Source organism: Haemaphysalis longicornis, unplaced genomic scaffold (genome assembly GCF_048455015.1).
Source record: "Haemaphysalis longicornis isolate Haplotype H1 unplaced genomic scaffold, Haemaphysalis longicornis Haplotype H1 scaffold_12, whole genome shotgun sequence".
NCBI classification, from domain to species: domain Eukaryota; kingdom Metazoa; phylum Arthropoda; class Arachnida; order Ixodida; family Ixodidae; genus Haemaphysalis; species Haemaphysalis longicornis.
In genome coordinates this window covers 3446237-3575736 of record NW_027526225.1, presented here as the reverse complement: position 1 = coordinate 3575736, position 129500 = coordinate 3446237, and the positions used below count along the sequence as shown (strand labels likewise).

Genomic DNA, 129500 nt, shown 5'->3' with positions numbered 1-129500 from the left:
CTTTGCGGCATACATCAGACCAGTGTAGGCGCACTGTACCCTAGAGACCACTGATTTGATTCGACATGAAGGGATAGAATAGGACTTGTTCGATATGCACGGTGGCCAAGCGAAACCCCAAATCGTATACTGGGTCCAACATTTGGAGAGCTGTTTTGGTTTCAGACTAGTATAAAATGCTGGCGTAGTCTATTCTTGACCTAACAACACTATGAAGAAGGGCCAGCAGATATTTTGTATCCGTTCCCCAGGACTGATGAGATAGTACCTTTAAAATGTTCATTGTTTTCAGGCGTTTTACTTTTAGTAATTTAATATGTGGTTCGAATGTGAGCTCGTGGTCAAGCAAAATACCTAGAAACCTGTGTTCCTTTCTCACTGGTATTGGCCGACCTTTACCGTGATACAAGGAAGAGTTTGAACACCGCGTATCCTAGAGAAGACAACAACAACACTTATCAGCGTTAAACTGAAACCCATTTTTTTCAGCCCATGTAACCAGCCTGTTGGCACTTAATTGGATTTCACGTACACATGTCGATAGATTACAGGATTTAAAGCTGACTTGGATATCGTCAATGTAGGCAGAGTATGAAACAGTTTGAGGGAGCAGAGTTTTAAGAGAACTCATGTTAACAATGGACAGTGCACAGCTCAGCACTCCTCTATGGGGTACGCCATTTTCTTGAACAAATGTTCTAGACAGGGCAGTCCCCACACGGGCACGAAATGTGCAATCAGACAAATAATCTTTAATAACATTGAGTATATTGAAGTTGAAGTTTATTTTTTTTTTTCTTTCCGCATACAGGGCGAAATGACGGAAAGACCGGGGGAAAAGCAAAAGGCTAGAAGCCTGACAGAGGCTTTTCCCCCGATGGCAGTTTTGCACAGCTATGCATTTACACAAGTACATGTTAGGAAAAGTTACACAGCACACATCTTTGATGTACCCCGAAACACTATTTCAGAATTGCACACATGAACAATAAGAACGCAGTCTCTAAAAAACGTACAACTCGTAATAAATCAAAACATGCGATGTTAGCATGTTACATAAAGGCAGCAAAAGACACAGAAAAAAGATACAAGATACAAAGTTTGCCCGAAAGTGAAGCAGCTGGAAACAAAAAAACAAGTTCGAGAATGCTGTTTACATACGCAATCTGAAACATTACAACAATTCTATGTCATTTTTTATAAGTAGTATATTTCTTCTTTGATCTTATATTACTAAGGTCGATTAGGTGGCCAACTTTATTTAGAAGGGTAGGAACTTGGTAGTTTACGTGTTGCTTGCCATAGTTAGTTCTAGTGAGTGGTCTCTTTAATTGCGGTTCACGGAAAGTATAATGCGGAGTTAGGGCGCTAGTGTCGCTAACGTGTAATTTGCTGCAGCTGATGTAATGTATTACCTTGACATAGTAAACTTGGGTTGCTCGCAATATATCATGTTTTTTAAACAGTGGGCTGGTATGGAGAAGTCGAGGTGGGCCTGTATATCGTTCGAATAGCCTTAAAATCTTTTTCTGAAGTATAGTTTGTTTGTTGTATTTTCTACAGGTCGTGGTGCCCCATACTAGCGTGCAGTAAGTTAACTTAGAATAGAACAATGTGTAATACAGAACTTTCTTTAACCATAGTGGAATAAGTCGTGACAATTTGTATAAGCAACCAATCGATTTGCTAAGTTGCACAGCTAGTTTATCGACATGAGTGTTCCAACTCAAGTTTTCCTGGAACCACACGCCTAAGAATTTTTCCGTTTTTACACGCTCAAGCTTATCTCCACGAAAAACAATATCAATGTTTTTATCCAATGGTTTGTTAATAGGTGCAAAGATTATGTATTTGGTTTTTTTAGCGTTCAGCTGTAACTTATTTATGTGAAGCCATAGAGATAATTGTTTTAGATAAGCATTCACTATCTTTTGGAGTTGGATAAGCGAAGATGCTGTAAAAAATATATTGGTGTCATCGGAATACATGATCAATTTGGGGGAGTCAGGAATATGGCACAGATCATTTATGTATATGATGAACAGCAATGGCCCAAGTATGGATCCCTGGGGTACACCATTTTTTATGCCTAAAATTGATGACGACGCTTGGTTCACTTTCACAAATTGGTTGCGGTTAGCTAAGTAGCTTGCAATTAATTTTAGCACAACGCCTCGAACACCGTATTTTTGTAACTTAGTCAAGAGAACATCGTGGCATACAGAATCAAATGCTTTGCGTAGGTCAACGAATAGTCCTAGAGTGTACAGTATATTCTCAAAATTAAGTATAATGTCATGTTTGATACTTAGAAGCGCTTGTTCTGTTGATTTGCCTCTCTGAAAACCATACTGCATATTGCTAATAGACCCTATGCGAAATTGCCTGGTGATGTAGCAACACTGATGTAAACGAGACCGTCGGCCATATTGGTACGGGCGCCGATCGGGAAGTCTCGTATTGTTTACTGTGGAAGAGTAGGTGACGGTAACGCGGTATGGCTCGAACTGGACGGTGTTTTCCGGCTCTCAACCGCGGATTGTGGACGAAGGACTTGCCTGCGCTGCCGACTGTGTCTGAAGACTGATACCACTCGGGGTGCCGCGCCAAAGACCCATCCGAGCGGCAGCGGAGCAGGGCATGCCGCCTAGCCACCGAGGCGCATTGCTCGCCTTCATCGGTGCGGACAAACACGTGCGACTCACAGTAAGTAAATCCTTTGTTTTTACTTGACGCGAGTTGACCGGTATGAGCATTTGTAGAGCACTTTGTTCATCGTTGCTTACCACGCAAATGCGTAGCGGCGACCCTGTTGCAGTAACCCTGAAAGAGGAGAGCAACAATCGCCAGACTGTACCGCTAGTGGGTGCATTAGGTATTTTCAAATGCTGTACATGGAATTTACGGGATGATTTTTGGCGAAGATGTTTACGGAAAGGTTGCGGCCGTTTTCCGTGACGGTCGGCCGCCCGCGCGTTTGCCGCAAAGCAATCGTGCTTTGCGGCGAAGTCAAGTACAAAAGCGCACATACGCCTTGAATTTTCTTTTTTTGTGTGTGTTCATTATTTATTGCGCATGTTCTGCGCAAAAATCTGTTTGTGTGTCTTTCTTCTCCTTTTTTGGCGGTGGGGTTGTTGTGTTTGTTTCTAAAGCGCATGTTTTTGGTGTGCACGAATAGATAATACAGTAAAACCTCGTTAGCTCGAACTCACTGGACTAGAAGGTTTTTTTTAATTCGATGGGTCATCGGTATAGCCCGAATGTTTACCTGTTTGTCTCGAAAGATACTGGAAGTGAGTTCCATATAATCATATTATTGCTTGATTAAGTTATGACGAACACGATTATGCGGGTACTGGTATCATTACCGACGCTGAGGTTTTTAAATGTTGAACTTCCTTCTCTTGAAAAATGCATTAACAAAGCATGCAGAGATACTTGCACGCTCGAACTTGACAAACAATTTTGCAATCATTGCTGTTTGAGGTGTAGATTATCGCTCTTGCAACCGTGTTAAGCAAGACACAAAATCTGGTCATTTTGAGTCTGTTCCTTGCGGCCACTTCTTTCTGCTCTGTCCCTTTACCATAAACTGTAGCGGACTAGTCCTGTTCTTCCCTGAGTGTTATTTACTGATACTCTCTCTGTCCTTGCAGGTTGGGTCTCATCCATGTGCTCAGCAGCTGCTTTCGCTCCCAGAAGAAAAGTGGCCGGCCCTATGTTGTGTGCCTCACCTTTGAGACGGACAGTGGGGCGATTGGGGAGGCATCGTGCGAGTGCCCGGCGGGTTGCAGTGGAGCATGGAGTCACATCCTGGCTGCTGTGCACCTACTCGCCCTCTTGCAAGCCGAAGGTTTTAAGAGGCGCCACCGGAGCTTGCGTGCACTGAGCTGCCACAACAGTGGGGACGTCCGAGACAGCAGGTCATCAAGCCAGCGAGTGTCCAAAACATTGACTGGAGAAGCCCGCGATAAAATGGCCCCTCCCTTCCCTTGCCAATGCGTCTGTTCGATGCACGTCGAGTACAGGAGCAATTCGAGCAGCAACAAAGTGCCGTGCAGGCGCTTGGGAGAAAACTTGGTAGCCTTGGGAATGAGTTTTTTGCCCCAGTTGTGCTGGCCTCGCGCTCCTCCCCCCTCCCAGTGACAGAAACAAGGACTGGCATGGCACCTGAAGGGTCACCTATGAGCTACCAGCAAGCATTCATGCCACATTTCGCCGTGGTCATCTCACAAGCACGCAGAGGCTGGGCAACGTCGTGTTTACTAGACCGCGATATGCAGGGGTGCGCGAATGCTTCTTTTTGTTCCATTTATATCCACAGTTATATCCACAAAAACGCAAAAGCACTCAAGCTGATGCGCGGCGGCCTGATGCAACTGTGGCCGTTTTCTTTTTTCTTTTTGAATAAAACTTTAAAATTGTCTCAGCTACCTACATCAATGACCACTATCATTACGTCGGAGGCATGCATGCAGCATGTGACAAACTAGAGGAGTGGGTGTGTATTTTAGTCGCAAAATATTCGACAGTAAATACATCGTTGCTGGAATGACAATGGGCACCAAGTTAACTTGAAGTAACAACAAACCTTTCAGCCCGGCAAATCGGGAACCAAGTGCAAAAGCTCGAATTTTCCACCTTTAGATCATCATAAAACAGTGTTCACCACTTCTGCAACGACACGCGGCTAAATGCAACGTAAAGAAACCAACAATACACTCCCATACCGTGCGCGCCCGCCACAGAGGAAATTTTCAACCGCGCCGTGACGGCGTAGTGCGGCAAGAAAAGTTTGTTTACAGCCCTACGTAAGATAAAAGCTCGTGTAGGGGCTAAGCGGTACCATTTAACAATGAAATGAAGCGGGCGCAGAGCCACAGGGACGAGTAAAGAAACAGCCTAATTTTGGCAACGTGTGGTACTGTTCTCCCGGTCGAGCGCCGCTGTCAGTCGCGTGAATAAGCGGCGCACGCTCAGGCTCCATTTAGAATACAAAGGCTGGACAACAGAACTCCAACACAGCTGTATTTTTCATACGGACAGCGACTACTGAACCCCGAGCTTAGCGAACCAACGACAAATATTCGCTCCAAGCGCACCACGCCCAGCGTGTCACAAAGGTTGCTCGCGCCGGCACAGTTCGCGTCACAAAGTTCGTTCAAAAGCGTGGAACTTCACGTACCTTTTCTCCATTTGAACCGGTATTTCCGCATTGCGTGCTCTGCGGCACGAAGCAATGCTCCGGCATTGTAGTCCATCACCAAGAGCGGTCAATGCCCGCCTTCTATGTTTTGCTAATTGGTTTCGGTTTCAAACGACCGTACCAAAATGGCGGACCTAGTTACCGGAATCGACGTGAGATGGCGGGGCGCATTTTGCATAAACATGAGGGCGCATTACCTCATGTTTATTAAAAAATTCTCTAATCTGTTTTTTATGGCACCCTCAAATACTTTCGACAAGACAGGTAGGACAGAAATCGGTCGATAGTATGACAATTCCTTTACGTTGCCGCCTTTATGTACAGGAGATATTCTGGCTATTTTAAGACGGTCGGGGAAAATTCCAGTTTCAAAAGTTGTATTTATGATGGCGGTTAAAACTGGAGATATGATGTCGGACACATATTTAATTGGAATTGCTTTTATCTCGTCGATACCAGCGGCAACATTATTCCTAATGTTGTTGATGCTTGTTTCAATTTCGGACGGTGTGACAGGTGTTAGGGCTACTGAATTCATAAGTGCAAACTCGGTCAAGCAGAGTGTTTGTACATCGACATCAACAAGAGGAGTTTCATCGTAATTAGCACTATTTACAAAATATGTGTTCATTGCTGAAGCAGCACTGTCACCGGTCAACGCTCCAGTGGGCGTTTCTATATTAAGTGTAGGGCTACTATGCTTTTTTGAAGTCAGATTTTTTATCTCATTTCACACTTTTTTAGGGTCACCACTAATTTTGGAGAATAAGTTTTCGTAATATCTGATTTTCTCTTTTTTATCTCAGCGTTTAACTGATTCCGAAATTTTTATAAGAGTTGAACTTATTTCTATCGCCGGTTTTTACGAAAGAATGATGCATTTTATTCTTCCTTTTAATTTTTTTCAACAAATCTGCGCTAATCCAGGGCTTTCGTGTTTTACTAAGGCCTGCTTTACCTCGCTTGAGAGGAAATGCTAAGTCATAACATGTAAAAAGCTTTTCATAGAACTTGTTGTACGCAGTGTTTGGGTCTTTTTCAATGAGTATGCCCCTCCAATCTGTATTGCATACAAGTAAGCGAAAGCGGTTCAAACTGTGTTCATCAATCCTACGCGTCAGCTCATGCTGTTTATTTTCTCTTTTTCGTGATACCGGCAAGAAGCAAAAAATAGGCAAGTGATCACTTATGTCAAGTGATAAGAGACCTGCAGCGATATCAGGTGGATGCACATTTGAAATGCACAAGTCCAATAGCGTTGCGGTTTTCCCAGTGAGTCGTGTTGCCTTAGTAATAAGGCTTGTGCAAGCGAAGGAATTAATAAGTTCTTTAAGCTGTAGGGATGGAGCATCATCTACCAGCATATTTATGTTTAAATCACCCATGATTACAAAGGACCTGCGGTTGCTGCAAAGGTGGCAAAATAGGTCTTCTAGAAATTAAAAAAAAATGAAGTTTGTTCCCAGCGGGTGGGCGATAAATAACAACAACGGTACAAATACCCATATTCACAGTTAAGCATTCGATGTCAGGGTTGATAAAAAAAAAATTCTGCTACTACTTCATGAGGTATTGTTTGCTGAACATAAATAACAACGCCCCCACCCCTGCCATGTGTACGCGTCAGCCCGTTATATACATAATTGGGAAAATTTGGGGCTTTTTTATCACCCACCCATGTCTCCGTAAAAAGCAAGACATCAAAAGTGTAGGAAATGGATTGGAATAGACTACACAATTCATCTTGTTTGTTCCTGAGGCTCCGAGCGTTTAAATGGAACACAGAAAACTGCTTAGGACGATCCTTAAACAAATTATTTAGAGCACATACATCATGATATTCACTTGCTTCAGAAACTTGCATTTGTGACTGAACACTGTAATCGCCACGTCATGTCAACGTACACCTTTTACTCCGGCAGTGAGGTCATCTTGTCCAGGTCTGCCATGCTAGCAATACGCAAGGCGGGAGCCTGTTAGTCTCTCCGCACGTACACCTTCCCTCCAGCGGTCCACGCAAATTTCCAATTCACCTGTTTTTTCTTCTGAACCGCAGCACCAAGAAGCTGTTTGCTCTGTCTCGTTAAGTGCTCGTTAACGTAGACAGGGAAAGATGACTCGAAACCAAGGTCCGTGGCAGTCATTCTCAGCTTTCTAGCCTTTGCGAGTACATCTATTGCCACTAAGGCGAAGCGACTGCAAGTCCAATAGAATACCATATCGCCACGTCCTATCGTAGGCTTTCTTCATGTCAAAGAACACAGAGAAGCAGTGCTGTTTATGGACAAAAGCTTCTTTAACATGATTCAAACGCAACCAGATTATCTGTAGTTGTTCTACCAGATCTAAACCATGCTTGATTTTTGTCTAGAACACCGTGTAACTCCAGAAAGTAAAAAAGTCTCCGGTTTATCATTTTTTCAAAGAGCTTACATAAAGAGCTGGTCAGGGCAATAGGCCTGTAACTAGCAGCAAAACAGGGTTTTTTCCCTTCTTTTATAAGAGGTACAACGATTGCCTCTGTCCATGGTCTTGGAAAGCGACCTTTCTGCCATATTTTGTTACAGAGAGAGTATTGTGTAAAGTGTGTCATTGTGTAAGTGCCTGATTATCTCATAGCTAATTCTGTCGGCTCCAGGTGCTGACTTAACACATGTGGACAGTGCAGTAATAAGTTCAGGCATCGTAAATTGGGCATTGTATCCCTCATTTGAGAATTTGTTCACACAAAGGGGCTGGCGCTCAGCTGCTCTCTTATGGTGTAAAAATGTTTGTGTGTAATGGGTGGGACTGAATACGTGTTCGAAATGTTTTCCGAGAGGGGCTGCTTGGTCTTTTATATTGCTACCCACACTACTTACAAGGGGAGTAGGGTTGGTCTTGCAGTTTTTTAGTTTCTTTATTCTAGTCCATACTTTACGAGAGTCTGTGTAAGAGTTGATAGACGATATAAACCTTGTCCAACTTTCGTTTTTTGCTAAGCGCCGTGTCCGCTTTCCTTTGGCTTTTGCCCGTTTAAACTTGAACAGGTTGTCTACGTAGGATAGCAGTGTAAGAGTGCCCATGCTTTATTCTGTTCGGAACGTGCATGCTTGCACTCCTTTCACCATGGTCTAGGTTTGAGGGGGGGGGGGGTTTAGGAGTGGTCTCTGGAATGCTTTTTTGAGAACAGTCAAGAAAATGGGCCGTAATAAGTGAGCTGGCTACTTCAACATCTAAATGATTTATTAGCGAAGGGGTTAGTCTGGAAAGTTCTTTGAATGTTTTCCAGTGAGCTGCATGTTGTTTAAAAGTTTGAAGTGACTCAGTGTCTTGGGAGTTATTGCTTATAGCTAGTAGCCTCATGGGGAAATGGTCGCTGCCATAGGGGTTGTTAATTACTTTCCACTCACAGGTGGGCAGTAAAATTGCGGAGCCATTTGCCAGATCTATTGCAGAATGTGTGTTGTGAGCCGTGTTGTAATATGTTGGATGTTTCTTATTAAAGATGCAACTTCCGGATGATGTGATGAACTTTTCGATAAGCCGCCCTCTTGCGTCAGCTCGTGCAGATCCCCAGATAGGGTTTTGGGCATTAAAATCCCCAATTAATAGGTAGGGTTCAGATAGCTCATTGATAAAGTCTTCGAATTCGACGCTGGATAGGCGATGGTCCGGTGGAATATAAAGAGAACACACGGATATTAGTCTACCAAAATTATGGCTCTAACGGCGACTGCTTCAAGTGAGGTTTGTAGCTGCAGGTGTTGGAAAGCAACGGAGTTTTGTTTTTTGTACTATAATTGCCCCCCCACCAGACGGCTGGTGGTAGTTCAGTCTGTCTTTACGGAATATAGTGTATTGTGTTAAAAATTTTGTCTGTGATTGGCGTAGATTTCTTGGAGGCACAGTATTTTTGGTTTGTGATTTGACAGTATATCATATATATCGTCAAGGTTGTTTACCAGCCCCCTACAATTCCAGTGGATAATACTTTCATTAGCCATAAATACTAAAAGAAGAGAAATACAGACCATGAGATGTTCTTTTTTTATTAAAAAAAGTCATTAGAGAGGGAGATGTGTTTCTGGGGCCTTTTGAATAGTTTACCTAGGTCGTCGAGTTTGTTCCCGGTGTAGTGACCTTGGGCGACTTCGATATGTTTGATTTACCGCGACCAGCGGAACTGCGGCGCAGGTGTATTTGGACAGACATCCACGGCCTGAAGAAGAAGTGTCAGTGGCGACGCTGTGCTAGAGCCCGCAGCCACAGCACTGGACATTGCTGCAGCAGCAGTGACCACAGGAGCAGCATTCTGGTTTTTTGCAGATGCCCGGGATGGAGCCAGATCATCACTCATCTGGACTAAGCTCGTGCTGGAGGCCTTCGGCGCAGCACTGGAGCTCGTGCTGGAGGCCTTAGGCGCAGCACTGGAGCTCGCGCTGGGGGCCTTAGGCACATCACTGGAAGAGGGTGTAGCAGCAGAAGCCACGGGAGCAACTTTCTGCTGCTGAGCGGGGGGCTGTGGGGGGACCAGGTTGCACTGGGTGCCCGCATCCACCAGACGACGCTCCACCCCCCGGCGAGCAACGTCTGCGCAACTTCTGCTTGAAAGCAGGGTATGCTCCAGGCGTGCTTGTGCAAAGGTTAGGTTTTCGGCGACTTTGAGTTGTATTATTTCTTTTTCCTTTTTGAATGCGGGACATGCACGTGAGTACGCAGCGTGTGGTTCACCACAGTTTGGACATTTCACTTGTTCTTTTTTGCAGTCATCACTGGTGTGGTCAGCACTTGCGCAGTGTGCACAGGTGGGTCGGCCACGACAAGACTGAGTTCCGTGGTCATACTTGTGGAATGTGAAACACCTTCGAGGACTAGGTATGTAAGGGCGTACTGGACAGGATATGAAGGCAGCATGGACGGATTGAGGAAGCGTTGGACGGTTGAAGGTCAGAACAACATGCTTAGTTCGACTTTCTTCACCTGCGCGACGCATTAAGATCCGCGGCACAGCCGTGACGCCCCGGTCCCTCAGTCCTTCAAGCAAATCCTCATCTGTGTCGTGAAACTGTTCCCTCTCAGAGATCAGGCCTGGCATTGTATTTAGGCTCCGATGTGGTGACCGTTACTTTGAGTTCAGCCAGGGTGTTGTTTTAGTAGGTTCTGACTTTGGTTCTTTCGTCGCACTTCTACCAGCGGATCACCAGAAGCTAGTTTCTTTGCTTGGTGATCCCCGCAAACAACGCTTTCAAGGCACTTTGCAATGAGCAAGACAGATTTTTTAGCAAGTGGTGCATTTCGTCTTCGGAGTGGATAACAAGGTATTTTGTGAAAGTTTCACCTTGGGAGACTGGTTTCAGTTGTGTTACCTCGGTGTGGCCCCTTTTAGAAGGCCGATCAGTTTTTTTGGGGGATAGAAAAAGCCATATGAGCATGGAATCAATTCGACGGCAGAGCCGGTCGCCCACCACCAAGCCCAAGAAGGGAACGTGACGTTGAAGTACACGCTAACTGTTACCCTGCCACTATAACCCTATACGTGGTACCAAGGTTGATATTCTTGCACAGGGTTAACCCTTGCCGCCAGGAAAACTGTAGAGATCAGGAAGGAAGGAGATGACAAGACAGGGGTAGGAGCGGAGATAGGAAAGTGAAAGTGGAAAGGAAGAGAGGAAAAGGCGACTGACTGATTCCCCCCGGGTGGGTCAGACCGAGGGTACCGTCTGCGAGAAGCGGGGGCCGAAGTGGCGTGTTGCCGCTGCTGGGGGGCCGCAAAGGTCCAAAACAACCCCAACTTTGGCTCAGCCACCAGGTTCCCCTTTTCCCCGGACATGGCAAAGCCACGCACAGCCGGGACGTGGGTGGGCCCAACACACATGTGCTCGGGTCCGTGGTGTTGCAAGACACCAAGTGTCTACGGCAGTAGGTACCCCAGCGGAGCTCGGGGCCGTGGTGGCGCTAGTCACCAAAACACCTTGAGTATATAAGGTGCCCCCTGCGGGGAACTTGTGCTTCCCTAATAACTCAAACAATACAGAGGCGGCGAAGCAGAAGTTAACAAGTGACGTGCGCAGGCGAGTGTCGGTGAATCGAATGCGGCAACGTCTGCTGCACAAGAGAGGTCTTTCTGCTCTTTGCACCTTGCTTCCGCAAAAACCATAAAGCCATGCCTACATTGCGGTCAGAAAATAGTGACGTTATAGGCTGTATTTACCAGTTTTCCGCTACAAAGCCCCGAATCATTCACATTATTGAAACATTGACTAGAAAATTTTGGCTGCATTACTAAACACTGCTTGTATCAAAAAGGCGCAGTAAATTTTCTGTTTGGTACACACAGCTGTAGCAATGTGGTAAATGTCGTCGCAGGTACGCAGTAGGCAATGCCTTAGGCCGGTATACTCACGTATGGTCCAACGTACATGTGAGCACGTACTCATTAGCACGAGAGTACTTAGCACGCACACGTACTCGTGGCGTTTTAAAGGTGATATGAAGAAAACCTAGCCTTTAGCAGAATCCTTCAATGCTTTACTGGTCACGAAACTGTTCCGTAACTCAATGGGAGAGCTTCATATGCTGCGTTTGGCCGCCGCGCGGTGGCGCCACCCTCTCACTGAGGTCACTCCTCGGGCGGCGTTGCGCTGGCTCGAACGGCGGAGCCGCGGCGAGTAGTGTTTGTTTTTGTGCGGGAAAAAAATATGTAACGTGCATCTCGCGCTCTTGTGATGCGACGTAAGTAGTGCAACGACGATGCCTAACATGTGTTGCATCCCGGGATGTCGTTCCTTGTACAACGATACCACAGAAAATGTTTCCTTGTTCTGTTGACCGAGCGACAGGGAGCTGCGAGAGGAATGGAGGCGCGCCATTCCAAGGCAAGAAGCAGGAGATTTCAGTTTAGATTATAAGTGTGTGACAGTGTGTGGAAATGCACTATGTGTGATAATGGAAAAAGCAATGTACCCTTTTGAGAGCATCGTGAACCTAGAATTGTACAAGGCTAACTTAAAGCCGGATTTTTGTCGCATCAGTCAGGTTGTAGCGGTGCTTTATTACCGGTTTGCAAACTTGTATTACCTTGCGCTCAGGCTCGCGTGTAATAAAGCTTTGGGATGTCCTTGTGCTTTTACGTTTCATATTTTCCCGGAATATCCCTTAGTGTTCGTCTTGTTTGTTTTGTAACCGCGCGTGGCCGATTCCAGTTTCTTATCTGGCGTTCAACCGGAGCGCCCGTTTGCTCTTTTTGTCGTACGTCCCGTTGTTTGATATGAAAAGGGTGCCACCAGAGTCCTTCAATGCTTCTCTGGTCATGAAACTCCCGTCCAAGTTTCGTACGAGGACAAAGGCTACCGCGAGTGGCGCCACCGCAGATCGGAGGGCCTCGGGAGGCCGCCGCTGCTCTGTAGCCAGACCGGCAGGCAGGAACGCAGTAGCAGCATGCCCGTTCGCACCAAATTTTTTCGCCACTCACAAAATGATAAGTCCATTTGAGCGGCCCACGACACCTAAAGCGAAATCGCACTGCTGATAAGTCGGCGAGCGTTTGTTTTATCTTGCTCCGTGGTCCGTTCCCTGCCAAACGCGCTGTGACCCTCTGACCACGCCGCGGCTGCCCTCCGATCAACGCCAGCGCCGCGGCGCGGCAGCGTACGAAGCTCTCCCATAGCGTGACGGCGAAGTGTCATGACCAGAAAGGCACTGAAGGACTCTGGTGCCACCTTGTCGCCAACTTGATTTTTTGTTTCTTCGACAATGTTCTCGATTCCATTTCCATGGATTTGAAATTAATAACATTCCGAGAGTAACGCGTGCACAGCAAACGCCGCGCAACTCTCTTTATCGACGTTCATCTGTGCACGTCACACTGCGAACTGCTTCTTCGACGTTGGTGTTTCATTCTATCTAGTCTTCTGTAGAACAGGAACTCGCTAGCTCGCTGCGTTCAGAAAAGCTTTGCGTCGTTCTTGGCTACGTGGCAATATTGTTTCCTCCGTGTGCTGCACATCGCAGCGCGAAAAAAATGAATTTTTTCACGCTGGACCACGCTCTTTTGCCTCCCTTCGTAACATTGAATTTTTGTTGCCTGTGATAAAATCAGTTTTATTGTTCTTTTTTCGCTTCCTGTTTTTGCAAGGATTGCAAAGCGTGGAAGCGGAAAGACACATGGTGCAACATATATCTCTTCGTGTTTTGATCCTTCGCGTTTCTGCAGCGTTTTTAGATGTTCTCAAGTATGTACCCACTCATCGAAACGACAATACTATTGGAGTATCTCTTTTAGCGTTCTGTGCATTCCAGAGCAATCAACGGATTCATTAAGCGTAGTCTCAACGACGCGTACTTGGTTTCTTTCAGTTTTTTTTATTGTATTATCGATAAGCCCGCCGCAGTCCGTGACTACGCAGCTACCGTATGTGTGGTATTTACAACATTTGCTTTAGGAAAAGAAGAAAAAGAGATTAAAAAATCCGAAAACACGACGGCGCAGCGCTTGTGCCAGAGCACGCAGAAGCCGTTGCCGTTCGCGGCCGAAGTCTACGGTAATATACTACGAAAAATAAAACCCATTGAAGGCACGTGATGACTGGACTATTCATCGCTATCTACTACGAAAAAAAAACACACTTAATCAGCGCGCAGACACCAAAAGCAGCGAGCGTTTGCACGCCAAGAACAGACCAATACGCCGCGAACACGGCGGCTGGATGCCCTTCGTGCGGCGCTGGCGCCTGTATTGGCGCTCGCGGTCCCTATATGAAACGAGCGCCGAAGTTTCGTGACCAGTAAAGCGTTGAAGGACTCTGCCTTTAGTAACTCACTAAGCTCTATTGCAGCCACGAAAGACGTTTTTTAACAGAAAACGAAAACGCAAAAATAATGAAATACCATTTAATTTGGAGCTGGAATGATGTATTATTGGCAGGAGTAACGTATTATTGGCCTGAACCAAGTGGGGATATTACCTGCACGTTGTTATTCAATTGATGGAACCAAGAACAAAGGGGGGCACTAAAATCGGCCTGTTTTTATGCCAGATTATCTGACGTTATCAAGGAATCACCGGCTGGGTAGTCGCCCCTGCATAATCTGTTTATATCTTGAACATTTATTTTAGGTTTGCCATAAAATGTTATTACTGTAATCGGCAAAACGCACTCTTTGCAATAAACCTAATTTTTCTTCATTACCCTTTAATTTAAACTGCACTGACCCTGAGTAGTGCTTGGTGTCGGGCTAGTTAGTGTAACACCTTTTGAAAGGGTTTGTAACAAATACGCGCACTGAGAACTGATTTTACTCTGAACGATGAACTACAAAACGAATGACGCTACAAATTCCGAACAGTGGGAGAAGCCAATCCCGAGGGTTCAATGTGAAGGTATCGAATGCATTGCCGGTTCACGTGCCGCAGTAAGATTGCTCAAAAATTTAAAAAAGAATGCTGAAAAGTAGGTCTTTTTTACAGACAAGCTCCCGATGTCCAACTGACGGCATATGTCACGTCGAAAATGTACAGCGGGAAAGCTAACTTTTCCTGACAATGTTGACAGTCGCGGCAGAGGTGAAAAAAACACTTCCCGTGGTCGTGATTGAACCTGGGTCCCTGGCGTTATGAAGCTGACGACTATCCGATAGCGCCATTCCGACATACTCGAAACAGCTTGGTTTTAGAGAGGGCTGCATGGACATGCAAAAGGACAAAAATAAATAATGCACCTCTCCGTCTAAGGATGAGAGCGGTTGAACGCAAAGCTTTCGTCTTTTTTGGGGGCTTTCGGGTATTATACAAACAAAGCTACCCCGTGGATGGCATCGCGTAGGCTCTCTGCTGGAATCCACATGTTGTCGACGTAGTTCACGTTGGCCATGCCAACAAAGTTGCGATCGTATTGTTAGTACGTATTTCGAGGGCCTTCTCAATGGTTCTGTCTTCGGTCACGAATTCGGCGACGGTTTGGGGCGGATTACAGGCAAGAATAGGAAGGATTCCTCCACATCGCGCATTAAGGGTAACTTCTTTTCTTCCGTCATTTCGGATCCGCGGAGCGAAATATATCCTTCATCCACAAAAAGACGGCTCGTTCATGTCCAGTCTGTAAGGGAGCATTCATGGCTCTCGAACCGCGTTCGGGCTGTTTCTTCTCAATAAAAAAGACATGCCGGAAAGTTTATTCATCATCCCACCTGTTGAAGATCGGGACGCCCTCATCAGTTTCTCCAACCAGTCCTCAGGGTCGTCTTCGCGGGATCCGCGGAACGATCGTGGCTCCCGGGGCTGCTGCAGGATTATGCAAGTCGCTTGTTGCACCATGTCGGTTGCAGTTGTCTTTCTCTTGTTCGTTCTGGTATGAGACCAAACTCGGCCGGTAAACCTTCCAGTCGGCGGCTGGCTCGGCTTGGGCTGGCGTGTCGGCTTCCAGAAAGTGACGGGAGCATAAAAAAGCTCACCCCGCACCCTTACCAGATGTTGCCTCGATGGAAAAACAAGTTTAGTGGAGGAGGCGGTGAAGCAGCAGTCAACGAAGTGATGAGCGCAGGCGAGTGTCGGTGAATCGAATGCCGCAAAGTTTGCTCCTCGGGCATTCATCTTATCTCGTCATCTTTTCCTTCGTGACAATATAGCTCCACAAGAGAGGTCTCTCTTCTCTTTGCGCCTTGCTTCCGCAAAAAGCCATACCTACATTGCGGTCAGATAACAGTGACGTTACAGGCTGTATGTGCCAGTTTTCCACTACAAACCACTGAACCAATCACATTATTGCAAAGGTGACTTGAACGATTTGGCTGCATTACTAAACACTGCTGGTACCAATAGGGGCAGTAATGGGGTAAATGTGGTCGCAGGCGCGCAATACGCAATACCTTAGGCCTGTATACTCACGTATGGTTCCACATGCAGGTGAGCACGTACTGATTAGCACGTGAGTACTTAGCACAGCACACGTATCCGGGGAACTCTTAAGGGGCTATGAAGACAAACTACACTTTACTAACTCACTCAGCTCTATCGCAGCCACGAAACACCTTGCGTCGTTGGAGGGTTTTCATTTTTCCGCCATCGTCCAGCTTTACCCCCAGAACCTCCAGACGTTGCTGGTTTTAGTTTCCCCTAATTGGGCTGGGGACCTCCCACGCGTCGATCACTGCTAAGCCAACTCTAGCTTCCCCGGTAATTGACAAGTCCTACTTGTTTTCAGTGAAGTTACAAGAAAGATAGTAAACAATGGGGTGTGTGATTTTACAATACAATTTAATTTGGAGCTGCAATGATGTATGATGAGCAGGAGTGATGTACAACGGGCCAGAACCAAGAACAGTTGTGAGGCTATTAACTGCAGGTTGTTATTCGTGCAGTCGTTTATGCCAGATTATCTGATGTCATAAAGGAATCATCACTTGGGGAGTTGCCCCAGCTTCATCTGTTTAGATCTCGATTATTTAATGTTTGCCAAATTTTTCTTCCTGGCCCTTTTAATTTAAACTGCACTGACCCTGAAAAATGCCTGTTTTCGGGCTAATTAGTGTAACATCTTTTGAAAGGGTTTGTAACAGTGGGAGAAGCCAATCACGAGGGTTCAATGTGAAGGCATCGAATGCATTGCCGATTCACGTGCCGCAGTAAGATTGATCAAAAATTTAAAAAAAGGCTGAAAAGTAGGTCTTTTGTAAAGCCAAGCTCTCGATGTCCAACTGACGGCATATGTCACGTCGAAAATGCACAGCAGGAAAGCTAACTTTTCCTGACAATGTTGATAGTCGCGGCAGAGGTGAAAAAAACGCTTCCGGTGGTCGTGATTGAGCCTGGGTGCCTGGCGTTATGAAGCCGACGTCTATCCGATAGCGCCATTCCAACATACTCGAAACAGCTTGGTTTTCGAGAGGGTTGCATGGACATGAAAATAAATAATGCACCTCTCCGTCTAGGGATGAGAGCGGTTGAACGCAAAGCTTTCGTCGTGCGAAATCAATTGCGAAGTGTCAAAGTCAAAGCCGCTGCGATCAAAATTGCACACTTTGTGCGAATCAAAGTAGAAGTTCAACGAGGCGAAGTTTAAACTCAGACGACAGCTAAGGAAACATCTCAAGAAGGCTTCGCAGTCAAACATCGCCATCGCTGGATGGAGAGGTGCATGATTTTTCACTCCATCTTAGTAAAGAGTACTCAGCGCAATCCTTACGAAAGATACGCTGACCCAACAAGGCATCCGGAATCCACGACGTCCCGCGTTTTCAATGTTGGGGTGCAAAGCAGCTTCGCAGTAAAAGAAACACCATTGAAGTGCAGAGATTTTATTGCAAGTAGCGCGCTGGGCGTCTCAGACATTGAGAGGGTGGGGCTTCTCCGCGGTCCTCTTCAGCTGCTTTAGAGGCATTGGGCACTTCAGACCTCCTTTGACCATTGGGCGCAAGGCGTGGCATCCAAAGCGGTCCGCGAAAAGGGGGTGGCTCATAGCAAACGGTATGTTCACCCTGTGCGAGACAAGAGTAAATATATGGCTTTATTGAAAAGGTGACCCTAGGTCCTCCTGGTAGGGCATTGAGTCAGTGGAAAAAACTTTACCACCCCGTCCTAACGAAAGTTGATTGAATCGCGGAAGCTTCATGGCATAAAAACTACGTCAAAAGTGCGCCGAACCATTCGCTAAATGTGCGTCCTATCAATCGCCCCACCTTCCAAAGACCCGAATCGCCACCGAAGAACGATTTTTCGCGCACTCGGTAAATGCATATACGAGCTAACTAAGTATACCGATAGTGTGTGGTTCATGAGGTAAAGGTATACTATTGTGCTCCTTCACAATCGAAGTGTGCATTGCCTGATCTAGAGCCGTTCATTTTTCGAGATTTTCGAGTAACAGTTTTCACAGATTGCAAGCCGTGTTTTCGTACGCGCATCTGTCCAGAGATTTTATCACAGCTTTTCGGCCGACCGACCGCTCAACGGGAAAATGCTTGTTTTTTGACTAGACGTCAATGCCCCCACAAAGAGCTTTCGCTATAAAAAAGAAACAAAATTAGGTTAATAACGCCCGAATTGCTGTAGAACGCTAATGTCAGTTTCAGCTCTGCTCTTAGATCTGTGTCCGGACACACGCAGTCGGAGCACACATTACGTTTCCTAGAACAGTCTACTCACACAATTAAGGGTGGAAGGGTGCGATTTGAACAGGTTGTTGTGGCCTTGCCCTAAGATGGCGTTGCAAGTTAATGTAGTAGGGCACCACGTCCGTTTTCAGAAGCTGGAGCACCTCCACATAAGGTGAGAAATTTAGAATGCTGTCCGTGTCACAAAACAGACAATACTGGCCAAGTGACGTTACGATTGATGTCTGGGGTGTAGGCTGCGTCCACGTTGGCTTTGCGTAATTTAAACAGATATTGACAGTTCACGTATGAGGTATACAAGCCATCGCATAAAAAGCCTCTAGCTGCTGGACCGCGGAGAGTCTACTGCTGCGAAAGCAGGCACACTGTATCCATCACGAAGAGGCAACCACCGGGAGGCGAGGGTCGGTTCCCGTCTGGGTACAAGCCCGACATTTCCTGTGCGCACACAGCGCCCTCTACGGCTTCTCTCGGAACGCTCCTCCTGTCTTTTTATGCATCTACTCGGAGAGCACCACCGCCCTGCCTCGGTAGCGTAGGGATAGGATTGTGGGTTTTTAAACGAATGCCCCCGTGATTCAAAGCTCCAATAGAGTCACTTTCTTTTTACCAAGCCCCGTGATTTTTTCATTGATAAATGCTCTTCTTAGATGAAATCGAAGGCGGAGGAACTGTGGGATGAGAATAAAATGCAACTAAATAAGGGAAAACTCCAAAAATGGCGTCTCAGGCTTCACAAAACCTGACGTCAGGTTGTCTCCGAAGCTTTTCTTGCTCTAGGCCGTGGAGAATTTCATTCGTTTCACTGGGCGCGTACACCAAGGCAGACGGGGGGGGGAATTAATATCATGTCGCGTGCAGGAGAAACGAATACTGATAAGCCACAACTAGCTTTACGGGCCTTGCTAAGTCCATCTCGTTTTCAGTAAAGATTCCAGAGAGATAGTAAAAAACGGGGTGTGTAATTTTACAGAAATGAACTTGTATGGAGTGATGAGCCAAGCGTGTTCCATTCCCTTCACAGACCTACTTCGGTTTCCCTTGCAAGTCTACAGGCCTTTTTTTCAAAAGGGCGGACGCAGCCCAAATGAGCTTTTCTACGCAAATGTGGGGGAAGTGTTATTAGTAGTGCCAACGTGAATCACGCTTAGCTTTCACTGTGAAGCTTCTAAACCTGCTCACAAATATATTAATGTGTGTCTAACATATGCCTATGACGTACACTTTGCCTTACTGGACAAACAAGGAACTTGACTGAATGGAGGGAACGAAACGCCGGACGGACACTGTGGTGCACAAGTAACCCAGAGGGGTAAAGATTTGTAATAGCGCTTTGTTGAATTAGTTCAGGCACAACTATAGGGCAAGGGTTATATCGGGAGCGATCACGGGGGGGGGAGCATGGCTCATAAATTGGAGGTAGAGGGCTTCCCCTATCATAGTATTTTAAGAGCCAACGCCCCTCTGCGGATGGGTGACCAGCGAAGCTCTAGAGAGTACACGTCGCACACATAGTTAAGGATGTACACCTAATTATTTTTGTCAATATTTCGTAAACATTTGCTATGAGTGACGCTTGGCAAGTTGGTTCATGCCTAGCAAAGACGGGTACAGCGTGAAACGGGCGATGCACAATGACGGAGCAGAAGGCAGTGCTTGTGGTTGTCCTTTCTCTTCGTCTTGTGCATCATCCGTTTCGCGCTGTTCTCTTTTTTGTTGCTAAGAGTACTGACTCAGTGAATGCTCAGTAAAACTTGAAACAGTGCTCGCTTAATAAAACTTGGAATAGGTTGACTTCTGTCTCTACGGACAACACGGGGCTGTTCGTTTTCCTCTCGTACATAAGAAGCCCATGTCTTGTTAGCCCAGGGGAATTCTGTGACGTTTACAATTTCACTGTGAACGAACTACAACTAAATTAATCAATACACAACCATACCGTTGCCGTATCGGCCAGTTGTCATTCTTCTTCGCGAAATGTTTGATAAAAAAAGAATTAGAGATGCTTTCTGCTGAGCATTCACCAGAAAACTTCACCGTCCCATCTTCGTTGGCCTTTAGGATAGAGAAATTCCACGAAACCTCAGCCATAAACAGCTCGACCTAAAAGTAGAAAACTTGAAACGTACTTGTCGGCTGCGGAGGCTCCACTGCGCGCCTGGGTATACGCGTCTGTCTTGTTGCTGGGGAAGTACTCGCACCGTGCCTGCGAAGAGAACGCGAAGACATCGCCGCGTCTTTCAAGGGACCATGAAGAGAAAATACCACTTCGCTTCGTTCGTGTAACCTTTCATATTTCACTCACCTCTATCCTAGCCATAGACCATCCCCCTCCCACAACGAAAAAGAGCAATTGAGCTCTCAAATTTCGCGCTACAGGCATGTTGAAGAAGGGAGGAGGAAGAGGCAATACGCCTATGGCGTAGCAACACTACAAAGAAACGCCCTACTCCTTTCTTTGATTGCTACTGGGCGCGTGCACTTTACCTATCTTTACTTCTATACCATCGCACCCTGAGGCTCTCGATGATCCCGGAAGGGTACAACTTTTCAACAGGACGCGTCAGAAACTGCCAATTTGAGATTCGGGCCTTGCAGGCTCGAGCTATGCCGTCACGACCGGGATGCGTTTCCGCTATAATTACTGTCGTCCAAATTCTATGTGGACCTTTTTCTTCAATGAGCACGGCAACACCAACTTTAATAGCCGTCTTTGAGTGGACAAGAAGGAGCATATACAGTTGAACAGTAGTTCTCTGTCCATCGTGACCAGAAAGCGTTCAGCAGTTGTTGATACCATTTTGTCGCAATTACTACAGGTTTTCGCTCTGGTAGTTGTTCACCTACAGTTATTATGGTGGCAATGTCTATCGGTGATAAATCAAGCAGGTGTGATGACTTTCGGCTCGTTGATAGAGTATTCCACAAAAGTGAGGAGACGAGAGTAATGACGGCTTTAAACTCGCACATTACTGTGCCCAGCTGCTCTACTGTCACGGATGCCCTGCCCAACGTGGATTGTGCGGCTACTTTTACAGAACCGACACGACTTTCCCAAAATCCATCACCCGACCAAGGTGCAGCTTCCACGATAAACTTCTACGCGGTACCACGTTCGGCAGCTAGGTTGCGCATTTTGGGAGAAGAGCAGAGGCCAATTGGGAACGTAGCTTTTGGCTGATATCGGAATAAACTACGCTAGGCCCACCTCTTCGAGCTATAAACCTCTGGAAAGCACGCATAAATGACTGTGGTCATACTTGAAACTATTTCGAAGTCTGTAATCTTCAGGACAGTACATATAATAAGGATGACAAACTTCTCGATTTTCTCCTCTAACCGGTAAGGACCCAGCAAAGTCAACTCCGATTATAACAATTAGATTGGACTTCCGAAGATTAGCTGCTAGAACAAGTGCCATTGGAGCTGAGGCACACTTTTCCTGGTATTTTGTACATGTGCTGAATGAATACAGGACTCTTGACTCCCTGGAGAGACTTTGGAATCCAAAATCTTTTCCGTAATTCTACTAATACGTCTCTAACTCTGCTGTGTAGTAGCCTTTGGTGATAAGAGTCGATCAGTAGCTCTGTGAAGTGACATCTTGACATTAAATTAATAATAGTGTTCTTTGTGTCTTCACATAGGAGAAGTTTGAGGATCTACTTCGAGCTCGCAGCAGTCCGTTGTCATCTATAAACGGCCGAAGCAACGGTATGTCAGATTTTCGGATCTCGCCGTAATTTAATATCCTTCATCCCTTGGTAGTGTATCGGTTGTTGTGCTTTTAAATATTGTTCCATCGTCCTTATTTCGACTGTAGAAAGTGGTCCTGTAGGGCGCTAGAAACTTCTTGCACAAAATCTTCTGGTCAATGCAACCACTCTGAGAAGCTTATGCAGACTCTGAACATCTCGATAGGTAAAACGTGTGCATGTTCATTTTTGTTGCTACCTGTCAGCTCCACATGTGTTGTCTCCGCTGACGAATTGTGGCTTGAAACTTGAATGTCATCTGGCCAATCCCTGCGGGCAGCTTAAGCAAGGTTGGCCCTTCTCACCAAAGTGAGCTGCTAGTCAATTGGCCCGGTGGACTACCTCGAGTTAGTGCACCCGCAGGGTTAGCAGATCCTGGGAAATGACGACACGGAGTTGGATGGGACGTTTCTTGTATTTCAGCCACTCTGTTCGGGACGAACGATTCCCATTTTTTTTTCTGCCTCGGATCCATACCAATGCAACCGGGGAGGCCGTCGAAACCATGATGACTGTTGTTCGGTCAAACACTTTTTCAGGTAGGCACCCCTTTGTGCGGCAGTGAGGTCTCCCACGAGTTCCACTACAGGTAAGGAGAGTTTTTTCATAGTTGCCAGTCACGTTTTCGCGAATAAGAACGACGTTTTTATTCCTCTTGCACTGTTTACGAAACGGCGGTGAGCTCCCGCCCCATATGCTTGCTGACTTGCGTCACAAAATTTGCGAACTTCCCAACATTTTGGCTGGTTTGTGCCTCTGAAAGTTTGACTTTTGTATCTTGAAGCTTTGGAAGACACCACAATCATTTCATTCAGACTTGAGATACCCAGAAGAGGCATGTACCAATCAATTTTCTGAACCCAAAGCTAAGAAAGAATATGTTGTCTCTGACAACAAATGGACAAAGAAATGCGAGGGGGTCAAAAATACAAGCTTTTGCTTGGAGTACGGTCGTCTTTGTCGCCGGTGTCTTCCTTGATACAACAAGCGCATATTTCATGATAAGATGAAGTGCGTCCTCTTTTCCTCAAGCGATGCCAAAAACGATCCTGTTTTCAGGCGGCAATACTGGCTTTCTGTTCTTAACTTCCGCTTGGTGTTTCGGTGTCGTCAAAATGCTCTTGAAGGGAAGTGGAATTCGTCGACCCCTTTTTCAGCGCTTCGCCCACATTTAGCAGGATGCGATTGACTTGCTCTTAGATGCGTAGAGCACCGTCTTCTGAATTTCTACCGGCAAGAAAGTCGCCCACGTAAAATGATGTCTTCAAGAAGTTTAACCACCTCCTGGTCGTGTTCTGCAGCCTCACTTAGGTGAAAGGAGAAATAGGCTTGATATAGCTCCGAAAAGGACACGTTTCACGCGCCACTCTTGTAAATGATAGGACGGGGTTCAAATTAGTAGGTTTTGAGTAGCAGAAGAACCGGAAGGCGCCATGGTCTTTCTCAAGGATGCCGATTTGGAGGAATGCCTTCTGTAGGTCAGCACTGAGTCCAATTCGGTACGTCCCGAACTTCAGTAGAAGGTGTAGTATGTCAGGGTTCAAGTTGACTCCCTTGTGTAAGCAGTCTTTTAATGAGAGGAAACGCGGAGCTGACGACGATGCATCGAATACAACTCGTAGTTTTGTAGTCGTGCGATCTTCATTGAGCACTTCTGTGTGGGGCATACAGTAAGTATGCTTTCCCTCTTTTGGTGTAAACTGCGTCTCGGCAACAATCTCTGCGTGACCTTCAACGAGATACTGCCGTATGGCTTTGTCATACCTTTCGAGAAGGTCTTTTTTCTTAAGCATCTTCTGCGCCAAAGAAGATAATCGCCTCATGGCCACACAACGGTTGTTTCCGAGAGATTTCTTCTCAATACACCTCCACGGAAGAGCCACTACATAACATCCATCAATGTTACTAATGGTTGATTCGAATTTCTCTAACTCTGGGTTTTTATCTCACTGTTGTCCTCTTTACTTATTCCCATGGTCTCCAACTCCCAAAACTGCCGGGCAATGTCATCTTGGCAGCAATCTTGCTCCGGCCAGATGGCGTGCCTGTGCAATACATACCATGCAGTTGGACGGCGCCGCTTGATTTGCAATGTCTGTAGCACCTTTAAACCTTTAAAATTGTGTTCAGGGCCACTAGCTTCGAATTACTGTGGCGCGTAACTTCCGCTCTCAAAAGTGCCCACATTTGATCTGCTGCAATGAGAAGTCCAATACTATCCTCGCCAGTTCTTCAACTAAATTTCTCTGAATCACCTATGTTTTTTTCCGACATATTTATTTATTTATTTATTTACTTATTTATTTATTTATTTATTTATTTATTTTTAATACTCTTAGACCTTGCAGGATGTTACAGGGGTGGGAGGAAAAAAATTACGCCCACCTCCCCTCGCGGGAACCCTGCTGTGATGCGACGCTGAAGGGGGTTCCATTGGAGTCGCATCAAGCAATCGTCGGGTACGGCAAGAGAGCAAGCGCAAACGCAAACGCGGACGACCGCCGACTGAGAGACCGACCAGAGCGCGGCACTCCGCGTATATGCGCAGCGCACCCGAGGAAGAGGAGATTGCGGGAGAGAGAGTACTGCACATGCACACAGCGCCCAGCGCCGCGCGCAGTGCCGCCCACCGGCGGAGTGAGAGTGCGCTGCGCCACGCGCCCGCAGATGTTGAGAGAGAGTGTTAGCTATCGGAGAGAGCAGAGGGGTTAGCGGAGGAGAGACGCAGCTGTGCGGACACGGACGCCGACGCACGCAGGACAGGGCCGCCGGCAAGAGATGCTCCTCTCAGCGTCGCATCTAATAATTTGTAACAAATATCTAACGCCAGTTCCGCAATAGACGAACAGCACATTCAGAAAACACATGACAGCTTACCCCCAAAGGTTTCAGTCGTGTTTGTGTCGATAAATACAACTGCATCAAGGTTGTTCCACTCGACTATATTTTATACAAGAAAAATTTCAAGAGATCAACACGTGACACATACGATATCACTGCAAGAGAGGGACCTGTTCGTGGCGACACTCGCCCTGGCGGCTGAAAGTATAGTATGGAATTCAAGTTGAATTTCTTATTCAGTTGATAGAAGAATTTCAGCCTAACTATTTTTCTGCGCATTGCGATTTCCGGCAAACCGCGGCCCGAGATAATAACGCAGATAAAGGCTGCGTTCTCCGGTAAGCATGGAAAACAAACCGTGCGGCTAGTCTTTAAATCCGCTTCAACTTAGTTTCCAAACCTTCTGGTGCGGATCCCAAACTGTACTGGCGTAGGCCAGTGCGGGCTGTGTAATTGATTGGTACGCCATGATCCTGACCTCCAGTGTAGCATCTTGTAACTTTCTCTTTGACAGACCGAATTTGCGCTGAGCACATACGCAGATGTTATCAATGTGATCGTTCCATTTCGAATTGTTCGTTATTGTGGCCCCAAGATACTTATGCTTACTGGCATGCTGATGTGGAATGTTCTTTATTAAGTATGTAAAAGGCAGTGGTGTTTTCTTGTTAGATACAGTCATGTAAGCCAATTTATTAAAATAATTTTCATGTTTTATGTAATACACCAGACGTAAAATGTTTTGAAGGCTTCCGTTTAAGAGCACTTGATCTTGCACATTCATAACTCGAAAGAAAATGAGGTTATCGGACGGAAATAGATGTTAAGTGTTCGAATCAATGTCATTTGCAATCTCATTTACATATAAAAGAAACAAAATCGGTCCGAAAACCGACCATTGCGGCACACCCGACAATACCAGGAAAAAAGATCGTACGGGAGCTATTTGGACATATTTTCTGTGTGTAAGGTAGGTATGAATCCATTATACAGTATGCATGTTAACTCCAAGTTTATATAACTTCTCAATAGGCTTGGTGTGACACACCCGAACAAAAGCCTTTGAAAAATCAATTGCTATAACATCAATTTGCTCTATGTTTATTGCGATGCCGAATGCATGGGTCACTTCAAAAATCTGTGTTACTGTAGACAAGCGTCGGCGAAAACCATGGTGCTTTACGTAGAAGAAGTTATTTTCAATGTATTCAACTATATTTTCAAAAAATGTGTTCAAACAATTTTCAAGCAGTGCATGTAATGGGTATTGATCTATAGTTATCCGGCAATATCTTTTTTCCCACTTTGAAAATAGGTACAGCGCGTGCAAGGAGCCAGTCTTCCGGTACACATTCGCTACGTAATAAAACCGCAAAAATTCGAGACAAGAAATGTGATATTCATTCAGAATACAGCTTCAAAAATTGATTGGGTATTTAAACGGGAACACAAGATTTTTCGGTACCAATTTTATCAACAACGCTACAATGCCATTTCGGGAAAAATCAACATCATTCGTATCTCCACAAAGCTTGAAAGCATCAGTCGTATATGGGGTGTCTGTTAAAAGCCTGAGCGATCAAGGCTGGCCTACTACAGACGTTTCCGCTTATCTTGATATTATTGTTGCGCTTAGAGTCCGATAAGTTCGTCCAGAATTTTCGAGGTGACTTTAAGTAATCCACCAGTGTAGTTCAAAGTAAGGCCGCCTTTGCACTTTTTCTTTTTAACTTGTGTTCTTAGGGTAGCTATTTGTGCACTTCGCCTTGGCGTTCATTTACATGCGCAATTCAATCGCTGCTTCAAAAGAATAATATCGCTAGTTACCCATGGGCTACGTTTTCCTACGCGTTTAATCTTCTAGACACGTATTTTTGTAAACAAACGTGAACTGACACCAGCCAAGTATGATTGGCATATTTCGGATATTTCAACAACGTCCAGAGCGCATTTTGAATATCAAACTGACATTTTAGTTTTATTGGGGTGACAATATTGGCGAGTGCTTGGCAACGTGTTGCTGGTGAGACTAACTCCCCCTACAACTGGTGAGACTAACTGGTGAGACTAACTCCCCCTACAACTAACTCCCCCTACAACGTGTTGCTGGTGAGACTAACTCCCCCTACAACGAGAAGATTCAGTTTTTGGGAGATGTCCCCGCGTAAAAAAACTCCTGACTGCCACCGTCGATGACCGCGCACAGGAAACATCGTCACTCCTGGGAGACCGCCCACGAACGAAAGCTCACCAGCAGTATGGTCTTTCTATGCTCGACGTTTGTGCCCGAGTTCGCAGCCGCGTAGTACGCTTTACCCGAGTCAGGCTTTTTCGGTTAACACGCGGTTGTCGACTGCAATCACAGTGATGAAGCATGCCTCCGTCGACATTTGGAGCAAGAAATCCGTCTTTGGCAGTTCTTTGGGCGGTGTCACTTGGCCCGCAATCTGAAGCAGCAGGCCTCTCTTGTAAAACTCTCCATTTTCTCACTGTCCAGCATCTTTCATCCACACTGATAAAATTCATGAGTGGCACTTCTGAAAAAACAGCAGTACGTCGCTGTTGTATGAGGGTTTTCAAAATTTTGAAATACCGCCACATTTGTAGGATGTGGTCGGGGAAATACACGCTCATTTTGTTCCATGGTCGTGTCACATCTCTTTTACATCAATCATCGTCTGGCATTTTTTCTATTCTCTATTTCCATAGAATAAAAGATATCAGGTCTTGTAGCCTTTTGTCAGCTGCCGACGCGTATTCGTGTTGTGTTGTCTCGGAAGGCGACTCAGTGGGCACTCGACGACAACGCTACTCGATCACGTTCTCTGGTGGAAAGCTCCGGAGTAAACATTCGTAAGCATCGATGTGTAGGATGTATTAGGCACCTTCAAGGCTTTTATTCCACGGACATGGCTTTGCAGGATGCCTAAAGTGTCCGCAGTTCGGACGCCAGAAGACGACATGATAACTGGCAGCGATCGCAGGCGATAAAGATGTTCTTGCTCGATACGGAAAGGGTCGCCAAACCTTGAGCAGAGCTTGTCTTGGACATCTTGGTAGCATGCTTCTGTCGTCTGAACATCACAAATGGCTGACGCAGCCTCTCCCAATAAATAGTAATGGAACTTGTCTGTTCTTGATGATGTAGGATTTTTGTCGATGGTCGTTCCCAAAAAGGAAGCCATTTACTTGTTTCTTCTGAAAAGGGCGTAATTTCAAGCTTCGGCAATCGTGGTCCAGCTAACCGAATGGAAGAATGAATGTTATCTCCACAGGCTGAATATTCTGAGGCACCGCTTTGCGTAGGCGGAGCTGAACGCAGGTTCTTGAGTCTCCCTCATGGTCCTTAAACTCGATACCGCGCCGAAGGCTTCGTCTTTGCATTGCACGGTAGTCTGAGGCTGAGCCTCGATTATGTCTACGGGAATCACATGGTCAAGCCAGGCATTAATGGCTCGCAGTTCATTGTCTCTCGCAGTAAAACGTTTTTGGGCAAGTTCTGAAGGCTCAGCAAGTCGGGAATGGACCATTGCAGCGCTCCCTTCACTTTGCCGACCAGTTTCGTTTACTGAGCCTGCCGGGTGATTCGTTCGGGCTTCAATCATCTATGTTGATTCGCTAATCTCCCGGACAAGCTCGGACAACATGGGGCAACGGGTTTTCGGCACAAAAATGTGTTGAAGAAGGGACCAGGAAGAGCCAAGACACCCACGGCGTAGCAAAACTGGGACGAATCGTCCTTCTTCCTCCTATATTTGCGTGCTACTGCCCCAAGCGCACTTCATCTACCTCTACTTTTACGACAACACTGACGTAATGAGGGCCCGGGTGACGTAAGATTGGCCGCGGCATACCAGTGTGTTAACTGCTGGTTACAATAAAGTGACATGATCGCAAACATTCCATCTCCCAGTCGTGTTTCTTGATGGTGGGTTAGGACGGCGGGCTTCGAACGCACAAAGGAAATTCTGTGAAGTCACATAAAAATCTCTTGAAAGTGCTTCACCAGCCACCACTGCTTCATCCCCTTCTTTTATCTCCGTTATTTGTCGCATGTCTTTCATAAAGGTGGTATCGTAATCAGGACAAAGCGTTCATTCAAACGAACAAAACTCGAATTTTGTCATCGCGGCTCCTTTAGCAGGTCGTGCTCGGTCCCCCGGTTCTGCCAAAATTCTTGGAAAGAAATGATGATAGGGTGTTTGTTGCCCCGCCGCACGGCTTGGAGAGAAAGGATGATAGGGTGTTTGTTGCCCCGCCGCACGGCATACCGGAAGGTTCTCAGAAATGCCCGAAGCAGAACAGGCGTTGAGAGGAGTCCTTATCGGAAACTATCTGCAAGCCTCAGGCCAAAAGAAAAGGTAGAGAAGGGGTGGAATAACTTGATCCAGGAAAAAAGTAAAACAGGGAGGAAAACCACACAAACACACACACAAAAGAAAAAGCAATAACCACACAACTGAAACGGCACGTGTCGTCAACAGCAACGTACGGGGCACAAGACAAAGCGGATAAAAAAAGACAGGAAAAAATAAAAATAAAATGGAATTCCACAGGAAAGGTTGGAGGGATGCGGGTGCGTACTAAACTGGAAGCTAAGGAATGAAAAAAAGGAAATAGGTGGCCACATAAGGAGCAGAGGGAGGGGTTACAGTCTGTGGATACATACGTCTTTGGATACATACATACATACATGCATATTTACATACATACATACATACATACATACATACATACATACATACATACATGGCCGGGCAAACCGGATGCAGAAAAACGAGACGTTCAATATGCAACGACAATAACGCGCGTGACTCCACACATCACACTGCTCCTCATTGCATTAGTGTAAAATGTCCTGGACGCAAGCACAATACACAGCTAGCTGCCATTCACTTTCTAATTGATGTCCGTTCCCGGTTGTAGCTGTATTCAGTAGGGTTCGGTAGTCGATGACCACTTGAGAGGCTTCCAGGACACGCTGTCAGAGACCAGGGTGCGTAGCCCCGGGTGCCGCGGGGACCTTGTTTCGGGTGCGCAGCCCGAGCGTTCAAGCCAGGTAGCCCCGCTGGTGGTCGTCTCTGGAGCCGCCAAGGGTGTGCTGTTGCGCTCAGAATCGTTGTGGCGCTCAGGAAGCCGGCTGGGCGCCTTTCCAGGTTCGGGGCCTAGAGCCTCCGTGCAGGCGTCGCCATTCCTCACTCTCCACGCTCCACGCGCCTCCCTTCTTCCCCTTCTTCCAGTCCCCTCCTTGAGGGGGTTTCCCATCACATTCTCCATGTCTCCTTTTTTCCTCCTCTTCGTCTACTAGTCTTCTTCAGGAAGTTAGTCTCTTGGGGGGATTGCTCATGACACATACATACATACATACATACATGCGTATATACTTACATACATACATACATACATACATACATACATACATACATACATACATACATACATACATACATACATACATACATACATACATACATACATAACTACATACCTACATATATATATCCATGCATACATACACATACAAACAGGCCGGACATACCTGTGCTGCTTGAATGAAAAAAATCTGTCCCTGGGTTATGAAGGGAACGAGAGGGATCCGGTACTGCTTGCTCTGATCAAACGAACGATGAATCAATTCTCTGTACATCTGAAACAATAGAAAGATAAGCGAGGACGTCAGAGCAGGAGGCGGAAAAATGCGTCCGCACACTCCATACAAACGGTTTCCAGCGAAACTGTAGCGCGCGGCCGTCCTTTCTCACCGTAAGTTGCGTTTTTGTGGCATTTTGTGTGGTTCGCGCTCCTCCCCGGGGCTTCACAAATCGTACACTGCCTGCTCCTCATTTGTGCGAATGACGCTCGGCCTACGCTTTTCGAATGAACGCGCAGCTGGTGTTTGCCATTGCCTCGTTGACGCTGCCCCGCCCGCCCTGCCGTTCGCCCCTGCCCGCCATTGTCGCTTGCTGTCTGCTTCACGCAGTAGCTCTGTGCGCGCGCGCTCTGCTGCAAAAGGGACAAGCCCAGCCACACTCTCCCCCCTCACTTGCAGCTTCTGGTTTTTTCACGCATGCGTGTCGGGTTCCGCCGGAGGAATTCATGCGAATAAACTCGACCGCCGGATTTTCCTTTCACTTAGCCGCATAAAGGCTCGGTCTAAAACCGGATCGCCTGTCTGTCAAGACTTCCGCGCACGTTACAGATTCGTAAGTGGTATAAGTTATTCCGTAATTTCCCACTACGACGCGTGTGATAGCCCAGGTCATGTAGCTTCGGGGTGTAAAGTTCCGCAAACTTGAAATTTGCTCGAGATCAGATGTCTGAGCTAGGCCTCCCGATTGGACACAGGTACCGCATTTGTGGCAAAGCGTGGGTGCGAGACAGCGCAGTTTGTAGTTGCGGCCGCTGCTTTCACTGAAGGCGGCACAGTATGACGCTAGGATGCGTCACCAAAGAGTGGTGAGCAATTGCCTCTAGACCGGCTGTCACTCCTGTCCTAAATCAAATGTGTGTCGGGGAAACGTCTACATCGTGGGCGGCGTTGACCGTGACAGTAAATTCCTTACCGCCACCTTGAGGTATCAAGTGAAATCCCGGGTGGCATGCGGCCCTGTATGCCACACAGTAGGCCACTTCTACTCATATGCCCCATTAAACTCGGAGTGTGAAATTCATAAACATCCCACCTTAAGAGACCCAGCAACGCTTTTCTCAACTTTTTCTCGAAATCCTAAATGCTTGCAGAGCATAGTACAAAAGCACTGAGGAGTTAGATTAGGGGGTCCCAATGTACCTAGGCCAAATCAACTAACTAATAACTGTCTCAAAAGGTTTCTCTCTCTTTTCCGGTCTTGGCATTCTTGTACCGCTGGAATTACGTCATTACTGCTCTGTGTAGCCGCTATTAGCCGGCTTTCCTTCAGTTCCGGTAATGAACGCATCCGATAGTCACTTTAAAACGAAAGCCACAAAAGAAAACCATATACGGAAGGAATATCGGCTGCGACGAGCGAATAACGCACTGCCGCTATCTTATAGCCTTGGCAGTCCTTCCAGACGCCAAGTGAAGAGCGAAAGTGCTTATCAAGAGCGGTTTGCGCCTGGGTCTCCTCAGCTTCATCCGGACGTATTTCCACTGCGCTAACCCGGCACTCAGCTGCACCTCAGCTATGGAGAGCTCCACTCCTAAAGGGGAGCAATACCGTGTGAAGCGGAGCCAGCCCGCCCGTCGAAGAACTTCGCTGCGATCCGTAAAGTTTTTGATCTAGTTGTTTACACTAGGCAACTAATGATTGCGGTTTAAGAGCGAATAAGATGACGCCAGCGCATCCGTAGGCATTCAGTGGCCACACGAAAGCCGCTCTACATCAAGCTGCTCGGGGAATTTTGTTTTAACATTGCAGCAGTGTTATGGTCCAGAGTGGAAGTACATTGATGCGGGACTATTCTGCCAACCTATTTGAAGTAAAGATAAAATTGAAGGTGGGAAGGAAGGAACGAAGGAAGGAAAAAATAAAGGAAGGTAACGCAGCTGTACGCAACCTCAAGAAGATTACGAAGGTTTAATTCCACGAGCAGCCGACTGGATTCTCCGCTGCCTGAACGACCCCATTTGTCCTAGACTCTTGGTAAGAGCGCTTCTTTCATTTTTTCGAAGGGATAATCAACCGACGTCACCTTGGAGGGCGCACGATATGCTGTGTCTTTCCTTCCGAGCAAGTGTCGCCAGTATTACGGCCAACGCTAGGATTCCTCGTTCCGCGCAAGTGTTACTGCGATTACGGCGAACGCTGCAGTTTTTGGCCAATCTCCCTAAGTGGGTATGCTTGGCATGACATACGTGCGGCGGGGACGCTGGGCATCCGCCGCGAGGCACACACGCACGAGGGGTCGCCATTTTTGTTTTAAGTGCGAATGCACTTCTTAAGCGAGCCTGAATCGTCCGCCGCCGTCGTCCGCATAGCAACAGCTGCGGGTGCGCGCGCTCCTCGTCTTCCTCCTCGTCTCCCCTAGCAACGGGGGGAGATGGGCGCCCGCTACTCTCCTCCACCTCTCTCCGCTCAGTGACTGCGGGTGTTGGGCGCCTCCTCTCCACTTCGGGCGGGAGAGCACTTCGGGCGGGAGAGCGGGCGCTCCGCATTCCGACGCGTTAGGGCGCTCGTGTAGCCCTCGCCGTAACAGCGGGCGCTACTCTCCTCCTCCTCTCTCCGCTCAGTGACTGTGGGTGTTGGGCGCCTCCTCTCCACTTCGGGCGGGAGAGCACTTCGGGCGGGAGAGCGGGCGCTCCGCATTCCGACGCGTGAGGGCGCTCGTGTAGCCCTCGCCGTAACGGCGGGCGCTACTCTCCTCCACCTCTCTCCGCTCAGTGACTGCGGGTGTTGGGCGCCTCCTCTCCACTTCGGGCGGGAGAGCACTTCGGGCGGGAGAGCGGGCGCTCCGCATTCCGACGCGTGAGGGCGCTCGTGTAGCCCTCGCCGTAACGGCGGGCGCTACTCTCCTCCTCCTCTCTCCGCTCAGTGACTGCGGGTGTTGGGCGCCTCCTCTCCACTCCAAGATCACGATATCTACCGTAATCGCGCAAGAACCATAAAAGGAACCATGGTAGGGTTAACACTTGAGTATAACAAATCAGCACCCTTTCCAGAAAACTCGGGTTGGAAACTCATAGCTCAAATTGGACTTGGGCTCTACATACTATATGGAGAGCTGACAACCGGTCGAGCATCACAGTAACGGAAGGGCTGCCGAAATATGGGACTGCAAGTGGATGAAAACCATCAACTGCATGGAGAGATAAACTCAAAGTTCGCAGGCAGAGGCTCCACGCATTCTGAAACTCTATGGCTAGACGTGGGCATCGCAAGCCGAAAACTGCTGGAGAAACATTGGAGAGTGAGCCCTTGGTTTTTCGGTGGATACAAGTAGGCTGTAGACTGCGACGACGATGATTAATGATGGCCGTAATTATACTCTAAGTGCTCTTATTATGGTATAATTTTATTGCCCTCAATGTGTATGCAATGTGGAGCATAAGATTAGGACATACATAGCCATTTTTTTGAATAAACAAAACCTAAGAAACAAGAAAAAAATTAAAATATCTTCGTATTTTCTAAGGTTACGATGTTATCGCACGCAAATCAACTGGCGTACCTCCAACATGTGCTCTTCAACATGATACCAGCTACTTATGGGCACCGGCGCGCGAGTTTGGGGGAGGAATTCGGCCAGTGTGCGCCACACTGTCCCATGTTTCATTATATAGGGCATCACCCCGCACTTCTACGTCGTATCTTTCCAACCACAGCGATCTGTTTCGATTGGTTCACATCAAGCGGATTTGCGCACACAGGCAGACGGGCTGAGTTGGTTAGCAGCTGATCCTACTTTTATCCGTGTTGAATTGCGACTGATTTGAAACTGCTTTTTGCAGCGAAGTTGTTTAGCAAACCGTAAATTTTCGTGGCCGCACTTAAAAATGCCAATGCTGAGCCCTCTCACGGAAGCACGGGCCTCGCGGTGAGTGCCTGGCAGTTAGAAAACCAAGAAAATGCCGAGCGCTCGTGTGTGCGTGCCTCGCGATGACCGCCCTGCGTCCCCGGGTTACGTTTGTAACGCCAAGCGTACCACGTAGGTAGATTGCCAAAGGTTGTGGTGAGCGTCCAGCGAAACAAAAAAAAATTCCCTCGCACTTCCCCGAGGGGGAGAGTGTGTAAGTGCGAATGCACGGTTGTTGATTGCGCGATTACGGTAGATATCGTGATCTTGGAGTGGAGAGGCGTCGTCAGCGGCATCATAATCATCCGCGGTACCACGCACCAAATTAGAGATGGAACGCAACTCCGCGCCTGGGCGGTCGCCGCTCTTTGGCGCTCCCACTTCTGGCCAAGCTTAGGCAACCTTAAATGTAGGAGCCACATCTGCTCCACCGAGATGACATCTCCTTCCTATAAGCTGTTCCAAGCTTCCTTAAGACACTTATTATTGGTACGCAGAAGGCACCTAACAAGCTGGTTTTAAAGAGAACGATCGACCTTCCTATAGCCATTTTAACGTTGATTCGGTGCCGAAGAATGCTTCAGTTGTGAAGAAATGGCAAATCAAACGCTGATAAAACGTAACCAAAACAACGACTGCAGCCGCTGTTTTGTCACAATAACCCGGAAGAAAGCGAGGCAAAGATGTATAGCTCTATAGAACCAACCGCCTACAACAGTGCAACCGCGTACCAAGCGGTTTCGTAAGTTTCGGCCAAATCAGTCGTGCTTTCCCGAACTTCCCTTGTTCTTCGCAGCTCCGTACAACTAGGCAAAATGTTTCTTCATGAGATCCGTGAGGAATATTGAACGATCCTTTTTAGAATGCGCGAATGTTGGCCCCGAATTAAACGGTCGTGCGTACCTTGCACTATTCCTCGAAAGCGATAACATCACGCCAGGTATGGACAAATAGCGCCATCCAATGGCAGCCAGGAAAGACGGTGCGCACGCCAGACGTTTTGAGCACTTTCGGTGCATGTTGCGCGGTATACCCGGGGGCAGCGGCACCTGTCTTCACGTTTTCGCTATTTTCTATCTAATTTTAAACAAACCTACGACTAATAGTGGTATATGTGTGTTGTCGGTGACCTAATCTATCGACGTAGAGCAACGTGTATTTTGACTTCAGCAGGCTTATACATATACGTGTTTCGGCAGCATAAATTGGGATGCGTTGGTCCGTGTCAAACCAGAAAAAGGCGAAAAACACGCTCCTGGGAAATTTTTGACTTTTCGGGTTTGTCCCATAAACATGGATTTTTAGAGTCCGGGGTGGCAAAAGAACGATGGGCGAAGACTTCCTTATGCACGATTCTGCCACGAACGTGTCTTGTTTGTTTCCTTACCAGCACCCAGCAGGCCCTGCTATCTTATCCTCTTCAACGAAAGTGCGCATTTGCTCTTTCTGTCGTATGCCGGGCTGGGAAATCTTGCCTAGAGAGGAGGTTTCACCCCGTTGTCACAAGCCTAGCCTATTTTTCTGTATTGATAACAATCGCGGTAAATTTCGCAGCATTGTTGTTGTGGTTTGGGGTAAAGGAAAAGGAAAGCAAGTGCACTGGGGAAATTTTTGAGCCTGACAAGAAGCTCACCTGCATACAGCCCAGTGCGGGGGGAGGGAAGCATTATTTGTCGACGCTCGAATGTGCGTTCTATTTTGTTGAATTGTGTTTCTTTGTGTTTCCTTGTTCGTGGCGGGGTACGACTTCCCTCGTGATTTCGATTGGAGAATGACGAGAGCTACATAACGCCGCGTATTAAATTTAGGACAAAATTTCCGACGATGCTCCTCAGCGTCGTGGGAAAGAGTGGGCCGAGGTCTTGCTGCAAACGCCCACGTAGTACCATAATGAACGTGTCGCGTTTATGGAACACATGAAATGGCTCTTCCGGCGACCTGACCGTGGAATGACCGAAGATAAGAAGTAAAGCTTTGTAATCCGTGGCGTGAATCAAGAACGTTGTGATGCGAAGCTCTCAGTCGGAGGGAACGACGACGATCACGTCGCGGACACATGCCCGTGAAGGGATTGTCCTCGTCTCGGCAGGGTAAAAAAGAAGAAGTGGTAAGCCACACGAGCCGATGACGGTGAACGCGAGTGGCCTTTGAGAGCCGGCCACAACGGACGGGTGACGAGGCCAGACTGGAACGAGGGAAGGAGGACCATTGCAGTGGAGGAGTTCCGAGAAGACGGTTCGAGGAGAGCGGTGTCCAGGAGCCTATCAAGAGCTCATCGGGTTTCGGTGAGCCAAACCCAGAGGGATCTACCTAACGCCAAGGCCTCGCCTGACCAGCAGCCTATCCCCCACTGTCCTGGCCCGTGGCAGGCACATGCGCTGCGTCGTGCCCCGGTTCCGAACGACCACGGGTTGAAGATCATCGTCTACCGGCGGCTACCGGGTGCCGACTGCCCCTGGCCTTCCGTGACGTGGCGCCTGGTGGTTACCAGGTTCCGCGCACGACCGTTCCTGCAAGTACCGTTCCTGGAAGAGCTGCGACGGAGCAGCATCCTCAACGGCCCAGCACGCGAGACTTCCCGACGCGGCCCTCAGCGTAACGCAACGCGACATCCCGACGCCCCGAGCACTACGCCATGTCACGGTGAACTTTTTAAATGCAGAGCATTTCAGTAACTCACTTTGTCAGCCGCTTTGACGTCCGTAGTCCGCACCGCACCCCTCCCTACTATATAAAAAAATACTATCCGGCGCCCGGTTTCGATCCCTCGACCCTGCGGGCGGAACGCAATGTACATGGAGCTCTACCCACTGCGCCACAAAGTCGACACAGATTGGGACGCTATGAACGCGCCTTATATCGTTGACTCATTCAAATTACTGCTGACGAGCGCTCTCTCGTCAGCAGTTGCCACAAGTGCAACATTAACGTAACGCAAACTACTTAACGTCGTGCGCACCCGGAAATGTTCTGCATTTGATCGTGCCCCTCGCGAGGGGGATGTTTCACTGCGTCTTCTCTCGGTCGCGGGACCCGTGGCGCCATCTGGCGGAGGTGCGGCACAACTCGTAGCACTTTCTTTGAAAAAGCGCCTCGAAAGCGCGGCAAATATGAAATAGGGATGACGCGCTTTCGAGGCAATCCGCCGATGCGGCTGCTTTGTGCACAGACTCCGCGGCGAGCGTCCCGGGATTTTTTTTATGAACTTTAGAATACATGTTTAATGAGCTTCTAGAATAATTTTAATGAACTCTTAGAATACATGTTTCATTCGTAACCTCTCAAAGTCCCTCGTCTAATTAACTGGTGACTGTGGCTAGCCACAGTCGCCAGCGAACACACCCTACTCAATAACACTGTTTAGAGTGACATGGTTGGTGGCGTCAAGCATCAAACGCAGTCTTCAATTACGGCCGTCGCACTGTGGGCGACAGATCATTCCAAAATCATACCAATAACGGCAGGAATGCCAGCCGTGCGCCCAAATAGCCCGAATCACGCTGTGTCGCTTGTTGCCATTGCTTGTGCACCCCCGCTGTCCTCGTGGAAAGAAGCGTAGAACATGCCCCTTCTGTTAGACAACCAGACTATAGTAAAATCTAGAAAAACAACAGCATCGCGCACTTGTTCGCGATAATGCCAGCGCGGAAATAAGGCGTAACTGCGTACACTACTCATCTCTCGTTCTCGGCAGATGGCAACCATTCCATCACAAAACGATGGGGCCTTGAACTGGTGTTGGCTGCAGGGAAATTTCGAGCGTACTTATACCGCCGCCGTTCTACCGTTGAAACTGACGACCATGCGCTGTGCTGGCAGGGGGGGGGGTCATTAAATACCCCTCCGAACGTTACAGACGCGGGGCTCTACGGATGCAAGACGACAATGTGCACAACGACAGTGACTGTCTCGTTACTCTGTCGGTACTTCTTTCTTCGCTGACATGGGTGTCGATGGCTATTTGCTGGCAGTTTCGGATTTCCTCTATATAGGCGTACAGCAACGCCACTATTCTTCGTTGCATGGAATCATCGATCGCCTTGAATGCCCCCGCTCCTGACCCTTTTCTAGGTGCCCTCATCGTCCGCGAGAGAGCTCGCTACCAGTGCAACTGCCATTTGAGTGGTGTCACATTCCTCTAGGTGTAAATAAATTCTCCGTGACGCTGCTTTGACTGGTCACTAGGTTGCTACACTAAAACACTAAAAGCCACACGGAGCGCCTTTGTCCAGGTGTGCGTTCTAGAAATCTCCCAATCATTACGTCGGTGATTGCGAGGTCTCCCAACCGTGGGAAGAATATCTACGCTCCCCGAAAGCTACCATCAGCCCCTGGGTGTCTTTTCTAACCCCTTTTGCGTCGACATGAACCTGCTCCGCCCGCTCCCTGTAGACCTTTCTTACAAAAAGTGGATGAAAGTTGCTACCGTCTACAGGGCCGGTAGCGGATGTATCGCGTATGGCATCACGCCTGCCCGTCAAGAAGCTGCGCCATGAATGTTGCCGACTTCGGAAGCGTCATCGTTCAACACGCTCTTCCGTGGAAACTTCTGGAACTGTGACTCTTCGTTTGTATGTACACTATTTGATGGCATACTTTTCCCTCACTCCACCTGTCCCGGTCTGAACAGTGTATAACCTAAAGACTAAAAGCCAGGAAAAAGCCTTAGCAAAACAATCACTAACATGCTGGACATGCATGCCTTCTCTGGCTACGGAGAATAGGTCGCCTGCTTAAGTAAATTTGCTTACAATTGTTTCCTTTAAAATGCAGTAGCTATTTGTCGTTTTATGTGTGATGTAACCCTCCTTTTTTGGAATCTACGACCTGATACAGTTGCCTTGGCGACAGCTCACGCCCAAGGAGCAAGAGCTCTTGGGCTACCCACTGCACCTATTCACGCCGCCAAGCCGCGCAGGTATTTCCGCAAAGTTGATGCCCGGGTCGCCTGATTTTACAAGACAGTGAGACACGTGACATGTCCAGCATGGAGTTTCTCCCGGGGATTAAATTACGCTACTTCCGGATAAACAGAAAAAGTGCAGTAACTTGGTAGCCTCTTCGGTGCTTCCACAGACAAAGAGGACCATTTAGGACTGAAGTGCCCCCTTAAAATGTGTCTCAACCGTGCAAAGAGGTAATATATAGCTGAAATGACTGCATGTAAAAGCGCTATTTCATACTTCATTTCATCTATTTTTGAAGGACTAGATTATTGTCCACGTGACGCACCAGAAGATTTCTGTAGACACCTCCCGCCTGCACAGACACGTTCAAAATACGATTCGTTGATGCCTTCCAGTATTCCATCATCTAATGCAAGTACATTTGTCGTTATAAGGTGCTACCTAACAAACAGAAGCTGCCGCATGTTTATAGCAGAGAAAAAAAGCCCCAGCGGTTGTCAGCACGATCGTTCAAACTTGATTGGCAAATCGGTGACAGGAGAACCTGTGACAACATTAAGTTGTAGAGAATAACTTTACCAAGTAGGCATAGTGCACTGCCACTGAATCGATGTAGATCTGGGTAGCACCGGCCTTGTTCTTGCTTGACTGGAAGAAAAAAAGCACTCATTAAATTTATGCTACGAGATCACCCACAAAGCGTGAGAAAACATCGGAACTACGCGTTTTCCTGCGCGCCTCATAACATCCGGAATCCGTTCATTTTGTGATCGAGCACATGCACATCCTATAAAGCATTTTCGTTTCTCGGTCTTACAACTGGTCATTTAATATGAATTTGTGGTGAGGGTAATGTACCTCGCAGGTTCTTTTCAGGTGTTCTGTGGCGACTGGGACCTGCCACATTTCCAATAATTAGACGAGGATGCTTGACAGCGGAACAAACCTATATTCTTAAGGAAACCCGTACACATAACAATAGACACGATTACACCAGAAAGTAAATCACCCCTCAAAATAAATCACACATACCTAACCCTACGGCATACCAAACCCCAGAAAAGCACCAAAAGAAGTCCCCCCCAAAAGGTTCAGGGTGATGAGAAGTTGTACGTAGGGCGTCGTTGGTGCCGGTGACAATGCGAGGGGTGGCGTTGCTGCGCTCTTATAACGGCGTAGCACTTTCCGGGATATCGACGAGGAACGTGCACCGTTGTCCTCGTTGACAACGGTCTCCTTGGACCGTGCACTGACAGTCGCCGACGGGCAGCCGACGTCCAAGGGCAGAGCACGCCTCCGCAATTCAAGAGTCGCGCCTGGGCTCCAGGATGCCTAGGGGCCAGGCAGACCCCTCCCTAGCTCGGGTCCCGAACATCCGACGTGCTTCGAGTCTTCAAATTGGACGTAGCACTCCACCAACCTGCTCCATCAACTCCTCCCGGAGTTCTCCTCTGTTGTTACCCCTAGATCTTCGGTTCTGGCCGCCTCTTATTGGTCCACATCAACCCCTGGTGTGGCTTGCCACTTCTGTCTTCTCGGCGCAACCACACTCAGGGCAATCCCCGCTCGCCGCAGGGGTGCCAGGAGCACCCTCTGAGTACGTTCTCGCCACGGCGTCGTCTTCGTCATCGTCAACACGAGCGTCACACCTCATGATGTTGACGGAGCTGTTTCTCGTTTATGGTGTATGCCGAGAACAAACAAGCAATGTGTTGGGACATGAGAGGGGAGTAGGAGTGTATGCCCATATGTCTTCGTGAGGAGGGCATCAAGGATTCGGGTTGTGCACGTGTAAGGTTAAAGAAGTGTAGGTGTTACAAAACACGTTTGAGTTGAACGCTGTCGACAAGTCGGAGGCGGTGCTGTTCCACGATTCCGGGCTGTTTGTCAGCGATCCATGAAATGATCGACGCGCGTGGTGTAGGTAACACATTTGTTTACGGGTTGGAGAATGGGTGAGGGGGATCTGTGTGTACGAGGGTGAGGTCTAACACTAAGTTTAGTGGGTGTAGTATTGGGTCAGAGTATACAACAATACAATCCGAACACTTCTATACCCTTATTGTCTACAAAGGTGTAGTACAGGTATAACAAGGGTGTTTGGAGGTCATTACACCTTTTAATAGGTTACAACACATTGTGTAGCTTTTCACCCTTTTTGTGTGGCAAAAAGTGTGTTGCCGGTGACTGACTACAACACCTTGAGTGTTCTGTAGTGTGTTGCAAGGGTGTGAAAGAGGTATGTTATTTGATTACTGCGACTTTTGGTAATGCGTATACCCAGTTTGAAACACTCCGACATTACCGATTGTGGAAGATGTTGAAGTCCAACACCGTAGCTTCTTTTGAAGCAGTGAGGTCCCCTCCTTATTTAGATAATATTATTGCTATGACATTACCAATTCTTCCGCAATATTTTTACAACGTATCAATCAGGGGTAGTCTGAAAATGTTATTCTTGTTAGTACTGGGGGAAATTAGGAATTGTGTTGTTATTCAAGCTGACTGACAGCACTACTTTTGCGTATTTTATATATGGTTTGCAGTACGAATCAGTTTTCTAATAAAGGTATAGAAAAATATAACCGTGAAAGCGCATACTGAAATTTTTTCCTATTCTAATCGTCTCCAAAAGCCAAAAAAAGTGCTGCAATGCCGTTACACCTTTCTTGTTTTTGTCCTAACACAGGTGTGATTAGGGTGACGATGGACGGACGTTTTGAGGTTTTGTGTTCAAACACCCTTTCTTCGTTTTCGATGTAATTATGCCAACTAGACACGCAAACTTTGTCACTTGATGAAAGAATTAAAATGACTATTCAGTTGCCAGAAAACAGCGGAGCTGGGTTACTGCATACCTTCTGGTTTTGCTACGTTATTGCTAGGTTTGCCAAGTTTCATTAGGTTTTGCGAGCTTCTTGCTTTCGTGAGCTAAGAGTTGAGTGGTGAGGCCAAGTATAGCTGGATTCTACAAGGCAGTTCCAGTGTGTCGCAGACACTGACAGCGGATCTCATGGGGCAATTGGTCGACCCCGAGCTTGGATGTTCCTCCAGCTTTGCGCCACTCGTGTAAGCTACGCAATTTTTTCTGCGTTTTAGTAGCCCAAATAGAATACCTCCTTTAAACAGGTATTGTAAGGGGTGAGCACACGCATATACCATTTGTGCTCACAATTGAGCAGCAGAAAAGCCGACTTTCCTGTTGTAATACCCCACCTGAGATAATGCGCCCTCTACAGGCGGTGCAGTTTTTTTGGCATTTTTTGCTAACGCCTCCGGCCCAAATTCAAGCGTAAACACCTAACACAATTACATGTCTTATTGAAAATATTGACTGCAGCAGTTTCCCCAATCCCCCTTACAATAAAAAGACGTTGAATATGCGCATGAAGAGTTGTATGTGCTCAATTTAGAAGTCATAGTTGCAAAACTACTGTTAAAATATTGGATTTCTGTGACACGTCAACCGACCCTTTCAGATAACTTTGCTGGCTATTAAAGCAAGAGCAGATGTACTGGTAAGGATATACTCGCTCTCCCCGTACATGCCATAGTTTTCTTCTGAATTCATTCGTTGTCAAATTTTGACTGGTGCGTGCTAATGTGTCTGTAGTTCTGTGCGCTCAGCCTATCCATAGTGCCACGTGTACCTGCTTGGCCAAGACTCTTATTTTACAGTGTTAAGCAGACTTACACGCTTACTTTACGGTGTTGACAAGCGGCCTTTTCACCCTTACACCCTTTTCTAGTCAAAAAACCTTTTAAAATTTTTTGCCATGGGAAAATATTTTTAAACCGTTTTGGACCAAAAACAGTTAAAAAAAGTTTTTTTTTTCTGTACCGCCCGCTCATCCTCCCGGATCACGGTTTTCCTTTTCGCTCTACAATTGTTGGCCTCTTCCTGCCACTTAGCCCAGTTCCTCACCTCCCGTGACGACTCAACAGCAACCACCATCCCTCTGAGCGGGCTCTACGGCAAAGTGGTAGCTCGGCGGAGGCTTCCACTCATAGGTGGGCGTACTGTCGAACTTCGCCGAATGCAAGGCCTCCGTTCTCATGGAAAGTGCGTGTGATTGTCGCTGTCCACACTTACTTTTGACCGTATCTTAAATAAATACGTTTTGGAGTCACTTCCACTCGTTCTCCAAACAGGCTCAGTCAGCGAGCAGGCGTCCCTCGAAATACCACTTGACACCACGGTCACCCCTTTTCCGAGCCTCGGAAGGCTCTGAAGCGGGTAGACAGACGAGGACGACGCCAGAGGAGGCGGGCGGACATGTGATGTTGCAGAACGTCACTGGATGTCGCAGCTCGGCACCGCACCCTAAGGAACCCCAATTCACGAGCGTCGGCCGTACAGGTTGGAGGCACGTAACGTTGACACTCCATTTCACATCACTGGCTCGTTGCTGCAGCCAGTTACTGTAGCAAGACCAAGCTATAATGTTCGGCGCCACGCGGTTTGCTCGCGAGGTTTGAATTCTCGGATTTACTTTTGTGTTGCCTAGTCTTGTGGCAAACAAAAACTGCGCGGAGCACTTTGACCAAATAGCGGCATACACAGGACCGTTCTAAGGGTGTCTGCACCCTGTCTGACGGTGCAAGCAAATGAGGCACCCTACGGCGACCTACAGTTCCTCAGTATAGCCGCAGAGTTCCCCTATATACCTTTGTGTAGGAGCAGTATAGGGGAACTGTAAGCCGACCTAATATGGAGCATCACAGGAAGAGGAAGCTACCATTTTTGTACCTGTGTGTTCACCACGTTTTTTCCAGTCCACGGACGTGGAAGTAATTGATTATTATGCGGCACGTTCCTTCGTCTGAGCACCTCCAGCTGCGCTGGTGAGCCTGCACGTTTTTCCCAAAGCACAGTGTTTGATTGAAGGGGCCTAGTTAGCCAGTTACGCTTAGTGTGGGTTGCAAGCAATCGTGTATATCCCACAGGGAAACCTGAATTGAAGCGCCTAATGCGATCTCCTGTCAGTGACCTAATGAAAGATCAACCACCCGTCTACCTCCACCCAACATCTCGTGGATCAATTGAAGACTGTTTTGACGGTCCGGGCAGAGAAGTGATGAAGATACCTCCCTCCTCGGCGACAAAGGGAAGCAGCTCCTACATTTCTCAGTGATGACAGCAACAAATTATTGTACCCAGTGCGAGAAAGGATTATGGACATCATCTTTGACTTGCAGACAATATTCATGTCCCTCGCACGCAGTGTTCCAGCGCCGAAGGTACGATCGACAAGCTATGAGCGCAGTTAGCCGAGTACCGCCGTGAAGACATCGCTACAAATAATCTACCTTCTCTGCCCCGGTAGTCCTTTGTGGATGATCTGCGTAACCCCAGAGACTCTCCGTGCAGTGTACTCGTCCCCGATCCATCACTCTTTCCTCCCTTGCAGCCTGTGCAGCACCACCCAGATAAAGTTGGGTTCTTTGCAACTGACCCAAAGCACGTTTTGTACATAAGGCTTCTTATTCCATCTGTTCATCCAGGCCCCGAAACTATTACTCTGCTCAAATCAGCTTTAGGGAAGGATCCTCCCGGAATCGGTGTGAAACGAGTTGAACTCATTTCAACCGTACCGGGCTGACGGCAGTTTCTGCGGACCGAGCGTTGATAGACGATATCTAAAAAGCGCTCGCAGGAAACACTCAGCTCAGAACAGCCATCAAAGTCATCCGTCGCCCACGCCGTTTGCTGCAGTTTAAAGTCAGGGGTGTAGATACCAGCATCACTCCTTGTATATTGCGCACGAACATCAATGCTCGCAATGGGTTGAATATCCCCGAAGAAGAGTTTAAACAGAGGACTTTCTTAAAATGCCGTACTGGTAATAACGTCAATATTGTACAGGTTTCGCCGTCTACCACATCCCCAAAACAAAAGGTCGCTTATTGATCGGCTAGACATCCTGTCCTATAAAAGAATTTCTATGTGGCAGCCTGCAGTAGCTGTTGCACACACAGCCACGTCAATTTACGATGGACCTCTGTCTGCTGCTTGTACTGCGCGGGTAATCACCTCACAGAAGACTGCACCCTTACCGACAAAGAGACCTTGTGTGTCGCGCGGTAGGGCGACCTCCCGAGTACACCTTCAACGCACAGGGCTGTTTTGCAGTAAAAAGGTGAGTCGCTCGCATGTGCCAAAAACTACGACACCCCTCCGACATCAACCTCGCCCTCGTCCCTATCAGCCTCGCACAACAGCTCCAGCCGACCGCTAAATTCAACATGCATTCTTTACACTTTCTTCAAACAAATCTAGACCATACTCGCGCGGCAACTCCACATCTTGTTGATTTCGTCGAAGCAGATCACATTGATATGGCTTTTCTTTGTGTCCCATACGCTCGCGGATCAACTGTGCTTGGAGAGCCACCCAATTGGCTTCGTTTTCTGCACCTAGACACTCCACGACGCATAATCCTCATACCCCTGCGTAAATTCGATGTCTTTCCCCACACTGTGTCTCCTTATGTTGTAGCTCTGCGGCTTCAAAATCAGAAGTCCAGCATGCTTCTCATCGCTACTTATGCTGCGCCATCAGTGCCGATGGATTTTATTTTGTATCGAATTGATGACGTCCTCTAAGGACACTGTACCACAAATATGCAATTTGCACGGGATTTCAACACCCAGACTCCCATTAGTGAAGGCGATGTTTTGAACTCTCGCGGCGTCCAGCTCGCACTCTTCCTTCATGCGACGCGACTCAAGATTCCGAGTAGGCAATTTGAAAAGTAGCTACTGTTCGACCTTACCCTTGTTTCCTGTCCCATTTGCGAAGGTGATTGTGGAAACGTTATCAGATCACAGGTACGTAGTATAATATGGCCTGCAACGGTTTCCATTTCCCATGAAAAGCCAGCTATCCAAAGCATCATTACAATATGTGATTGAGCAATTGGCAGCAGATGATTGGTTTCTCAAAATTTCAACGCACACGATGTCTCTACAAAGTGCGTGGTGGGGAGATGCTCTGGTGAGGGAAATATCGGCGCGCGAGTATTGCGGAGGTTGTAGTAACGTCACCAGGATCGTATTGTCACGAAATCAAACACGACGCAGTTGTATTAAAGGAAAACAAGTTTATTGGAGCGAACTTGTACTTCCCTAACAACTCAAAGAATACACAGGCGGCGAAGCAGCAGTCAGCAAAGTGACGTGCGCAAGCGAGCATCGGGGAGTCGAATGCCGCATTGTCTGATCTCCGGGAATTTATCTTTGGGCGAGTGTTTCTCGAACCGTCGATTTACATCCAGAACATTGTAGATCAAAAACTATTATTTCAAGCTAGTGACGTTGGGGTGAAACAGTTTCTTTATCTGAATGAGATAGCCCGTGTGGCATAAAAACAAAGAATAGAACACGCCCTTTGCTTGGGACACAGATAACTGAGCCGGGCGCGGCCGGGCAGTAAAAACAAACCGTAAATAAACAAACCCAATCAGGGTTAGCGGCATTACCCCCACCACTAATAGTGCATCGACCCGATGCTAAAATAAACCGACAGTCCGAACAGACCGCAAAAGCAAAACAAAAAAATGGCCGCGTATCTGCTCCTTTCGTTGCAAATGCCGTCAAAAGACGATAGTCTTTATCGGCTTTTGCGAAGTAAATGCCTCCCTTCGCTTTCCCGCTCACCGCTCATGTTGTTCCCCTTGCGTCGCGCTCCTCCCAAGGCAAAGATGCCGAAGGTTTGCTTAAATCATTTGAAATTTCCCGCGTTCCACTGCTCCAAACCGGGTGTCTCGATGCGAACGCTGCCGTACGGCGAAGATGCGCGTTAATCGAAGCGCCCTACTTCAACGTTTATAGAACCGCATTTCCCGACTCCACGTGCGTTGCAAGCAGAACGTCGAACCTATCTAGTGGAACCTTGCGTAACTGTTGCCGGTTGATTTCTTAAAATGGCGCCAGAAGCTATAGTGGCGCGGGTGACAGCAGGCGACGGCGGAGTGAATTCTTTTTCTGCAGTTGATGAAGTATTTATTTAGCAAAACCAAGCATGTTTGATTTTTTTATAAAGGAACACTGCAAATATCACTTCTGTATTGATTTGTTGTCTCATATTTGCGCGATGTCTTGTTCTTCTTCAACAATGTTGATAAGTACGAACATTACACCGGACATAGACGGGTAGATGTAGCTGTGACTATATAAGACTATTGCGCAGGCATTGTTTTGCTTTGGCCGGGTGGCTGAATCGAGTCACAGACAGACAGACGGACAGACAGACAGTCAGACATACAGACATACAGACAGACCAAAATTTCTGAGTTTAAGTAGCCCAAGAAAGACTATCGTCTATAAAAAGTCCGTCATCTTAAGCAGTAACGTTAGAGGCGAACCACGTGGACAAGTTCCGGTCGAGTGTGTCGTCGTGATGTGTGGGAATCACAATCGGGGATCACTTCATAGGTAAGTTGGTCAACACGTTGTAGAATCTAGTGGGGTCCAAAATACCGCCGCAGAAGCTGCTCACTGAGTCCGCGTCGTCGGATGGCAGCCCAAACCCACACACGATCCCCATGGGCGGTACTCAGCGTCTCGGCGTCGGAGGTAGCAGCGTCCGGCATCCATCAGCTGCAGGTCTGTTGTACGGCCTTGGTCGAGCTGGCGGGCTTCCTCCGCACGCTGAAGATATCCTTGGACGTCGGCATTGAGATCGTCGTCTGCTATGTGCGGAAGCATGGCGTCAGCACGGTAGTCGGCCGTCTTCCGTAGACAAGCTCGAACAGCACGAACGGTGTCATCTGCGTAGTTTCCTGGATAGCAGTGTTGTACGCAACGTTACATACGGAAGAACTTCGTCCCAAGTCGTATGTTCAACGTCGACGTATATAGACAGCATATCCGCGATCGCCTTGTTCAGACGTTCCGTCAGTCCATTTGTTTGGGGGTTGTACCCCATCGTTCTTGGGTGATCTGTGTTGCAGTAGCATAAGATTTCTTGCATTATATCCGCAGTAAAGGCCATTCCGTGGACCGTGATTAGGACTTCGCAGTAAAACTTGGTTTAAAAAGAACTTCGCGACTTCTTGCGCAGTCCCCATGGGAAGAGCGGCAGTCTCTGCGGAGCGCGTCATGCAGTCGGTCGCTACAACAATCCACTTGTTGTCGGATCGCGAAGTAGGGAACGGCCCCAGAAGGTCCATTCCAATCTGCTGGAAGGGCCTCGATGGGACGGCGATCGGCTGCAGAACTCGGGCGGTTCTCGTCAGCGGCATTTTTCGTCACCGGAAGTCACGGCAGCTCCAGACGTAGTGGGTGACATCGGATGTAAGGCGGGGCCTGTAGTACTTCGCCTTGATTTTTTTCAATTTCGCGAGCCGTGCATAGATGTCCTGAAGACGGGTCGCCATGGCATGCTTCCGAAATTTCGTCACGAAGATCTTCCGGGATGACAAGAAGATAATTCGTTCTCCTTCCGGGCCTGAAATTCTACACGAGGACAGAGTGGTTCAGCCTGAATGCTAGTAAGTTGCGTTTGAAGGCCCTGGGGACGGCGACGCTACATCCTTGAGGTAGTCGATCTTGACGCGTACGTCGGGGTCGGCACGCTACTGGTCGCCTAAGTCACTCTGCATCAAGACTCCGAAGAACGCGCTGTCTTCATCGGAGTCTTGTGGTGGTGGGTCGACGGGGGCGTGGGACAGGCAGTCAGTGTCGGAGTGTTTCCTTTCGGATTTATAGACGACTGCAACGTCGAACTTCTGCGACCGCAAGCTCACACGCGCAAGACGGCCAGAGGGGTCCTTCAAATTGGCGCGCCAAAACAGCGCGTGGTGGTATGTCACAACCTTGAATGGTCTTCCATACACATATATGGCCTAAATTTTGAAATCGCCCATATAATAGCCAGGCTCTCTATCTCAGAGGTCGAGTAGTTTTTCTCCGCCTTTGACAGACGACGGCTAGAATAGGCGGTTACCTTTTCGCAACCGCTTTGCTTTTCGACGAGGATGGCACCCAAGCCTATATTACTGGCGTCCATGTGCATTTACGTTTCGGCGTTTTCGTCGAAATGAGTGAGCATGGGCGTTGTTTGCAGGTGTTTTTGCAGCTCGCAGAATGCTTTTACTTTGTCGTTTTCCCAGCTGAAAGTGGTGCTATCTTTCGTCAAGCGGCTTAGTGGCTCTGCAATGCCTGCGAAATTTTTGACGAAGCGCCGGTAGTATGCGCATAGTCCGAGAATCTTCGCCGCCCTTCTTGTCTTTCGGCCTTGGGAAGTTCGCAACGGTGGAAGTTTTTGCCGGGTGAGGTAGGACTCCTGCGGCGTTTACAACATGGTCCAAGGAGTTCCTTGTATGCGAAACGGCACTTTTCAGGCTTCAGCATTAACCCCACGTACGGATGGCCTCGAGTACCGACTCCAACCTTGCAAAGTGTTCGTAGAAAGTCTCGGCGAATACCACAACGTCGTGGAGGTATACGAGGCAGGTGTGCCACTTCAGGCCAGCTAGCATAGTGTCTATGATTCTTTGAGACATTGCTGGTTCCATGAACAGCACAAAAGGCATCACCTTGAACTCGTATAGGCCGTCCGGGGTTATAAATTCAGTCTTGTCTCGGTGTCGTTCGTCCACTTCAATTTGCCAGTAGCCGGTTTTCAGATCCATCGATGAGAAGTACTTCACGTGGCAGAGGTGGTCGAGGGCGTCGTCGGTTCGTGGCAGCGGGTACACGTCCTTTTTGGTGATTTTGTCCCGTCGCCGGTAGTGTACGCAGAACCTGACGGTGCCGTGTTTTTTCTTCACGAGTACGACCGGCGCAACCAAGGGACTTTTTGATGGCTGTATAATGTCGTCGCCGAACATGTCGTCGACTCGAGTCCGGATGGCTTCCCGCTCGTGTGAAGAGACGCGGTACGGTGATTGTGGGGTAGGTCGGACTCCATCTTCGGTTATTTTTCGTGTCTTCGCTAGAGCTGCCTCACGTAGTTTTGAGTTTGATAAAAAACACTCCCTGTAGCGAAGCAGAAAAGCCAATAATTTGTTCCGTTCTTCTTGCGGTAACGCCGGAATCACATCGAAGGTATTTGGAAGCTTGAAGGTATCTTCAAGTGCATGTTCAAAGTCGGCAGCCGCGATTACGTCACTTGCTTCTTGCGATCACGAGGAACGCAACTGCAGCGCCTTTGTTTAAATGCTGGTACTCCTCCGTGAAATTAGTGACTATAACGTGGGATTGGCGTTGCTTAAAGCGCCAAATGCCTCGTGGGACAGACACCGCGGTGAAGAAGCAACGTTTTGTCACTCTACGACAGCGTCGACGTCAGAAGCATTTTCACAGTAAACGCTGATCTTCAAGCTTGCGCTGGATTGCAGGGTGATATGGTCGCCGGCGATCCTTACAGTAACAGGGTTTTCGGGTTTCGGTTTCGGTGTCATGCAATGATCGAAGGAAAATGTTATAGACTTAGCCTGCAGATCTATTATTGCACCATTTTCCATCAAAAAACTTCATTCCGAGGATTACGCCACGGGAGCAGTTAGGCAAAATGGCGAACGCCGCGGGGAACGTTGTGCCGTCTATAGTGACGCGCGATGTGCACGCTCCACTTGGCATCACGAGGTGTCCTCCTGCTGTCCGTATGTGCGGACCGTCCCATTTGGTCATCACTTTCTTCATCTTTGTCGGCGCCCGCGTCTATAGGCCCCGAGGACATACCGTAGCGCCACCTACGAGTGACGTCACTTGAAGGACGCCGGGTTATGCTGTCGTCTGCTGGAACACATTTCCTGTGCTTATGTGACCGCACGTTTTTTGTTGTGGCCATTGTGTGCCCCCTCTTCGCGTTTTTCATGCAAATACAGAAGAAAGTGTTCTATAGACCAAACAATCCGGGCACGCAATCAGCGGCTCGCTTGTTCCCGACGGCACCACTGCGGCTGGGTAGTTGCTACCATCGCCACCGACAACTCGTACGGAGCCAGATATTACGCCAAGCTGGTGCCGATAAAAGTACGCTGTTAATTCATTATGAAATACTTGCGACGTGACATGTACGCGACTGTGTGTGCAAGAAAATAGACCTTGCAACAGCGAAAGAAACGTGACGCTCAGTTGTGATCTCACCACGCGCACTGCACGCAATGCCTGTCAAATGAATGACAACGTGAGACCGGTGAGCGGATTGCTTCGCCGCACAGGCTTATAAGTGCTGGTACGATCTGCACTTTGGCTTAAGGAGTGCCTATTTCCCCTCCAATGCTTTTTTTTATATTTATGCTCCGATTTCATAAAGGATCATTAGTACTCCTTACTTGTACTGCTGATATATTTACTTTTCGCGACAATTTGTCCGCAATGTATGAACAGTATGAACGCGAGTTTTTGACGCCTTCGAGTGGGTTCGGACGTGGCTATGTTTATTTTCAATTAAGGCCTCTGCAACACGGTCTTTTGTCTGTTTACAATAAGCCTGGGCCTTTCTCTAGCATCAAGTTCGAGAACTCACAATTTCTCATAGAAGGCGCGGTTGCGTACGACGCAAAACACGTCGTGGGGTAATGGGGAGTTTAAGAATAGGGGATCCAAGCGATGGAGGCCCCCAAGAAGTTTGGGGACCCCAAAGCAACATGCTTGCGTGCGGCGAGTTTTAGAAGAGGGTCTTCTCCAACAGCTAGCTCGCCGCCGGTTTCGGATGCGCGGAGTCCGATGTTGGGAACTTTAGGCCTAGCGTCGCGGCAGATAAACGCCGCTACCGTTACAGTCGCGAATAACAGTCCCTAACACAACTATTCACCGCACTATCATCCCCGTTATCGTATGTGGAAGTTTGTATCCGTGTTTACGATTATTTAGGCGATCGATGCTCAAGATACCTGCCACGGCCTCGACCGATTTTCGCGCGCAGGTATCGCCACCCTTCGGCCGCTTGCCGCACCGTGCGCGAACGGGCCGGCGGCGCGGGGCCCGACATCCGCAGCCGGGCGGCGTAGATCGCAGTAGATATTTGAGCATCGCCTTGAAAATCACAGCTGATGACACTACGTAGCGCAATTTTCACCGCACTAACATCCACTTTCGCGCATGTGGAACTTATTTTCCGCGATCAGTGTAATTTTAAAAAACGGCAACAAGGCGTTGCTGTCGCGACCAACGTCGGTACGAGGAGCCGGCGGGCAGGCACGGCGGACGTGTGTGCGGAGCGTTTCTGCGAGCAGTAAACGCTTCATGATTTCCTGCCTCAATTATTTCTTGACAACGGCAACCGAAATTTAAAAATTTAGCTCGGTGATCGTCGTAGCCGAGCTAAATCTTGATCGGGGAGACGAGCCGCAGCTTGCGCTTACACCGGGTTCGGTCGCGCACGTCCGCATACACCATGCCCCACGCTCAAGTCGTTTGCAGGAAGCCTGCCACAGTTATAAAGTTCCGGTGAGGTCAAACTACGCTTTACGCACTGATAATTAACTTCAAAGGCTGAAAATTAGCACGAAAATGCACGTAGAAAGCGCGTCCCAAACGAAATTTCGCGCGCTGCAAGCCAACTACGCAGCAAGGTATGAATGGGGATCCTACAAGTGACGTCAAAACGATCGCAGCGCTGGCCTCTCCAGTGGTGGCCCTCGCGGCCAATAAGGGCGGCTACATCAAAGACGTCGATGTACAGCTGAAAAGTTGCGCGTTCGTGCTCACATACACTGCACACATCACTGACGTAGACGTCCGGGCACACGTGGCGTGCGAGTGCTGGCGTGATTACCGATAGTGTCTGTAACTGGCGTAACAGCACTGCCTGCGAACGCGTGCGTCTCGGGTGGGGCGGTGGCGCGGTGCGGCGGCCGAGCCGGTACCACTCCAGCACCTCCCCGTACACGAGGAGGGGCTCCGGGTCCCACCCGTCGTCGTCGTCGTCGTCTTCTCGGTGGTCTTTCGCCGCGGAACTCGGAGGAGGAGGGGGGGCCCCGCCGGCAGCTCCTGTAGAAGCAGCCGACCTCTATTGCCGGTTGCCGGACACCATCGTCAGTGCCGCGAACTCACTGGACCTGACATCACAAACCTTCGCCGTCCAGCAGCTCGAGGCTGCTCTCGCCAGGCAGAGGCGGAGAGAGGCGCCGACGGGGGGGGAAAGGGACGAGTACCTTTCGCGCGCCGCTCTAGCCGACGCCGGCGGGGCCTAGTCCCGAGGGCGACGTAAACGCGTCGGGGGGAGGGAGCGGCTCTGCGTAGCCCGGACCTCCGCTCTGCTGGCATTGAATAAAGTCTTTCTCTCTCTCTACAGCTGAACATCGAATGCCACCTTTGTCGAGTTATGGGTGAGTCGTGACGTCGTAGCTCGTCTTGTGCGTGTTGAAGGTCGGACCCTATGTGTCATCTTCTTCGTTATATTCTCATCGGCAGGTTCGGTCATGTCCGGTACGCATCGCGCCATATGGTTGTTGTGTTCGGGAGTCACATCCGGGTTTGATCGGGTCGTGGGCATGAGGGCATGTTGTGAATTACCGTCGTCCGCGAGTCGCTGCGTCGTTGGAGGGTTTCCATTTTTCCGCGGTCGTCCAACTTCACCTCCAGAAGTTGCTTCTTTTAGTTTCCCCCTTGTGGGCTGGTGGACCTTCCACGTGAGAAGTCAGCAGTGTTACGGTGGTTCCGCGACTGGTACGGGTATTGCGATGGGGAATGGTTGAAGCGTACTGGTCCTCTGTTGGTGTTGGACAGGTATTCTTCGATCTCCGATGGGCGCTGGCCGGGTCGGTGGTGGGGTGCGTGGACGGAGAACCTTTGGTAACCGAGCCTCTTGTAAGGACCGCAACGGTAGATGTGGTCGGGCTCCCCGCAGAGGTAGCACAGCGGTCGATTACCGGGCGCTCACCACAGGTCGGTCTTCCTCCGCGTCTGGTATTGGTCTGCAGGGGGTCAGGCGGTCGACAGTCGACGGCGGTAAGGCGGGGCTTGTTGACGACGGCCTGGAGCAGGGTGGGGTTGGCGAAGAGCTGCGGAGTACGTCATGGCTTGTGGCTAGCGGGGTGCTTCGGATGGCGTAGAAGTCTCCAGTGCCCCTGATGACGTCAGTCAGGGAAGCCACTTGAGGTTGTGGCGTCGGTGGAAAAAGCTTCCGAAGCTCCTCCCTTACCACTGTTCATATGGTCTCCCACAATGCATCGGAGCTTACAGTTGTGGCACCGATGGTCTACGAGAACAGTGCATTGACAGGGCGGTCGTACTGCCTCATTGGGATTGCTAACGTCTACCCCATCGCGGCAACTTCAGACGCGAATTCGGTCACCGTTTTGGGGGGTTGCAGACAAGGCAAGCGATTTTTTTCATCATTTCCGGGGCCGCACGGTGAAATAGTCGCTTCATTTCTTCAACGAAGATTACGACTCCTTCAGTGGGGTGTTGCGTTTCACTTTCAAGCAAAAGTGCAGCTCGGTCTTTTTCACCACGGTTGTGAAGGTCTTAAGGAACTCGCTTTTGAATTGAGTCCAGTCAGTCAGGGAGATTTCATGGTTCTCGAATTAAGTTCGAGCTGCATCTTATAAGTAAAAAAAGACATGCCGGAACGTTTCTTCGTCGTCCGTGGAAGTTGTGGACGCCCTCCAGCTTCTCCAACCATTCTTCGGGGTCTTCAGTGGGGCTCCCGGAACTATGGCCGTTCCCTGGGCCGCTGTAGCACGATTGGCGGCGTTGCTTCTCGCACCATGATGTTGGTTGCAGCGATCGTTCTCATAGGTCCTTTGAGCAGAAAAGCGACCTCGGCAGTAAACCTTGCAGTCGGCGGTTGGGAGCATAAAGGGTGCGTACCCCGCACCTCCACTAGATGTCACGAAGCCAAAAACGACGCACTTGTCTTCAAGAAAAACAAGTTTATTGGAGCGAACTTGTGCTCCCCTAACAACTCAAGGAATACATAGGCGTCGAAGCAGCAGTCAATAAAAGTGACGTGTGCAAGCGACCGTCGGGGAGTGGAATGCCGCGTCGTCTGCTCCGCGGGAATTTATCTTTTGGCTGGAGTGTTTCTCGAACCGTCGATTTAAATCGAGAACATTTTAGACCAAAGAATATTACTCTAAGCTAGTGACGTTAGGGTAAACAGTCTTTTTATCTGAATGAGATAGCCCGTGTGGCATAAAAATATAGAATGGAACACGCCCTTCGCTTGGGACATAGATAACTGAGCCGGGTGTGGCAGGGCAGTAAAAACAAACCATAAACAAAGCCATTCATGGTTTGCGGCAGTATTGCTTATTACAGGAGTCCCGCCGCCTACAGAGACCACATCAAATCGCCAAGGACAAGACCCAAAGGCAGCCATGCGGAAATTTGTCCTGCAAGAAGTTTTTCGGGCAGCCATTCAAAGCGTTGTATCGGAAGAACCGAGTACGTTCGCTTTTATCCTCTTTGCACTAACGGGAGGATACGTCTACAACAAACACATCAGTCGGATCGTCTCCTCCTGAAAACCCACTTTCCTTATGATTGCCATGAAGACGACACTCTCGCCAACAAAGCAATGAGGGCCGTCATTGCACAACTAGATACTGCACGGAAGGCCAAAACGACAACTTTACTCTTCGTGAGTTGCGATTGGGCGCCAGAAAATTTTGAGTTGTGCTCCGGGACGTGATTGCATCACCACTCCCATGGTTCCTCTCCACGTTCCCAACGTATCCTTCCTAGTTCACGTGTTTAACTCTTGCCTTCTTCTTGGCCATTTTCCTCCTCACTGGAAGCAAGCTTACATTGCACTTTTTTGAAACCTGGACATCCGCTGACGGAGCCTCCTTCATACAGAACAATATGCATTACGGCGATGATTGGCAAGCCTATTTATTAGCATTTTTTTGTTTGTGTACTGTTTTTGTTTCGCACATTATCCATTTGCACTATTACGGCAATTGAATGTCTTATCTTCGCCAATTAACCATGAGTAGGCCGATACATGAGAACAGTTTTTATGGCTGTGGCATTTTGTAAAAATTGATTGCGGAGTAATAGAAGCCAACTACGAGATCTGAAATTCGTGGTGAAAGTACAGAGGGATCCATGTGACATACCTCTGATATGAAGAGTCCCTGTACAATGCCATCTCCATTCAACACTCATGGTTAAGCCCACTTATCAGACGCAATAAATTGACAGACGCCATTTTTGTGTGGCACCGCGTGTCTCCAGATTGCAGCTTTGCGACTCGCTCAGCTGTCGTCTGCTACAATTTGCTCGAGAGGGGAAAGACTGCCTGTGCAAGAAAACATTGCCGCACGTTTTGATGCTTTATTGCGTTAAAAGCGTATTTTCAGTAATTCAGTTAATCTTCCAGCTTCTGACACCTCTGAAATAATTCAGGCTGCTTTCCGCACAAGTTTGCAACACATGAGGACCGCGAGAAAAAAAATACTTAATAGCACAGGTCCGAAGACGGTGTGTAACTCGTCCTTTCTAACTTATTTGTGAGCACCAGTGCTCAGTGCTCATATCACAGAGTAGTTTCTACGATTTATTTCGTTGTTGCCATGTATCACAGAACACTTTTTCGGTGTCCAGTGCTTAAATTTTCCTGCACCACCGCAAACGTCTTATTAGGAGGTGTGGGGATGTTTGGGACGCTCAGAAAGTTTGAGGAGATATTTTCCTCAGGCTGTACGGCATACATTCCTTTCTTCCCACATTGGCTTTCCTCATGGCTGCGTATAAGAAAATGCATTTCCGCAGCCTACGTTGTTTATTCTCACGCAAGCACAATGGGAAGGTTTGTGCGACGCCATGGCGAAACAGCGCTGATAATGTTGCCCAGATATTCGATGGAGGATTTGGCGCCCGAGTTTCTACGGTAACCATCGTCACCATAACGAACCGACTTAACTCGAACAGTTATGGCATGATTACGGTGTTAAAGACGCGATATACTCGCCAACGAATGCAATAAATAGAATACGTGCTGGTTTCCAGTATAACAAGAATCGAAACCGACAAGTGTGTAAAGGGAGCTTTTTATTGTTTTCCGACCCTTTGAGCCGTAAAGAACATACCCTGGCCTCCTCAGGATGACGTTCCAGGAGTTCATTGAAAATACTCTTGCCCACTTAGGTGTGGAAAGAGCAGTATGTATCCCTCCAGGTATCAACAAATATTGTTACTGCATCCGTTCCGTATACTTTTACATGCGTGCAAGCATAATAGCCTGCGTGTGTTTGCGGGTGTGGGTGTCTGCTTGTGTGTGTGGGCATGCGTTCTTGCGGGCGTGTGTGCGCGTGTATGTGCGTGCGTGCATGTGTGTGCATGCGTGTGTATGTAGGTGTGTGTGCTTGCATGTGTCTGTACGAGTGCGTGCGTACATGTGTGTACGCGCATGCGCGCATGTGTGTGCATGCATATATGTTATGGCCGCGCAGCTGCAGAAATGATGGAAACGGACTAGCTCTAGCTCCTCGCCATACCAACTTTTCACACTCCGTACTGAGTTTTTCGAAGACAAAAAAATCAGTGAATAAAACCGGTGTGTTATTCCTACGTCTCTATTATTTGGTTTGCACCTACAAGTAGCAGACGTGGTTCAAACCACGATTGCTTTGTGTATGAGGCGATAATGACGCCGTGCGCTGTATAGTAGCACAGCCCTCGCTCTTGAACCGACCATGTTATTGCTATTGTGCTCAATAGCTAACGCTTTGCTCAACAGACCTCCATACCGGTTAGAAGCAGGTGCCTATACACACAGTAGGTTAATTGGAACTCAACCTACATTTTTTGCCGGCGATAGTACATGTCGGCGTACTTTCATTCCATGCCAACGTAAAGTGCTTTGATAGAGCATACATTTCAGCGTTCAGGAAGGTTACAAAACTGTTTTTCCATATCCGGACATATTATTACCGGAAATCGTTGAGCCCTTGGCCAAAGTCGACAACCCCGAAGGGGAGGAATTTTTTTCGTCTTGCATTTATTCTGTTGCCTTTGTTCGAAAGACTGCTTATACAGAAGCTCACACCTAGCTCCGACTGATTGTGCTCCGCACAGGACTGGATTCCCGAGGAATGGAGCGACGCCAGAAATGTTTATCCCGGAGTGGTATCAAAAACTGTCCGTTAAATCTCAACTTCAGCTAGTGTATGCGATTTTGAGTCTTGTATTATTTATTACGATAAAAAAGATACATATACGTAAAATATGGTGCGAACAAGCGTCAAAAGTCAACCGGATGAGAGCCCGAGTGAATCAGTCGACAAATCGAGAATATCTAGGCCAACGTCACGGAGACGCGCATCGCGGGGCCGCTCGTGGTCGATCTCACCGGCAACACGCACACGCGGAAGCGCGCGCACTCGGATGTGCTTCCCTGTGCCTGCATCGTGTTTTTCCAGCTTTGTGATTTGTAAACTTGGTTAGCGCAGTGTTTTCGCAGTTGAGATCTACAAACAAGACCACAGGTAGTTCTCGTCGACACTGAAGTCATTTTTTTACTCTCGGAAGGCGCCTCCGCACGACAATCTGATAGCGGACCCCCGTGCTTGCAGCGGGCTGCCTGAACGATGGCTTGCAATATGGTGGTTGCCGAAGGAGACGAAACGGGTGTCTCCACGAAGGAGGTTGTATCGCGGCGGGACTCGACTCTCCTTCTCGAGAGGAGCGCGGAAGTAGGAGAGGGGAGTCCATCCGTGCTTTTATATAATTAGCCTCCAGCCGTCACTGCTTCAAGTCTTGCATTTTATGTCTCCTCGCATTTGTCAAACGTTTGTGATAAAATGTCTATCATTGCTATCCCGACGAAGCCTTCCTAATGAACCGAACCTGCATTTTGTCTACATGCCCCCTTTACGCAACCGCCTGTGCGGTGCATTGAAATTCAGATAGGTAGGTTATCATCTCGCTCCCTCCCCACATCACAGCCGGCATTGGTCATGACATACTCACCGTTGATAGGGCCTTCCGCACGCATTCGATGCCACTCCTTACTGTCTTTGCCGCATCTTGAGCCCCCTTCAACGGATGCAGGGCTTTTCCCTCCATCGGTACTCCTGCAGAATAATGAACACAGGTTGACCGTGAAAACTGCACGGTAATCGATGTTTGCGGCGTTAGAGTGCGGGCTTTTGGGAGATTTCGCAATTCCAGGAGGCTGGAGCAGAGAGAGGGCAGTGACTTTCCGGTTTGTTGGAGAAGCCAGCAGAGAGTAGACCGTTTCAATAGAAACAATTATGTCGCCTTTTCACTTTCTTGACAGCACGTCTCGCTCTGCAGTCAACAGCGAACAGGAAAACTATGACAAGGCGGATGGATCTCAGTTCTAATAAGTGAATGAATGAATGAATGAATGAATGAATGAATGAATGAATGAATGAATGAATGTAGCTCTTTTGCCATCTACGGCGCTTTGTAGTTTAGAGAGGGGGGAGACAGGAAAGGGGAGCTGGTAGTGGGGTGGCCGTTACGTTCGTCTAGTCGTGTCTGCCTCGCGTGTGAATTCCCGGGAAATGTTCTAACTGCATCACTTCTATGCAGGGATTGTCAGTTCAGGAGTGATACAGTTGGAATTATTCCTCATGCTTCAGAAAACCCGTGCTAACAGTTCGTCTTTTTGTTCTTTGAAGGCGCCTTTCGCTCTAACATATCGATGTAGGGGAAGGCGTCCTCTACGTCTTAAACAGTGAATGAGGGGCAGACATGATTCAGTCCAGCCCCGACCTCCGATCAGATGGCCGGACTGGTACTTCTTCCATCTCCTCCACCTCCTTGTCATCACTGACAGCGACAATTTTACGTTTCAGACCTGAGAAATGACATTCTCATCTGCCAGCACCCCACAAACAACTAGGACTCACGTCCTCATCAACGCGATATCAAAAGTGTGCGCCTTTTAAAACGTCCATCGTTGGGAATTTAGACTGGTTCTGAATTGTTTTATAAACAGATATGCTCGCTCGCTTCCTTCTTTCGACTCACCGTTCCGGAAGCGATGCAGCCTCGTGCGTAACCACCCGGTCTGTTTCTCCCGCCGTGTGGAACGCGCCTGGGCGCCGGTACGGTGATGCGTTGTTCAATTTATATGTTGCGTAACCTTCTAGGGTTCAAATTAACGCGCTTGTAAAGACCATATGTAGAAAGAAGATTTATTTCTTCAGTTTTTAAGGACGGTTAGGCTGACTCACAGTAGACGACAGCCAGGGGCCTTTGGTTGCAAAGCAGCGTGTTTGGCTAAGTGAATGGCCCAGAATGGATCCGCCCGGTCTGAGCTGAGGATTACCGTCTCCCACTGCTCATCTGCCTGCCTGTCCGTTTGTGTCTGTCCGTCTGTCTGTGTCTGCGTCTTTCTGTCTGTCTGTCTCTGTCTGTGTCTGTCTGGCACCATATTTCATGCTTGTCAACAATGTTGAGCAAAATAAAAACAGAAATATTTGAGCCAAGACATAACTACACAAGTGATGTTTGCATTGTTTTTAAATAAAAATACACGGCTGCTTGATTTTTACAAAACCAAATAAAACATCCGCACGGGAAAAAATATTTTGACCTAAAAATAGCAAAAGTGTTCGCGGCACCCCCTCGTGGCAGTGTTCGACGTTCAAAAGTTACAAAATGTTCCAGAAGAAGCCGCAATCAGTGGAACACGGTAAAACCCAGTTGATTTCAGCAAACCTCCACTGTATATATTTGCACCGAAGCGAGCAGATACGGGGCCAATTTTTATACATAGACCTGTAGGGAGCTTGACTGGTTTAAAGTGTACAGCTTCAATCAAACATGAATTCGAATCATTGAAGTTCGAATTAACGAGCTTTCGCTACGGAATTTTTTCAAGACAGCAATATATGGCTCACTAGCGCCTAATTCGCCAAGTCGTTCTACTTATGTGGCTCGGCTATTTCCCAGATTAGCTTTAAGTGTCGAGGAACTACATTAGTCAAGATCGGGCACAAAAGCCAGCGTATCTGCAAGGAAAGCTAAGGTGCCCTTAAACTGCTGTTCAGTCGTTATACAAATGCTACCTCTATCGCCCACTGCTCCTTCACCTCAGCAATAACTCAAACAATCTGGAGTCGACCGGCATTAAATAAATGTACTTGTTTCAATTCCCAAGCATCGAAATGTGGCATAACATAAAATGCATCCTAAAAAAATGAAGGTAGATCCCACTAATGCGAAAGACTTGAAGGGAGGGAAGCTGTATGGAGCAGTAGCCTTTTTCCTCTTTTTTGCCTCACATGTTTAAGCATCGCCAGAGTTCGTGGGACCACAGCTGGATGTTCGTGTTCTTGTGTCTGGCCACAACAAAATGGCTCATCCCCCGTCGATTAGAGGAATAGCCAAATTCCCCTTCAATTACCACAAATGCTTCATTTTGAATCCCAATATTGATACCTTATTCCTCACTGTCCAGGCTCCCGCTTTGGGGAAGATTTCTGTCCGCCTATACCACACACCGTAATGCAAAAATTCTGGAGTGCTGTCAATACTATCGATAGTGAGCTCAGAAATGAAAGGCCCCGTCGTCTAACGACAAAAAGGGTTGAAACTAGTCTTTATTCTACCGCAAAATTAGTCCAATGGAAGTTTGAAGGTTGAAGTTTATTAGGAACTGTGCAAATAATACACTACATAAATTGGTAAGGAACACAGAAAGAGGTCCCATAGGTTATCACTGTGGGGGTACCTCTTGTTAAAAAATACATAAAAGCTGGTAAAATATGGGCAGTCAGAGTAAATGAGCAAAAATATAACGTAGGTTTATACACAAATCAATTGGACATACAAAAATGGGCATGGTGCAATGATCATCGTTCATTACAGATTAAGCCAAAATTCCAGGGAGGTGGTCGAAAAAAAAGGAACCAGAAACCAAGATACGTCACTGGGCATCAACAATAGACACCAAAAGAGCTTAATTGCGCTAAAACAGCCTACGCTGATTTGTAACGCCTTCATAAAGCAAACAGAACATGTATGAAAGCGGAATTATTGTAAACTCATATTAAACAATCAACGCATAACGAGGATCAATCAAGCAACGTGCAACTGGGATGGATCAAGAAAAAAAATCGCAACGCACAAAGCAACGGTGGTGAGCTGTAGACGTACGGCTTCCCGGGTATTTATACGTTTTCCTTGTATTACTGGGTGAGAGTGAATGGAGGGCTGTTCAAGAAGAAACGTTTCAGTGATCTTTAAAAAGATAATAGTGGCTTCCAGCTTATCAGGGGAAGGGGCAGGTTGTTCTACAAACTTATCAGGTTGAATTCAATTGACTGTTTTCCGTAGATACTATGGACCGGAGGAAGCAAGAAATTACGTCGCATTGAAATTCGCGTTTGTGTTTGGTAAGATCTGCTCGTCCTACTACGTAAAGAAGGCGAGAGTGGCTGAGAAAGTTATGAGTCGTAATTTTTAAGTTGTACAAAACGAGCTCACTTATTGGGAGAAGGTTGAGAGATCTCAAAAGAGGGGTTACATGGGTTTGCCTCGAGCTAAAGGTGATTATTCGGGCTGCTTGGTTTTGAATATGCTGCAGTGGCGCAAGCTGAGAGGGGTAGGTGTTCCCCCAAGATGTGATGCTGTAATTTATGTGGCTGGATGAAAGCATTATAAAGAGTAATTAACGTGGACAAGGTGAAATAACTCCGAGCTTTCAACAGTACACAAATCCCAAAGACTGTTTTTTAACAAAGGATGCAATATGTAAATTAAATTTCAGATGCCTGTCTAGTTGAACACCAAGAAAGGAGCTCTGAGCAGTACTTAGTATGGGGTGTAACTTGACCATAACACTAATACTTTCAGTGTTCTGGACTCGCGACCCGAATAACATCAACTGAGCTTTCGCCGTATTAATTTTAAATTATTTTTTTCACACAACAGTTTAAGGTTTCGGAGGTCAGAGTTTAATCTCCCGCTTATGGCTACAATACATGTATGTGACATAATAATTGTAGTGTAATCAGCATAAAGCAGGCATTCCGTTTCAGTGCTAAGGTAGATCGTTAATGTATAACAAGACTAAAATCGGCCCACGAATGGACCCAGAGAAACTCCAATGATAATTTTGATATCTGACAGTACATCAGATAACGATTGATTGATTGATTGTTGATTATGAGGTTTTACGTGCCGACGCAGCACAGGCGATGAGGCACGCTGTAGTGGATTGCTCCGGATTAATTTTGACAACCTATGGATCTTTAACGCGCGCCGAAATCTCGTACACGCGGGCGTTTTTGCTTTTCGCCTCCATCAGAAAAGCATCCGCCATGGCCGGGAATCGAACCCGCGACCGCGTGCTCAGCAGCGCAACGCCTACATCATATAAAGAAATAATTTGTTCGCGGTTAAGTAGCTAGCTTTGAATCAATTTTAGGGGGGCCCGGGTATTCCATTAGAAGCAAGCTTACGGAAAAGAATGTTATGGGTAATCGTGTCAAAGGCTTTGGTAAAGTCAATGAAGACAGACCCTACTATTTTCCCTTGGTCGATTTCTTTTTTAAGTTTGTCTATTAAGGCTATTAAAGCAAGGTTGGTTGATAAGCCATGACGAAAACCGAATCGCCTTTCAGTTATTATATTTATTTGTTCGATGTAACAACACAGTCGCTGTTCAAAAATCTTTTCGACAACTTTACTGAAAATGGAAGAACTGAGATTGGTCGGTAGTTTGAAATCATGGCGATATCATCCTTTTTAAACACAGGAATTATTTTGCATTTTTTCACCTCTTTTGGTAATATGCCTGTCTCAAATATAAGCGCAACGATATGCGCAGAAGTATCGGAAATGATGTCGACAATGGCTTTAATGTGGCTTGCATGTATATTACCAAGGCCCGCACTCGTAAGTTTGAGATAACGAATTGTGGAACGTACTTCACTGGGTGTAGTAGGTAGTAAGAAGAAAGATTGTGGCACATGTCGCGGATAATCTCAAGTAGGCGGGTCAGCTGAGCTTTGTGGCGCAGCAAAAAGATGCTGAAAGCATTTGCTATTTCATCAGGGTGGGTGAGGGTGTTGCCTTCACAATTTATTTCCGCTATCAGGTTTCTGCTCGTGTTGTTGTGCATGAACTTATTCAACAAGCGCCATTGCTTTCGGATATCGCTGCCAGACACAAAGATTTGGTTTTCGTAATAATCTTTTTTCGCCTTTTTTAGTATTGACGTAACCACGGTACAATATTTTTACAGTACAGCTGAGCTTTGTGGCGCAGCAAAAAGATGCTGAAAGCATTTGCTATTTTATCAGGGTGGGTGAGGGTGTTGCCTTCACAATTTATTTCCGCTATCAGGTTTCTGCTCGTGTTGTTGTGCATGAACTTATTCAACAAGCGCCATTGCTTTCGGATATCGCTGCCAGACACAAAGATTTGGTTTTCGTAATAATCTTTTTTCGCCTTTTTTAGTATTGACGTAACCACGGTACAATATTTTTTGTATCGTTGCTTTAGTGCGCTGTTGAATGGCTGCTTTTTAGTTTCCCGATAAAGGTTATCCTTTTTTATTAGACGTTTGAGCAAGCCAACTGTTAGCCATCGTTTTTGTGGAGACGATTGCTTTTTTGACAAGACATGACAGATGTTGAAGATAGTATGCAGTTATTTATGATTGATGCGCATTCGGTGTAAGATGACTGGGCATCTTTTAGAGCTGTGACTCGGGACCAATCTGAATTGCTAGTTAAATGGATAAATTCCGTTTTTTTTTGAAAGCAGATTTCGTATAATGTTGGGGCACGGGAAACGGAGGGCAATTGGGAAGTGGTCGGTGATGTCAACCTGAATGATAAAGGCTTCCAGAGGGAGAAGTGCATTCGTTAAAGTATGATCAATTAATGTGCCTGAATCAGTGGTAGGGCAACCGGTAGGTAGATTAGAGATTCAAAACCATAGCCATGATAGCAATTGCTGTAATCGGTATGCTGGGAGGTTCGGTGAGCTAAAATATTAATGTTCACGTTGGCTTTCGTGCAGTGCATTTTTGCGTAACGAGTTGGGTTTTGGCGTTTAATTTTGGAAGTTGAACGTATTGGCTTTCAACCAGAGAAAGCTTTGCGTTTCCAGTATCTTTCACTTAATCGAAAATAATTATCATCGTCAGAGAAAAATGACTTCCCGGCAGGGAGGCAAGAAAGCCTCTTTAAAATACAAACTGATTCAAAGGTGTCGCAGTGGGGCAATCGGATACGCGTTGGATTCATAACGCGTGATAGCCAGACCCGATTCCAGCCACAGCAAGCGTTTTCTTTTGTTTTGTTGAGGCGCTTCTATTAAGTTGGTTTTTCTGTAGTGCGTCCTGCCATGCTCAGGATGCCGTAAGTAGGGCATGGAAACCCTCGCTTGGAAATTAAACTATTTGTGACAAAAAAACTACCGCCGAAGGTTCACTATTAGGCTTGATAAAACGTAAAATTTTTGATTTATTTCAGTGTTTAACACGCCGATGAAAGGCAGGTGATCAGGCGCGCTGTAGCGGAGGGTTCCAGATTTATTTTGACCACCTGGGGATCTTTAACGTGCGCCGAAATCTCGTACACACAGGCGTTTCTTTGCTTTTTGCCTCCATCAGAAAGCGGCAGCCGCGGCCGAATATCGAAACCGCGTCCCCGTGCGCTGCAGCACAACCCCTTAGCCACGGAGTCACCACGGCGGGTAAGTCGAAAATTTTTACCGTATTGTTTCCTACAATGTAACTATTCCTATCTGTTGGGCACTTGAAAACCATCGAAATAGCATTATGACTGACACAAAATTTTCTTCGGTAACAAGATATCGTAATGTACACCACATTATTTTCAATATCTATGCTTCGAAGAGAGATTTTTCACTTAGTTTTGTGACATCAAAAGACTAAGTTCATAATACCCGCATAAGGATTTTCAAGGTTTCTGAGACTGCCAAGACTGACGTAACGAACAATGCACGAGCTCATAATTACGGCCAAGAATTATAACTTCAAGATTTTCAGTCAATGTTTCGTTACGACAACACTTCTACATAGTAAGCATTTTGCTCGAATCAATGGAGGGGTGTCTTAAAACAATTCCTCAGGGCACGTATGTCTGCCCATGTATTTCGAGGGCGAAAGCATGAAGGTATTTATTAGGGTCTTCCCTGTCACATCACATTTTTGTCCCATCGCTTTTGTTTCTTTGTCCTGTGTCCCGAATCGCTTCGACTATCATTACTGCCAGCCGCGTTAGCGTCTCTCCGCCCGCTTTCGTTTTTGCACCGCGACGTGCTGCCCAGTCTGCCAGGAACGACAATGGCAACTAGTCTACAACCAATATTGCGAAGCTTACAGCCTGTCACTAATTCTCTAGTCCACCAAAAAAGTACTGAAAAAAAGCCAACTTTCTCTGACGGGAATGATAATGAGCATGGGTGAAACAAACATTTAAATGCTTCCGCGGTCGGAACCAAACATTTCTCTTTAGCGTTATGAAACTGATCTCCATTCGATTGCGGCATTCCGCTATGATCGAAGCAGCTCATATTTGGACAGGAGTGTACGGACGAGCGAAACGAGACAAAATTCACACCTCCGTCTAAAGACGACGATGGGTGCGCGCTAGGGAAACCATGGAAACGCGGTTTTAGTAAAATACTAGAGAGCACAATCCCAGTACAGTAAACCGTATCTTTTAAGAAACAGGTGCTCCTTTCCGGGTTGGTTCGTTTGGTGTTGACTAGATTTCGGAAAGCTTCCCGTTCCCTTTTCGTTGTCGTTTTCAGGGAGAGAGAGAACCTTTATTAGAAAAAGATGACCACTGGTCACGATGGACAGAAGGAACGGGAGGGTGGGTAAGAGAAAAACAAATGCTGGTCGTTCTCTGTAGAGTTTTTAACTGGGTCAGTTCTTGGAATCTGCACTAACTGAACCAGTTGGTGTGTTGATCGCAATAGAGCCAGGAGCTCGCGCAGGTCTGCCAGTTCGTTCGCGGAAAGACCATTTCAAAGAACCCGTGCTGGACCGCTTTTAATTTAATAAACTGCAATTTAAGTTAACAGTTGCGGATCGAGATACAGTTAGGGTGATTTGAATGTACGGTGGCTGGCGAAGGCTGGACACCACAAAACTAGGTGTGTGAGGTCTGATGCAGCGGTGGTATCGCAATAAAGGCACTTGGTGGGGGGGAGGTGCAGGTGAGGGATTTGAGGCAAAGTATTGCGAAGTGTTTTGCTTGCGAAGCGTTTCTGGGGTGAAGGCTAAATTTTCAATATATTTTCTAATAGTGGTGGATTTTTACGGGTCTAATTCACAGTATTGGGAATTTTGAGGGCACATTCACACCTGAACTGGCGATTCCTGGCCCGTCTCGAGTTGATATGCGCCACGAGTAAAGAAGCAACGACGATCACTTTTTTTCTGCCGTTCGGAACCTGCTGGGATATCACAGTCGGTAAAGGTTCGGGTTGCTACTGGGGGGACACGGGTTCAAATCCCACCGGATTTTGCAACGCACCCTTCCCCTGTTCTCACCCCGCGCAGACCTGCTCTGAGCTCTCGCGCCAGCGCCGAAAGGTGGAGCACGGAAGGACCGCCAGCCAGCCCCAAGGCATCTTGGGTAATGAATGCCTCTCGCGGGTGGAGGCCCCAAAACATTTGGCTGCCTCCGAGTCTACAAAACAGTCGCCTCTCTTTTAGTTTAAGCTATGCGACCGTCTGCGTGTAGAGATTGGTCCGGTCATTTTAGTTGTAGTCGTTTATTCCTGCTTCATGCGCATTCCACTCTGGCTGCTTCTTATTTCATGCATTTAAAGTCATCAGTGCGTGGCTTCAAATCGTAACGACTTTTACTAACCAGCTCTTATTTCAGAGATGCATTTGATTTGACTTATTGCATAACTATGTTACACACTAAAGCTCCGACCAGTTATGGTGACGAAAATTGAGAGAAGCTTGGATTCACGCGCAAGACTTGGATGGCGATGCGTTGTATGAGATCACTAAGGGACACAAAGTTGAATTTTAATATCGTTGTGGTGTCTCGGTTGACGCCGGCGGCATGCCATTTCAATGACCTATGTTGCGCAAGACCTGAGTTAACTCATCGCTTCGGTCGACGTTTTCGTGCGCCACTCCCCCAGAGCGGCCTATAGTCTCTAGCGGATGCTTTGCACGCAGAGCCTCTCGAAGCGCGGCCTCTTCCTCGGCGGGGTGAACTATCCGCTGCTGGGCCATGCATGGAGTCAATGATCACCTACACGAGCTTCGACATTCAAGTCGCGCCTCTTCTACGGTACAGAGCGCATTCCCACGACGGCACGAGGACGAACGAACGAAAGATGTACGCTATGAGGCGTCTTCCCCGTTCTGCGCAAGTCTTGCCACGATACGGCGAACGATGGAGTGTTTTTGTGGCCAATTTTGGAAAATTCCCCTTAGTGGGTATGCGTGGCTTGACGAACGTGAGCTCGGGGCATGCAACCAAGGCTCAAGTTTTTTTGCCAAGATTTGCAAATCACTCCAAGTGAGAATGCTTAGATTGACGAATGTGCTTGTTTACGACACTTTTTCGTGAATTATAAAATTGCCTTGAAAGGAATTGATTGCTGACCATACTACTTAAAGAGATTGGAAAGAATAACGAGATACAAAAATGATTGTGATGTTCTTAGGTGAACACATGCCATTTGCTACCTTTTGAATCAACGTTACATGTTACGGTGAACTCGTTACGTAATCTAACTCGGTACTCCTTGTGACGCTGATGCCAATTTTACCCATTAAGAAATAAGTTCCTATTGTCAGTCTCAGCTGCCATCCTAGTTTTTAGAATACGTAGCAATTTTATGATCAATTTTTTATGATCAATTTTTTATGATCAATATTTCACAGCATGGTTGTGATATTCGTAAGCGAATTGTCAAAATACACTGCATGTCATCTGATGTATACGTGCACACGGCTCTTATTTCTTCCATTTTGTATACAAAGAAAGTACCTGGCAAATTCACAGAGAATTTACGGAGCCGAGAATAGGGCCCCTGTCCAACCCAATGAAATTCATCGCGCGCCCAAGAAGTACCGTTATGGATTACCAGGGTGGTTGACTGGCTCACCAAAAAATAGAGTCAGCGAACAAAAATGAATTCATCCAGCATTCAGCTTCACTTAGTAAACAAAAACGTCGTCACTGAGTACAGTAGGGTTTTGCGATTACTGAGAAACGTCGGAGAGCTTTAATGCCCTCAAATCCGGACACAGGCATTTTTTGAACCTTTTCAACGCCTTCGTTTAAAACTACAGTTACCCCTACTTTAATTCTTAACGCCAAGCTTTGAGCATATTCACTCTTATGGTCTGTAGTCTACTCAAAACTCACTGCAGGAAGGCCAACTTTCTCTGACGATCATGGCGACGGTAGGTGAAGTGGAGAAACAAGACGCTTCCCGTGGTGGGATCAAACCTTGGTTTCTCACGTTTGAAGCCGACGTCTATCCCCTTGCTCCATTCCAGCACACGCGGAAAAGTATCATTTTGAGAGGGGTGCATGGTTGTGAAAATAAGAAAATGCAACCCTCATTCAAACGGAGACGATGGTTGAACACTACGGAAATTGTGGAATGCCCTATCAGTAAAGCACCCAAGCGAGCACAGTTGCAGTGCCACGAACGGCCTGCTCTCTTCTGGGTTGGTTCTTTAGGTGCTGGACTTGATTCGGGATAGCTTCGCGTTCCCCGTCGTTGTCGTTTCGACGGAGGGGCAGTTGATGTTGATATCACGGGTTCTCTGAGCGTTGCATAAGAGGTCACATAAAATAAGGTGAATTATAATGGAAACAGTGTGCGTCGCTTGTACAGCGAGTTGAGTAGTACCATGCAGAATATGTGCGGTGCTCACCTCCGAATAAAATCCTCTTTAATGCCACCGAGAAAAGCTGGAAGTATGCCGCCGGGGCATTATGAACGCTGTCAAGACATGGGAGAGAAAACAACGGAGTGAAAGATAAGAACCGTAGCAGGTGTTGCAGATCAGATTGTGCGACAGTTATTGATGAAGCAAAATGGCTCAGGTTCAACGCTCCCAAACCCAGTTATCATAGGAGCAAAAGCAAGGACAATGAACACAGGGATTTGGGAAATATTGTCTTTGCTTGCGATTACACAGCCTGCTGTCTAGCTATAGCTACTCGTTGATCGGACTCACCCTTGTGCTTTCACTAAAGGTAAAGCACAGAGAGCCCAGCCAGCGCCCTCGATGGCGAGACTGAGGACCCATGCACCGGTAAAGCTACCGTCGCCGACAAGGCAGTGTTTTAGTGTGTTTCTCTCGTCTTCGTTCCAGCTAGTTCAGTTAGTGCAGTGTTTTCTTCTATCGTTAGCTAAACCGTCGCCTAGCCCCGTATTTCGCTTGCGCTGACCCGCACGCGTGCACAGACGGTGCAGTCTGCGCTGAGCGAGCAAGCGCAGGCAAAGCAGCCCACTCCTAAAGAAAAGGCCGTGGCACTTACAGAACACTAACCAGTTATCTGCTGCAGTATCCACCAGGTGTTTAGTGCTTTTGCTAACTGACCATGCATAACAATGTGTGGTCGGCTGAGCGCGACACATTCAACATACACATACCACACTTATGCCTGTGCTACACGGCAACCTTCAATTCACCTAATGTATCTACAATGGAGAACACGATAGGGAGTTGGTTCCAGATCCTTCGGAACGCTATTGAAATGGCTGTGTAGCACATGTGTAGCACAACAAATAAATTGCGCAAGAAAACTAACGGAATGCATGAAGAGAGCGAGTGTAACGTAGTTTTCTTTAAAATACATCTGCTTTTGCTTTTATACCAAGCACCGGAAAGCCCTATAATAGAGTCAGCTGGCTTGTTGCAAAAATCAAATATTTTAGCGATAATTTTAGAATTATGCATTGTAATCTGAGTATATACAAGTCAGCATATGGATTTCCGCAAAGTTTTTATAGTGATTTGGTTTGGGAAAAGTGCTTTAGTTACAATGTTCAATAATTCGTAGAGTTTTGTTACCATCAGTGAAAGTATCAAACAAGCAGCAGTTAATAAGTGCACGATGTAGGCTATTAACAATAGCATTTAGGTTCCTTACTTAGTGGCAGTTCCTACCTACAGTTCTTGGGCTAGTAAAGTTCTTAAAGAGTTAGTGAATTCAAACTGTTAATACCTTTTTAAGAGCGTTTCGGTGAAGAGTACCTTTTCACCCTCGCCTAGTTACATGGCACCGCAGTGGCAAAACTAGAGCAAGGGAAACAATTAGAAAAAAGCAGCTTGCACGCTGCCTCCAGAAGGCCATTCGAACGCCACAAATGACCTTGAAAGCTTTAGCGTAGTGGGGCTTTCGCTCTACGACGTTTTCAGTACGGTAGGGTATTTAGATGCCAGGTACCACACCTGTGCACGAAAACATTGTCAATTTATTATTCCGAATTCTCGCTGCTGCTGCTAACATACTGGATAATTTCACCTAGTTGAGCAACTAGGAGGAGGAATGAACGTCATTTTTATATTAGTTCTTGAGTCATGGAAATGGGGGTAGGGTGGCTTTCCAGTCCAGAATACCCCAGGGGTCGCTGCCAGGGGGGTCCTTTCAACGAGCCGAAGCTGATCGCCGGGGTCTGGGCTGGCTAGCATGCCTTCCAACAGCCCTTGGTTAGGGGCGAGGAGGGGGGATGGTGTGTGGGAGCACGCTCAGTTTATATGGTAGAGTGTGCAGGGTCGGGGACAGTACTTGCAGGTGGCGGAGTAGAAGGTTGGATGCATGTCGTGGAGGAAGGTGCCGTACGAGTATGTGTTGGTTTGGAAGCGGCTGTAGGTGGTGGCTTCTTCCTTAGTCAACTTGTCGTGGCGCAGGGGTATGGTGCGGCGGTCGACGTGGTAGCATTTGGTCTGGTAGTGTTCGAGGATATCTTTATATTTTTAAATCACAGAATCGTATGTCTCCGACGGTGATGCTGGAGTGTTGGAGTGAAACTCCCTTTAGAAATGTGTGCGGGAGGCAGCACCAGCCGCCTCACTGCCCTCCGGAGACTAATGTCCCGGGGTCCAGCGAATATAGAGTTAAGGTAGTTTGGAATGGACTTTAAGATATCGAGGACCAAGGCAGCAATGGGACCGCCGGCGTAATGGTGACAGGGAGCTTGCCAATCTGTGACTATGGTCATAATGCCCTGGGGACGTGGCGGCGGCGAGGGCTTATGCGATTTCTTCTGCACTCGTGGAGTCGTTCCGAATTACTGTTGGGGAAGTGGGCTCAATTTCTGGGTGGTCTATTGTTGTAATTGAGATAGCAGCACATTTGGCGGCGTCAACGTAGCGGATGTCTTGGGGCCTGACTTGAAGCATCTTGCAAATCATTCGAATTCGTGCTTGTCGGCAACACCGGTTATAGACGCGCTGCATATTGTTCGCTATTGGGGCAACGGAGATGCAATTGCGGAGTTCCAGGGGTACGGATTGGCGGCATGGTGGGTGGTAGGATGGCAGCCAAGGCAACAGAGAAGGTGACAGCCAGTGCGTCAGAGCTTGAGCTATTCGATCTGGTTGGCATGATGGGCCTTTTGAAGTTCGTCGCAGGAGTTATGAACTCCGATCTGTTGTAATCTGGCAGTGGAAGTCTTCGGGGTACCCCTAGTGCGAATTTATAGGCTTGCCGGATGACTATGTCGAGTTTTTGGATTGCACTATTTGAGAGCCAAATATACAGTTCCGTTTGTGAAGCGCTTAATTAGTAGGGCGTGAATGAGGCGTAAAAGGTCGTTTTCTTTCAGTCCTTGTTGACGATTAGAAATGCGTTTGATGAGGTTTTTTATTTGTTATAGCGTTCTTTGTAAGTAATAAATAGTAGAAATGCCTGCGCAGTTTGATTGGATAGCAAGTTCCAGAACACGAATTGTAGCTGTGGTTAGGATGGGAATGCCATGTAAGCGTTATTGTGGGTCTGGGAGGGGTTGTTTACGGCCTTCTGGGCATTTTTGGAGGACAAGAAGGGCAGATTTTTCTGGTGCAGAGTGGAATCCGCGGAGTGTAATGTAGTTGTCGCTGGTGTCAATAGCTTCTTGGAGGGCGCGTTGGTGACTAATCTAACCCCCTGTTGTCCTAATAGTGAGATTGTTTGCGTAAAGGGCGTGTTCTATGCGCATATTTGTTGTAGAAGTTGATGAAGTTGTAGCATGGCAAGACTAAACAGGAGTGGGGAAATTGCTGACCCCTGGGGTGTTCTACGCGGTCGGGCACACAAGCACCGGATGGGGCCGACGGTGATGTTGGCTGTGCGAAGGGTAAGAAAGTTTTGCACGCATTTGTATATACGTGTGATGGAGTCAACTGTGGACCTTAAAGGGGCACTGACACGAAAATTTTGCATCTTGTTTTTTTTTTGTTGCGATAAGTAGCTAGTGACCTATTTCAAACCTGCAGAAACCTCATTTTCTTCAGCGTGTGACAGTTGTTTAATTGGACGCATTTTCAATGCGACCAGTCCCAGTTTCGGTTTCAGTGGGTGCCGCGAAACGATGGAATTTGCGTGAAAAAAGCTGACCATGTGACCGTCGGAGGGATATCACAGAGCAGAGCTGCCATAGCACTGTCGAATCCGCATCGCCGGCAGTTTCTGCGAATGCCCCCACACCCTGATCTCGTGAGCCACTCAAATACAAACCAACCGTGCGCGTGACGCAGGCGCTGCGAGTGCAAATGCTACCGCGGCTAAAGAACGACGCGCGACGCTCGTGACAGTGGGTGGGAAGACGCGCGCTGGGAGCAGCCGGCTGGTCTGCCTACAGGTCCGCTACAGGTGTGTTCGGCTTAGCACTGCGTCGGATATTCAATTGCCGCTCTCGTAAGCAGTACAGATGACAATTTTTAATGCAACCCGCCATCGCATTACTAACTCTTTTCTCATACAAGCTGCCATGGTTTGGGCAGCGGTTACAAGCTATCACTCGAGCTACCTGCGCTGGCCTGGGCCACTTCGCGGCCGTGGCCGCCGCCTGCATACCGACCGTGCGGCTCGTTCAGTGGGCTTTTCTTGTCTCCGGCGCGTTTTCGCATCCAATGTAAATAAAAAGTAATAGAAACAGAGTGCCTGGAATCGCTGCAGAAATTTGGTCGCGGCCAGCTGCGCGATGAGCCGGCGAAATCACTGCGCCTCCACCGCCAATGATCGGGTCGTTCGTTCTCGAGAACAGCAGCTCCGCCCTGCGGCCATCCGATTGGAGCGGAGAGCCGGGCGAGCGGGCGAAAAACAACGGCAATGACGTGACGTGAAACTCGTGACGTGTTTGGATGTTGTTTATTTACACAATATCCACGGGATGTCGATTGCGCGTGGTCCTCTGGTGGCTGCTTGTTTGGGTTTCGCACACTTTAAAATTGATTTTAAATATGTTCTAGGCTGTATTCGCCGCTGATATTTTGCAGATGATGTATATGTGTTCACACCAATCCATTTCCGAAGTTATCTCGCTTTCAGAAATTTGTGTCAGTACCCCTTTAAAGTATAGCCTGATGTGATATATTGGCAGAGGCTCCTTTAATGTCCATGTCTAGGATAGCGCGCTTGGTTTGTGAGCTCAGGCATGTAAGGACTTCATCTTTTAGCAGTAACACGACGTCTTGCGGGGATTGGTGCGCGCGGAAGCCAAATATGGTATCAGGTACTAGGTTGTATTCTTGGAGGTACGCTGCGAGCCTATTATTAAAAAGGTGGACATAGAACTGGCCTACACACGATGTTAAAGATAAGGGACGACGATTTTCTAGTGTGACTGGCTTCCTAGGCTTTGGAATGAGCCTGATTTCGGCATGTTTTCATTGAGGGGCGGATATATGGTTCTCCAGCCATGATTAAAATAGTTGAACAGTGCGGCTGTGCATTCGCGGTACAGGTTACCGAGTAGCTGAGTATTCGCGCTTTGCCTAGTGTGGTTTTACGAGTGAGGTTGGTGATGGCGAAGGCGAGTTCAGGGAGAGTGAAGGGGGCGTGAAGGTCTGGAGCCCCTTATAGTGTGCTCTGCGTACTGTGTGAGGAGTTGTGCGTGTAGCTGAGTTTCATTGAGGTAGGAATTATGGAATAGGTGATGGTCGGTGCTTGCTTTACTGGGCGTAGTACCCAGCATGCAGTGGATGATTTTTCATGTCGACTTTGTGCTGAGAGTTTTTAAGGCGGTTACAAAATTGTGTCCAGTTTTGTTTCTGTAAGATGCGGTCATAGTTGACTGCCTGTTGTGTCAAGTGGAGATGCGTGCTTTGAGTTTTTGTGTGTTTTTCTTTTCCCCGGCGGCGGATAAGCTCTCAGCGGTCATCCCACAGGTGTAGGAGATGCACGCCTACCGAAGAGTGATCTGTTATAGCTATAGTGAGGGTGTGGGCTTCGACAGTTGTGAGGATATATTGGGTCCATGTTTTGAGAAAACCAAAATTAGTAATTTATTTTTTATTCCGAGGGATGCCTCAAGCCTGCTGTGCTCCATAATTAACGAATATACTGCTGGATGTCGGAATATAAAAGCCTGTTTGCCTTACGCTTTGTGCCTCGTTACTTCATGTACAGTCTGTTGGCTGCCGCTGGCTTGGTTGCGATAAAAACTAGTAGGTGGTAGCGGGGTCTGTATGTTCCGTAAGATCGTATGTCTTTAGTGCCAGTCTTACACGTCACCCCGGGCAATCAAACATAACTATGGCGCAAAATGGGAAAGCTGTTCAATATTTGTTGCATTTTTTCAAGTTAAAATTCCTTCATGTTTTCGTGTGCTACCAAAGCCTTTTCTGCACTACAACCAAGTTATGTTGTGCGTTCATGGCCACCCTAGGGATGTTTTTAATTTGTTTCATGATGGAGGAGCCCCAGAAGAAGGTCTCCTTGGACGGGCGTCTGAGCAGGACAACAATGGTTTCGAACAATTTCGACGAGGTTTGGTCTACGCTGTACAAGTGCTGACGCGAGTCGCCACGGAAGAACATACGCTATGAAATATACGCCTGAAACACGTTGACTAATGGTATATTCTCGTTGAAGATTGCCAGCGCACTTTAATCTGCGATGAAGAGGGTTACCCCAACCAAACCACATTACTCGTTCCCCACTGACTCGTTGCATTGATTGCACCGTCAAAACTCAACACTTCAGCTCACCCCATGTATTGAGATTGAGTACCGTTTGTAGCCGAGGTGGTGGCCATGACATAAAAATGAGATTTCCCAATATATGGGAAGAAATTACGCTCATGTACAACATTTACGCATGGTGCGTCAGGGACCGGAAATCTGGTAGGCATAAAACTAAACCACACCATCACATCTGCTGATAATGTTCCGCTACCACCGCCTGCAAAGAAATTTGTTAGTGACCGTTCCAAAGTGGAAATCAGAGTTGAGAGACCAGCATGCCTCTCTAAATTATTTCCGTCCACAGAAAACGGTACTCACAGCTTTGTATTTTCGTGAGGATGATGGTTAGGAGGGAAACTGAAGCCATAGGGAATAACTGAAAGAGGAAAAACAAAAATTTTGCAGAAACTCTGCTTCAACATTCCAGTTGTGACTTAATAGGGCAAAATCTTTGTAAGGTCGATTAGATTAGGTATTCTTTCGAAACGATGTAATCACGGCGATGAAATCATGCAAGAAATATTAACAGAAAACATCTTGCCAAAACTCTTCCCCTACGGAATTGCCGCCACGGCCATATTTCGTTGTGGTAAATCTGACAACATGACATTGGGATTCAAGAAGTGCTAACACACACTGGTAATCTGTTATTAAAAGGGGTGACAATGGGCCCAGGGCCTCCGTAAAATAAAGATTCAGATATAACACTGGGAACACTACAGAACAATAATCTAAGCGAACAAAGTGTGAGGTGGAAAGTTGCTGTGGCGAAAATGTGACATTTAATCACAGAGGGAAAAAGTTAGGGGAGGCCCCGCTGGCAACCGGTGCACAGGGAAGCGCGGAAGAAGTCACGTGGTTTTTAACCGTCCTCGGAGATCACTGCGACCAGCCAACAGCCAACGGTAGGCAGGCGCCGACTAAGGAGACACCGGCGTGCAGAGGCGGATGAGGTGGCGTGCGCTCGGAAAATACAGTAACAGACACCTCCGGGAGTAGCGTTTCTAGCTTTAGTATGAACAACTTCAGCACCTCTCCTAAGCTTTTCTTTCCTTCATTAATTTATTGGAAAGAGCAACAGCGGTAATTAGATGGTGCAGTGTATCGCAATGGCTCGTCGCTTTGAGCAGTAACAGCTTCGCTACGACTAGTAAGAACTAAGCGTGTTTCGGTGGTTGTGTAAGAAATGCTTTCTACCAGGCTTAACAGCGCAGTAGTACTGTTGAACAATTTTGCAAAATGCCAGCAATAGTGCAATAGGAGCCATAGCGCGCTTGCTGAGGCGGTGGCGCCCTCTTTTGCCCTAAAATGGATGTAAGCACTTTGCATGCCCCATCTGCCCCAGTTTGGGATAGTGGCTGCTGGGATCGCGACTTTCACGCGAACCCATTTCTGGCTAGGTTTTCTTCGCTGCCGGCGTTGCACACCGCGCCTCGCTCGCGCGATGGCAACGCGCCAGCAACCAGAGGGATTGTTGTCGCCCTTCTGGAGTCAACCCTTTTCCCCTCTGCCTTACCCGATAACCATTTGTTCCTCCGCACTAGCGCCATCGTTTGGCAAGGTGGTATGCAGCATGACGAGAGGACAGTCTGGTCTTGAGGACGCGGTAGCACGCGATTGTGCAGGCGCGCTGGTCCGTACCTGCGGAACGCGCCACAAGGAGACGCTTCCGGGCGAGCTCGGATAGAGGCCTCGATGCGCGCCCCCCCCCCCCGCTTAGATTGGTGTCAGCTTTTGAAAAGGAAGGTGCCGCCTGGTCGGCCTTGGCGGCAGCGCGGCCGCCCTTTTCACTCCTCCGGCCTGGCCCCATCGCTTTGTGCGCATGTTGTTGCACGCTGGGTGCTCGTTCCCCGCCAGTTTGATGTGATTGTGTCCATTACCATGCCCTTGTGCTGCGGGCCGCAGGGCAAAACCAATTCTAGGAATGGCTGGAAACTCTAGCACTTGCCCAGGGGATTCAAAGAAGGCTTCTTTGGAGAGCAAAAATGAAGCGCGACAAGCGGCATTCCACCAAAGTCTCATCCATTTGTACCGTAAGTAAACATGTATTTTTTTGAGCGCGGAGCTACGTTATCAGATAAAAATATTTAGCGCATCATTATTTTTTGTTTGGGTGGGTGGCAGGGACGTACTCAAGTGGGGGGCCCGGGGGGCCCGGGCCCTCCCCGAGTATTTTTGGGCCATACCCCCCTTTCCCGCGCCACCTCTCATCGTCCCTCGCACACATTGTAAAGCGACGCCATACAAATCCTGGGCTTGATACCTATTTCAGGCGTTTTTTTTTCGGAATGAGCCAAATCCACCTAAGGAGAATTTGAGGGGGAAAATGAAAGTTTGGAACCTGACCTAAATGCAGTTCTGTCAAAACTATTAAATGACATGTTTCACATGTCAGCTAGGGGAAATCTATAGCGACAAGACATTAAGAATTATGCGGAGAATTTGAGCAATATTAAGATAAGTTCAGATTTGGCTCGTACTCATTTGAAACAGACAAGTTGGTGCGGCATTCTTATGAAAACTACTTTGGAATCGACTTTTAAGAACGGTACGATACAGTTTTAAGCAAAAAAGGCAATAAACATGCAACATAGTTTAAAAAAAACAGCTATTTTTGAATCGCTTAGTATGGTACTTTTTTGGGCACGCCTGAAAACACTCATGAAGCTCTTCATTGCCTTGCCATAAATTTCCCAAACGCTTTACAAGAAGCCTGCTCAAATCATCTTCCATGGCATGCCATGGTTTTGTTAAGTACTTTGTTGAGTACTGCAAATTACTTTATTCGTCCGAGGTTTACATGACTTGCGGTGCACAAGATGGAGACCGTGCCGAGAGAGTTGGCGGGGAAAAACACGGTCACGTGATTGTCTCCCGAAAGGTGCCCACCGGGGACGTGGCGCCACCCATCGTAGCACTGGGGAACTCACGCGTGTAGTTGCGCGAATTTTAATACGCGGCGGCACCTGTCCACTTTGGAATCTCAGACACAACACTTTTCCCGCCTTAGAAGGATGCCTTGTACCATGTAGGCTGTCGTCTAATCCGTGCTGGACGTTTTGGTGTGCCAGATTCCGGTTGACGTGATGATGGCTTCGCTAGTGTGTTTCCCGTTGGATTACTGTCCATGCCCCATGTGAGTGTCGCTGAGGCTTGTCTGTCCAGGGTCACTTCCCCGCACGCTTCCTGAGCTGGTTCAGATGGCGTCTTACCGTTCTTCCTGCACACTGCACAAGCCAGGATCGGTGACCCATCCTCTTAACCAGAGTTCCTTCTGTCCAGTCGGGCCCCCTGCTGGCTTTGCTGAACTGCCTGAACCATACTGCTTCTCCTTCAACGAGTGTACGGCTTTGGGGTAGCTCAGCTTGTGTCGTCTCTTGTCCTTCAGATGCGTTGACTAGGTCCAACTGGCTTGGTAGCTCCCTCCCAAACATAGCCTTAGCGGGTGTTATGCCTGTCGACTGATGCACAGTGGTATGCTGCCTGAACAGAAAACGCGACAAGCGAACGTTGAGCGAACCGGACGGTTCTCTTGCGAGCGCCCTCTTCAGTTCTCCTACATAACGTTCTGCTTGCCCATTCGTAGCAGGGTGGTATGGGGCTGACGTTACACTCCGAATGCCGTTTCTTTTGTAGAAGCCTTGTATCTCCGAAGACACAAACGCAGTCCCATTGTCCGACACAACTTTACGCGGTATGCCGAACGTGGCGAACAGAGAATGCAGCACACTGATGACTGCTGTCGATGTCGGGCTGTTCACTGGTCGCACCTCCAACCACTTGGTGAAAGCGTCGACGACGACCAGAAAGGTATGTCCCTCCACCGGACCAGCAAAGTCCACATGCAAGGTCTGCCATGGTGTCGTCGGCTGCGTCCAAATTGGAACTGGAGCCTTCTTGGGATCGCTCTGGGTGCGCTGGCACTGCTTACATGACTTGACAGTTGTTTCAATCTCGGCGTCCAAGCCAGGCCACCAAAGGTAACTGCGCGCACAAGCCTTCATGGCTACAATTCCACGATGTCCCGCGTGAACCAAGGACATGGCCTGTTCTCGAGCTGCCGCAGGTATGACAACTCTTGAGCCCCAGCTAATGCATCCTCGATGGATAGCAAGTTCGGTAGCTCTTCTTCGGTATGGAGTGAACCTGTCTCCCTGTAATCGCTGCACGGTGCCATACTGCTGAAAAGACTTCCGCAAGAATGGGGTCCTCTTGAGTGAGTGTGGATACAACGTCAGCTGTCAACGGTGGTCGCGGTAACGCCTCAAACATTAGGATGTCTCCAGGTGGGTGAGGTTCTTCAATGCGGTCTGGCAGTGGAAGTCGGCTAAGCGCATCCGCATTCTGGTGACGACTACCGGCGCGATACTGGAGGTTGTAGTTGTACGCTGAGAGTTTGAGGCACCACCTTTTCATCCTGGGCGAAAGCATCTCAGGTACAGGCTTTCGTGGCCCAAGAATCCCGAGTAACGGCTGGTGATCCGTCAAAAAGGTGACTTCTCGGCCCACAATGTACTTGTGGAAATGAGTGGCTGCAAAGACTACAGCAAGTCCTTCCCGGTCGAGTTGCGCGTAGTTACGCTCAGCGGAACCCAATGTCCGGGATGCGAATGCAATTGGTGCCTCTCTGCCTTGACTGTCCAGCTGAGCAAGCACGGCACCTACGCCATAAGGCGAAGCATCACAAGAAATTAAGAGGGGCTTGCTTTCATCATAGTGTGCCAAGACAGTCCTCGACAAAAGGCACTGTTTGAGCTCATCAAATGCCTTTTGATGCCGCTGCTCCCATTTCCAAGTTTTGTCCTTCGCCAGCAGCTCGTACAGTGTTGACGCCACTGTAGCGCGGCGCTCCAGGAAGCGGTCATAGAAGGCCAGCATGCCCAGAAAAGACTGCAGTGTTTGCTTACTTGTGGGTGCTGGTGCCTTCACGATGGCCTCAACCTTGTCATCTGACGTGTGGATCCCTGCTGCATCAATCTTGTGACCAAGAAACTTGACTTCAGCCACACCAAACTGACACTTGGATTTGCACAGTCGAAGGTTTGCCTGGGCCAGTCGCTCCAGAACTGCCGCAAGACGGTCTTTGTGCTCTTTCGCTGTTGCTCCACTCACTATGATATCGTCCAGGTAAACACATACTCCTGGCAAGCCACTCAAGGTTGTCTCCATAAAGCGCTGGAAAATTGCTGGAGCAGCTGAAACGCCAAATGGAAGCCTGTTAACTTTGTACAGACCCTTCGTGGTGTTGACTGTGAGAATCTGTGCTGTCTCTGGACTGACGTGAAGTTGAGTGTAAGCTTGGGCCAAGTCCAAGGTGCTGAAAACTTGCCCTCCCTTCAAAGTGCTAAACACTTCCTCTGTTGTAGGCAAGGGGTATGAAGTCTTCTTCGCAGCCTCATTTACGGTACAGCGGTAGTCACCGCAGGCACGCAAGCTTCCGTCTTTTTTCCGTACCCATACTAGTGGTGTAGCCCAGTCTGAGTGTTGGACAGGCTCCCAAATACCGTCTTCTACGTACTTGTCAATCTGCGCCTCCGATGATGCGCGCATGGCAAAGGGCACAGGCCGTGCCTTGAAGAACTTGGGGCTTGCCCCCTCCTTCAGTTCCAGATTTACTGGTGGGCCTGTGTGTCCCGTGGTGTCTTCACAAAAAACGTCATCATACTTCCGTAGCAGCTTGGTCAAAATGCCTTCGTCCGTTGTCTGGTGAATGCCGTGAAGCGCGATGCCCAGCTTGTCAAACCAGTTGCGTCCCAACAAGCTGCATCCTGTGCCTTGGACAACAAGAAGTGGTAGTTGACAAGTCGCGTTCTTGTGAACAACATTAACTGTCGCTGTTCCAATGACTTGGAGTTGCTGACCTGACCAGGTGCGTAGATGAATGTCGTCCTGCTGTAGTGTAGGTGCGTGCGTTGGCCACACAGTTTGAAAAGTGTCTCTGCTAACCATGGTACACGCTGCACCGGAGTCAACCTCAAAAGTCACTGGTTTGCCATGCACTGTAAGCTTCAGGGTGAACTTCGGGGTGTTGAACCCGTCTGCCACTGTACAGAGATCATGGAGCGTTGAAACGTCTGGTTTGGTTTGCTCCGTCACGTTGGCAGTCTGTGAAGTTCCTAAGGAAATGCTGCGCTGGTACGTCTTTTTCTCAGCCTTCTTCCTTGAGATACAAGCCTTAACAATGTGGCCTTGCTTCCGGCAGTAATTGCACGTTGTTTTGATGAACTTACATGTCTTGGGACTGTGGGATCCATCGCAGCGCCAACAGCGTTGTCCTTGAGAATGCGCCTTGGAATTCGTAGCGCTGTCGCTGGCGTGCGCTGCTGCCTTGTTGACTTCCGCGTGATCAGTTTTTATCTTATGTTGTTGCTGGACGGCGCTTTCCGCTCGAATAGCGAAATCGTAGGCCTTTGTAAACGTGAGCTCCTTCTCTGCGAACAGTCGCTGTTGAAGGTTCTCGTCGCGGAGACCACACACAAAGCGATCCCGCAACATTACATCTAACGGCAGAAGCGTTGGATTGCAGTCCGTAGCTCTCTGCTGTGTTGATGCCGCTCCACCAGCTTGCGTCGCCGGGGGTGCTGTTGCCGTCGGCAGCGTGCCAAAATTGCAGCTCGTAGCTAACTTGCGTAGTGCCGCAACGTAGTCGTTCACCGACTCGCCTGGAAGCTGATCCCGCCTTTGAAACATGGCACGACTGTAGACCTCCGACGGGCGAGGGTCGTAGTGCGCCTGAAGTGCGGCCACGATCTCGGCATAGCTCACTCGGTCCGGCGTCTTCGGTTGAAGTAGCGCACAAACCACGTCGTAAATGTGAGCACCGCACAGTGTAAGCAAATGTGCACGTTGCTTGACAGGGTCGGTCACATCGTTGGCCTCGAAGAAGAATTGTAGTCGGCCGAACCACGATGACCAGTTGGAGCCGGTGAACTCCTCTAAACGTGACGAAAAATCATGCTGGCGGCCAGCCATGACTTACTGGATGCACTGGGGTTTCCCTGCCGCGGGTGATCCGCCTCGTCGCCAATGTTAAGTACTTTGTTGAGTACTGCAAATTACTTTATTCATCCGAGGTTTACATGACTTGCGGTGCACAAGATGGAGACCGTGCCGAGAGAGTTGGCGGGGAAAAACACGGTCACGTGATTGTCTCCCGAAAGGTGCCCACCGGGGACGTGGCGCCACCCATCGTAGCACTGGGGAACTCACGCGTGTAGTTGCACGAATTTTAATACGCGGCAGCACCTGTCCACTTTGGAATCTCAGACACAACAGGTTTGTAAGAGGCAGCTAATTTGTTAGGTACGTAAATGGGAAATATGGGAGTAATAGCAATAATAATAACCAGATTTCGTTCACTTCCGCTTCCGTTCACGTTATCGTAGTCGTGTGTCGGCAAATCATTTGCCGATCTCCTCATTGCTGTCTGAACTCATGGTAAACCAGCTCTCAAAAGCAAAAACAAAATTGACGCAAAAACGCACAAAACAGCCCGAAACGTCACACCAACGCGAAAGCCCATTGGGCAAATGAATTTGGCTCATTTTGATCCATGCCACAGCAGGGTCTGGCTCATTTTCCACACGACGTAAGATCTGCGTACACGTTTGCAGGGAATTGTCTCAACTATTTATTTGCCACATTGTTTTAGGGGAAAGTTGCCCCGATTTTCTTGGCAGTGCAGTTTTACCTGACTTAGTTTTGGTTTGTGGATTAGGTTCATTTCGAAAAAAAAGATGAATCATTTGGTGGTCAATGTGGGATTAAAAAAAACAGGCGAGGTATGTTTGCTCCGTTTACGCGGAAGCCAGTACCGCTGTACACTGGCTTCGTGCTCTGCTGCCAGCCTGCCACTTGAAATTCGCTGCACCCCCTTTACCCTGTTTGTCTGCAATTGGTGCTTCGGTTCTCTCAGACAGAAGTAACTTATCGCTTGTTTCGCCAGGGTGGCGGTTTCAGCGGCTCGGGTCGCATGTGTTTTGGTGGGGAAGAAAATGTTTGTATTTGAACATTCAACAAATCCCTCCATCCTAGCGCGCCGTGGTGTGGGCCGATACTATCGCCCATGCCTAGTGTTTGTGGCTCAACGAATTCCTTCCCTGAGCCGAAATCACAGCGCGTTTTTCACTAGCTTTCGTGGAAATGCTGCTTTTGTGTTTGTCGGTAAGAAGGGTAAGAACTCTTCTTGCCGCCGAGAAACCCGGTGTATGGTTTCTCTGCGCAATGCCTTCCAACGTCTCGCTCGCGCACGTGTGCAGCGTCTACCGAACAAGCCAAGGCGACACAAGGGCTTGGAACCGGATGGCGACGAGCGGAGTGGCGCGAGGGGATGCTTGACCCGACCGTCCGGCGCCTCTAACATTACGCCCGCTTAGGGAAAGCTACCGTGGGAGTACAAAAGCCTTGTTCCACAGTCGGTGCGTCCATCTGGACAAGAAGGATCGCTCAAAAATGAAGCGCAACAACGTTACCAAGCCCGGCGACGGCAGGATGACAAAGTGAAGGCGCGCATCGCAGTTGTACGGCGGCAAGAGACACCGGCGGCATTCCGTTGGACAACTAAAGGCAGTGACAGCGGAACTGTTGATTGACAGCCATTGTGGTTAATGGCTGCTATGCACAACGGCGGTGTAGTGATGCCAGCGCCGGTGGACCCCGTCGGGGCGACGACCCTCCTCCCTTCTCGCCGCTTTGCCTTGTCCATGATTGACAATCCAGCGCGCGAAAACACGGCACAAAAAGGAACGAGAGTTAGACAGGAGTTGCCTTGTCCCCCAAGCCGTCGGCGGAGTGGCAGCCCTTTGGGACGGCCTTGCCGGCGACCGTCTACGCGGCTTTTGGGAAGACTCGTTTCCTCCCAACTTTCTGGGGCGGCGGACAGGGGGGAGCGGGGGTCAAAATCCTAATTGGTACGTGTGTTGCTGTGTGGAGGCTGCTTCCCTTGCGGCTGCATGAGCAATTTTGCTGAGTTTGTCCGGAGCTGCGGCCAACAGCGGTCGCATGAAGACTTGCTCTCGTGGCAGTTTCTGCGTGCCAGAGCCCCACGAATTTCTCGCCAACCGCGCGGCGGTTTGGCACCCGTTTCGGCCCCCGGGCCCCCATCAGGGATCATGCCGCGATACCCTTTTTATGCTCTGCGGCACCTTTTAGTTGTAATCCAGTTTTCATTACCATGTGTCACCTTATGTTCATGCTTCGTCGTCTCCTGTAAATAAGTGTAAATAGACTTTTTCTTCATCATCTACTTGCCTCGTCTCATCATCGGGTCCTTCACCATCCTCCACGACGACACCACCCACCTCAACAACGAACCAAACTTTACTGGCGGGTTTACGGACCCCGAGCTGCATTCCTATGCACAGTCCTCGAGAACACCGGGCTTCAGCGGGGAAGGGCACGGAGTCTAAGTGGCCAATGGTCAACATGAGAGAGACGGGGTGCCGCGGGTGAATGGTGAAAATGAACCCGGGCCGGACATCTCGACGGACCCGAACCAGACTTTTGGCTGAGAGAAATTTCGGCTTGAAAATTGGACTGCGAACTGTGTCTTTGTATTAGAGAGGTTATGAAACCCCGGGTACATATGATAGCTTATTCTCGAGATGTCGGAATATCGTCGAGGTGTCGGCAGAGAGTAACGAGTTTACTTCACCAGCGGTCCGAACGAGAGGACAGAGGAGACGCTCATTCCAGCCTTGCAGGACAAGCCACGCTGCGACGTCGAGGAAGCGACAAGGCGCATCCCTGGATATAACAAGTTTCTTTACAAAACTGCCAGAGGTAAGCGGTGACGCGCTGGCGCATGCCACCGTTTTTTTATCTGCATTTCCTGCAGTCCAGTGCGTCTAGACACTGCAATTTCCGAGGCCTGAATCATTGGTGCTTTGAATGGCAGACCGGTAAACGTCGAAATCGGAGGCTGTTTAGGGTAATAACACACGGAAATAGGCGTGTGACATCTCCGATTTACCTACCATTTTGTTTCCTTCCTTCATAACTAGTAGCCACATGTTTTGTTTGGAGAAAAATATGGAAGCGCGAGAGGGTTGCCACGGAGATCTGAACTCTCGAGTGCCTAGGCACTTCCGTTTCTGCCGACTTCCATTGCGTATAACGTGTGGGATGCTCCGGAAATGTATAGTTACTGTGCAGTCCGCGTAATTATTCCCGTAAATATTCTAATTACTGCCGTTCTTTTTTTTTAATCTTGGAAACTTCGCGTAGGGATCTTTAACGCGCGCAGAAATCTCGAACATACGAGTGTTTTTGCTGTTCGCCTCCATCACAAGGGCGGATACAGTTAATTTCATTTCTCTATGCAGGTTTACGCGCATTTATGGTAAACGCTGCGCGTTTATCGTGTTTGTACTAGTAACGGCGGGTACCCTCTCCCTCTCCCCTGATTTGCATAGAAAAGTTACCTTGGGTTGGGCCCCCCCCCCCCCCCGAAAAAAAATTCTGGGTACTTGTCTGGTGGGTGGGCAAACGTCGGGCAGCCAAGCGTCGTGCAGTGTAAGGGGAATTTGGGGAATGACCTCGCGGTAAAAAAGTGCCCCAGATAGGAGCCCGGAGTATTTATTGAATACAAAAGCACCCGTGTGGGCAATATTTGGCGCAGCTTAAAGGGCCCCGAGTATTCTCATACATTTAAAAGTACTACCCAGTATTTCAGAGTAGTGTCATTGCGTGGGAAAGTCACCCTAGGTTCAGAACTTATATTTATTCGTGCACGCTTTCCACAACTTCGTCGAAACTTGCATGCCTCTTCCGAACGTTTGGACACAAAACGTATGCTGTTACTGCGAAAAATGTTCAGCGTTACGATGCCGGGCCGGTTACCGCCGTCTTTGGTCTTGTGAAAAACAAGCCCGGACATATTGCGCAGTGTTGTGTCATACTTTCAGGATAATTAAATTCTGCCCTAGAAGGAAATCACGACTTGGCTACAATCTTTTCATAGATATAAATCTGTAACGCCTGCTATAAAGTATCTCCCCAACAACCTTATCTTTCGTCAGCTGATTGTTTTTTTATTCGCAAACATTTTCAGTGCGGAGGTTAAACGTATTATCCTAACATCAGGCAAGGAACGCCCTTTATAAAATCTCGCCTCACAAACCGGATTGTTTGTCAGCTGATTATTTTCATTCGCATAAATTTTCAGTTCACAGGTTTAAAGCATTACCCTAACAGTAGGCAAGGTCCATTGTCGATCTCATTCAAACGCTCATTGGAACACTAGCTAGCTCCACAATACTTAAATTTTTACGGTGAGGTACATCTACGGCTGCTGGCAGCATGTATATAAGTGCTCTAAACGATGGGTAGCGTGTTTGGAACAACGTGTTTAAAAGAAAATAGGCAAAGGTTTAGACTTAACAAACGTCTTTTTTTTGTTTCCCGCCTGAGGAAGATGATTCGTTTTTAATATATCGAAGTCTACGTCAACCACTGACGTTTAACACAGGCACAGGCCATTAGCTTACAAAGCATACTTCGTTCCTTTGACAAGCATTTAGGCCACAACAGCACTAAATGCTGGCTACGCTTCGCAAAATAGAAAAGCTTGCGAACGTGCGCTTGTTCCTGAACGTATCGTGCACCGCAAATGGTCGCGCGCTTCGCATGCTAACCAGCTGCGGCGGGAGGCGTAATGGCGAATGCCGTAGCAGACGACGCGGCTGTCCTCACCCTCAGCGGAGCGCTCCAGCATCAAGGAACCCTAAGCTCGGAGACTGCACCCGCGCTCGCACGCGCGGCGCCCCGCTGCTCCGGTATTCCGTCGGTGAGTCGAACCATCTGGATCTCTAGCACTGTTTAATGCCTCGCTCCCAATGTTACCGTTGTGGCCTACAATTAGTCGTGAAGCAGTATTTCTAATTTGCACGTTGGAACAAATGCTGCCATTGGTGTTTTGCCCTTCTCGCTTCCTGCCTTTGTCGGTCTCCGAAAACAACGAACCCGCCCGCAGCCGGCGCCCGCAAGGCATGCTTTGCTGAGCGCAGATGGCTGCAAGGTGGGAAATAAGTTAGTGTGTGAAATGTGGCATAGCACATCGTAGGAGTCCACGCGAGTGCAGTGCAATGACCGTGCCTCACTCTGGGGGCTCGTCCTCAATTAACGACGAGGCCCCGGAACAAGGTGAGTATGCCGTTTCTTGCTTCAACTGACCACTCGACCCAATCAGGCCTAGCATCAATAGCCGGTGGGTACTTGAGTGTAACACAAATTACAGCCCGTGTACATGCACCTTCCGCTTGTTCTTGATGAAGCGAACTGGAAGCGTTCCACTAATCTTTATATCATGTTAGTTTACTTTGAACCGCATTCGTGACTACCTATTGCGCACTTCTTTTAGTACGTCTTACGTTCTCGCGCGAGGCGTTGGAAAGCGAGTATCCTCGTATTTTAGTGCGGTGATAATATGAGACGGCAACAGGACCAACCGACACCCAGAGCCCCTAATATTTTTGCCAGTCTATCATTCGCACCTGTCACTGACATTTGCAAACCCCACTTAGTCCATATATAACCTGCTAAGTAGCCCTTGTATTCACATCTCGTAGCCTTAACCTACTCTCACTTTTGCTAGCACTGACCAACAAACACATCTGCCTCACGAGTGTTGATCACGCTAACCTGCACAGCAAGTGATAATTCTTTGGTAACGTAGCCATGCACGCAAAAATGACCACTCTAATATAACGCGTTTCGCTCATGCACGTTATCTGTGGCCACTCCCACTGAATGGTACCCAGATGTGTGAAAGAGGACCAATAACAGTGAGTTCTGACCGCAATTGCAACTAGAGACAACTCCAGAACAAGTATTGCATACTCAGACTGTGGCCACTTGCACCGAATGGCACACAGGCGCTCGGAGAATGACCAATAGCAGGGAGTGCCGCACGCACTTCCAAATAATTGCCACTCCAGGCGACTAGCACTCATACTCGCGGTGTCTAACGAGGGCAGTCTAGTCAAACGGCACCCAGACCAACCTAGAATGACCAGTCGTACTCGCAAAATTTACCACTGCTGGCGAGCAGCACTCGCAGTGTGTATCCACTGCGGCCAAACGGTAACCAGGTGCACCGAAACCGAACACAACCTGTAGTGTCGCTTGCACGCATACTTTCATCGTGGGGCTATATTACGGAGCGTTATTCATATGAGCAGCGAATTACCCCTAGCGTTGAGTTTCAATTCCTTTGCAATTCACTGCGGACGAGTAGCACTCCAGTGTGTTGCCGTTACCGCCAAACCGCACACACATGCACGGAGGTTGACCACAGCAGTGAATGGCGCTTAACCTCATACTTCTGTAGTAGGGAGTTGTCACCGAGCGGCGCCTAGTTGGATGGAGAATCGCGCGTTTTAGGAAAGGGGTCCTGATGCTGTGTGTTCCCCAGACGGCTTAGGGCGCCTTTCTGCGCATGCGCAGAACCCAAGCCGTCCTTGAGGTTTTTGGTTTGTGTTTAGCAAGCCCGCTATTTTCACCAAATAGCGGGCGCCCCAAAGGTGGCCCTAAGAGGAGCTTGCATTCCTTGCGTAGCTCGCACAGCCAGCGAGATCGGGCGTGACGTGCGGCTCGTTTCCGTATCCACCCGATATACTACGACAGTCGCTGAGCTGAATTTTAAGATTCGCCGCGTCGTTCGCAAGAAATGGTCAACCGAGGAAATCGTGAAGCGTTTTCTGCCCTCGCAAATGGTTTGTGAGCACGCCGGCCGCGCCTGCCCGCACGGCCCACGCGCAGACCACAGCAGCTCAGTTTGTCGCCGCTCTTTCGAATCAATCTGATCGAAGTTTAACATAAAGTAGATGTTAGTATGCTGAAAAACTGTAGTAGGGATTGGTATAAGCTGATTTTAAAAGCGGCAATGACATATCTGCCGCGCTGTTAAGCCTACGCTGACGTAGGCCGCGGAGGATCGACTTTCCGACCGGGCACCGCGGTGCGTGGTGCGGCGAGTGGCCGAAGAATGGCGCTACGTGCGCGGAAGAACCGAAACAAGCCGCGTGAGATGTCTTCGGCATCGGTCTGTCAAATAGAAATTATAGCAAAACTAAAGTTCCACATGTGAGAAATGGATGATATTGTTGGGAAAAGTTGCTTAGGGATTGTAATTTTCAGTTGCACAGATAGCGGCGATCAGATATACGCCACGATGCTAAGCCTAAGTTCCCATCACCTGAGCCTTCCCGAGGAACAGAAGCCGGTTGCGGGCTGTTGGGGACGCCCCTCTTCTAAAGCTCTCCACGCACGAGTCGTTGCACTTGGGTTCCCCTAACGTCGTGACCCACAACGCCAGCTTCCCCTATTTAAAACTAGCAGTGAGTGTCAGTCCGATTCTTCAGGAGTAATTACTGTAGGCGAGTAGCCATTCACTGCTGTGGTCAACCTCCGTGCATGTGTGTGCGGTTTGGCGGTAACGGCCATACACTGGAGTGCTACTCGTCCGCAGTGAACTGCGAGGGACGAATGTCATCCAGATGCCAAAATACTCACCACAGTGGTGAGGTTGGCTTGTACTTTAATCCAGGGGCGATCCCAGCGAAAAGCGCCCCGACAGACGATGTGTGGTCCCTACCTGTGAGTGTCAGTCCCAATTACAAGATTCGACCACTGGATACGAGTACTACTTGCAGTTTGTGTCCACGTCGGCCGAACGGCAATCAAATGCGCGGAGACTGACTACAGAGATGAGTCGCTTGCACTCATGCAAGTCTTGGGTCCAATCTTGCCGATCGCCGAACGGTACGCAGACGGCCGTAGACTGTACACTAGGGGTGAGTGTCAGTCCCACTCGCAAGCAGTGACACTGCAGGTGAATAACACAAATACAAGCAGTGAGTGGCCACTACCAAAAACAGCCGTCTGGCACTCGGAGATGGACCATTAGTCGTGAGATTTACTCTCGCTAGAAAGGAATGTACACGACAGCGGCCATAGTAGCACTGATCATTTCGGTATGTGGACACTTCCGCCGAATGCCACCGACACGCACTGTCACTATGGCCGCAGCCACAAGGATTGAGTGCTGTAGACGAGTGACTTTTACTTGCGGTGTGTGGCCATTTACGCTCTAACGGCACCCATCCGCACGTACAATCACCACTGGCAATGTCTGGGCCTGACGTTGCAGAGAGGCGCGAACTCGTACTCAAGGTGGAACGTTACGGGTTCAAAAGGAATTGGGGCCCCCGAGAGTGGCCCCTAGCGATGACTGTCGGTCACAGTCGAAATATTGGTCATTCTATGCCAAAAGCACTCTCACCTGCATTTAGACACAAAGAGTACTTTTAGTGACCGTCACTCCCACTCGCAAGGAGTGCCCACTACAAGCAAGTAGCACGCATACTAGTGTTGTGTAGCCAAATTTGCCGAACAGTAGCCATGCATCGAGAGAGTGAACACTGGCGGTGAGTGTCACTCGCATCCGCAAGAAATGACCACTGGAGGTGAACAGTATGCATACTTGGGATGTGTGGCAAGTATCATCGAGTGGCGCACGGTCGCTTGAAAGTGACCAAAGTGCTCAGTGTCTCTTGTATTATCAAGAAGGGAGTACTGTAGGCGAGTGGCAGCTATATTTACCGTGTGTCACCAATCGCGCCAAACGGTAAGACGTACTGTGTGTCGACAAGTGGTGAGTGTCACTGGCAATAGCAAGCAGTGAGTACTATAGCCGAGTAGCACTCATACGCGCAGTGTGTTGCCAATTGCGCCGAACGGTACCCAGCCACGGGGAAAGTGACAACCAGTGGGAACTGTCGCCCGCTCTCGCAAGGAGCAAATACTGTCAGCGAGTAGCACTCATAATCGTGGTGTGTGGCCAACCTCACCTAACGGTACTCAGGCGTACAGTGTGACAGCTTGTGGTCAGTGCCGTTCGCATTCGCAAAGAGTAACCCCTCACTGAAATTGTACGCGACACTGTAACAGGCGTATTTTCCGTTCTTGCCCAATTCGTCGAATTGCACTCAGACGTGCGTAGGGAGACCTAAGCGGTGACTGACTGTCTCTTGCATTCTCAAAGATTGACCACTATCAACAAGAGGAGCTCACCCTTGGTGCGGGTGGCCAATATCACTGAACGCTGCCGAGACACAGGGAGAGTCACCACTAGCGGCGTGCATGAATCGCACTCGTAAGGAGTGACAACTGTAGCCGATATGATTTCATACTAGCGGGGTTGTCGCCGCTCGCACCGAGTGGCACGCAGACGAGAAAAGAGCGACCGCTAGCCGTGGGTGTCGGTTGCAGTTGTAACAAGAGACCACTCTGCTCCGACCGTCCTCATACTCGCGGTGTTTTGGCACTCCGCCACTAGTAGGCACTCTAGGCCAGTAGCAGTCGCCGAAGTGGTTTCTGTTCAGTCTTTCTTAACGGCACTCAGGTGAGGCATATAGCAACCACTAGTGGTCAGCGTCGCACTACGAATGACCACGACACAAGTAGCATTCACGCGCACCCTGACACTTTTGTCGAATGTCACCCACACTTCAAGGTGACAACTGTAGTCGAGTTACCCTGATACTCGCGGTATGTGGACAATCTCAACAAGTGGTACGGATACACACGGAAAGTGCTTACTAGCAGTGAGTGTCGCTCCTACTTAACAGTATTGACCACTGCGGTTGATCAACCCTCATACTTGTGGTGTTTGCCCAATTTCACCGCACGACACTTCAGACTGACAACTTGTGGTGAGAGTTGCTTGCACGTAAAAGTAATGCCCACTGTAGGCGAGTAGCTCTCGTGTCTTCGGTGTGTGGACAATCACCTCGAACGGCACGCAGGAGTAACCATTGTTGGCGAGCAGCACTCATACCAGTGGAGTTATTGCCACTCCAACCGAATAGCGGAAAGTTGAGCAGACGGTAACCACAGTGCTGAATGTCGCGCGCACGCAGTGACAACTCCACGCGAGTAGCACTCATACTTGTGGTGTTTGCCCAGTTTTGCCGCACGGCACTTGAGACTGACAACCAGTGGTGAGGATTGCTCGCACTTCCAAGGAATGACCACTGTAGGCGAGTAGCTTTCCCACCCGCAGTGTGCGGCCAATCACTCTGAACGACACGAAGAAGTGACCACAGTAGGTGAGCAGCACTCATACCAGTGGGATTAGTGCCACTCCAACAGAATGGCACAAAGCTGAGCAGAGAGTAACCACAGTGCTAAATGTTGTTCGTACTCATAAGCAGTGATGACTCTACGCCAGTAGCACTCATGTTTGTGGTAATGACCCCCCGCCCCAAAAGGCATATAGACGTGCGAGGTGCGACTACTAGCCATGAGTGTCGCAGTCGTAATAACTGACGACTTTAGGCCAATAGCGCTCATACTTTGAGCATTTAGACACTCCTGCCAAACGGCCTCCAGACGTGCACAAAGTGACCACGAGCGGTGATTCCACTCGCGACGACTGATAACAGTGATCACCTTTGGCGAGTAGCACACATAGGCCCATGAGTGACATCTGCGAAGTGTGATCACTGCCACCGAATGACAGCCAGATGGTAAAGAGAGATCAGCAGCGGTGATTGCCGCTCGCACTCGATAAGATCATTTGGGTCGGTAACACTCATGCCGGTGATGTGTGGCCTTATGGTCCTAACGACACTCACACTCGTGTAGAGCGACCACTACGGGTGAGTTTAACTAAACCTCGCAAATAGTGACAACATTAGGCTAATAGCAGTCATACCAGCAGTGTGTGGCCACGTTTTGCTAACGGCCCCCAGACTCGCAGAGTGGCAACTACCAGTGAGAGCCCCGCTACGAGTGACATCTCTAGTCTAGTAGCACTCGTAGTCGCAGCAGATAAAAGTTCTCACCGAATGGCATCCAGACGTGCGCACACTCGCGGTTTGTGTGCCACCTCCTCCAGATTGATGACCCCCCACAGTGTCGCAGTGGCTAAAACGTTTCACTGCTGACCCAAGGACAGGGGTTCAATCCGGGCCGCAGTTGCTGCTTTTCAGACGAGAGCGAAAAGCAAAAAAAAAAAAAAACGCCCGTGTGTCGAGATTTCGGCCCACGATAAAGATCCCCGAGTGGCCCAAAATAATCGGACGCCCTCCACTACGGCGCGCCTTATAGCGGAAATGTAGGTTCGCATAGTGACTCTTTCGTGACCACGCCACAGGCCATTGTTCACGGGTGAACAACGATTTTCAAAACCTCCCACAAAACTAATAACGGCGCTATTCGCACAAGTGACGCCGTCTTCCGTGTGTATTGGGAACTGCTTTTTCAATGTTGCTACCGTTTGTTTACATTTCGCGTCGGTAGACTTCTCGCGAGTGCAATATGAACCCATAGATTCGAACCCAAGGCAGCAGAGAGTTGGGCGGAAATGCGTCCTCTTTCACTGCGCGCAGTGCAAAGGCGGTCGGCGGATTCAGGGAATTCGACCACAGCTGCTGCTGATTTTTTTACCCCAGCAGCAGTGATGACTACAGCAACGATGTGGATTCCTGAGAGGTGCTGCCAGGTTAGGTTCTTCGGGCTCTATTTATGAACAAAACATGCCTAATATCTGATGACTGCGGTATTAGGTTCATGTGTAGGCTCTGGACAACGTGCGGGGGGATATTTTGTAAATTCACTGTGCCGTATCTCGATGTCACCTTCAAGATGACGTGGCGCTCGTGTAAAATTAGCGCTGTGGAGCTACGCGCGCTGCTTCTAAGAAGCGCTAAATATTTTTCTTGGTTTCTAGCGCTGCAATGGTAAAGATGTGTGAGAACACACAGAACCATGCTTGCATGCATATTTGAGAGACCGACTGACTCTCGAGTGGCTTGCAAAGTCGAACACCAGTCGGGGCCGCTACAATGACGGGTCCTCAAAAATCTGAAACTTGCTCCACGGCGTTCACATACATATTGGATCATAGCTTAGGAATGTAGGAACATTTCATATGTCTTAGAATAACTAAAATAATTTTTAGGTTCAGTAAAATCGCGTATTTGTGCTTTGTGTTAACTCTTTTTGTGCGTTTTTTTTTGTTTCTTTAAAAAATGTCAATAACAACACCCATGACACAGCTGCTATGTGTTTCAAAGAGCAATCTATGAGCTACAATTTTATACACAGCAAAGCTAAATGTGTCCTGTAGCTCAAGAGAAGAAACGTTTTCTGGAAGCACTCAACATCGGCCATTTTTTGTTGCAAGGCCTCTTGAATGACCCCGGCATGGCCTAAGGGTAGAAAAAACGCAAGAAAGGGAAGTGCCGAACCAGAGCACACGAGCCGGGTCTAAAAGAGTTTTGATTATTACCAAGAATGAATAACGACTTATTACTTATTTGTAACAATGATCAGTAACATGGGTTCAAACTGGATTTAGATGAGATTAGGGGGAATTAAAGATGAAAAAAAAAGAATTAGGACTCATTTGGCTGGATGAAGGCGAATTAACCGTGATTAAGGATGGTAAATTAAACGCTAATATACGAAAAGTGGACGTGTACAAAAAGATGTCCGTCAGAATCATGCACCAGGCTTTGGGAGCTACTTTCGGTTTATTATGGTCAGCTTTCAAACTTTTCCGCACAAACAGCCTACCTAGTGTTTTTTGGGAGTCGAGGAGTCCGAGCAGTCCCAGGCTTAAAAGTCGGGCGCCCATGTGAGTAAAGTCACACCCCACCATCCTACTCCGAGACAAAGTTTACAAGGAAGCTGTGAGTGCTGCCGTAATGCCGCAGTTATAGCCACATTTTGGTAACAAGCACGTTTCTATGCACGTTCAGTACTCACATATTTTGTCAAGGAAAACGGAATACGTCGGCGTGGAGCTGAGGAGTGGTCCAGGATAGCTGTGGGCGAAAGGGAAAGTTTCATGTTTTCATATTGCTAATGAAAGGTGAGGGATTTTTGAAAATTGAAGTCACGCAAACAGGGAGAGAGATAGGAGTGGCTAACAAACGCGTATACACGGAAGTGTGTTCAGGGGAAACGTACCACAAAAGCACCATGCCAGCAGATAAACACACTAAAAAAAGCAGTCCTAAAAGTTGTGCATGCGCAAGCAGCAATGCCAACTATTGTGGGCATTGTGAGGCGGCCATGCGCCGCACAGGGCTTCCGGTATTTCTGGGGAGGGTTGTTCCGCTGCGTGCCCACAAGAACCACATTTGATGCATATGCATCTTGCAAATATCCCAGAAAGTATTTCTTAAAAAAGAAAAACATTATGTTGACAGAAGGGCAAGTGAACTTTGAAAGAGAGAGAGAGAAAAATAACTTTTATTTGCATCCGTGTAAAAATTACGATGGAGAGTGCATTCGCCCATACCCCGTTCATCCCTTTAACCGCCGGCCGGAAACTCTTTTCGGTGGCGATGACTGCGTTGCTTTTCTACATTGTGGTTGAGTAATAGGTCTCCCAAGGTTCCACATTTCTGTTCGTGTTGTTATAGGAAGGGCACGTCGAGACAATGTGGACTAGGTCTACTAAGATTAAAGACTTCCGGATTCCATTTGCTGTACATTTGAGGTTTCCGGAACAGCCCTGTTTGCAATTTTCTGCCCACAACTTCCTCTTTTTTTCTGAGCTGTTTATCCACCACTGGATAGGTCTTGCAACCAAGCTTATAATGAGAAATTATTTCCTGAAATGTCCTGAGTTCGTCACCCGAACGAAGGGGTTCTTCGCGCAGAGGCGGTGAGTCAGCTGCAATCGACCGGCAAGCGAGACCTCGGGTGGTCGCATGCGCCTTCTCGTTCCCCCACAGGACCTGGTGCGCCGGGCATCATATTGTCACGAAGCCAGCGACGACGCAGTTGCTTCGATGAAAACAAGTTTATTAGAGCGAACTTCTGCTCCCCTAACAACTCAAAGAATACAGGCGCCCAAGCAGCTGTCAACAAAGTGACATGCGAAGTCGAGCGTCGACGATTCGAATTAAAGCACCGGCGTCTGCTCTGCAGGCTTTTCTCTTTAGGCGCGAGTGTTTCTCGAACCGTCGATTTACATCCAGAACAAAAAAAGATTATTCAAGACTGTTCACGTTAGTTCGGGACGCACTTCCCTTGGCACACCGATAACACATACCGGCGCAGCAGGGCGGTAAAAGCAAAACATAAATAAACCCATTGCATGGTTCGCGGCATTACACCCCCTCTAAGAGTGCATCGACCCGATGCTTACATCAGAAACAGTCCGAACAAATAAAAAATAAAAGTCCGTCCTCGTGCGTGAAAAATGTTTTAAGCGAACCACGTGGACGACTTCGGGTCGTGTGCGTCGTCGTGATGTGCTCGAATCACCATCGGAAATCACTTCTTAGGTAAGTTGATCAACACGTCGTAGAATCTGGTAGGGTCCGAAATACCGTCGTAGAAGCTTCTGACTCAGTCCGCGTCGTCCGATGGGAGTCCAAACCGACACACGATCCCCTGGGTGATACTCGGCGTCTCGGCGTCGGAGGTTGTAGCGGCCGGCATCCACCAGCTGCTGGTCCTTTGTATGAACTCGAGCGAGCTGGCGGCCCTCCACCGCACGGTGAAGGTATTCTTGGACGTCGGCGTTGAGGTTGTCGTCTTCTACAAGCGGAAGCATGGCGTCAAGCGTCGTAGTCGGCCGCCTTCCGCAGACAAGCTTGAACGGTGTCATCTGCGTAGTTTCTTGGATAGCCGTGTTGTGCGCAAACGTGACACATGGGAGCACTTCGTACCAGGTCTTTTGTTAAACATCGCCGTACATGGACAGTATATCCTTAATCGTCTTGTTCAAACGTTCCGTTAGTCCGTTCGTTTGGGGGTGGTAGGCCGTCATTCTTCGGTGATCCGTGTTGCTGTAGCGTAAAATTCTTTGCATCAGCTCGGCAGTAAAGGCCGTTCCACGGTCCGTGATTAGAATTCAGGGGCTCCATGTCGCAGCACAACTTGACTTATGAAGAACTTTGGGACTTCTTGAGCACTCCCTCTCGGAAGAGCAGCGGTATAGGCGCAGAGCGTCAGGTAGTCTGTCGCTACGACAATCCACTTGTTCTCAGATCGTGACGTAGGGAATGGGCCCGAAAGGTTCATTCCAATCTGCTGGAAAGGCCTCGACGGGACGGCGATCGGCTGCAGAAATCCGGTGGGTCTCGTCGGCGGCGTTTTTTGTCTCTGGCAGTCACGGCAGCTCCGGACGTAGTGGGTGACGTGGGATGTAGGGCGGGGCCAGTAGTACCTCGCCTTGGTTTTTCTAACTGTGCGAGATGTGCCGAGATGTCCGGACGACGGGTCGTCATGACACGCTTCCAAAATTTTGTCACGAAGATCTGCCGGGATGACAAGAAGGTGATTTGTTCTCGTTCAGGGCTGAAATTTTTCTTCACGAGGACGGAGTTTTTGAGGCTGAATGCTGGTAAGTTTCGTTTGAAGGCCCTAGGCATGGCGACATTGCGTCCTTCCAGGTAGTCGTTCATGACGCGTAACTCAGGGTCGGCACGCTGCTGGGCGGCTATATCACTCTCCGTCACGAATCTGAAGAACGCGCTGTTGGCATCTGAGTCTTGGGGTGGTGGATCGACAGCGGCACGGGACAGACAGTCGGCGTCGGAGTGTTTCCTGCCGGATTTATAGACAATTGTAACGTCGATTTCCTCCAGGTGCAAGCTCCATCGCCCAAGGTGGCCAGAGGGGTCCTTCAAATCGGTGAGCCAACACAGCGCATGGTGGTCTGTCGCAACCTTGAACGATCTACCATACACGTATGGGCTAAATTTTGAAATGGCCCATATGATAGCCAGGTACTCTTTCTCGGAGGCAGAGTAGTTTTTCTCATCATTAGACAAACCACGGCTGGCAAAGGCAATTATCTTTTCACAACCGCTTTGCTTTTGGACGAGGACGGCCCCCAAAGCTACATAACTGGCGTCAGTGGGCATTTATGTTTCGGCGTTTTCGTCGAAATAAGCGAGCACGGGCGGGCTTTGCAGGCCTTTTTTCAGCTCGCCGAATGCTTTTTTCTTGGTCGTTTTCCCAGCTAAAAGGTGTGCTATCTTTCGTCAAGCGTGTGAGTGGCTCTGCAATGCGTGCAAGCTCCGGTAGTATGCGCACAGTCCGAGAAATCTTCGTACGCCCTTCTTGTCTTACACCCTTGGGAAGTTCGCAATGGCTGAAGTTTTTTCCGGGTCAGGTAGGACTCCCACGGCGTTGACGACGTGGCCCAAGGACTTCAGCTCCTCAAACGCGAAACGACACTTTTCAGGCTTCAGCGTTAACCCGGACGTACGAATGGCCTGGAGTACAGGCTCCAACCTTGCAAGGTGTTCGTCGAAAGTCCGGGCGAATACCACAACGTCGTCGAGGTATTCGAGGCAAGTGTGCCACTTCAGGCCAGCTAGCACAGTGTTCATGACTCTTTGGAAACGTTGCTGGCGCCGTGAACAGCACAAAAGGCATCACCTTGAATTCGTATAGGCCGTCCGGGGTTATCAATGCAGGCTTCTCTCGGTCTCTCTTGCCCACTTAAATTTGCCAGTAGCCAGTCTTCAGATCCATCGATGAGAAGTACTTGGCATGGCAGAGGTTGTCGAGGGCGTCGTCGATTCGTGGCAGGGGGTACAAGTCCTTTTTGGTGATTTAATTGAGTCGCCGGAGGCAACGCAGAACCGTAATGTGCCGTCTTTTTTCTTTACGAGTGCGGCCAGCGCAGCCCAGGGGCTTTTTGATGGCTGTATAATGTCGTCGCTGAGCATGTCGTCGACTTGAGTCCGGATTGCTTCCCGCTCGTGTGAAGAGACGCGGTACGGTGACTGTCGGGTAGGTCGAGCTCCATCTTCGGGTATAATTCCGTGCTTCGCTAGTGGTGTCCGACGTAATCTTGAACTTGACAAAAAACACTCGCTGTAGCGGCGCAGCAAATCCAATAATCTGTCCCGATGTTCTTGCGGCCGCGCCGGGTTCATGTCGAAAGGATGCGGCGGCTTGGAAGCATCTGCGCATGCGCATTCAAAGTTGACGACCGCGATCACTTGACTAGCATCTTCCGTTTTCTAGGAACGCAATTGCACCGCCCTTGTTTAGATGCTGGTACTCCTCGGTGAAATTGGTGACTAAAACGTTGGATTTGCATTGCTTTAAACGCGTGGTGCCTTTTGCGACGGAGACACCGCGGCTGAGAAGCAACCTTTGGTCAATCTCTATGATAGCGCCGATGTCAGGAGCAGCATCCTCACAGTAGATGGCGATCATCAACCTTGCGCGGGGTGGCAGGGTGACGTGATCATCGGCGATCGTTACAGCAGCACGGTGATCGGGGTTCGGCTGCGGCGTCGTGGACTGATCGGAGGAAAAGTTATCGGGTGTTGCGTCTGCAAATCAATTATTGCGCCGTTGTTCGTGAAAAAGTCCATTCCAAGAATTATATCGCGCGAGCAGTTAGGCAAAATGACGAACTCAGCAGGGTACGTGGTGCCGCCCATGGGGACGCGCGATGTGCAGGTTCCACTTGGCGTTACGAGATGGCCTCCTGCTGTGCGTATATGTGGACCGTCCCATCTTTTAGTAACTTTCTTCAGCTTAGACGCGAATGAGCCGCTCATTACCGAGTAGTCGGCTCCCGTGTCGATGAGGGCGACTGCCTAAAAGCTTTCGATGGACAAGTGGACGTCGGACGCCGCTTTTCTCGAGTTTCGGTTGCGTCGGGGCGTTGTATCTCGGCTTGTGCGTGTTGACGGTCGGGCACTATGCGTCGTCATTGTCGCCGTCTTCTCAGCGGCAGGCTCTGTCATTTCGGGTACGCGTCGCATTGTGTCGTCGTCGGGTTCGGGAGTCACGTCCGGCTTAGATCGGGTCGTCCGGCTGCGGGTACGGTGTTCCGTGCGGCCATTCGTCGGAGGGTTTTCGTCTTTCGCCGTTGTGCAACTTCACCTCCAGATGTTCCTGCTTTTAGTTTCCCCCGTGTGGGCTGGTGGACCTTCCACGTGCAAAATCAGCATTGCTACGGCTATTGGGCATCTGGTATGGGTAGGGCGACGACGATCTGTTGAAGCGGGCTGGTCCTGGGTTAGTGTTGGACAGGTATTCGTCGATCTCAGTAGGGCGCTGGCTGGGTCGGGGGTGTGTGGCGTCGACAGAGAAACCACGCAGTCCGAGTCTCCTGTACGGGCAGCGACGATAGATGTGATCGGCCTCTCCGCAGTGATAGCACAGCGGAGGATTATCGGCTTTTCGCCATACGTCCGTCTTCCTCGGCGCCTGGGTTTGGCCTGCAGGGGGTCGGGCGGGCGACAATGGACGGTGGTACGGCAGGACTTCCTGATGACGGGTTGAGCAGAGCGGGGTCGACGAACAGCGGCGGAGTAGGTCAGAGCTTTAGGCTCGCGTGGTACTCCGGAAGGGGCAGAGGTTCCCAAATCGAGTTGAATTTCTTCCCGGATCACGTCGCTCATAGAGGTGACACGGGGTTGCGGCGTTGTTGGAAGAGTTTCCGCAGTTCTTCCCTGACGACAGCACGGATTGTCTAACGTAGTGTGTCAGAGCTAACAGCCCTGGCATCGACCGTGTCCGCAACTAGCGCCTTTATGGGACGGTCGTACTGCCTCGTGCGAATTTCCAACGTCTTCTCTATGGCGGCCGCCTCGGACGCGAATTCGGCCACACATTTGGGAGTTGCAGACAAGGCAAGCAAACATTTCTTGCTTTATTCTTCGCATCAGAAGCATCAGTTTCTTTTCTTCGGTCATATCCGGGTCCACGCGACGAAATAGTCGCTTCATTTCCTCCACGAAGAATACGACTCCTTCGTTCGGGTGTTGCGTTCGAGTTTCCAGTAACCCCGCAGCTCGTTCTTTTCTCACCACGGTCGTGAAGGGTTTAAGGAACTCGTTCTAGTCCAGTCGTTCAAGGGGCTCTCGTGGTTCTCGAACAAAGTTCGATCTGCATCCTCCAAGTAAAAGAAAACATGCTGAAAGGTTTCTTCATCGTCCCACCTGTTGAAGATCCGCACGCGTTCCGGCTTCTCCAGCCATTCCTCGGGGTTTTCAGCGGGGGCTCCTCGGAATGTTGGCGGTTCCTGGGGCTGCTGCAGCACGATTGGCGATGTTGGTTGTTGCACCATGATTGTGGTTGCAGCGGACGTTGTCTTGGGTATTTCTTGCAGAAGACCGAACTCGGGCGGCAATCCTTGCAGTCGGCGGCTTGCTCTAGTCGGACTGGCCTGGGGGCTTCCAGAGGTCGTAGTGTGCATAAAGGGTGCGTACTCAGCACCTCCACCAGATGTCATTAAGCCAGAGATGACGCAGTTGTCTTCAAGGAAAACAAGTTTATTTGAGCGAGCTTGTGCTCTCCTAACAACTCAAAGAATACAGGCGGCGAAGCAGCAGTCAACAAAGTGACATGCGAAGTCGAGCATTGACGATTCGAATTATGCGGGCTTTTATCTTTGGGCGCGAGTGTTTCTCGAACCGTCGATTTACATCCAGAACAAAAATGGTTTTTCTAGGCTGTTCACGTTAGTTCGGAACGCTTTCCCTGTCAGAAGAGATAACACATGCGGCATAGAAGATGAAACACGAGCTTCCCTTGGCACAGAGATAACACAGACAACACTGACCGGCGCAGCCGGGCGGTAAAAACAAAAAATAAATAAACAAACCCTACGCATGGTTCGCGGCAATATCATGAGATTTACTCGGTTGGTACTTGACCTTCTCTGAGAATTTTGGCGGCCGTAGCAAAGACCCTACCCATCTCATAATTCTTAATGGCTGCCTTAGTCACTAACAACTACCCTTGTACCAGTGTGTGCTATTGCTAGATGAATAGCAACTTCTGCTTCAGTTGCATTTGTGTTTTTGACAGTGCCGCGCAAGACCGCGTCTCCACTCCCACGAACCACCGCCACTGTGTTTGCGGTCTTGTTATTATCGTATTCGGCAGCGTCCGTTTAGACCACCCTCCATCAGACCTCCCTCAAACTTTGGCTTTCGATACCATAGCCCTCTTCTTTCACTGATCAGCTGTGCAACATAACGTCACGGTGGTGCGTGGCTTCTCGTAGCCCGCAGTTTTCACTTTCACTTGTTTAACACCCACCTCGTTACTGTGACGGCCACAGCCATGTAAAATTACACAGGGGTCTGACCGGGGTTCCCGATCTGTCCCACTGCCTTTCCTGCCACTTATTGACAAGAAAAGGTTGTAATGTGAGTAGCCTGTCCTTAATGTCACGGGCTAGGTTTTGCCCTACAAACGTGTCAGAGGGTCATTTCAGTCTGCTGGCAGGCAATGCATCAGGCTTTTTTAGGTAAGTTAGATTTGTACAGTCAAACCCGGCTATAACGAACCCGGATAGAGCAAATTATGGTATATATCGAACAAAAATATTTCAGTTATGGAAATACATGGGAAACATTCCTTATAACGAAGTTCACATCCGATATATCGAACTCTTGGCGCCTAGAGTGGCCGCCGAAATGCATGATCTCGGAGCGGAGATTGAGATGTGGATTGGCCGCGACCACGAAGCAAGAAACGCGACTGAGACATTGCGCCTCGCACTGAGCGACGTGACACGTTATACTTTCCGTAACTGTTTCCGACGCGCGGGACTCACGACGGAACCCGCCCTGTCAGCGAGTCCTTACCAAGACAGCAGCATCGGTGAACGGTGGGAAGAGTTCGCCAGTGTTCCCGATGATGTCGCGAGTGAAATCTGTCCGGCGCTTATAATGAAGCGCTTTCGGCAGTCGATGTGCTCCGCCAATGCTTCTTAGATTTTTGAGGACGTGGACTCGAACTGGTGCAAACAATGTTTCTTGTAGAGAATGCTATGCTAGTTGAAGCCGCCAAAACGAATGTGAAAACAAAAATCACGCTTTTTTTGCAAAGTGGGCAGTTAAGGCGGAAAGTAGCATTAATACTTGCAATAAAGGATTATTTTGGTATGGTAATGGCTACTGTACTGTGTTTGTTTCTGCATACGCGGACGGGGGGCTCCCGCGGATTGCGAACTCGTAACAATCAGCTCCTTATAGGCGGGTTCGGCCATATCGAACTATTGGCTATATCGAACTAATCACGGTGCATGTTGCAGTTCGCTATAAACGGGTTTGACTGTACCTCTATACCTCTCTAATTTTTTGGAGACTGGAAATTTTACCCACTTTCCAGCCATTCCACTCAACAACCATTTTGCTAGTTTGTGGTGGCGTGAAGAAAAACTCGCAGCACAATCACATAGCCAATGAGACAGCGTGGCAGAAAATTTTCTCAGTTGTATTTGCCATTCTCAGATGCTCTGTAATGTGGCATAGAATAGAGCCTTTCCAGAGCGAGCAGTATAATTGGTTATGGTGGCATCCGATGGAGCTGTATACGCATTGATCAGCTTCGGGATAATATATGCCCCTGGAAATTTTCCAAATCGTGTTATATTGTGTGACAATACCAGTGGCCAAAGTCGACAATGAATATTTTTCCGAGAATGAAAGGTTGCTTTTTAGTAGGGCACATGGAGCTAATATGAAGCAATGTAACCAGCTTCGTTGCTTTATTAGCCTGCGAAAGGTGCATCGCTGATGGTGATAGTTGTTTCCTTAACTGATTACTGATTTTGGGTTAACTGTGCACTTACACACAATGGTCCTTCCAACGTATTTGTAATGGCATCTCAACCAAGTGGACTGCTGACAAATTCAGAAAAAATTTCAACAGGCTTTCATGAATTCTCACGAAATTGTATTCCCGTGACTGCTCAGTCAGTGCAAAATCGTCGGCAACATTTCAGCTGATGAAGCTGCGTGGACAGGTCGTGTCAGTGAACGCTCTTAGTCTGCTAGAGAGTTCTCCTAGTTCTTCTCCTGTTCCTTGAGGCTGTAGATAATTATTGAGGCTGCGACCGATCATCCAATGTGCCAGTCAATAACTAGTGGGCTGATAAACACCCATAAAAGCGAAAAAAAATGTAACAAAAAATTTGTGTCATAAAGTTAACTTTGCAAGTTAGGTTCGTTTGTGATGAGATTTCAAGCTGAGGTTGCTACACACACTGATTATGTGCACCACTGATGCACCCCAGTTGCTACTAAAAACCTTTTATTTCTCATAAAAAGCAAAAGTCAAACAGTGAAACCTTTTACTTCGAAATTGGTTATTTTGAAATTACAGTTAATCAAAATTGATGTCCAGGTCGCGGTGCTACAGTGTATTTCTGTGGGGGAAAACTCCGAATAATTCGAACCGGAGGGCATTCCCAATCTAACCATTGGCCCATAGTGAAAACAATGCACTGCAAAACGAAACCAAATTTACTAGACACCCAATAAAATGAGTGAGAAGCACAAGCGGATTTGCACTTAGTGCAAAGTACACTTGACTGGCTCGCCAGCGCTCTGGTGCATGCTGTAGCATGTTTTGACTTCCACAGCGGGCACAGGGACTGTTCGGCTCAAGCTGTTGCAGGTTCTTGTAGTGCGTGACCGTTGGGCCGGCGATCAGCTACGGTTGCAGAATAGGCCGGAAATATCTGAACCCTCCTAGCGCCCGCTTCCTAATACGAGCTACACCTAACTTGAACTAGTCTTTAGTCCACCTCAGGTTCAAACTAAAGAGCTTCAACTGTATTTCATCATCATCGTCATCATCCTCATCATCATCACTAGGCTGGTTTTGTCCACTGCAGGACAAAGGACTTTCCAAAGGACTTCAAGCAGCGTATTTATATTTAATTTATAGCACTATTGTTGCATTCTTGATTCAGCCTGTACTTTATAGCAAACCTGGTCTATAAGCTTTTGCTATTACTCCAAATTGTTGCAGTTATTTTAGGTTGCTTTAACCATGGTGTCTGCCGTGTGTTTTATTTGTGTAACTTAAAATTTTGAGCAGGTCTTTGCGTAAATTGGTTTTGGATCTGACTGCTTTTTCTGTTTTCGTTACTTTTTCAGAAAGAAAGTTCCGTTCGCACCCTGCCTGCAGTTGTCCAATGATGCTGTTCGCATGCACGCATATCGCCAGCTGTTTTCCCTTGCACCCTTACTGTTTACAGGGCCGTGGTGCTTTTTAAGTGCAATGCACTTCTTAAGCGACCCTGAACCTGCGTCCACCGGCGATGTCCACGCACGTGGAGATGGGCGCGCGCAGCCTGGCCGCTGACATGGCACATACCCACGTGGGGGATTGGCCAGGAATCTCTTCGTCTTCCTTGGCAACGGGGGGAGATGGGCGCGCGCTGCCTGGGCGCTGATATGGCACATACCCACGTGGGGGATTGGCCAAGAATCGGGCGTGAGAAGGGCTAATGCACCCGCTTAAAGGAGTACTGACACGAAATTTCAAAGCTGAGATCCGCTCTAGCAATCAAGTACAACGACAACACAAATAGGTGTCTGTGAATAAATGCATCTTTCTTTCTTTGTAGCTGTGTGTGTGTCTGTGATCTCTCCTTCGCGAACATTACCGAACCGCGCAAATTCAACTCGTGCATTCGCACTTTCACATTCTTCCCCTCGGGGAAATGCGGGGAATTTTTGCGTGTTGTTTGGATTTATAATGTGAAATACCTAAGCACGACCCACATTTTTCAGAATTTTTCTGCATGCTTTAGGACTGGCAAGTACAGAGCCATGCGGGAAGACCGTAGCTTAATCAGTTCTTGTCCCATCATTCGGCCAGTGCATTTTTACGGGTATAAAATGATTGTACATAATTAAAAATTCACAGTAACATTAATTATGCAATATTTTAATTTATCACCTTATCAGCTTTTGGGCGAAAGTACAATTTTTTTCAGCTTTTATTTGGTCATTACCCACAAATAAATTGGTGCTAAAATGCGCAATTATTTTTCATCCTTGCATGATAATTTCTTTTTTCATAAGATATGAAAGTACAAGGCTAGCAGTCGAACCTGTATTTTTTTTTTATTAAACGACATCTATGCTGTAGACCAATTTAAAAAAAAGAACAGAAGCCAAGTACTCCATTCCAAGCTTTGGGAAAGTGAGTATTGTACTTTGCAATACCACGCCAAATGTCAAACGTTCCTTAAATCTCTTTAATGGTGATTAACATACCGCTTTTTCTTTCAGTAAGAAGTACAAAACATTTCGTCAGCGCGAAAAGAATACTTCGCCAGTCTCGATTTCCCCTTGGGGGACAAATACCTTTCCTCTGGGTATGTGAAGGCTCCCAAGAAAGCATCAAAATACTTCCATAGGGTGTCTAAACCTCGGTAAAAACACAAATAAAAAGAATAAATGCAAGATGAAACCCTTTTAAAACACTCCTGAAGTTATATAAATGCTTCCCAAGGGAGCCAAAACAGCCGTCTAATCAACCAACTTAAAACTCGATAAACTTCACTTAAAACGTCTTTGAGGAAGTAGTAACTACTCTATTTTAACCTCCTTAAATTCTCCCAAGCATTTCTTAAAACGCGCCAAATACCACCATTCTATCTCCTAAAACCTTCCTGTTTGGAGGGCATAAATGAAACTTCCCTACCCCATGTTCTAAACAACTCCTAGAAGGAGGATCACTAGAGGAAAAGCGATCTAGAACCTCTAGGGAGTATAAATTTTTTTGAGTGAAACATCACGCCCTCCCCAACCCCGCACCCCCCCCCCCCCCCCCGCACTTACAGGAAACTCCATGTCACCTCTCCTAAGCGTGAAGCCCTCTCGAATTCACCGTCAGAGGAACCGGAGAATGAACCCCCCGAACGGGCATCCCCACAAACAGAAACACGCTTCTGAAAGCAAAAGCGGTCATCTAGAAGTAAATTGTAGGGACTCTCCTTGGTGAGAGCTTATCTTCAATAGCACCGTTATATTGTGTAAAAATAAGTATAAACTGACGAGGGAAAATATTGAAGCTCATAAAACAGAAAAAGAGCGAAAAGTGTGTAGGCGTCCCTTTTGTCGCACTATCAGCAAAAGAAATAACCAATCTAGACGGTTTGTAAGCACATGGTTGTTGTGACGTAGTGACGGGTTTGTTATATTTTTTTTTCACATGTTATGTGTCCATTTCTTTGTTGCCTTGATTTCTGCTGTATTTATATGCCAGACGTCGCAGCAATAAACTTCAGTTGTTAGGGCCTGTGCATCGTGCTCTCCGTATCATCCTCGTTTCTTGTTTGTGCTGTGAATTGAAGACGCGTATAGAACAGAAAGCCGAATACCCACAGTTTTATCAATCACTTCTGAGTGCCCAAGCGGCCATGCAAGCATCGATAAAAGCGATGAAGGCGATATGCGCGGCTGTCTCGGTCAATTCGCTATCCCGCATAATGCGCCTGTACCCCCGGACTTTGACATCAAGGATGAAGCCAACCCCCCAAAAATATCTGCATCTGGCAGTGGAATTGCCCAGGTTTTTCTCCGAAAACATGCTTCCCTGAAAATGTTAATCACCGTGGTTCCTAAACACCCCTCCATCATAGCAATACAAGAACCGGGCGTTCGAATAAATTAATTGGATACTATTCTTTTTACGAGCCCAAAAATCCATACACCGCAACTCTTGTACATCGGAACATTCCGGCAACACATAAACGCTCTGACAACGTGTGCATACCGCACAACATGATTACCATGTACCCAGAGGTCCGTGTTCTACTCTCAAGAAGCAATGATCATCCCCTCCTATCAGCCGGAAATTTTAATGCTCCATACATTGAATAGGCTATTCAACAATCACAAAGAAAGGACGCTTACGGAGGGAACATACAATCTCGCACAAGCTCACACTCGAAACACAACTGGACATACCAACAAGAATAGGAAATAGCGCCCATAGAGATGCCAAACCGGACCTTGCATTTACTCCCAACATAAAGAACATGGGCTCCAATTCATGCTGTAAAGGTAGTTTTAAAGCAAAGCTTTAAACGATACCCACAACAACTGCACAAGCCATGTCTCTTGAATTCATACACCTGGCTCCACAAAGATTGAAACCAGAGATTCTGCCAGCCGTTGCAATGGAATTCGTGGGGGCGGCAACCCGAACATAGCAGCAGCGTCGGCCACGGCCGGGATAGAGCGGTGGACGCCGCCGCTGTAGCCCGGCCGTGAGTCGGGATAGAAAACGGAGGGGAGCGTCTTTCGAAGGTTGAGGCAGCGAAACCTAGCCATCCTGATGGCCTAGCTCGGGACCACACTACGCGCTACACAAGCGCAGACACCGAAACAATTGCCTTGCGAGCTTACTGATTTCAATTTATACCGTTTTTAAACTAGTTAGTTTTATAAGTGAAAATTGTGAGATAGCTGAGGGAACTTTTATAATCGCTATTTTTTAGATACGGTTGCTCCTTTCAGATTTTGTTATACCTCTTAAAACCCAACCGAACTGGTATTCACCAATTAAGAAAACGGAGTCCCATTCGTTGCAAGCATTGCGCACAAGGAGGAGTTTCTCTAGCGGTCAAGTGCCTGTATATGGTCTCTACATTTTGTTTTCCCACCCTGAAAACCAATCGTTACCGTATCTGTGCCGTACGCCCACCTAATTCCGTCGGGCCCGGGTTACCCAGCAGGTAAGAAAGCGCGTCATTGACGAGAAGCAGCCCCAAAACTGGCTTAAAAGGACTGCCGTTAACGCAGACGACCGAGCCGTCCCGCCAACCCGCCGGCTGGTACGAGCAGTCACCTGTATGCGGGGAACGCTGGGTAATAGCGCCCTATCGCCGCGCCATCTAAATTGTGCTTTGTGAGTGCAAAGCGCCCTCGCAAACCCCAGCCGCGCTGGGAATTTCTTGTTCTGTACGCCGCAAAAGAACTGTTGGCAGGTAGAGGTACAAAGCTCTGCTTTAAAAATGCTTCTTGGAACAACATGGATAACAAGTGAGGCCGCGACCATTAATTATATCATACAGCTTACCATCCCACCCTGCGTCACACCTCACCCCTAACGCAAACAAAAATGTAGAACCGATTGGCATGCCTTCAGGATAACCCGCAACCAATTCTATGAACAGTCTTCCGAACAACCTACCCTGCACACATAGGTTGCAAAACTCATAATTGATAAGAAAGCGCATAATCAGCTACTTGATCCAGAAATTCAGGGAGAAATTGTAGGCTCGCGCCTCCATAACGTGCGGACAGTTCTGCGCAGCCTACGGGAAAGGTGGGAAGCCAGTAAGCACAATAAACAACCAAGAAAAAAAAAGCTGAACTTGCACACATAACCGAAATAGATGCGACTGAGCTAGCAACCAGTACATGGGGAGAAGTTTGCGATCAATTGAGAGGAACACTCACTATGAAATCTACCTTGTTCCTGCTTGGACACCTACTCGACCCGTCTCAGTCCGAAATAGCACAAACTAATCGCATTGCAGTTAATACACAGCTATCCTGATACACAACAACAGCTCGTTATCGCTCCTAAAGAGAAATATATTCCCAGTGATGAGCAACGCCCCCTTGCACACTATCGGGGAGCTCCTAATGAGCACGTAGACAGAGATATCATAGGGGCGGAAGTCGCGGCAGCCTTGTTAATCTAAAGATTCACTCAGCCCCAGGTGATGATGGAGTAATCAACAAAATGTTACGTAATCTAGGCGACAACTGTTACCACATTAACTTACGTCTTATCCAACATTAGAATAAAAGCTCCTTGCATTAAACCTGGACTCACACAGACATCTCTAATTCCTAAGCATGGCAAACGTTGATCACCTTACACCAATATAACTCACATATTGTATAGGGAAACTTATAGAGCATATCATACATTCTCGTCTCCTCAAACTCCTAAATCAAAGCAACTCTCCCATCCACAATGCTTGGCTTTGGTCGTAGGCTCGCAATTACATTTTTCTTGAACTTTCTCATGACATACTAGCCACATCACCACGGGCCGGCACAGCGGAAATTCAAGCCTTAGACCTTGCAAAGGCCTTCGATAGAGTCAGGCATCAGACAATTTACACGGCCTTTCCATCATCTCCCCCGGCATAAAACATACAACTTCCTAAAGCCTTCCTTACATCACGAACAGCGACACTCCGCCTTGGCCTCTCGAAACGGAAGAATGTATCCTACCATCAATAGGAACACCGCAAGGAGCAGTGCTTTAACCTTTACTCTAACTTAGCCTAGCTTCACATTCCCCAAGCACTCAACTAAATAGCAACTCTTCACTATAGTCTATATGCGGATGGTAATACACTCTGGACTAAAGGGGGCCGGGAGGCTGAAATAGAAGAAATCCTCCAAGCTGGTGCGACAGCTGCAGTCGAGGGCACTGCCCTAGCTTGCCTCCAGTGCTCCCCCGCAGTCAAAGCTATTGCTTATAGCTTCAAAGAGAACGCAACATTGGAATTTAAATATCCATGCTTACATTCACCCTACACCGTTTGTCTCAAAAATCAAAATTCTCGGATTATCTGTAAATCGCTCAAGAACTACTACGGACTTTATAAAAGAACTTTGTTCTGACGTCACCCAAACCATCGGGTAAATAAAACGCATTGCCACTCGAAATAACGGGATTAAAGAGGGTGATCGACTTGGTTTAATCCAAGTAACTACTCCCTCTGATTCGTCGTCTTAACTGACGCGGACCAAGCGAAAATAAATATTCGCATACGTAAAATCCATAAAGTTGCTATAAAACTGCCACCCAGCACTTCCACTGCCAGGCTTGAGGCCACCGGTACATACAACATGGCACACGAGCTCATAGAATTGTTCTGCATTGGTCAACTTAATCGAGTAGCCAACACACTTCCCGGACAGCATCTGCTTGAACGTCTACAACAGAAAACGAGCGTCGAAATCCCTTATCCCACTGAAAATTCATGCTAGCATCAAAATCCGCCCCCTCACATGAAACATCCCCCATCATTGCCCACCGGGGCTGCAGATGCACAGAAACAAAGCACTTGCAGATAAGTACCGGATACGTCCAGGCACAGTCTATGCCGATGCTGCTGAATGCCGAAACCGCAATGAATTCGCAATAGCAGTTATAAATTCCCCATAAAACCCCAACTCACTACTCTGACGAACCGCTCGGCAGAACCGGCCACGGTGGAAGAGGCGGCCATCGCAATAGCCTTAGCACGCCGGCCACCACCCTCAATCATTTTCTGATTCGAAAACGGCCATTTGAAATTATGATGCGGGTACTATCTAACCCCAGGCCCTAAAATTCCCCTTCAAAACCTCCCTACTACCCAAGTTGAGTTGATTTACACAGCTGCCCCTGCTGCGCCTGTTGCTCACAAGGTGGCACACACGACCGCCCGAGCACATACCTGCCGGGCGTGCCCCACCTCTATGGCCTCGCGCGGAGCCGGATCAGCCCGAGATAGACTATTCAGCTACAGTGAAATTACTACCCATTACAGCCTCTCGCGCCTCAAATACCCACCGACCTACCCCTCACTGACCTACATGGAAGAAGGAATATGGAGGCTCACCCAGCCGGAATCTCTTCCCAATAATGCCCTTCATTACATACATTCCTCACTTTCTTCCTCTTCCGTTCTCCCACTATGCGGGGACAAGGCCATGTTGCAACATCACACGTGGGCCTGTCCACATGATCCCCTCCCTCAAATCACTTTCTCGTAACTCTGGGACGCAGAATTGAGCCTCTCTGACCTGGAGAGACCATTATAGCCCGGGCTACGAAGGTCGCCTCACAGCCCCGACTGCCAGCAACGTCCTTTGCTTAGAGGTCTTCTTTCTTAAAATGTTTCTCTCTCTCTCTCTCTCTCTCTGCATAAATACGGTGCCGCTATTTGCACCTCGGTTAAATGTTTGAGTAGCGCGCAGCACGAAGTGCACGGCGGATAGGATTATGTACCGTGCATATGTGGTGGGGAGCCGGGGCTATGGTAAGGTGATTTAGAATTTTGCTGTGGAGAAGAATTGGTTGAGTACTGCCTGGGTGGCCGAGGTGGGTACCCTAGTTGCTTCAAGGTAGGCAATCCTATGTAATTTGGTCCAACAAAAACATTGATGGCTTCGGTGAACACAAATCCAGTGATGTCGAGAACCTTATGAAGAACGCTGAGTTTAGTAAGTCGGGTGATGGTAATGGTGATCGGGATACCAATGGAAACCTTAGTCAGCTGACAGGTAAGAGCTTACCTTCCAAGCTGCGTGGGAGGACAATAGCGAGGCTTATCGCCAAGATTTTGACTGAATAGCTTGCGGAGTAAAAAAATCGACCACCTTGGCAAGTGAGATGCGAAGACTACGAAAACGGCAGACCCGTTTTAGGCCGTGTACCTCAACTAGGAGAAAGCTGTACATGAGCGCTTACGTAATCGGTTAAGCCAATTTCCGCCACGTGCCCCATTCCACCTGAACATCTGCATCTGCCTGCGAACTCCCAATGCCTTCTCATCGTCTCCTTGCTTCCTCGATACTCCCTCTCCCCCTCCTTGGCCTAACATTTTACTCCTCTCCGCTTTGTGCGGCCATTTCCTCAGCGACGCACGGCACGGCTTCCCACCCGATTGTTTGCGCAGCGATGCTCACTTCCCAGTTCTGCTCGTTGGCTCATTCCTTTCTAGTCATTTCCGATCCACTTCTTGGCCTAGCATGACTGCATTTGTCTCCTGTCCACTTTGTTGGCTGATTTTTGAGTGACGCCCAGCACGGCTGGAACTCAACCCTAAACTTGTCCGGGTTAAAACCAAAGCTTTCTTCATGCTATCGGAGTCAAATGAAGTCCACTATCCACTCTGTTTAAGTCCAAAGATCTAACTGAGAAAGTTCCAAGCCAATGTTCTCCGCCAAAGTTTCAAGCCAACGCCTTCGCTACTAACCCTAAAGAAATGGCGAGCACCCCGAATGAAATGGTAGCCAAATCGAATAGATGCTGGTTCGGAAACGTGAAGGACCCAGGTTCAATTCCCCAGACGTGAAGGGTTTTTTTCTTGAGGCGCGCACTCCCCACGCCTTCTCGTTGGCTCTTTCTCGCCACTTTTTACTGCCGAGAGTTTTAGGCAACGCTAGGCACAGATGAAACTGAAGCTTAATTAAGCAGCTCTGGTATCAATGAAGCTGGCTCTTTGTCATGTCTCTGGCGCGTTGGAATTTAGAGACATTGTGAATATCTTCTTTCCAGCTTTTCTACGACAATGGTGTAAGATCGGCGACCATTAGTGTGGAAGCCTTAGATATCTTATCGCAAGCTGACCGTGAATGGCTAAGGCATCGGAAGAAGCGTTACAAGAACCCACGACACCCAAGAAAGGCCAGATGTGAACCAAAGAATGTTAGCCATCATAAAAGGTGAGTAATAATTGCCAAAGTATTATTTGGTTAGTCAGAAAATGGTAACGGTAATCCATATTAACGTACAACAACATAAATTGTGAGAGTGGATCCTTAGAAAAGGCAAGCGTGGCAGAGGGCAGCAGAAAGATGGGCAGATGAGATCAAGAAGTTTTCGGTGATAAATTTGTCGCAGTTAGCACAGGACCGGGGTAATTGGAAATTAACGAGAGAAGCCTTTCTACTAATTAAGATGTGTTAGGCGGATAAAAGAAGACTAGGGCGGGGCAAACTGATTTGGGTTGGATTAGGGTGAATGAGAGGTGAGTTGGTCAGTCACCAGAATAAACAATGAAAAAGAACTACAGTCACAAAGCATGGCCGTGGGGCTAAAATTAATATGAATACGTCTAAAGCAAGCCGCAATAAGCATTGCAAGAGTCTTTTTTAGCTGAACTACGTCAGACAGATGGGTATTGCTGACCCCAACCACGAGAGAGAAGTCCGGCACGGAATACTTATGGGCTGGAGAGCACTCGGGAACCGGTCTCACATAATTAAAAGAAAGCGACCTCTGGCACTCAAAAGAATAATCTACTATAACTAGTGCATACTGCCGGTGATGACACAGGAAGCTGAAACTTGGCACGTTACTCAACAACTGGAAAGCAAACATAGATAACACTCAGCGACAATAAACGAGCTACCTATATCAGAGAAGAACCTAGAGGTGACGATATAGTTCGAATAAAGAGGAGGAAGTGGACTTGGGCTGGCCATGTAGGGAGACGAACCGAGAACTGGTAGACAAGTAGGGTAACAGTGCGAATACTAAGAGGAGGACTCGATTTGCGCAGGACAGGAGTGGTTTGAGGTCAATGGGAGAGGCCTTCTGCCTGCAGTGGACCTGAGCATACTGGTGATGATGATTATGAGTGTGAATAAAATGGCTGAAGGTGAACTGACTTGATGATTCAGGCGGATTCATAACTGGGGGGATTGAAATGAATAAGGGTACATTAAAATGAACTAAACTTCCTAAAGGTAGAATTAATGCGGATTAGGAAGGGTGTAGAAGAATTTTGAGCACTTAGAATGGATTCAGATTGATGCGAGGAGGTGCTTTTCGAGGATCAATACAAGTGCAGAAGAGCACTCGGCTGTGTCGGGGAATGGCACGAGAGAGAAATCAGCCTAGCTTCACTGACTTAGCGTCGCAAACGCTGATGGTTACGGCGAATCTGCCTGCCGTTGTGGAATCGGAAGGCTAATTTTCTTACAACTTCCCAAAGCTAACATATCGATTCCCATTTGAGCCAATTGATTTTTGATGTGTTCCTGTGCTCGCGCGTTGTACTTGGACCTTTGCTTGCTTTCTATCTTGGAATATAGCACGAGGGGGCGCCGAGATCCCTTTTTTGTATTGCGAGGTAAAAATATTTTTAAGGCGTATTATTAAAGAGCACTGCAAGTACCGCCTGTGCACTAATGCTTTGCCTCAAACATGCCGGTTTTCTTTCTGTTCAACAACGTTTACAACTATAAATATTGCCACAAGATTTAGTAGTTTGGAATTGCTTTGCCTATATAAACGTCTTGTTCAAGAACTCGTTTAGCATTTGGCCGGGCGTCTGAATTGAGTAACAGACGGACAGACACCCAGACAGACCAAAAGTTTCGCGCTTAGGTAGCCCAAAGAAGACTATCGTCGTTAAAAATCCAGCGTCAAAAAGGTGGGCAACAAAGCGTTGAATTGCTGTAGCAGGTTTGTGAGGGGAAAACAATGAAGAAAGAAAAGGCATTGTGTACAGTTTGATTTTCGGGGGAGCGTTTCCTCTCATGATAGCACGTCGAACGGTGGGTTAGAAAGTGGAGTACTGAAAGTCGTCCGCACTTCTGAAACCAGTGAAGGTGTTTTGTTTTCGAGATACCAGTGTAGCACGACATTTCTGCAATACAAACTTTCCGATCCCTAGTGCCGACTTTGCGCACGTATTTGACCGGTTCAACTCAAACGTATTTAGTTTGATCTCCAGATAACCTCAAATTTGCACAAAAAGTCAGTAAGAACACCATCACGTGATAACTAAAGATGGTACGGCGAACTTCTTAAGAACTGCTAACTGACCATTTAAACGTTATGCCAAGAAATTAACATAAATTTAGGATGAATATGTCTATATATTCAGTTCTAAATCTATACAAGTGGCCTTCGACCAGCAGTGAACCTAGTTATACTGATGGAGATTAGATGTAGTTACAAGAACGCCAAGAATGTTCCACACTTTCCATTGATTCGGAATGACTGCTATATTTACATTTTTTTACAGTTACATTGCATTCTAGATTCGTTAGACGCTGCGTGGCTGCCGTGTGCACTTTATTGTGACACAAGCGAATCAGTGTTAAGAGGATCATGCTTAGGTCGATGGAATCGCATCTGAAGCTAGAAAAGATGTGGGGAGAACATACCTCACATCCGGCGTTTTTAGATAGCAGACGATTTTGAGTGAGAGCTGTTTCAAGTGAAAAATGTAGTTTCCCTTAGCAGCGTCGTCCCACGCAGGAAGAGCACCATCGCAATCCTGAAGACAAGACGAAAGAAAAGTGCCAGTCACCTCCTTCAAGAAACCGCTTCCAAAAAGACAGTACACGGGCCCAGAACGCCAAGGCGCAGCTAGTATTAGTTCTGTTAAAACCTACACGCTCAAAATTTGAGCGCTGTGCAGGCGAATCAGAACAGCTCGAATTGAAGCAAAGGGACGAAGCGAACTCTCGACTTGTGATCTTTTCTCATGGGCATGTCTTTTTTAACGTTTCGACCGGCAGCGAGTACCAGCTAGGTTACCTCTGGTGGACTTGATGCATTTAAGCGTCCTAATATCCTAATTTGCAGAAGTAAATTTAGCAAAACCAAAATACGACGAGCAAAAGATTACCAAAATGAACTATGAAATCAATATTGTCCGTTTTTTACAGCGCCCTTGCAAAACAAACAAACCATTACACACAATGTAACGACGGCAACTGGAATGAACAAATCGGCGAAACAATTGAAGCATGAAATGCCAAGCATTCGCACAAATGTAAATGTGCGCAGTTCGCACAATTATTCGTTTTAATAGTGTAAATTGAGATAATTGGTGAAGAGAACTTCAAAAGCCTTGCATCTGCGCAAAACTTAAAGGTGAAGTTATGAATCAGTTTATCGATATAACAATGCGAACTTGCACCACTAGAAAACAAAGTAATAGAATAACACAACGTATTTGGCTACTCATCGCCAAAGCCGGGCATGAACTCAAAATAAGTACAAGCACTCCAAAAACGAAAATTCAAGCCATTCCGCTCAATGTGAAAGCTGACGGAAGTAGAGAGCAGTGATTCGCCGTTCTCCGCTCACTGTAACCACCAAATGCAATTCCGATTTCCCACCTTCGCAGTGCTCGCTCACCCCCTGCCTGAAACTGTGCCAGCGGGAGTTCTGTTATCTCTGCTTTTCTCCCCGCACGTGCCGGCGTTGTACTGCCAAATTCTGCGTTTACTATCATAAAAACCAACCCAACGGGCGTCTTAACTAAAGGAACGCTGGCACTGTTGGTTAATTAAGTATCATTTTTCTTCAAATGTACACCCGCCCAATTTTTTACCTATATCACGGGAGCGTCGACCGTTCCCTCGATCAGCGCCGTATGATGGAGTGATACGACAAAATCGGCGAAAGTAATCGCATGCGCATAAGGCAAAGGCAGCTGCTATCGTCTTCTGCTGGGCTGTTCCAAGAGCAGACAGCCACCCCCGATTTTTTTACTCGCTTATCACACTGCCCTCCAACCCGCCGTTAACTGGGCGAAGAGGGCAAGTGAAAGCGAGTGGTAACAGCAGTATGGGGTGGCTGTAGGCTCTGGACAGGCGAGCAGACGACGTCGGCAGCGACCTGCGCTTAGTGCGCATGCGGTTACTCTCGCCGAGTTTGAAGTATCACCCCATCATACGGCGCTGATCGACAGAATGGTCGACGCTCCCGTGATATTGGTAAAAAAATGGGCGGGTGTACATATACTTTTCTTTGCGCTAAACAAAGGGATGGTGTAAGACAAGCGCCAGCGTTTAACGAGTTTCGAAAACTCACGATTATATAAGCCGCTTGGCTTTCGAAGCCTTTGGGGTACGCTGCAAACGACAGCGTTACCACGGGACACCGCCTTGGCGCTCTATATACTTGGGTCGAGCGAGCGAGCTAGGATAAAACGAGCGCCTAAAGTGCTCTGCACAAAAAAGACAGTTGAACGACTTTCTGCACATTTCTTTAGAAATCAATCCTGCCCCAGACGCCACATTTTTATGTTGCAGGTAATGCCCGAAACGGGTGTGCTGTGTGTGGTAGAGCGTTCTACCTCATTGCTTTCACCAGTGCAGATGACCAATGTAGATCACCGTATTGCTTTCACCAGTGTGAGGTTTCACTGTGAGGTGACGACGACATCTTACTGTACCCTTCAGGGAAGTGTAGTGTGCATGCGGCGTCTGTTTTTACGAGGAAGTACGTGCTTCTTCGGGGCTCATTTTTAATCGAAGCTTATCGGAACAAACCCGAAGAAGCACCTGGTAGCGTGCCTACGAACTTCAAACAAGCGCCTCGTGTGCTCACGCAAACGCCCCTGCAAGGTTTCGCGGTGCCAACCACGCTTCGGCCCCTGAATGAACCAATTCGAGTCTCCGACAGCTTCCGCAGTAAAAGCGCACTATCTCTCGTTCCTTCCAAGGGGTGTGGTGCAAAGAGGGGATAGGAAAAAAGTGAGGACAAGCTCATCTGTTGTCAGACCAGTGCTTTGTGTGCTTCCGCAATGAAAGAGTCCAATCGGTAGCTCGTTTCGAGGGGAAATGGGCACAGAAGGGGGTATGGGAAAATTATAAGGGCAGGTGCCATAGAACATGATGCAACAAGGCGTGCTTGGGGCATCAAACCTCACTAAGCGTTAACTCCGTCAGCGCCACTCCGTGGGGCAGCGTATGTGTTTGTGCTGTCTGGCCGCGTGATTGTGTGCACGTTCACTTCGAGAAGAAGGCCCATTGCTGTTGGTGATAGCTACAAATAAACCAATAAACAAAAAATAAACATCGCGCTCTATCCAGAAAACCAAGCTTTCGCGATAGACTTGGTTTACTATGTTCAACCATGCGCAAAATTTATTGATACAACTACATGCATATATCACGCCCATTACGGAAAAACCATTCTGAGGAATGACCGCTGTCAACGCACGGGAGAAAAATTTGCCAACACAGTTTGCCTTATGAGTCACCTGTATGTCCTGTGCGAAACCGCTTCGCTGGTTATCACTCTAAAAGGGCGTAGGGGATCTTATAATCGAACCCTGCAGCACGCTTAGAACAGTGCAAACAAACCTATTTACGTTTTACTGCCAGGAATACCATAGCCCAATATTACACGTGCACATAATCGGCGCACTCGCAAATCTGCGAAAGATGCGGGAACAGCTTCAATTGCGTCATTATTGCACAGCTTCAATTGCGTCATTACAGCAGTGGCTGTACTAGTCATTGTTGCTCGTCAACATCATGGTGTATTTTTCCGATTTCCGTGGGCAATCCGTTGTCGTCAGAGTTGTGCGCCAACCTCTCATATGCCTTACCCTGCACGTTCATTTTCGACATTTTTTGTGTTTTGAGGCGCGTGGAGCCGTAGTGATGAAATTAATACTAAACGAGAACAATCAACAAGCGTTTAAATTGCTTCAAAACGCTTTAACTACTCTAGCGGGCGAGCTTGTGAGCACGCACCAATGCGACTAGTACACTTTGTCGGGAAAAAGAGAAAACTCTACGGCCAGTAATATATCGAGGATCCGGAAAAAAGAAAACGCCAGCCGCCCCCTGTCCGGGAGAGAGCGCGTAGTTGTTGACACTTAGTCCACGGTCGAATTGAGAAGAAATTACGCGCAATTTTTTAGCTCACATAGGTATACAGTGATACTGGACAGACTTTTATAATTCTTGCAGGGGGAGATTGCTGGACACGAAATGAGTACTGAATAGTCGGTGGTAAGTGCTGCAGTGTCCATTTAATTTTTCTGGGATGTTCCAGCCTCTGTCGCCCGCCTGCAATGGAAGCTCCCGGAGTTGGACTGGCTGTTGCATTCACGACGTGCAAACAGCAGCGGACGCAGATCTTGAATTCGTACGTACATAAAGGGCCGTTGAAAGTTTCGTGAAGTATTTTTCTGGGTCCTTCGGATACCAAAACTGCATTTTTTCAAACGATTCAGTCATCTGAAAGAAAAACCAAACAAAGATAAAACTGTTAGTTCAGGAGCATAGTTCCCCTAAAAGCACTCTGGTAGAAAATGCGCTCACTACAGTGCTCTGACAGTGCCCCTGCACGTTTATTTTCATTGAGGCTGAAATAAACTTTTGTTTAATAATATTTGTGATTGCATTTTTGATGATGACTGGGCATGGGACAGGAGCTACGGAGCGGCCACTGAAACCTTTCATGCTTTCTATACACGTTAGTTCCTTTTCGCTTAATTCGAAGCGCTCCATCAATGAATCCCTTTTGCTACTCCCATGCGTACAGCTGTTAATGTTGATCGTTGACTGTGTCAATATAGCAAATTTCGTATTGTCAGGTGACGTGAGATTTAATCCCATTAAAACTCTATCCTGGCCAATTGAATTGCGGCACCTAAAATTATCTCTTCCCGTAATCGGCGGAAAGCTAGCCAAGAGGTGCTTGTAAAGCGCGTGCCTGACATCAGTTCCCGACTTCGGGCTGTACATTTGAAATAAAGGGGGGACATCCCTCTTAAAACAAGTTATTATTTATTATTAAGTGAAATCTGTGAAGCTTTTCAGTCTTGCTGCTTTTCCCCCACAGATTTCAAATATGCCATTCTTTTTTTACTAAGCATCTTAGTGACGAAGATAGAGATAATTAGTCATTTTTGGAGGCACAATAGGCAAAACAGTGCAAGTCGCTTAACTATAATATTTATATTTTCCAATACTATGAACCTCATTTAGCGCAATAAGACAATCGGATTTCTGATTCACCACTTGGAACTAGTTTTACAGCTCATTAAACTTTGGCGTTTAAAATGGGCATTCAAAATGGTTCCTTGCCACTGGTGCCACCCAGGTTTAATGAGCTGTAAAATTAGTTCCAGCGGTGCATCAGAATCCCGATTCTCTTATTGCACTCACCAGGGTTCACACTATTGAATAATATAAAGATTGCAGTTCTGTGCCTTGCACTGTTCCGCCTACTGTACCTCCAAAAATGACTTCTAACCTTTAATTCTCTGCGTAACTACTTGACTTACTCAAAACATAATGGCATATTTGAAATCAGTGGGGGAAAAGCATAAAGACTGACAAGTGTCAGAGTTTACATACCAATAAAGGAAGCTGTTTTGAGAGCAGTGTCACCCCTTAAGCGCAGTTGAAAGCCTCAACACTCCTCGGGTGTGCCTCAACCTGTACATGAGGCTATCAGAAGTGAGAGTGCTGCGCTTAAATTCCGCCTTGATTATAACAAAGACAGCTCATGTGGGAAAATTTTCATTTTTTGGCGGTATGTTCCGACAGAAACATGGACAAAAACTCAACAAAAGTTGCGCATATATTTAAAAGACTTTTTTAGTTCACCTACCCAGTGAAGGCATATCGCGAGCGCAGAGGCTTGGTTCCTTATTTGCAAACAAGTGTCATCCAATCATTGTAAATTTCAGTTTCTAAGGCCCAGGAAAAGATTTTGTCCAAATGAGCTATGATGATGTTTGGATTTTTATGGCGCAAGGCCTACTCAGGGCAAAGAGCGCCAGAGGATAATTAGTGCAGTTGAGTGACATGAAAGTAAAAGGGAAGCATTTCAGTAAAAACGAACGAAGTGAAACAAGAACTTATGAAGATGACTGGTGTAAACGGCCAGGATGTCATGATGCATGATGAGAGATGATGTGTAAAAATTGACATCAGTAAGAAACGAAAACACGCTTGATGGAAAACATGGGCTCGTCTCCTAAAACATATGATGGTGGAAACGGGATGTGTTTATCTGTATAGTTGTGGGAAGTGTGTGTCGTGTTGTGTGGAGTGCTTTGCATTAAAGAAGCACATGGATCACGGATAGGCCGTCCCCACACCTGCTACACAGGGGTCTTGGAGGTCCCGTGAGCAGGTAGGAGTCTGTTGTATGCGTGTGGCGTGAGTCAGTGGTGTATGCCCCCAGAGTGACTTTATAACGTGTAGTTTGTTGTCTGTCTGTTCATTCCCGTGTGTTTGCCATGTTGTGCGAAGGTGTTTGTGTGACTTGAGGTCGGTGTAGGGTATTGTTATGTTAAGTATAGTTGTAGTGAAGCAGCGGCAGCCATTCGGTCTGCGGTCTCGTTGCCTGCAATCCCCGAGTGCTCGGGCACCCAGCAGATGGTCACTACAAGGTTTAACACACATACAGACATAATAGTATTAATGAGAACATTGACCACGTGGTTTTTAGACTTCGATGATCACGTACGCACAACAGTTAAAGAATCAATATAAAAAACTGATTTGGAAATTCGATTTAAAACAGTATGTTAAGCTACAAGAAATATGCCGTAGCCCTCTCCCGTAAAGATACTTGTATTTTTATTCGTAGTTTTACAGACATTAACGGTACCACCGTGCGCAGCACAGGACACAGTTGTGGCAGTTTTTGAAGCGCCCGGGTAAAATTCAGGACCCTAATGTATGTGCTGCAGAGACAAGAGTGTTGCATGATCGCGCTTCTAGGCACTGTTTTTCTCGACACTTGTGAACGAAACATCACATGATATCGGGCGAAGCTGCTACGGTACTAGAAATTCAGTAACGGAGGTTCTGGTGGTGTCTGATAGCGTACGCGAACACACCCGATGAAGCTACCACGTTACAATCCTCGGGCCCTTTGCCGACTCCCAACTGTTACCTATGTGCAGTCCTTAAAGCAAAGCTTAAGATTGACCCCTCATTCCTGTTCACACAGGAATGAGACGAGTCCACAGCGATTTTTAAATTTATCATATCACGTCAAAGAATCTACCGAAGAGTAAGGTTGGGCGAGTTGCTAATGTATCATGATGGTGGAAAGAACGAACTATCCACGGAGTGCTTCACGTCGTCTTCATTTTCTTTTTTTGCACCCCTCAAATTAGTTCGCGCTTTCCACCTCCAGGATACACTGAAACGCACTTTCTTCGTTGTCCAGTGTTGTCCCCGTCGTTATTTAGGGCTTTCCGCCAACATAATCGGGAAGAAAACGCGCACATAATTTATCGACCATTATACAAGGAGACTTCATAACATCGGCATAGTTGGCCATGAACAAACTATTTTGGCAGTCGTTGGTAGTGCCACTGAGATGGATTCTGCAACGAGCTTTGGGCGACTACATTGATAGCCAGCGAAGAGTGCTTCACAGTTAGTTGGGTAACCCGTATATTCTCCTGTCATGTCTTTGTTGGCGCCACAGAAAAAACTCATTAACAAAACGCATTCGTTACATTTTGCACGCACGAATGCAGGGGTAAGTGCTCGTTGCGTTCTTCCTGAACGACAGTAGAGTTCATGTTCACGAACTCAGTTTTCAACGAATTCTAAGAAGGCACACCACTCATAGGTCCTGAACCAAATCTGGACTAAAAGTTCAAATAGAGGCACATTTACAGTACCGTTTTTACCTTGTCTCGGCGGGTAAACAGCTTTGAGAGGAGCGATTTTAACCATTCTTCAGGAGATGCATGCAATTCCGGCAGATTCACATCGCTGAAGAACTACAGGAGAACGGATTGAGTTGCTTATATTGCCTAGCATGTCGAGTCATCTACCCAGGACCAATATCAGATCACTCTAAATCAAGAAGACGCAAGCTTCTCGTACCAACTTGAACTCTGTGCTGCAACAAACGGTCGAAAAAGCTGTGCAACACATTTCAGCGCGAAGATATACTAAATACTAAGAACGAGACAAGCGGGGACAAGTACTCATCGATCTTAGCACTGCAGGGGTTCTCCAGCTGATTACTAACTTGCCCAAAAGCATACTCCTCAGTTGAAAAACAACCAATAGAACCAACAGTCACAGAACCACGTGCACAAATCGACTGGCGAGATATTTTCTCAGCATACCTTTATGTTGTTGATTCCACCAGAAAGAGCCTGCTACAAAGCGTCATGAATCTTAAGGGCTGGAGTTTAACCAAAAGCCTATTTCGTTCCTTGCGTTCCTATCGCCCCACTTTGATATGTGAGCATGAATTAGAGGTTAAGGAGGGCTTTTATGGGGCTTTATGAGTGTCTGACCGTCATCATCGTCGTCAGCTTGTCTACGCCACTGCAGGGCAAAGGCCTCTCCAATAGCTCTCCTATTATCCCGGTCCAGGGTTAGTGCGACCAATTTATCCTTGCAAGCTTCTTGATCTCATCTTCCCATCCAACTTTCTGCTGCCCCGTGCCACGATTCACTTCTCTAGGGATCCACTCTGTTACCCTTAATTACCAACAGTTATCTTGCCTTCGCATTACATGCCCTGCCCACACCCATTTCTTAGCACGAGTTTGTTCCCCGATCCACTCCGCTGTCTTCTTCGCCCTTAAAGGAGTACTGTCACCAAATTTTGACGCCCAAAAATGATATGATTGGCTTCAGTAGTTTGTACAGATGCCTCACACAAATTTTTTGCAGCGATCCGAGGCCGGGATCACATCGAAGGTCGATTTTGATTGTCCTGTTAGCGAGCTTGCACAAATCGGCAGCAAATCGCTTTCGTTCGGCGTGACAACACATTGGCCGTCGTGTCTGGCCGGTTCAGGGTGACGTCATTTAGTCGTTTTCGGAACTGCGCTGCTGTTGTCGGCGATATTCGTTTGGGCAGGAGACGTGGGTGTACCTCTGTCAGCAATGCTTGTAAATTTTGCGCACTTTGCTCATTCGACGTCGTTGCTTCACACAAAGCTTCCACAAAGCTTCCGGTGACTTCCTTCAATCGCTTTGGATTGACATTTTTTATAATACGGCTTGCAGGGACAACAGCGTCAGCCCAAAGCTCTTTGGGAACACCTGACTGAACGAGGAGGCACCTTGCCACACCATCCTTTCAGCATCCTTTCATCCTTCCATTCATCCTTTCATTCTTTCAGAAACTCCATTCTGCTCAGGTGTGCCAGGGATGGTTAGTTGGTGCTTGATGCCATGCTCAGTCAAGTGCTCCTTGAAGTCAGTGCTGGTGTACTCTCCCCGTTGTCACTACGTAAAACCTTCACTTTTCTGCCAAGAAAGTTTTCCGGCATGCATCTGTACTCTTCGAAACTCTGAAGCACTTCGCTTTTCGCCTTCATAGGATATACAACGGTGTACCGTGAGTAGTCACCGAAGGTTACGAAATAACCTGAACCACCCTTGGATGCCGGCGTCATTTTACCGTCGACATCTGAATGAATCAGCTCCAATGGCGCTTTGGCCCGAGTAGCTTGTCCCTTCGTGAAGCTTCTCAGCCTTCCCAGGCGACAAACGTCGCAATGGTCCTCCATGTTATCCTCGCCGGTTCCGCAGAGACTACGAACAGCATCCTGATGTAAATGGCCCAGCCGTCGATGCCAAAGAGATGTATCCTCTCCTTGGCAAACCTCGACGACACCTCTGCTTCTTTCACGGTGTACAGTCTCCCTTGCTTCGTTGCAGTAAGGACTACTACTCTGTTGTCTTTAAAAACGAAGGCTTTGCCGGCAGAGAACGTAACTTGCAACCCTCGCTCCTCAATCGTTCCGACCGATAGGAGGTTCTCTTTCAACGCAGGCACATAAAAGACATCTTCGAGCGTGATGTTTGTCCCACCGCACTGCTCAGACCGCTGAATCTCGACTCTTCCTTTCCCTTCGACTGACGAACTCTTTATTTGCGCTCTCCACTGCTGATACGCATGGCATGAAGTCGGTGACCTTTGACCTTTGGGACGTCATGTGATCAGTAGCACCACTGCCAAAGTGCCATACACCGGTCTGTGACTCTGCCTCGTCCATCGCACATAGGCCATATGCGTTGCAATTTTTGCGTGTGAAAGGCTTCTCCTGTTTTGTTGGTAATTCTCTTCATCCGGACACTGGTCGCAGTCCCTCGCTATGTGACCGATCTTGCCACAAGCGAAGCATCGCACCTTCTTTTTGTGGACACCTGACGTCCGTTGGCGAATCTTGTCTTTCTTATGAGCAGGCTGATAGCTCATCTCGTTTTGCAGGTTGCTGTCGGACGTGGAACAAATGTTGCTGACCAGCGCCCTAGTCTGATTCTCGTCGTTGTCGACGCTCTCTTCATTGCGACGCAGCCTTCATTTTTCTTCAATGAGCAGCCTCGTCTTCACTACCTTCGTACTCAGTTGCTCTTCCTCCTGCTCCAAATTGAGAATGAGCAGTTCGTACGCCTCTGAGCCCTATAGGCATCACCAAGGCGACTTCTCTGTCGGTGAATGCATGTCCGGCACTTGACAGTTTTCTGTGCAGCTCCATGAGTCTTCCCAGGTAGCTCTGCATTGATTCTTCTTTCTGCATCCTTACGTTAAAGAAATCATGCATTAGCTGGAGTATATGCAGAAGTCCAAACTTCAAGTGCATCTCCTGAAGCGTCGTCCACACTCTCTCGCAGTTTTACTTTCGCCGATGTCATCTAGGTAATTGTCCTCAACGACGAGGAATAGAAAAGTCAATGCTTTGTTGTCTACCTTCTCTTTATCTGTCATTTCTTCAGAATAACCGGGTTCGATGGCATCCCAGCATCCCTTCTGCACGAGGGCGGCTCTTGCCCTTATAGACCAGGTATGGTAGTTGTCCGCCGCCAACATAGGTAGCCTGAAGTCGTCTGATGCTGCAATCTTGATCGTGAACCGAATGCCAAACAGAAATGGTCTTCCCCTAGTTCGGCAAACGCACAACATCTACTTCTAATACTCTTCTTTTTCACGCCACAACTGCAGAGCACAACGCGATGTAAGTCCCTTCTTACCGACAGTTTCGTTTCTCCGCAGTCGCGTCGTTCCGCCACTTACTGTGACCGCCGCCTTGTGTAAACACCGGCTTGAGTGGCGTCAGCAGTGAAGCAGGTGTCGTATGACGTTTCGTCTTAACGAAAACCACACGCCCTGTTTCACACTCTCCGTGATTAGTCACTTCGTCTCGACACTTTCACCACCACACACGCTTGTCGCTGGAACTTCTTCGTTTTTGTGGTGTGTGCAGCATGACCACAATGCGAAGGGTGCAGATTGCGGCAGCTTCGCGAGAAGCCAAAAGAAACGATTAGCGGTCGTCAAGCTGCCATTGAAACGTAATACGCGCGAGCGCGCGGTGCGCGAGCTAAGACAATACGCCCGTACAAACGAAAAAAACAAAAGCCACAAAAGCGCAGGATGGTTCGCGCACTCTCCGGTAGGTCACGGAGTCTCTTGAGCAGACATGCGCGCTGCAGTACACCTGGCACCATCCGGTGGCCGTTTATTACACAACTAACATACATTACGCACTTTTAACGCCTAAAAATCTGGCCTCTAGACTTATGCTCAGTCTTTAACAGTAAGAAAAAATATAGCCGGATGCAGCAGAATGGCAAAAGAGGCAAATGCACACCCTCCGCTTATAGCGGGCGATAAAATCGTGAGCGAGCAGGCGGTGAGAAAAAAACCATTAACAAAACACAAAAGAACAGCTGAGAGATGCATTCCCTGCATGCGTTGTCACCGCCCAGTCCGAACAACTTCGCACGGACTAGAAGTTTGGCGGAAAACTTACTTGGTCGACATAGGGGCTCGCTCGAGCCATATCAGGTATCGGAGCACTCTTTTCTCTCGTATACCGCCGAGAGCGGCCATTGGTCGAACCGCGTCACGTGACATTTGTTAACTCGAAATACCCATGGGCACTGACATTTTGGTGCCTCTGTGTTGCGGCGTGCGCACGTTCTTCGATAAATCGTGATTTTCGGAGCGCAGCGTGGCTGTATGACACGTCGAGAGTGAGTTTGTAAACGCCAAACAGAGTAGCGATGCCGTGCTGCTCTGTACTGTCGGCTTCACCCGGCTGGAAGGTGGGAAACACCTCTTCCCGCTGGGAAAGAACGACCGTGGCTTAGCGGAACCAACAGCCACTACAAAAGCTTAGCTTAATTAGTGGCTCTCGCGCAACCTAAAGCCACTAAAGAAGCTACGCTAGCGTAACCGAGCCTGATTCTGCCGCATCGGCGCACTGCCTCTAAATTCCCAAAACTTGAACACAGCTGTCGTGGTTGCGAAGCGGCGCCTTTACCAATTCCTCCCGTCAATGTCGGCCGCAGTAGGGCGCCACTTTCCACCCTGGTGTCAGGCACCACAATGGCTGCCGCCATGCGTAAGTGTCGTTACTCCTAAAATAGCTTATTTAGTGGCTCTAGGGCTCACTACGGGGTGTTTTTTGAATTCCACACCAAAAGGCTTCATGTTCTTACAAATTGCCGAACATTTTTTTCGCTTTGACTCATCGCCTGGGTCCTCACTTCAGCTGGAGTGTGAAAATATCTTTTAGATTTCTGGATTAACAGCAGACAGATTTGCATCGGTTTCGTGCTGACCTTTCTTCTTTCTGAACAGCCACGTTTATGCAGTGTAGTTCACCAACTGTAAAAGTTAGCCTGAAGAGCAATACTACTTACTTTAGTAACCAGCGGACTTTTGGCGTTGGTGGCATCTTGTGTGAGTTTCGACGTCTTTCTGCTGCCATCGCCGCCAAATAGCTTGAGTTCGTTCACCCACTATGTTTTTGGTAGAGGGAGAACAGACAAAACAAAAAGAGAGGTAAATGTTTGATGCACTTTTAGCAGTATAAAAGGCAGATATAAAAGGCATTGCAGCTTCATAACGCATCTAAACTGTTAACATTGATGGAAGCTAAATTTGGGCATGCAATGCGCTGCCATTTT

General features: G+C 48.0%; 1 protein-coding gene across 2 annotated transcripts; it reads right to left on the bottom strand.

The window, feature by feature from the left end:
• Positions 1-17330: 17330 nt before the first annotated feature.
• LOC144162269 (uncharacterized) lies at positions 17331-117334 on the bottom strand. 2 transcript variants are annotated; one of them, XM_077692747.1, is made up of 9 exons: positions 116994-117334; positions 96094-96152; positions 76639-76696; positions 70078-70145; positions 59169-59272; positions 39873-39941; positions 30431-30538; positions 20425-20501; positions 17331-17659 (listed from the first exon to the last, which is right to left on the bottom strand). In XM_077692747.1, exons 5-9 carry the CDS (start codon positions 59262-59264, stop codon positions 17506-17508), a joined length of 504 nt encoding a protein of 167 aa, XP_077548873.1. In that variant the 5' UTR covers positions 59265-59272; positions 70078-70145; positions 76639-76696; positions 96094-96152; positions 116994-117334; the 3' UTR covers positions 17331-17505. The 2 variants fall into 2 exon arrangements, with proteins under 2 accessions (XP_077548873.1, XP_077548874.1); XM_077692748.1 differs by lacking the exons at positions 76639-76696; positions 96094-96152; positions 116994-117334 and having other exon boundaries at positions 70078-70307.
• Positions 117335-129500: the final 12166 nt, after the last annotated feature.

Bases quoted from the DNA above. Each gene is read 5' to 3' on its own strand.
- LOC144162269 (XM_077692747.1), bottom strand. From the start codon at position 59,264: ATGGAGGGAAAAGCCCTGCATCCGTTGAAGGGGGCTCAAGATGCGGCA. The intron at 20,502-30,430 runs GTATGTCCGGCC...TTCTCTTCGCAG, and splicing joins TTTTCATTCAAGCAGCACAG to GCACGGTGCGAGTACTTCCC. The intron at 17,660-20,424 runs GTACGTTTCAAG...TGTCTCGCACAG, and splicing joins GGAGCCTCCGCAGCCGACAA to GGTGAACATACCGTTTGCTA.